At 53.0% G+C, this 120,180-nt stretch overlaps 16 protein-coding genes across 16 annotated transcripts; 8 read left to right on the plus strand and 8 right to left on the minus strand.

Moving 5' to 3' along the window:
- Window positions 1-23,298: 23,298 nt before the first annotated feature.
- MIND_01154100 (uncharacterized protein) lies at window positions 23,299-25,454 on the minus strand (the record flags this gene model as incomplete). Its single annotated transcript, XM_037368070.1, has 12 exons — window positions 23,299-23,347; window positions 23,399-23,839; window positions 23,891-23,917; window positions 23,965-24,027; window positions 24,077-24,094; window positions 24,150-24,176; window positions 24,227-24,564; window positions 24,611-24,664; window positions 24,714-24,758; window positions 24,808-24,916; window positions 24,969-25,270; window positions 25,323-25,454. The coding sequence occupies 12 exons, from the start codon at window positions 25,452-25,454 to the stop codon at window positions 23,299-23,301; spliced, it is 1,605 nt and encodes a 534-aa protein (XP_037214996.1).
- A 779-nt stretch (window positions 25,455-26,233) lies between these two features.
- On the minus strand, window positions 26,234-27,744 carry MIND_01154200 (Aminotransferase class I and II; the record flags this gene model as incomplete). The annotated part of the gene is made up of 5 exons (XM_037368071.1): window positions 26,234-26,911; window positions 26,957-27,098; window positions 27,141-27,155; window positions 27,205-27,471; window positions 27,521-27,744. The coding sequence occupies 5 exons, from the start codon at window positions 27,742-27,744 to the stop codon at window positions 26,234-26,236; spliced, it is 1,326 nt and encodes a 441-aa protein (XP_037214997.1).
- Window positions 27,745-48,649: 20,905 nt separating this feature from the next.
- Window positions 48,650-50,760, minus strand: MIND_01154300 (uncharacterized protein; the record flags this gene model as incomplete). The annotated part of the gene is made up of 10 exons (XM_037368072.1): window positions 50,484-50,760; window positions 50,341-50,433; window positions 50,138-50,296; window positions 49,962-50,084; window positions 49,785-49,915; window positions 49,523-49,740; window positions 49,383-49,474; window positions 49,200-49,338; window positions 48,988-49,155; window positions 48,650-48,932 (listed from the first exon to the last, which is right to left on the minus strand). The coding sequence occupies exons 1-10, from the start codon at window positions 50,572-50,574 to the stop codon at window positions 48,650-48,652; spliced, it is 1,497 nt and encodes a 498-aa protein (XP_037214998.1). The 5' UTR covers window positions 50,575-50,760.
- A 408-nt stretch (window positions 50,761-51,168) lies between these two features.
- MIND_01154400 (ZnMc domain-containing protein) lies at window positions 51,169-52,423 on the plus strand (the record flags this gene model as incomplete). Its single annotated transcript, XM_037368073.1, has 7 exons — window positions 51,169-51,390; window positions 51,440-51,510; window positions 51,568-51,659; window positions 51,708-51,833; window positions 51,890-51,899; window positions 51,942-52,118; window positions 52,162-52,423. 7 exons carry the CDS (start codon window positions 51,169-51,171, stop codon window positions 52,421-52,423), a joined length of 960 nt encoding a protein of 319 aa, XP_037214999.1.
- A 9,126-nt stretch (window positions 52,424-61,549) lies between these two features.
- MIND_01154500 (Lactamase-B domain-containing protein) lies at window positions 61,550-62,515 on the plus strand (the record flags this gene model as incomplete). Its single annotated transcript, XM_037368074.1, has 2 exons — window positions 61,550-61,917; window positions 61,966-62,515. 2 exons carry the CDS (start codon window positions 61,550-61,552, stop codon window positions 62,513-62,515), a joined length of 918 nt encoding a protein of 305 aa, XP_037215000.1.
- Window positions 62,516-62,543: 28 nt separating this feature from the next.
- MIND_01154600 (NAD(P)-binding protein) lies at window positions 62,544-63,788 on the minus strand (the record flags this gene model as incomplete). The annotated part of the gene is made up of 7 exons (XM_037368075.1): window positions 62,544-62,573; window positions 62,619-62,818; window positions 62,879-63,002; window positions 63,060-63,386; window positions 63,442-63,523; window positions 63,574-63,659; window positions 63,702-63,788. The coding sequence occupies 7 exons, from the start codon at window positions 63,786-63,788 to the stop codon at window positions 62,544-62,546; spliced, it is 936 nt and encodes a 311-aa protein (XP_037215001.1).
- Window positions 63,789-67,456: 3,668 nt separating this feature from the next.
- On the minus strand, window positions 67,457-68,223 carry MIND_01154700 (uncharacterized protein; the record flags this gene model as incomplete). Its single annotated transcript, XM_037368076.1, has 4 exons — window positions 67,457-67,825; window positions 67,877-67,925; window positions 67,975-67,992; window positions 68,048-68,223. The coding sequence occupies 4 exons, from the start codon at window positions 68,221-68,223 to the stop codon at window positions 67,457-67,459; spliced, it is 612 nt and encodes a 203-aa protein (XP_037215002.1).
- Window positions 68,224-69,304: 1,081 nt separating this feature from the next.
- On the plus strand, window positions 69,305-70,584 carry MIND_01154800 (uncharacterized protein; the record flags this gene model as incomplete). Its single annotated transcript, XM_037368077.1, has 8 exons — window positions 69,305-69,317; window positions 69,374-69,498; window positions 69,546-69,559; window positions 69,610-69,689; window positions 69,739-69,807; window positions 69,858-69,910; window positions 69,961-70,093; window positions 70,172-70,584. 8 exons carry the CDS (start codon window positions 69,305-69,307, stop codon window positions 70,582-70,584), a joined length of 900 nt encoding a protein of 299 aa, XP_037215003.1.
- Window positions 70,585-71,576: 992 nt separating this feature from the next.
- Window positions 71,577-72,576, minus strand: MIND_01155000 (NAD(P)-binding protein; the record flags this gene model as incomplete). The annotated part of the gene is made up of 5 exons (XM_037368078.1): window positions 71,577-71,774; window positions 71,829-72,155; window positions 72,210-72,291; window positions 72,362-72,447; window positions 72,490-72,576. The coding sequence occupies 5 exons, from the start codon at window positions 72,574-72,576 to the stop codon at window positions 71,577-71,579; spliced, it is 780 nt and encodes a 259-aa protein (XP_037215004.1).
- A 1,665-nt stretch (window positions 72,577-74,241) lies between these two features.
- On the plus strand, window positions 74,242-76,048 carry MIND_01155100 (uncharacterized protein; the record flags this gene model as incomplete). Its single annotated transcript, XM_037368079.1, has 9 exons — window positions 74,242-74,279; window positions 74,333-74,655; window positions 74,706-74,874; window positions 74,927-75,143; window positions 75,192-75,209; window positions 75,258-75,431; window positions 75,479-75,594; window positions 75,643-75,941; window positions 75,996-76,048. 9 exons carry the CDS (start codon window positions 74,242-74,244, stop codon window positions 76,046-76,048), a joined length of 1,407 nt encoding a protein of 468 aa, XP_037215005.1.
- Window positions 76,049-83,266: 7,218 nt separating this feature from the next.
- Window positions 83,267-84,033, minus strand: MIND_01155200 (uncharacterized protein; the record flags this gene model as incomplete). Its single annotated transcript, XM_037368080.1, has 4 exons — window positions 83,267-83,635; window positions 83,687-83,735; window positions 83,785-83,802; window positions 83,858-84,033. 4 exons carry the CDS (start codon window positions 84,031-84,033, stop codon window positions 83,267-83,269), a joined length of 612 nt encoding a protein of 203 aa, XP_037215006.1.
- Window positions 84,034-87,184: 3,151 nt separating this feature from the next.
- MIND_01155400 (NAD(P)-binding protein) lies at window positions 87,185-88,388 on the minus strand (the record flags this gene model as incomplete). The annotated part of the gene is made up of 6 exons (XM_037368081.1): window positions 87,185-87,257; window positions 87,310-87,590; window positions 87,640-87,966; window positions 88,022-88,103; window positions 88,174-88,259; window positions 88,302-88,388. The coding sequence occupies 6 exons, from the start codon at window positions 88,386-88,388 to the stop codon at window positions 87,185-87,187; spliced, it is 936 nt and encodes a 311-aa protein (XP_037215007.1).
- Window positions 88,389-95,959: 7,571 nt separating this feature from the next.
- On the plus strand, window positions 95,960-98,476 carry MIND_01155500 (uncharacterized protein; the record flags this gene model as incomplete). Its single annotated transcript, XM_037368082.1, has 11 exons — window positions 95,960-96,418; window positions 96,472-96,731; window positions 96,783-96,963; window positions 97,008-97,163; window positions 97,215-97,390; window positions 97,443-97,478; window positions 97,532-97,709; window positions 97,754-97,966; window positions 98,012-98,236; window positions 98,284-98,397; window positions 98,444-98,476. 11 exons carry the CDS (start codon window positions 95,960-95,962, stop codon window positions 98,474-98,476), a joined length of 2,031 nt encoding a protein of 676 aa, XP_037215008.1.
- Window positions 98,477-98,976: 500 nt separating this feature from the next.
- MIND_01155600 (PAPA-1 domain-containing protein) lies at window positions 98,977-100,275 on the plus strand (the record flags this gene model as incomplete). The annotated part of the gene is made up of 4 exons (XM_037368083.1): window positions 98,977-99,210; window positions 99,265-99,340; window positions 99,393-99,718; window positions 99,769-100,275. 4 exons carry the CDS (start codon window positions 98,977-98,979, stop codon window positions 100,273-100,275), a joined length of 1,143 nt encoding a protein of 380 aa, XP_037215009.1.
- Window positions 100,276-101,931: 1,656 nt separating this feature from the next.
- MIND_01155700 (alcohol dehydrogenase) lies at window positions 101,932-103,117 on the plus strand (the record flags this gene model as incomplete). The annotated part of the gene is made up of 7 exons (XM_037368084.1): window positions 101,932-101,953; window positions 102,007-102,091; window positions 102,142-102,227; window positions 102,281-102,327; window positions 102,386-102,531; window positions 102,586-102,778; window positions 102,830-103,117. 7 exons carry the CDS (start codon window positions 101,932-101,934, stop codon window positions 103,115-103,117), a joined length of 867 nt encoding a protein of 288 aa, XP_037215010.1.
- A 2,686-nt stretch (window positions 103,118-105,803) lies between these two features.
- MIND_01155800 (uncharacterized protein) lies at window positions 105,804-107,697 on the plus strand (the record flags this gene model as incomplete). Its single annotated transcript, XM_037368085.1, has 7 exons — window positions 105,804-105,951; window positions 106,011-106,363; window positions 106,416-106,505; window positions 106,586-107,126; window positions 107,174-107,371; window positions 107,419-107,550; window positions 107,600-107,697. 7 exons carry the CDS (start codon window positions 105,804-105,806, stop codon window positions 107,695-107,697), a joined length of 1,560 nt encoding a protein of 519 aa, XP_037215011.1.
- Between the last annotated feature and the right edge of the window lie 12,483 nt (window positions 107,698-120,180).

Below are 120,180 nucleotides of genomic sequence, written 5' to 3' on the forward strand. Positions count from 1 at the left end.
CGAGCTCGACGCGTTCATCGAGGAAGGGCTTTCGACGGGCCGGATTCGCCCCTCCAAGTCTCCGATGGCGTCTCCGGTCTTCTTCGTCAAGAAGAAGGACGGCGGACTCCGCTTCGTCCAGGACTACCGTGCTCTCAACGCGATGACTGTCAAAAACCGGTACCCCCTCCCGCTGATCAACGACCTCATCAACCGGCTCAAAGGCGCTCGTTACTGCACCAAACTCGACGTCCGTTGGGGCTTCAACAACGTCCGGATCAAGGAAGGTGACGAGTGGAAAGCGGCTTTCCGGACTAACCGAGGCCTGTTCGAGCCCTTGGTGATGTATTTTGGCCTGACAAACTCTCCCGCGACGTTCCAAACGATGATGAATGACATTTTCCAGGACCTCATCCTCTCCGGAGACTCCGAGAACACAAGTTGTACCTTCAAGCGGAGAAGTGCGACTTTGAAAAATCGTCAATCGAGTACCTCGGAGTCATCATCTTACACAACCACGTCGAAATGGACCCTGTCAAGGTCGCAGGCGTCTCCGCTTGGCCAACTCCGGAAAACAAGGACATTCAGCAGTTCCTTGGGTTCGCTAATTTCTACCGCAGGTTCATTCAGGACTTCTCGACCCTTGCGCGCCCTGTTTTCGTGCTCACCAAGAAGGACCAGCAGTGGACTTAGGGTCACGCGGAGGCCTCCGCGTTCCAAGCGATCAAGGATGCGGTCACCTCGGAACCGGTCCTGGCGATTCCGGACGACGCACGGCCTTTCCGACTCGAGGCGGACAGCTCTGATTATGCGACGGGGGCGGTTCTTTCACAATCCGCCCCGGACGGGAAGTGGCACCCTGTAGCATTCTATTCCAAAAGCTTAAATGATGTCCAGCGCAACTACGAAATCCACGACAAGGAGATGCTCGCGATCATCCGTGCACTCGAGGAGTATAGACACTTCCTCGAGGGCGCCGCGCACCCTGTCGAGATTTGGACTGACCATAAGAATTTGGAGTACTTCAGGAAGACGCAACACCTCAACCAGAGACAGGCCCGGTGGTCCCTGTACCTCTCCCGGTTTGACTTCACGCTGCACCACAAGCCCGGCCGCGATATGGGTCGACCTGACGCCCTCTCCCGAAGACCCGACCATGGAGTCGATTCCGACAACTCCGATGTCGTCCTTCTGCGGCCTGAACTCTTCCACGTCCGCGCACTCGAGGGCGTTTCCATTTCCGGTCCCGGCTCTGAACTCCTCCGCGACATCCGTGATGCCCTCTCCGGTGAGCCTGACCTGGAGGAGCCTGTCGCACTAGCGGCCCGGCAACTTCTTAAGGTCCAAGGTCAAGCTCGAGGACTCGCCCCTCGGAAAAGTTCTCCCATTGCCGCCTCAGACCGTTCAAGATAGTCGCGGAGATCAGCAAAGGTGCCTACAAGCTCGACCTCCCTCCGCGCTACTCGAAGCTCCACCCGGTCTTCCCCATCGTCAAGCTCGAGCTCGCCCAGGACGACCCCTTCGACGGACGCCCCGGCTACGACCAGCCCTCTCCGGACCTCGAGGACGGAGTCCCGGAGTGGGAAGTAGAGGAAATCTTGGACGCAAGGGTGAGGTATAAACGGCTGAACTACTTCGTCAGATGGAAAGGCTACGATGCGTCGCACGACCAGTGGGTCCGCTTCGACCGCATCTTCGCCCCGGAGAAAATTGCGGAGTTCTATCGTAAGTACCCTGGCAAGCCACGACACATCGCCTCCGCGACCTTCGACTCGATTCCGTTCCGGTCTATGCGTCGGGACGCCGCATTCAAAGGGGGGGGGTGATGTCAGGGGAACCTCCCTTTCGGCCCGGAGACGCGTCCGATTCCAGTCCGACTCCGGTTCCGACTCCGGTCCGGCCCTCCATCTCGCCCGCACAATCACCGATCCGTCAAAGCCCTCCCGACGGTCGCCCTGGGACCTCGCCTGCGACGCCGCCCAAGCCTTCTGTGCCCGACAGCGGCAGCTACGGACAAGCAGTATATAGTCAGCTACCTAGCAGGCGGACCCTTAGAGTTTCTTCTCTTTGGATCCTCCCCTGCTAGGTCAGCTTTCGTTTGTATTCGCTTACCAATGTTCACGCTTTGGATCCTCCCCTGCTAGGACCTTGATCTCAGGCCTCCGGGGTTGCCCTTACATTCTGAGGGAAAAGAAAGACTTGAATTTACCGTGTGGATCTTGATAGTGTTCTCTTTGTGTTTTTATATTATATTAGCAACTGCTGACAGTGGTCGCTACCGAACGCACTCTGATGCCTGCTGAGAGGCATGACTGGAGAGGGGTTTGACTGTGCACTGTACATAGACCAGGTTGTAGAGTGAAGCGCGCTGATGTATGAATCTACTGTTTACAATTGGTGGGTTGTCAAGGAAGTATACGATGCACATTGAGTACTAGTAGTCTGAAGTCATGGGGATTGCGAGTCCAGCCCACGATGGCTTACTGTAGTACTGAGAGTGTCAGCGCCCGATGATCCCCGCGGTCGAGGATCCCTGGCGTGCGGGCCGCAGGCGTGACACGCCAAGCCCTTCGGACGCCCGCGACGGGGGGCCGGGGATCGCGGCGTGAACTGTCAGGCGTCGTAAGCGGTTGCCGGGATCGATAAGGATGGATGGAGGCCCACGATAACGCTGCGCCGTGCTGCGGCTGCGTCCGCGGCTGCTCGCGCTCCACCTGCGCCAGGGCCACCCCCGCAGGTCGTCGGACGGCAGGGCACAACGAAGGCGCAGTGCGCACGCTCTCGCGCGATCAGTGATGCTCCCGCTGATCAGCGATCACGTCGCGCATGGCGTGGGCCTGTCACGGTGCACAGCCCCCGCTCGGCCCTCTCTTTTTCGCACTCACGACACCACCACGCGCGGTTGTCCTCACCCCCGCCCCGCCCGCTGCCGCTGGTGGTATATAGCTGGGCCTCCACACACTACCACACACCCACCCACACACACACGCACGATCGCTATGCCCCTCGCCACGCCCATGCCCACGGCCACGCCCCAACCCACACCCCCGCCGGCCGACCGCTGGCGCTGGGTGCTCCCCGATGAAGACAACGCCCTGCTGCTCGCGCGCGCGGTGTCGCTGCCCCCGACGGCGACCTCGGGCGTCCCCGCGTCGAACGCGATCACGGAGAGCCACAGCCGGCGCCCCGCCCCGACCAAGGCGCTCAAGTCCGAGAAGTGCGTGCCCCCTTCCCTTCCCTGGCCGTCCGCCGATGAGCAGCAGACAGAAACACGTGCCCGTCGGCGTCATCTGGGGCGTCGCGCTCGGCATCGTCGGCGCCATCGCCGCGCTCTTCTTCCTGCGCTTCCTCTGCATCCGGCGGCGGCGGCGGCGCCGCGGGGCCTGCGCCGGGGAGCGGGAAGGGGAAGGCGGGCGAGGCGGGGCGGACGGCGCAGCCCCCGGCGTACCCGCAGGCGGCGCCGCCGTACGCGTACCCGCCCCCGCCGAACCCCGCCGGCTGGTCGCACTTCTCCGCGGACCCCCGCGAGCCCGGGCCCGGCGCGTCCCCCGCGCAGCGCCAGGCGTACCTCGCCGCCGAGATCCGCGCGCTCGAGGCGCAGCTCGCCCAGGGCCACGGCCACGGGACTAGGGCCGGGAGCGGCGACCTGCGACAGAGGATCCACGAGCTCGAGCAGCGCAAGGGGAGCGCGTGGGCGCTCGGGCTGGAGTAGCGCCCGGTGTGTGATCTGGTTCTGGCTTTTGGGCGGGACGCTGATGGGTCGAAGGGTTTTCTTTGGGAGGGGTCTTTTTATCTCACGTTCTCTTCTCTGTATGTACTGCTACCATACCCGCCTGTGTGTTTACACTCTACGCGCTGCGCTATACTAGGACCCGTCCGTTTGGACGCCAATGGCATCGCATGTTGTACCCACCGCGGCCGTCCTACTGCGTTTGGCCCAGGGACAGTGTCATATCGACATTCAGCTGTATCGGGGTTCGAGCCGCGCAGGCCAAGGGGGAAGCATGATGGCACTTAAATTTTATTTTCTATAATAATTTTTTTTCCATATGTTAGACGGTATATACAGATGAGTCTGCATACTTTCAATCTTAGATGAACTCGTACTCCCTGTTTGAGACTTCCCATCGGTGAATTCCCATATCTGGTCACCTTTGTGGCGCTGGGGATGCCAAACTCTACATTCGGCCATTAATGTGAAATTTGGAAACGAGGGTGAATTATAATATAAATCTATCCAATGTGTATAGCACTAACAAGGCACTCCGACTGTACTCAAACTTGGTCTCATACTTGTGGTGCCTCATCCGAGGACCCCTGATAATGTGGTCTGATGTCGAGTCACAAGTTCGGACAAATTTGGTCCGAAATTTGCGAAGCTCTGGGTCGGCTTCGGACAAATTTGACAGCCGGAGCAGAAAGTGGCGGCCACTTTCGGACAAAGCTGCAGACCTTGTATGTCATCTCCGTAATTCATCACCCTCCCATTCCACTTTGTCCAGTCACAGACATAGAATTTGAGTGCCGAGGATGAGGATGGAGTCGCTGAGTGGTTGATGTGTATCATTTGGCTTTTGGGAGCAATTTTTGGCAATTTTTCTTGAGGTCAAAGGCAATTTCGGACATTTTTTGAACCTGCTGGGGCCAAAGGGGGGCAAATTCGGACCACATTTTGGATTCAGGGCCAAAAATCAGTTCGGACAAAATCATGGAAATCAGTGATTTTGTGACTCGACATCAGACCGTATTATCAGAGGTCCTCTCATCCGCTGATGGCCGGACCATGTGACCGTGGGATCAGCTGCCGAAATAGGCAATTGTCACGGTCAGTCGGTCCCTCTAGGAGGGCTTAAATTTCTTTTTTTTACTGTGTATGTTGCTATAGTTTGTGTAAGGGCAACCCCGGAGGCCTGAGATCAAGGTCTAGCAGGGGAGGATCCAAAGCGTGAACATTGGTAAGCAAATACAAATGAAGCTGACCTAGCAGGGGAGTATTCAAAGAGAAGAAACTCTAAGGGTCTGCCTGCTAGGTAGCTGACTATATACTGCTTGTGACCGTGGGATCAGCTGCCGAAATAGGCAATTGTCACGGTCGGTCGGTCCCTCTATGAGGGCTTAAATTTCTTTTTTTACTGTGTATGTTGCTATAGTTTGTGTAAGGGCAACCCCGGAGGCCTGAGATCAAGGTCTAGCAGGGGAGGATCCAAAGCGTGAACAGTGGTAAGCAAATACAAATGAAGCTGACCTAGCAGGGGAGGATTCAAAGAGAAGAAACTCTAAGGGTCTGCCTGCTAGGTAGCTGACTATATACTGCTTGTCCGTAGCTGCCGCTGTTGGGCACAGAAAGCTTGGGCGACGTCGCAGGCGAGGTCCCAGGGCGACTGTCAGGAGGGCGTTGACGGATCGGTGATTGTGCGGGCGAGATGGAGGGCCGGACCGGAGTCGGAACCGGAATCGGACCGGAATCGGACGCGTCTCCGGGCCGAAAGGGAGGTTCCCCTGACATCACCCCCCCCCCTTTGAATGCGGCGTCTCGACGCATAGACCGGAACAGAATCGAGTCGAAGGTCGCGGAGGCGATATGTCGTGGCTTGCCAGGGTACTTACGATAGAACTCCGCAATTTTCTCCAGGGCAAAGACGCGGTCGAAGGGGACCCACTGGTCGTGCGATGCGTCGTAGCCTTTCCATCTGACGAAGTAGTTCAGCCGTTTATACCTCACCCTTGCGTCCAAGATTTCCTCCACTTCCCACTCCGGGACTCCGTCCTCGAGGTCCGGAGGGGGCTGGTCGTAGCCGGGGCATCCGTCAAAGGGGTCGTCCTGGGCAAGCTCGAGCTTGACGACGGGGAAGACCGGGTGGAGCTTCGAGTAGCGCGGAGGGAGGTCGAGCTTGTAGGCACCTTTGCTGATCTCCGCGACTATCTTGAACGGTCCCAGGCGGCGATGGGAGAACTTTTCCGAGGGGCGAGTCGTCCTGATGTCAGAGGCATCCAGCCAAACACGGTCGCCAACCTTAAACTCCGGGGACGGAGTGTGTCTCCGGTCGTAGTAGCGCTTGTACTCCTCTTTGGCCTTAGTGAGCGCGGCCTTGGCATCGGCAACACCAGTGGCGATCCGGTCGCGGAACTCGTTTACAGACTCCATGGCGGAACAGACTCCGGGTTCGAAGCCCATGCGCGGGAGCCGTCCCGTGTCCGTCATGAAGGGGACCTGCTGCGTGGAGGAGTGGACATGGTTGTTGTAGGCGAACTCCGCGGCCGGAATCAGCTCATCCCAGTCGTCCTGCTGATAGTTGGTGAAGATCCACAAGTACTGCTCCAGCTCCTGGTTGACGCGCTCTGTCTGACCGTCTGTCTGCGGGTGGTACGCGGTGGACGTGGCGGGCTTGATGCCGATTAGATGTCAAAGTTCTCGGGTGAAGTCCGCGATGAACTGCGAGCCGCGGTCGGAGACGTACTTCTCCGGAGTCCCATGGTGCCGCCAGACGTTCCAGTAGTAGAGGCGGGCTGCCCCTACTGCATCGACCGTCATATGACACTCCGAGAAGTGGGCGCGCTTTCCGAGGGTGTCAACGACAACCATGATCACATCGTACCCATGGGCCTCGGGGAGCTCGACGATGAAGTCGACGGAAACGGTATGCCAGCGTTCCGGAGGCGTCTCCGTGGGGTGTAGCTCCCCGTGGGGCAGTCTCCCGGAGTGCCTTGGTGTGACAGCACAAGTCACAGGTCGCAACATACCGGCCGATATGGCAAGACATCTGAGGCCACCAGTAGTTCCGGGAGACCAACTCCAAGGTCTTGAAACAACCTGCGTGTCCGGTGACTCGGGTGTCATGGCAGAGCTCGATGATGCGTCTCCGGAGGTCCCTGTCCTTTGGTACAACGATCTTCCCTCGGAAATGGAGAAGACCGCCAGAGACGGCCCACTCGTCGGACCGTGAGGAGCGGGGACCTCGAGCTTGACTTTGAACCTTAAGAAGTTGCCGGGCCGCTAGTGCGACGGGCTCCTCCAGGTCAGGCTCACCGGAGAGGGCATCGCGGATGTCGCGGAGGAGTTCAGAGCCGGGACCGGAAACGGAAACACCCTCGAGTGCGCGGACGTGGAAGAGTTCAGGCCGCAGAAGGACAACATCGGAGTTGTCGGAATCGACTCCGTGGTCGGGTCCCCAAGGACAGTGTTTCCCTCCATTTGTCCACCCACTTCTCCCGTCCAAGGATATGAGGGGACGAAGGCGCCTCGAATACGAGTGCGATTGAATCGTGAAAGTGAAACCAGGTCGCGAGCACCCAAAGGGGACGTATTGGCGCTGGCGAGTACAAAACTGGGAGGGTGCTGACGTGTCGGTCATGGTGGAATCAGGATGACGACGGAAGAGTAAGGGGAGTCGGTGGGACGGAGATGCGGCCTTTGCGCTAAAGTTTCGAGGGCAATATGGCCAAGATGGCTTGACGGGGTCGGAAACGAGTCGAGAGGTAAACGGCTGCTGGGATTGAGAGAGGTGCTGTCGACGGAGAAGGAATGGTTGAGAGGGTGATGTTATGCTCGAGGAATGCCTGGCTCGATGTGACAGACACGCAGGATGGGGGGTTTGCACGAAACTGGGTTCCCCGTATTACCAAGTCGAGAGCGATGGAGATGGAAGGTGTCTGGGAACTTGGTCAGCGTTTGGAGAAGCGAAAGAAGAGCCAAGCACGCACATGCGGCGATGCGTGGCCTCAGCTCCGAGATAAACATCAGGAATTCCCAAATGAGCTGGCAGAGCTGGGGCTAGGTCCGTCAGCTCTGCCAGTTTGCCAGAAGCGGAGCTGACGCCAGAAACGCATCGCGCACCAGGAGGCGTCAGAACACATTCTGCTGCCAGAAGATGTGCTAGCGACAGAACTTGCTACAGATCTGTTGTCAGAATTTTACTTGCACACCAGAATTGTCATGAAATATATATGTTTATTGATGCATACACATTCTTCACCCCCCACTTCGACTGCTCGCAGGCAAGGGGGGTTCATCACTCAAATCACGGATATAGGGTCGGAAAGTTTTTTTCCGACCCTCTGGGGACCCCCCCCTCCCCCCTCCTACCATATAGGGTAATATGTTCCCACGATCCGCATCATGTGACCACTGATGCGATCAAAAATTGGCATAAAAAATTCAATCTTTATGGAACTTTTTTTTTGAAAAAATTTTTATGTATGTATATGTGTCTCTGTGTATCTGTGTAGGTAGCTGGAACCTTCAAACACACATAACAAGCCATATCAACTCTTCAACATGTCCATCTCTCATCAATTGCCTGATAATGGGCCTATAACAGGGTGAGCTATCCAAGCTCATGGGCCTGAAAGTATATAGATATAAGTATGAGGGGTGTGAACTATAGGAATTAGAGTGTATACAGTATATTTTCAGTGGATTTATACCCATATAAGGCTCAAATCTTTCACATAAAAAAAAGTTTTTTTTACCCCCCGGGGACCCCCCCCCCTCCCCCTACCCCATGTGCCTGATAAGAATCTTGAACCACCCTTGCTCGCAGGCCTTAAACATCAACGAGTCCACCATCATCTCCAACAACCACCATTGGCTCCTCGTCATCCGACAGATGAAGAATGGATCGATGGTTTGCCCTGTTTGATACACTCCCAAATGCGTCGTCATCATCATCGTCGCCCTGACCAGTTCCTCCCCCAGCCCGCAAAGCCTCGGCTTGCTTCATGACCTTCGAATATGACGCAGGTGACAGGGTTCGGATGCCGGCCAGGTATTCGTCAGTCTTCTCCGCCCATTGCGTTGCACAGAAATTGAAGATTTTCGGTCGCTTCCGCCCACGCTTGATGCCTTCCTCGTCAAGCTCGCCTGTCTCCCAAAGCAGGAGCGCCCGCTCGATCTAAAGCTTGTGAGAACCGGAAAAATAGGAGAAAGCATACATACTGCTGCGGTGCAAAGTGCCAATGTGCCAAACGTGTTTTGAGGTTCGTACTGGACAATGCAGTGAAGGTGGTAGGTGAAAACATCGAGAATCAGAGGAGAGCGGTATACTTCACGCTATGGACTGTCAGAAAAAAATCTAACTGTATAATTACGCACCTTGTTATCGGCATCTTTATATAAGAAATTGCTGTCGTCTAGGAGAGTCTGAACTTGGGAAGCGAGTAATGCAGGTGAAAGAGGAGGCTGCTGGTCCGCCGGTAGCTTGTTACCATCGTCATCGTGTACGGGGGCCTTAATCTGTGCCTCGACGGCCACCAGCGCCCGTTTTCCAATCGTGCTCCGCCACGTATCAAGGTCTGCCGATGCCTGACAAAAATGAGAGCGCGAATGATTGTTTACAATCATCACCTGTCCCAAACGCGTTCTCCCAGGCCTCATCGACAATTGCGTTGAAAGACGGCTCCGAGGCACTAGCCCACGGCTTTAGTTGTCCACCAGCCCACGAGATGACGCCGCCCATCACCGTGGCCTGCCACAGCTCCTCGTCCTTCTTGGAGATGTTAAGATGCGAGTGGTTGACCTTTGGTTTTGCGTTGCCGCGGGGCAATCTCTGGGACGGTAGTGGGTGTCCGCTTGACGAGGGTGATTCCCATCTGTCACACGTCAGTGGTATTCTCACCCAAACGACTACGTGCCTGGGCAGTCGTAGCGCCTTTGTGCGCCTTCATCGATGCATCCACTATTTCCCTCATCACTGCGGGGTCCACGATATCAGTCTCGTTGCGCTCCTCAAGTCCTTCGACCCCGCTGGAGGCAGACGAAGTCGATAGCCGGCTAATGGTGCATGTCCACGATGTCGAAGACTTCGCAGGGGGCTTATTGATGCCAGCAGCCTTGCGCCAGTCTGGGTAGACCCCACCGTCGGCCGCCCTGGGCTTGCTTTTGCTAAAGCCATCAAAAACACGAAGCCACAGCAACGCGACACGTACACAGGTGGATTATGGGACTCCCGAGGTTTTTTAGAGCTGAATATATGAGCAGGGAGATAACGGGGGTATCGGACGACATACGCAGGACTCTCAGCAGCCTCGGCTGTGGAGTTCTTGCGCTTAGTGGAGGAAGCAGCCGATATGCTTGCCCGGAGAGGAGCCTGGATAGCTTGGAAATCTGAGCGGGGCTAAATGGTGCGTGCTTGCCTTTGCCTTCTTTGCATTACCCTCGTCAACGACCTCGCCCTCGCCCTCGCCCTCGCCCTCGTCATCGCCAGCACCGTCTCCCTCGCCATTGACAGCGGACTTCTGCGGGCGTTTGGCGGCCTTGGATTTCGTTACAAGGTCCGGCCGCTTGGCTGCTTCACTGTGCAGCACATCCTCCGCCCGAACCGCATCCTCCGCTGCTGCTGCGCGGGCAATCTGAGCAGCTTTCTTGGCTTCAGCGGCCTGCGCCTTGCGCTGCTTAGCGCGGAGCTTCTCGCTGGCGTCTTGCTCCATCTCTTCGCGAGTTCGCCGCTTGCTGGTATTATCGAGGATGATCTTGGCTGGTCGGGCGCGGTCGTCTCCAGGCTCAAAGCGACGAGGACGTCCTATCATGGTGGAAGGGGAGGGAAAAGGAGGGGAAAAAAGAAGGATGTTTTGGGGTCGTTACTATGCACAGCCCAGCCCATGTGTCGCGTTTCGCGATTTGCACAATTGTAAGGGCAACCCTGGAGACTCCGACGAAAGCCTAGCAGGGGAGGATCCAAAGCGTGAATAAAAGCTACGGGAAATACACGGAGGGACCGACCTAGCAGGGGAGGATCCAAAGAGAAGAAACTCTAAGGGTCCGCCTGCTAGGGCGCCAACTATATACTGGTCGTCCGTAACTGCCGACGTAGAGCGCAGAAGGCCTGAGCGGCGTCGCAGGCTCTGTCCCAAGGTGATCGTTGGGAGGGTCTTGACGGATCGGTGATTGTGCGGGCGAAGGAGGCCGTGGACGATGGTCGGGGTGGGTCGGAGCGTCCGAGGGGGCGCCGGTCGGATGCGCCTCGGATGCGTTCGGAGGGTCCGAAGGAGGCCGAGCGGGGGTTCCCCTGACATCACCCCCCCTTTGAATGCGGCGTCCCGACGCATAATACGGAAGGGCAGCGAGTCGAAGGTTGCTGAGGCGATGTGCCGTGGTTTACCCGGTATCTCCGATAGAAGTCCGCAATCTTGTCTGGCGCAAAGACACGGTCGAACCGAACCCACGAGTCGTGTGAAGCATCGTAGCCTTTCCACCTGACGAAATAGTTAAGACGCTTATACCTTATCCTGGCATCCAAGATTTCCTCGACTTCCCATTCGGGAACTCCGTCCTCTAGTTCGGGGGGCGGTTCGTCGTAGCCGGGTCGTCCGTCGAAGGGGTCGTCCTGAGCGGGCTCGAGCTTAACAACGGGGAAGACGGGGTGGAGCTTGGAGTAACGCGGGGGGAGGTCTAGCTTGTAGGCACCTTTGCTAACCTCTGCGAGCACCTTGAACGGTCCAAGGCGCTTGTGGGAGAACTTCTCGGAGGGCCGAGTCGTTCTAATGTCAGAGGCGTCCAACCAAACCTTATCACCAACTTGAATCTTCGGAGCGTCCGAACGTTTCCGATCGTAGTACCGTTTATACTCGTCTTTGGCTTTAACGAGTGCGGCCTTTGCCTCGGAGACGCCGTTAGCTATCCGATCGCGAAACTCGTTTACCGACTCCAACTCTGAGCGGGCGCCTGGCTCGAAACCCATTCGGGAAGCCGGCCAGTGTCCGTCATAAAGGGTACCTGTTGAGTGGAGGAGTGAACGTGGTTGTTATAGGCGAACTCAGCGGCAGGGATAAGCTCGTCCCAGTCGTCTTGTTGGTAGTTGGTGAAGATCCGGATGTACTGCTCGAGCTCTTGGTTAACGCGCTCGGTTTGTCCGTCGGGTTTGCGGGTGGTAAGCCGTGGAGGTAGCCGGTTTGACGCCAATTAAGCGCCAGAGTTCGCGTGAAGTCAGCGATGAACTGCGAGCCACGGTCCGAAATGTACTTCTCGGGGTTCCGTGGTGCCTCCAGACGTTCCGATAGTACAAGCGGGCAGCTCCGACCGCGTCTATTGTCGTATGGCACTCAGTGAAGTGGGCGCGCTTTCCGAGGGCGTCGACCACTACCATAACCGCGTCATACCCATGGGCCTCGGGCAGCTCGACAATGAAGTCTACAGTGACAGTGTGCCAACGTTCGGGCGGGACTTCGGTCGGATGGAGCTCTCCATGCGGAAGCCTTCGGAGGGCCTTCGTGCGGCAGCATAAGTCGCAGGTCGCGACGTAGCGTCCGATATGGCGAGACATCTGCGGCCACCAGTAGTTGCGCGAAACCAACTCTAAGGTCTTGAACCGCCCGGGCGTGTCCGGCGACTCGCGTATCGTGGCAGAGCTCGATGATGCGCCTCCTTAGGTCCTTGTCTTTAGGGACTACAACCTTGCCGCGGAAGTACAGGAGGTCGCCGGAGACGGCCCACTCGTCCGAACGTGATGAGCGGGGGCCCCGAACTTGACCTCGGACCTTCAAGAGTTGCCGGGCCGCAAGCGCGACGGGCTCCTCTAGGTCAGGCTCACCGGATAGCGCTTCCTTGATGTCGCGGACAAGTTCGGAGCCAGGCCCAGAGACGGTGACGGCCTCAAGCGCGCGCGAACGTGGAACAGTTCGGGGCGTAAGAGGGTGACATCCGAGTTGTCGCCGGAGATACCGTGGTCGGGCCGGCGAGAGAGAGCATCGGGACGGCCCATCTGGCGACCTGGGACGTGGTGCAGCGTAAAGTCAAACCTGGAAAGGTACAACGACCATCGGGCTTGCCGACGGTTAAGGTGCTGTGCCTTTCGGAAATACTCCAAATTCTTATGGTCAGTCCAGATCTCGACCGGATGCGCGGCGCCCTCGAGGAAATGCCGATACTCCTCGAGTGCGCGGATGATCGCGAGCATCTCCTTGTCGTGAATCTCGTAGTTGCGCTGGACATCATTTAAGCTTTTGGAATAGAACGCTACAGGGTGCCACTTCCCGTCCGGGGCGGATTGTTGTGAAAGAACCGCCCCCGTCGCATAATCTGAGCTGTCTGCTTCAAGTCGGAAAGGCCGGGAGTCGTCCGGGATCGCTAAGACGGGCTCTGAGACGACCGCGTCTTTGATAGCTTGAAAGGCGGCGGCCGGGCGTCTCCCCAGGTCCATTTCTGGTCTTTCTTGGTGGCGCGAAGAGGGGTTGCGCTAGGGCCGAGAAATCCCGAATGAACCTGCGGTAGAAATTAGCAAACCCCAGGAACTGCTGGACGTCCTTCTTGTTCTCGGGGGGGGCCATGCGGAGACTCCGGCAACCTTAACGGGATCCATTTCGACGTGGTTGTGAGAGATGATAACCCCCAGGTACTCGATTGACGATTTCTCAAGTCGCACTTCTCCTTGCGAAGGTACAGCTTGTGCATTCGGAGTCGCCAAGGACTTCGCGGACGATCTCGCGGTGCTTACGGAGGTCCGAATGCGCGATAAGGATATCGTCGAGGTAGATCATGACGTCTCCTGAGAGAATGAGATCCTGGAAAATGTCATTCATCATCGTTTGGAAAGTCGCGGGGAGTTCGTCAGGCCAAAATACATCACCAAAGGTTCGAACAACCCTCGGTTGGTCCGAAAGGCCGCCTTCCACTCGTCTCCTTCTTTAATCCGGACGTTATTAAAGCCCCAGCGAACGCCGAGTTTGGTGAAGTAACGGGCGCCCTTAAGCCTGTTGATAAGGTCATTAATCAACGGGAGGGGGTACCGGTTCTTAATCGTCATTGCGTTGAGGGCGCGGTAGTCCTGGACAAACCGAAGTCCTCCGTCCTTTTTCTTAACGAAGAAGACGGGGGAAGCCATCGGAGATTTCGAAGGGCGGATACGGCCTGTGGCAAGTCCCTCCTCGATGAACTCGTCAAGTTCGCGCTGTTCAAGGGGGAGATCGGATACACCTTGCAATTAGCGGGCTTCGCGTCGGGGGACGAGTTCGATAGCGTGGTCCCAAGCCCTCCGCTCTGGTAACGTGTCGAAGGACTCCTTGTCAAAGACGTCTTGGAACTCCTTGGCCCAGTCCGGAATCTCCAAGGCGGGGGGCCGAGTTACGGGCGAAGGCCTCTGCAAGGCGTTGGGACACGGTGCTCCCAGCGCGAATCTCCTCGATTGGGCGAAAGGAGGTGTAGAAGATGCGGTCGCCGTCTTCAAGATGCTCGTCGTCGTCAAGGTCTGGTGAGCGCTCCGGAGGGTCCGAAGGAGCTCCGAGTTCGTCGTCGGCATCGTCTGGGCCAGCGATATCGATAGCGCAAACGGTGGGGAAGGCGCCCGCAAGCAAGCGCGATTTAAGGAGTCGGAGGCGGCGAACCTCAGCGCTCGGTCCGTTCCTCGTCGCGGCAGGTGGAGCAGCTTCGGGGGCAGCGGCTCATTTTCACCTCCTTTGTTTCCCAGTTGATCTCGGGGTTATGCTTTTTGAGCCAGGAGTACCCGAGTATCAAGTCCTGTTTCCCAAGGTGGGTTACAGCCAGCTGAACGCGTTCGGAGTGTCCGTTGTACCGTAGGACCAGGTCCGCGATTTGGCGAATAGACCCAGCATCATTGGGGGTGCCGTCGACATTGTAGACCGGTATGGGTACTGAGAGATTTCGGACCGGCACGTTGTTTCGATTGACGTATTCTGTGTCGATAAAGTCCGAAGTGGCTCCGCAGTCGACCAGACCTGAGAGGGAGAGCTTGAGTGCGTTCGCAGTGGACTCAAGCTCAAGAGGAAGGTGGAGCGAGTTAACCCCAGGAGCGGCAGAGATGGTATAGCTGCCAGGTAGCTTTTTCTCCCAGGCAAGTCGGCGAATCCGAACGGGGGGCTTCGGAGGGGGCAGGGGGTGCGTCTTTCGTTTCAGGCTCGTTGTAGGGCAAGGGAGTTGATTCATCATACAAACAAGTGAAACGATTTATGGACGCGAACGAGGGCACACCAGTCACTCGTCGCGGGGGACAAAATCCTCTGCCGGAGCCTCCGAATGCGCCTCTGCTAAGGCCGCGGTGTCGGACAACCGCGCAAGTAGCTCTCCCAGCATCTCATCGCCAAGTTGCTGGATTACCTCGTCGAGGATGTCCATATGGCGAACATCGGCGGGGAGCGGACAGTCCCGAGCCAAGTGATTGGGGTCGCCACATCTGAAGCAGGCTCGACGAGGGGCGCCCCGAGCCCTAGTACGATCCAACTCCATAGGGACGGGAGCCGGAGGTACCGGGACGGGGGCGCGGGCCGCGGGTGGCGCAGGTGCGGCCACCGGGCGGATGGGGAACGGAGTTGCCGAACGAGTGATGGGGAAGGCGCCGCGCGGAGCTCCCGAAGCGGTCCGCGGGGTAGCCGTTCCCTTAATGAGCTTCGCTCGCACCAGGGCTTCATATTGTCGGAAAGCCCGAGTGCGCCAGCCTAGATAGTCACGGAGGTCTGGGGGGTCGTTCAAGAAGTGATGCCGTTGTTGATCAAGGGGTCAAGTCCGTGGCGGTACTTGGTTACCTTAACCAACGCGTCTTCGAAGCCAGCGAGGTCCATCAAGTCCTCGAAGTCGTCGGTATATCCGTAGACATCCCGCGTTCCCATGTGATAACCCGCGCTTTCCAACTTAGCGAGCGCGAGGTCCTGTTCGTTCTCCTCGACGAACCGAAGGCGAAACTCGGAGAGGAACTGGCTCCACCGAGGGAAGGGGAAGGGGTTTTGCTCCCATGACGCTCTGCCCATTGCTGAGCAGGTCCCTCCGCCATATAGGACATGGCGTAGCGGACGGCCTTTTCTTCGCTCGGCTCTCCGTTAACTACGAAGGCCTCCGGGGCAAGCCGAGCGTAGGTTTTGACCGCGTATAGGAAGGCGCGGCCGCGTTTGCGATCTCCGTTAAACGCAAACGGGGGGTTTGGTCGTAAGACCAGTTTTGAGGCGACAGTAATGTCACCAAATAACGCATCCCGTCGGGGGCATTCGGAGATGCCAGGCGGTTCGGGAGCTGCCGGAGGTGGTGCGGCAGCGGAAGCCTGGGAAGCAAGGTGGGTGAGGAGATTGGTGAGGTTGTCTAGTTTCGCCTCAAGTGCGTCCATGCGCGTCAGCGTCCGGAGCAGCTCCGGTAGACATAGCGGGCGTAAAGACGACAAGAGCAGAGGAGGAGGGGTCAAGTGGCAGGGGCGGTGACGAGGGGGGTACGGACTCGTACTCCGAGCCTGAGTCAGCACCAAACCTGGCAATCTTGACCGGTTAATCCCGTAGAGAGTTTCTTCTGCTGTAAGGGCAACCCTGGAGACTCCGACGAAAGCCTAGCAGGGGAGGATCCAAAGCGTGAATAAAAGCTACGGGAAATACACGGAGGGACCGACCTAGCAGGGGAGGATCCAAAGAGAAGAAACTCTAAGGGTCCGCCTGCTAGGGGCGCCAACTATATACTGGTCGTCCGTAACTGCCGACGTGAGCGCAGAAGGCCTGAGCGGCGTCGCAGGCTCTGTCCCAAGGTGATCGTTGGGAGGGTCTTGACGGATCGGTGATTGTGCGGGCGAAGGAGGCCGTGGACGATGGTCGGGGTGGGTCGGAGCGTCCGAGGGGGCGCCGGTCGGATGCGCCTCGGATGCGTTCGGAGGGTCCGAAGGAGGCCGAAGCGGGGGTTCCCCTGACAACAATTTACAAATCTTGGTAAAAATTGGTGACATATTTTGCCCGTTCATCCGCACTCTCATAGCGAAAGGTACTCGTCCTCGTACTCGCGCTGTGGGGCACCGTGGGCGCAAGACGATCGCCCTGCTGAAATGTGCATATGTGGGATGTGGCCGTCATTTCAAAACATCTGGGGGGCTTACAAACCACGTCCGGACCGACCATTCAAATCCTACACTTCTAGGATCTGTGCCCAACGATCAAGCCTCTGTTGGAGTGGTGGACGATGACGACGACATAGAGATGGGATATGACCAGCCGGACCTGCTCTCGGATACCGGCCAGGACAGCAATGAGGAAACCGATCCAGCTGAGCCGCAACTCCCCGCTGGCTGGCACCGTCATTACCACCCACACCTCTCTGGTGCGTCATTTTGAGCTGTCTATTCCTGTTATTAAGTCGTTTCAGCACGGCCTTGCGATGAAGATGGGAATGATCTGCTGCCCGGAACGCTGCCGCCTCCTCGTCGGGCGGCCTCCCCGACAAACTGGACCCCATACGAGGACACAGTCCAGTTCCGCACAGCGGAAATCCTCTTCCGTCAGGCGCAGGTTTCGGGAGGCAATATCAATGAGCTCCTAGAGGTCTGGGCTCTCGACAAGCTCAAGCACGACGATCTTGCTCCATTCGCAAATGCGGACCATCTTTACGAAGCCATTGATGCGACAAAGCTGGGCGATGCGCCATGGCATTGCTTGGAGTCAGAGCCACTGGCTACCGGCGCTGATGCCCCGAATGGGCCCGACGGTCGTATACGGTTTGGTATCGCAATCCGGAGACTGTTGCCACAAACATGCTCGATAACCCAGCTGCGGACGGTCATTCTGATTACGTGCCGTTTGTCGAGACAGACGCAAACACTACGCTTGCTCAATCCGTGAATTTGGTGCACCATATGGTGTTTGCTCATCTATTACCGAATCGAGACACGTTACTGCTGTCAAAAAGCCCTGGCGCCGGTCTAGCCGATTTGAAGCATTAGGCCAGATGCTACTGACAAATCAGCGGCTCGACAAACTCGCAGCTTCACGGGCGGACTTCGAGCAACACGATGCAACGGGCATGTGGATCGTTGAGCCTGAAATGCGGACTCGGGGCTCCACCACCCGGCTGGTTACCATCGTTCACCTGGACAGTATGCTACGGGGGTCCATTTAATTCCTGTCTTTGGGCAGCATCATATTCCCCGGGACTTGCAGTATATTCATTATCTAGATGCCTTTCAAGCTTTTCATGTAAACAAATACATAGACCACCATGCAAATGAAATTTTATTTTAAAATCGTAGCAACTTCTGACATGTACTGGCATCTAGCTGGCACGATTTCCTCTTCTGGAGCCCACTGGCACCAGGTCTTCCAGCTCTCCAGCTCCACCAGGTCACCCCAGTAACTTTGGGTTTTCCTGATGAAGGAAGATGGGGCTCTTCCCCGCCATTCTTCCCTCCACCCAGCCCGCGGTCATTGACGAGACCGTCCACAGGGGAGACGTTTTATCCGTCTGCCGTCTTGAATTGGAGCATGTAGGAGCAACGTGGAGCGGTCGTTCCTCTAGGACGGGAACGAGGAGCCGGCAAATGGGGACGTTGGCGCCTACTGAGGCAGTGTGGCCTTCTTCGGGGTGACCAAGGAGGGTAGGGGCTGGCCAAAGAAGAGATTCGGTGTCAATGAAGCACGCAGAAGAAATACCGCAAACACGCACCTTGAGCCAACCGTTTCTCGCCCATTTTTGCTTAAGACTTCAGCCCTCAGTAGACCCACTTATAAGAGCAGTTTTCACAAAAATTTAGTTATTTGAGTCTGTGCTCTTTCCATTGAGGTTTTAAAGATGGTACAGCTTTATGGTTGTGGTTTTTTTACCAGGTTGTGGTGTGTGGTCTACGTGGTTTTTGCTTCTTAATTGATGGTTTGTGGTTGTGCTATGAGATTTATGGTTATGTTCATTATGTTTGAGCTTCAGGTATCGTACATTAGACCACTTACACCGCCGGCATTCCATTGCCTCCCGGAATTCCGGGAGGCTACGGGCACCTGCAGCTCATCTGTCAGGCACCTGCCTTGGCGTTGCAGCTTAAGCCACAAAGAAAATCTCTTTCAATGAAAGAACGGCCCTTCGGCCCTGGACCTCCGGCTCGGGACACCGGTGTGACGTGAGAATTTGATAGAACCATGGAGATTAGATCATCCAATAAAAGCCTGTTCTGCCGTTCTACAGCCTGAGTTTCCGCCTCTGTCCCATGAGCACCCAGCTTTGCTTCTGTGAAAGCTGCCAGCCTGATGGGCAACTTTTGACCAGACAAACCTATGCAAAGCATACCAAAGCTCAGCAATTAAGGGATTCTCTGGCTGAAGCCCAATCAAGGTCTAGAAATCAAGGCAGGCATACTGGCAGGGCTAAAATAGGCAACATGGAGTCTCAATCAAGTCCTAAAATTGCTAATTCAGCTGTCCCCCTTTGGCCCAAGTACTTGAGACAGTGGAAATTCCACCTGAGGTTTTTGAGAATGGTAAGCAAAATAAAGCAGCTTGTATAAATATTCTGATTAAACAATACTAGCACTTCAACCTATAGGACAGTTATCTATCCTGTTGGTTCTATGGCTCAACCTCTCAATGGGACTTAGCCGTGATGCAGCAAATAAAGTTCTGAACAGCTTAGGCCTGATTTTATTCTTAACTCTAGAAATAATCTGGAGTGTTCTCAAGGCCTCTGGAATAAATTTGCAGATTCCTCATATTCATATTCCTAGGGATATACGAACAGCATATAAATCTTCTTCTGAACCTGAAATTGAAAGAACAATCTGTTGTTTAGAATGCTTTTCTATGTATCCACAGGGAAAGGGACAAATCCCTAGGAAATGCTCATATAGACAATCACCTCAATCAGCCATCTGTGGCACCCCTTTATTCAAGTCTATCAAGACTCTCTCTGGTACTAAAGATATTCCTGCTAGGCAATTCACCTCTCAGTCATTTGATTCCTTTCTATCATTTTTTCTATCTCGTTCTGTTATAGTTACAGCATTACAGCAATCTGCAACAGACAGTGCCAATAGGATACTTAATGGATATCCTGCTGTTATGAAGGATGTTAAAGATAGCCCACTTTGGAAGAGCTTAGGAAACTATGTTCTTGGACCATACAACCTTGTTTGGTCAATGTACATTGATTGGTTCAATCCTTATACCAATAAGATATCAGGTAAGAGTGCAGTTAATATATATAGCAATTCATATTCATGGTGAATTAGGCAAAGTTAACTCAGTTGGTGCAGTTGTATTGTTCTGCCTCAATTTACCAGTACATCTGCAGTTTGAAACTGAGAACTGCTTTTTCTGGAGCTTGATTCCAGGGAAAAAGCACCTGATGTTCATCAAATCTGGCATGTTATCCAAGCGCTGATTAATATCATGAAGGAGTTTTAGAATCCTGGCAAGAAAATCAAAACTACCCTAAATGCTGCAGGAGTCTTAGTTCAGTCCTTGATTATCCCTCTTCTTGCAGATCTTGGTGCAATTCGCAAAGTTGCAGGCTATCTGGGGCATAGTGCTGATATTGCACGTCTGGATTATGATAACTGGGAATTCCGTAGTAATGAGACTGTTCGAGCAGCAGCAGCAGCTTTCCTAGCAATTAATGCTTTTACTGCCAGAGAAGCTCAAGCCTCAGAGACTGGTGTCAGATGGTCACCTATGTTTGATCTTGCACTTCAGGCTACATTCAGCATATCTGGCAAATGCCTTTGCAGGGCTATATGCAAACTTTCATTCTTGTGCATAAGCATAAACAGATCCCATCTTGGCTTACTGCAAATACAGCATTTACCAGCTGCCCTGAGCTTCTGGCAAAGATTGTAGATGCCTCTCCTTCTGAGGAATACTGTATCATTGAGCCACAACATATTTTGACTCATCTTACAGTATTGAAATGGCAGATGACGTGCCAAGATTGATCGTTGCTCCGTGCAGTATGCCTGCACCATGTCGCAGGCCAGGTCCCAGGGGGATCGTCAGGCAGGGGGCGGCGATGCACCTGATGGAAGCGGTGATGCAATCACCGGAGTCGAAACCGGAGTCGGGGCGACTCCGACGGGCCGAAAGAGGGGTTCCCCCGACATCACCCCCCCCCCCTTTAAATGTGGTGTCCTGATGCATAGAACGGAAAGGGATGGTGTTGAAGGCTGCGGAGGCGATGTGCCACGGTTTGCCGGGGTACCTACGATAGAACTCCGTGATTTTGTCTGGGGCAAAGACGTGGTCGAAGCGGACCCACTGGTCATGCGACGTGTCGGCCTTCCCACTCCGGGACTCCGTTCTCAAGGTCCGGAGGGGGCTCGTCGTAGCCGGGGCGTCCATTGAAAGGGTCGTCTTGGGCGAGCTCAAGCTTGACGACGGGGAAGACCGGGTGGAGCTTCGAGTAGCACGGAGGGAGGTCGAGCTTGTACTAGTAGGCACCTTTGCTGATCTCCGCGACTATCTTGAGCAGTCCGAGGCGGCGGTGGGAGAACTTCTCCGAGGGGCGAGTCGTCCTGATGTCAGAGGCATCCAGCCAAACATGGTCACCAATCTTGAACTCCGGAGACAGAGTGCGTCTCCGGTTGTAGTAGCGCTTGTACTCTTCCTTGGCCTTAGTGAGCGCGGCCTTGGCTTCGGCAACCCCAGTGGCGATTCGGTTGCGGAACTCGTTCACAGACTCCATAGTGGAACGGACTCCGGGTTCGAAGCCCTTGCGCGGGAGTCGTCCTGTGTCCGTCATGAAGGGGACTTGTTGCGTGGAGGAGTGAACATGCATCCCAGTCGTCCTGCTGATAGTTGGTGAAGATCCGCAGGTACTGCTTCAACTCCTGGTTGACGCGCTCCGTCTGGCCATCCGTCTGCGGGTAATACGTGGTGGACGTGGCAGGCTTGATGCCGATTAGACGCCGAAGTTCTCAGGTGAAGTCCGCAATGAACTGCGAGCCATGGTCGGAGATGTACTTCTCCGGAGTCCCGTGGTGCCGCCAGACATTCCAGTAGTAGAGGCGGGCTGCCCCTACTGCATCGACCGGTGTATGGCACTCTGAGAAGTGGGCGCGCTTTCCGAGGGTGTTAATGACGACCATGACCGGCGTCGTACCCATGGGCCTCGGGGAGCTCCACGATGAAGTCAACAGAGACAGTATGCCAGCGCTCCGGAGGCGTCTCCGTAGGGTGGAGCTCTCCATGGGGTAGTCTCCGGAGTGCCTTGGTGCGACAGCACATGTCACAGGTCGCGACACACCAGTCGATATGGCGAGACATCTGGGGCCACCAGTAGTTCCGGGATACCAACTCCAAAGTCTTAAACCGACTGGCGTGTCCAGCGACTCGAGTGTCATGGCAGAGCTCGATGATGCGACTCTGGAGGTCCTTGTCCTTTGGTACGACGATCTTCCCTCGGAAATAGAGAAGACCGCCGGAGACAGCCCACTTGTCAGAACGTGAGGAGCGGGGGCCTCAAGCTTTACCTTGCACCTTAAGGAGTTGCCGGGCGGGGCCGCTGGTGCGACGTGCTCCTCCAAGTCAGGCTCACCAGAGAGGGCATCGCGAATGTCGCGAAGGAGTTCGGAACCGGGACCGGAAATGGAAACACCTTTGAGTGCGCGGACGTGGAAGAGCTCAGGTGGCAGAAGGACAACGTCAGAGTTGTCGGAATCGACTTCGTGATCGGGTCTCCGGGAAAGGGTGTTGGGTTGGCCTATGTCACAACCGGGTTTGTGGTGCAGCGCAAAGTCGAACCGGGAGAGGTAGAGCGACCACCAGGCCTGTCTCTGGTTGAGGTGCTGTGTCTTCCTGAAGTACTCCAAATTCTTATGATCAGTCCAAATCTCGACAGGGTGCTCGAGGAAGTGTCTGTACTCCTCGAGTGCGCGGATGATCGCGAGCATCTCTTTGTCGTGGATTTCATAGTTGCGCTGGAATAGAATGCTACAGGGTGCCACTTCCTGTCCGGGGTGGATTGTGAAAGAACCGCCCCCGTCACATAATCAGAGCTGTCCGCCTCAAGTCGGAAAGGCCGTGTGTCGTCCGGAATCGCCAAGACCGGTTCCGAGGTCAGCTCATATACCTGAATCTATGCATAAGATATGGGTGGGCTCCATAGGATGTAATGCATAAGATATGGGTTCTGCTTTCCCATATATAAAATAACTGTAATTGAGGATTATTAGCCAAGTGCTGATAATCTCTAATTTATTAGAATCAAAACTTGAAGTTTTTTTTCTTTAGAAGAAACAATTGAATTTATACTTGTAAAACATTTGGAAAAACCTGATCCTTTGTGCAACAACTTTTGCTGATAAAAAATGTGAAACATTTCACTAAAAACAATGTTAAAAAATACCTTGAATCTTTTCCCCCCACATTTTTCTTCACAAAAACTACTTGCAAAAACGCAAATTCTTGGTTTTTTTTCTCTATGTATAGTCTGACATTTTTCTGAATTACCATTAGGTAACAAACTTCAAGTTATTTTTCTGACATTTTTCCAGCAAAAGTTGGGGGGAAAAGTTCAAATTTTGACCCAGAACATTTCATTCAAAAATTTCAGATTTTTCACTAAGTTTTCATATGGCAAAATTGTGGAAACGGCCCAGTGATGAAAGACATTTCCAAGGTTTTTAAAAAGCCTATCTTTGTGTTGGATTGTGGTGATTATCTATGTCGGCGTACATTGCAGGTGGAATAAATTGGGCAACTATATCTGCCCGAATAAGCTTATAAAGGAAGAACCCAAGACGACACGCATTCTTACACCCTGTACAGCACCCCATGCACCCCCCTGCGCAGCGGCTGCCCCCGGCGGCGGAAGTCATCATCGAACCCTCCTCCACCGAAGTCGTCCCCTCCACCGCCGAAGTCCGAGTCGTCGAAGTCGTCCGACCCGGAGTCGAAGTCGTCGTCCGACCCGCTGTCGAAGTCAGAGCTATCATCCGCGCCGGAGTCGAAGTCCGCGCCGTCGTCGGTGTCGTCGGCGCCGGTGTCCAGGTCGGAGGTATCATCCGCCCCAGTATCGTCGACGCTGGTGTCGTCAACACCGGTATCGGCGTCGGCATCGGTGGTATCATCAACGCCATCGTCGGCATCGGTGGTGCCATCAGCCGCGCCGGCGTCAGCGTCTGTGGCATCAGCATCGGTATCGGCTGTGCCGTCGTCGGTGGTGTCGGCGTCGTCGGTCCCAGTGCCGTCGTCCGTACTGAACCGAGATCAATCCCCGAAAAAGCAGTAACCGGGAACAAGAACTCACGCAGCAGCAGCATTGGCGCCGTCCGTGCTGCCAAATGCGTCAGGGATTGCGTCACACTAGTACTGGCCACTCACGCAGTGGCGTCGCTGTCGGTGTCGTCGGTCCCGTCGGTCGCGGTGGGGTCCGCAGCATCAGTGCTGTTGGAAGTCAGATACTAGTAGAGACGGAGAAAACGCGGCGGCTAACGAGGTTGCATCATCAGTGCTAGCAGGCAAAAGCGTGAGCAACACCGTAACCCTTGGACAAAACAAGTACTCACGCAGCAGCGTCGTCAGCCGTGTCAGTCCTGTTTTACCAGTCAGCCAACTTTATAAATTCCAACACGGGCCCACTCACGATGTTGCATCTGCATCTGTGTCCGTGCCAGTCTCCTGTGCGTCGTCCGCGCCATCGGTGCTGCTTGCGGTATCGTCATCACCGCCATCAGTTGTGCTTGCCGCATCATCACCGTCGGTGGTTGTGGTCGGCGGCTCCGTTGCGGTGCTGTCGTCGGCATCGCTGGTAGTAGTCGGGTCCGTGGTGGTCGCATCTGCAGCGTCAGAGTCGGTTGTGGTCGGTGTAGCTGTTGCAGTGTTCGCTTTCGCGCCAGAGCCGGCCTTGGCCCCGCCGCCTGATCCGCCTTTAGCAGCTTTCGCGGCAGCGGCCTTGGCGGCAGCAGCGGCTTGCGCGGCGGCCTGTGGGACTTCAGTCGATCAATATTGTTGGTAAAAATGAACTAACCTTAGAGGCGGCAGCTTTGGCGGCAGCAGCAGCTTTGCTTGCTTGGGCTTTAGACTGGGGTGTTTATTGAGAAATTGAAGCCAATGATTCGCACAGAACTCACGGCGGCCGCGGCCTTGCTCGCCTGCGCCTTAGCGCTCGCGACAATCTACACCGGTCCGTTGATAACCAACAACCTTATGACAGATGGGACATACCTTGCTCGCCTGGGCATTCGCAGCGCTAAGAACTTTTGCAGCTTGCGCGGCTTGAGATTTCTGAGCCTGCGCAGCGCTAGCTGCCGCATTCGACAACGCGGCTTTCGCACTAAATATCAACCCAGTCAACACCAGTTTGAAGACAGTATTGAAGTACCCACCTGGCCTGGGCTACGGCGGCGCTCTTCGAGGCTTTCGCAGCAGCCACACTGGCGCTTGTCGCAGCGGCGGTGCCCTTCTTCGCACCGCCCACGGCAGCGGCAACCTGGTTTGCGGCGTTGGAGACGGCGGCGGTCGCGTCACATGCACTCGAGACGGCCTTGCCAACATTGGAGGCAGACGTGAGGAAGCCCTTGATGGACGCGAGATTTTTCGAAACCGAGGCATCGTTTGTCTTGATCTGGCTCAGCACGGAAAGCGCCGAAGTAAGCCCGTCGGAAAGGCCGCTGGTGATGTTGGCGCACTGTGTGCACCAGATACTAAGTCAACGCAAAAGATAAGAACAGGTCGCGTACCTCGCCGCTTGTGTTCGTGAGGAAGTCCAGTAGTCCGCGTGCCTCGAGCGCGGTATTGAGCTCCGCCGGCATCGGCGCAGCCGCCACATGTGCCACGAGGAGGGCGAGGATAAAGGGAATTGTACGTGTCATCAGTGGGAGTAAGGTGGTAGTCGATTAGAGCAAAGAACGAAGGTCGATGGTCCAGGCAAGCTGGAGGTTGCAACGAAGAAGAAGAAAATGAAAGAGCCGACGATAGACAAGACACACAGGTAAGGACTAGCCTGCGGAGAGGGGGAGAAGGAAGGAAGGAAGTGGGGAGGTGTGAGAGCGGGATGAGTATTTATCCCCTGGTAGATGCGGTGGCGGAGTTCTGACAGTCTACGATGGCTTCGACGTGAAGGACATGGAGCTGTTGGACGCGTTGGCCATCAGCTGTATGTATCCTGTCAGTCGCGCGCATAAATAGACTGTCACACCGCTATCAAGGTTTGCAAGCTTGGGGGCGCTCGGCACATCCAGTGACAGCAAGCTGTGTCGTGGTTCTGGAAACCCTTTACATTCCAGCCACTCTCCTCAGGCTCCCAGTGCCGAACCCCGAGTCCCCCGAGTTGAAGAGGCTCGCAAGGACGTGAATGAATCAGCATTGCACGAATCATGATGTCCCATACGGGAGAGGAGTCGCGCCGAATCAATCTGCCAAGCCCCGACATCGACGGACGGCGCGCGTCCATCTGTCAGTGCCAAGTCCAATACGCATTGCTCGCCTCGACTCCAGTTCACTCGCGCCGGGCCCAGCGTGTCGCCATGACGCGATGGACATAGACGACCCATATACGACAGAAACACAGCTGCAGCATAGCGGAGGAGACTGAGAAGAGCATCATCAGTATTCACATCCCAGGCCAGTATCCAACTTAACAAGCACGGCTTTATGCATCGACTGCCCACCCAAAGACAGCGACGCATGCCTCCAGGCGGCGACAGACGCCGATAATACGCTCTTCGTCGCAGTTCGCCACCGAAAACCGGACCCAACGGTCATCCTCCTGCTCCACCTTCTTCTCGTCACGGAAAAAAGCGCCCGGCAGCACAACAACGCCTATCTCCTCTGCCAGCCGCTGCGCAACCGCCTTGCTCCCCCGCCCCACGAACGGATGGCGCACGAAAGCAAAGTACCCCCCACTGGTCGCGACTTTCCAGATGGACGGAACAGAGGCACGGAAGAGCTGGTGTCGGGCGTGAATTCGCGCCGCAGTCTCCGTTATCGAGGCCCGCAATCCCCCCGCATCGAGCAGCGGGGCCAGCGCCAGCTGGATCGGCCGTGGCGCGCAAATTTGGAGGGTGTCGAGCACTTTTCCCAGCGGCTTCTGAAATGCAGGGGAAGCCACAACGAGGCCCAGGCGGTGGCCAGGCACTGCGTACGATTTGGAGAAGGAGAAGAGGTGGATGAGATGGCTACGCCACGCGGTCGACGAGAAAAGTGAATGGGGAGGGCTTGCGGGGGTAATAAAGTCCCGATACGTCTCGTCAATGATGAGTGCGACCCCGCTTTCCCGCGCCAGTTCCGAAAAAGAGGTCAGCAAGGAGGGCGGATATGTCGCGCCAGTCTACGAATGTCAGTCTCATGCACCCACGTCAGAAAAGTTACACACTGGGTTGTTTGGTGTAACTAGTGCAATGGCACGGGTCTTGGAAGATATGAGCAGCTTGCAGCGCTCGACCGAAGGCATGAACCCGTCTTGGGCACGCGTCTCCAGAGGAACGGTGGTTATCCCCAGCATGCTGAGCGTCATTCTGCCAAGCTTGGTCATAGCCAGCTACCAACTCAGCACGCACTGGTGATTGAAATACCTAGCCGGGCTCGTCAGCGCTCGCTGACACGGAATGTTCTAACACACACCAAGGCACGGGCAGGATAACCTCGTCACCCGCGTCCGCCAGGGTCACAATTGCCGCGACAAATGCCATGTTGCAGCCCGCCGTCAAGCTCATATCCTCGGCCACCACACCCGTCTCGTTTCCATAGACAGCCTTCATCTCTTTCGCTATCGCCTGGCGCAGCGACAGCTCCCCTTCGGACGGACAGTACCCAAAGTTCTGCAACGAAGTCGACGCTATGCCCAGCGCGGAGACGAGTGCTGCGTCAGGCGGGTCGCCTGGGACGCCTCTTATCGGCTATGTCAGTCTTCGAGGGTGTATCGTAGAGGCATACGCACTGGGACATGTCCAGCAGCGGCCCATGGGGCTGCGAGGTGGGGTAAGCCGCTGCCCACGTGTAGGCCGACGGAATCCTGCAAAAGGATAAGAACTGCGTGTCAGGGGATAGGGAAGAGTGGCCGAACGGAGGTGTTATGGTGTCTTGGACACCTTGCGAGAGTTTGAAGCCTAGCATGGTGGAGAGAGGAAAGAGTAGCAGCGTGGGAATGGCCGCAGACTGCATTACCAAATTCCTTTTGATACCAACAATTGCTTATCGCTTATAACCTATTTGGAACGATTGCAGCTATTTGTAAGTAGCGTACAACTCTCTTTCAAGCCAATACAATATCATTTTGCGCATCTTGGTAGCTAACAACTATTTGACACTGGTTTTGAGTAGTTTTTGACTACACTAAGTTCACTCACTCACAGCTGACCTACTTCCCCCATGTGAAACATTTTACAGTCTAATGATAAAACAAAAACTACATTATAAAGATAAAGTATTCCCAATATAGCTTAGCAACACAACTGCCAGCAGCCATAAGCCAAATGAATATGTGAGGGTCAATCCATACCCAGGACTTGGTGTTGTTGGGTGTAAGTGACGAAGGTGATCGGGGACAGTGCGAGAGCAACAGCAAGGGCTCCGGACCGGGTGGACATATCAGCGATGAATGGCGGAACTTAGATCATAAATGTGGGGAGCTGAAAACTTGTAGAACTATGGAATACAGTGCTTTATACTAGTATACTGGTAATGAAATGAAATGACTCCAAGAGTGAGTCAGACCAAGTTCCGGGGCCACGTCCGATTAGTCACTGGGTCGGCAACACATTGCTGTCAAGCGCGTGAATGCATTTAATGTGCATAATGCCATGGCACGCTGATGTTATATCACTGTTATGTCACTGATGTAACATGATCTCCCCACACTGGCGGCTCAACACTAGAAAAAAAAAAGACAAGATGGACCCTTATCTAAAGTAATACTCTATGGAATGTGAAACATGAGCAGAAGGGTTGGGCTGATACTGTAGTATTTTAATCAACTGTCTGGCCATTTTTTATTTTTTTGTGCTCAAGAAGGCAGAAAAATTTAATCTTGATTTTGGCTATTTTTTATCCAAGGAGTTTTTTTTTTTGCTATGTAGATAAAGTTGGAATGCAACCTTTAATGCACGGCTTGCTGCAGCAAGCACCCACCATCCTCAATGACCTTGGGATTAAGATGAAATTGCAAGGTGTCGGTATCATCTGCTGATTTTTCTGGAAGTGTAGATGGGAGCTGCTGGAGGAGATCTGCAAGGTGTCTCACTCAGTTGAGAATTTCACGGGGTGGTCTGGTAGATGGTTTTTGATACTTTGGGTTTCTAGATATGTCTCTTGGTTTAGGGACCATGCTGGTCAGTCTCCTGTTTCACTCCCACAGAACGTGACAGTAGATTGCTTAATAAAGGTTGTTCATAGAGTGAAAACATACAAGTTTGGTTTTGTGATGAGCTGTGACATTCCCTGATGATTGTCCTGTGAAATGGCAGAAAAATTTGTTTTTCGGAGGTTTGTCAATGCTTGTGACATAGTGTCACAGTGCTAAACTGCCAATTATCTCATTAGTGTATAGACTTCAAGGATATTGTTCAAATTATACATACCTTATATGCTAGTGATAAGCCCATGTGTCAAGTGCCATGCAGAACAGAGGGGGTTTCTACTATAGCTAACAAGCCAGTAGCTGCCTGACATGAATGAACACAAGACCAACCGGACTGGAGCGGACCAAGGGTCCGCGAGCGGAGTGAGCCCGGCTGAAGGACAAGAGAAGAGAGAGAAGAAGATCGGAGTCGTTCCGCACAGAGGAGGAGTGCAAGTAACGTTTATAATCAAGCTAAAGTACCGTAGCTACTTTAGCTGCCTAAATACTAAGAGTAAGTAGAAAGGGAAGACCATAAGTAAGTACAAGGTACGGAGTGCATATGGAAGGTAACAAACATAAGGACATACAGAGGTATAAGTAACAAGGCAAAAGACATACAGAGTACAAGGTTGCCGAAGCGACCGGATCGGATGGGGCCGGAGGCCGGCGGACCGTGACCGGTCCGCGGCACGTGACGGATGCACGGATATGACAGTATCCCCCTCTTAGGCACGAGGCCTGCGAGAGCCCAGAAGATTCGATGGAAACCCTGCGGAAGGTAAAATTGAATGGCTGCAGGGCCGCAGCTTGGCGCAGCAAATGAATTGGCGGAAACGGCGGTGATGATCAAAAGTTTGTCGGAGAGTGCTGGATTGTGGTATATAAGGCCGTGAGTTTTCGTGACGGCGGACCCAACTCTCTCCCCTCTACCACCACCGCCATGTCGTTGCGCGCCATCCGTAAGTACTCCGTTACGGAGCGGACGGAAGAATAACTGACCGTTTTCTAGCCTGTTATCGCTGCATCAAGAAGACGCTGTAATGCGTGGACCAACCGGTCAAGAAGACCAACATGTCGTCGTGTGTAGAATGTATAGACGCCAAGTCCTCCTGCGACTGGCCCAGAACGCCTCCGAAGGCCAAAAGGGTCGTAAGACCAAAAGGGTGCGTGATCAGCCAACGGAGTGACTCCGACAACTAACCTTCAACATAGCGAAGCTGGCCTGACCAAGGCTCAGCGCGAGGAGCTCGAGCAGAGTCGCTCCGAGCTCAAAACTAGCAAGGAGAACGAGGCCATGCTCACCCAGCTGGCGAACGAGCAAGGGCAGCACCTGATTAGGCTGTCGAAGCAGCTCGCCGAGTTCCAGGCAAGGGGTGGATGGTGGGGACTTGGAGTCGGAGCCGGAGGGCGAGGGAAGTGGGTCGAGGGAGGAGTCGCCGGAGGCGGAGAGTCCTCAGGCCGCCAACGAGCGCGCCTACAAGGAGGAGCTCCGTCGTCTGGTCGACGAGAGGGAGGCAGACGCAGCGAGAGAGAAGGCGCAAAAGCGCAAACGGACCGAGACTCCGGTCGTCGAGTCGAGCGACGACGACGAGGACGAGCAGCCGGTGCGCCAACACCGGAGGGTTTTCCGTAAGGGTTTTGGCCCGCGCGCAAACCCGGTGTCGTTATTCGACGACGAGTTCACGTCGTTGACCGACAACGAGGCGAAGGAGTCCGAGAACGAGGGCTCAAAGGAGTCGTCCGAGGAGGAGGAGGAGGAGGAGTCCGAAGTGGACAAGAAAGGCAAGGGGGAAGCAGCGAGCGAAAAGCTCACCAGAGAAGGTCCGGGCCCGTCGTGCCCCTGCGACGATCGCAGTGCCCAACTGGGTGCCACCGGTCATCCGGATACCCGACCCCCTCGATATCGCCAATTCGATGAGGGTTTCGGAGCTGGAGCGGGCGGAGCGCAAGCGCGAGAAGAGGATCTCTTTGTACCGCTCCTGAGTGGAGGAGATCTGTTTTCGAAGAAACTCGTGAAGGGATTCCAAGTCAACGACGTAGTCCTTGGCGTAAACATTAGCCACATCTCATTCAGGATGAATGGTAAGAGATGGATTGTAGCCTTTGTTAGCGAAGAACGGAGAGACTCTGGTTGACGCGTTAGGTGCGTTGTTGTAGGCGAATTCAGCACGTGGAAGCAGGCGGTCCCAGTCGTCCTGTTGGTACGAGACACGTTAGCTGACGGATGTAAAGCTCCGCACAAGTGTCAACACCCGCGGATGTTTGCACAGGTACCTGCAGGAAAACATCCGCAGGTTTGACATCCGCGGATACAGGTATCTGTTTCCCACGGATGCCAAGAGTACAGGTATGACTCTGGAAGATCTCAATTTTTATTATCTTCCATATATTCCAGTCCCTACAGTCTTCTTATGCCCTGTGGTGTCCATATTAGTATATTACTTGATACTATATCCTATATAAGCTCTTAATATTGTCAATATACCTCAGTATCCTAATATTTTATTCAAAATACCCGTGGATAACCCGTGCAGGTACAGAGGTACCCGTGCAGGTACAGAGGTACCCGTATCCGTGAGTACAGGTACCCGTTTCCCACGGATGCTGCAAGTGCAGGTATTGGTTTTGAAGCCTAAATTACCTGCAGGTAGAGTACAGGTATTTATCTGTGACACTCGTGAGAAGCCTTAGACGGATCCCAACCCGAAGTGTAGTGAAGCTCCATGTTAAGTAACTCGCCTAATGACCGGAAGAAGGTTATTTTTCAGCCGGTCAACACAAGGAACAACTGATTTCCTTCGGTTCAAGAATGCACTCGAGACCTATATCGCAATCGTCGGGCCTATGATTCGGTCCCTTTGGTCTCTGGAGGCTGCACGAGCGCGTGGCTCCGATGTCTTTGCTTTTTGGCACGCGATGGCAGCAACGTTGAAGCATTTACTCGAGCAGCCGACCACCACGACAGGCATCACACTTGGTCTTGCTCGTCGTGTTACTGCCATCTTCAACCGACGATACAAGCAGTTCTTCGACAACAACGACTTTTATTTCACGACATTCTGCATGGACCCCCGCTTCTCAAATGAAGCTTTCCTGAAACCAGAACCCTCATCGCAACCTGCTCCATCGACCAGCTCTTCTGCACGGTCGCGCACTGTCAAGCAGACATCTTCACCCATCGAGCGTTATCAAACGTCCTTCAATCGTGCTTGTGACATGCTCCAGGCGGTACTGAATCAGCTTCTTGAGCAGGCGGAAGATGATCCTGCCAATGCTCATCCTGCCCTTGCCGGATTGGACCCACAATATGTGGCCCGTGAATGGTTTTTCGCAGATGTGCGCTTTCTGGACACGTCAGTATCCCTTCGACCGCGCAATCAGTGATGGTGATTCTCGAGGATGGTGAGAGGTTCTTTTTCAGCACCCTCTTGCCCGTTTCGTGGCCTTGTGCGTTCTGAAGCTACTGTCCATCACCGCAAATTCGATGGCAGACGAGCGGACCAACTCGATGGTCACATGGATGAACTCGCCGCTGAGGGGGCGTCAATCCATTGTGACGCTTCGCGATATGATTCAAGTCGGGCAATTTCATCGCGCCAAAGAGCAGGCCAACGCGCAGCCAGTCTATCACCCCACTGTCAAGTTTCGGAAACTGGAGCCTGGGAAGATTGCCGCAGTACAGGCACTAGGTCGGACTGGAGCTGAGGCAGAGGAGGAGGAGGAGGACGAGGGGGGAGGACGAGGATGAGGATGAGGAGGGTGATGTGGGGGATGAAGGGGATGAAGATGCAGCTGTGAGTGGGGATGAGAATCATCTGCAGGAAGATTCCGGTGCTCCCAGTGATAGTGAAGATGAAGAATCAACCCGTTGCCTGCATTTTGTCATTGACAAAAATATGGAAATAAGCTCTACTGGGCTGCGGGACTTGTTGGCACCAGAGAAACCGGACACAACTGCAACAACCACTCCCGACTCTGTGTCATCCTTGCCTGAGGGCCCCAAGACGAAGGTTTCTGCTGTAGATTGGGCTGCAATCCGTGGGGGGGCTAGATAACCATTGTTAACCACTACTTTTTTTCTAACATCAATTAACTTATGGTTTTCTAACATGTATATTAACATATCACGTGGTTGTTAATAACATTTATGTAAATAATTGTTAATAACACTAGGTGTAAGTTACAATGTTAATAATTAACATTGAATTTCTAACGTTACCCTAAAGGCGGACACGAACTCCGATCCACGGTCAGAGGACACATGGGAAGGGACTCCGTGTTTAGAGAAGATGTGAATAAGGAAGAAATGGGCTAGATCTTTTGAGTTGACATGTTTGTCGCAAGGAATGGAAATAGCCTGTTTGGAGGCACGATCAACGATGACTAGAATAGAGTCAAACTCGCCAGATTTTGGTAAGCCCTCGATGAAATCCATCGAAATAGAATGCCAAGGTCGTTCCGGCACCGGAAGGGGTTTAAGTAACCCAAACGGTTTATGTCGAGGCTTCTTGTTGCGTTTACAGAGAACGCAAGATTGCACATAGTCACGGACGAAGGTCCGCAACTCTGGCCAGGTATAGTCGTGTCGTACGAGTTCGAGAGTGCAATTTTGCCCAAAATGGCCAGAAAGAATATGGTCGTGTTTATGTTGAAGGACACGTACCCGCAATGCATCAGAGCCGGAGCCGGTTCCGATCAAAACGACATAGATACGGTCATCAAGTCGTAGAAGACCTGAATTGTCAACAGACCAGCGCGAAAAAGAACCTGACTTTGCAGCCTTTAGACCAGCGGAAGCAGCGGAGTCGTTAGGAAGAGCTGCGAGGATGTCTGTGTGCAGCTTCTCAGTATCCATTACGACCGTTGCTCGGAGGACAACATCCTCGAGATACAATGCGCGTAGAGACGTTGTGAGTTGTTCAGTAGCGAAAATAGGGCGCAAATTTTGCGGATTAACCTTACGGTAATCATTATCCCCCTCTTTAGGGTAGACGTCCCATCATCTAGTTAACGCATCGGGTTTTCCGCCCAGACGGCCCGGACGGAAGCGGATCACCATGTTAAAATGGCAAAGGTACTCGGACCAGCGGACCTGACGACGAGTAAGAATCTTGGTAGTAGAGAAGTACTCAAGATTCTTCTGATCAATAACGACATCGATCGGAAGCGGAGCGCCCTCCAGATAGTGGCGCCAGATAGTGAAGGCATCGAAGATAGCCAACAACTCTTTGTCGTGCACATCGTAGTTGAGTTCAGCTGGACCAAGGGTTCGACTGCGGAAGGCAACCGGATGAATGTTGCCGTCATCCCCATTGATACAGAGGATAGAGGCGATGGCATAGTCGGAGGCGTCCGTTTCAACAGTAATTTGCCGACCAGGCACCCAATGGTGAAGTACTGGGGACTGTTTGAAGGCATTCTTAAGCGTATTAAACGCCGCCTCGCAGTCCTCCAACCAGTTCCACTTGGTATTGGCTCACGTGAGGCGAGTCAATGGAACGGTAGTGTCGGAGTAGTAAGGAATGAAACGCCGATAGAAATTACAGAACCCAAGAAAAGACTGTATGTCTTTGACCTTGCGTGGCACAGGCCAGTCGACGATAGCTGCAACTTTTTCCGGAGACATCCGGAAACCATCAGGTGAAAGGATATAGCCCAAGTACTCACAAGACTCCACACTGAACTCGCATTTCGATAGTTTGCAATAAAGTCCAGCATTGCGTAAACGGGCGGAGTACCTCCCGTACATGTTTGCGGTGCTCGGAGGGGTTGTCCGAATAGATTAGTATGTCGTCAAGATAGACAATGACGCACACGTCCAACATATCCGCAAAGAGGCTATTGACAAAGCGTTGAAAAGCCGAAGGCGCATTCATGAGGCCTTCAGGAACAACTCTCCATTCATACGAACCATACCGTGAGCGAAACGCTGTTTTCCACTCGTCACCCTCCGCTATGCGGAGCAAGTGGTAAGCATGACGCAAATCCAACTTCGTATAGATCCTAGCTCGACCCGGAGCGTCGAGGAGCACCCGTAGCTGTAGGATTTAGCCTACAGGCCTAGGGGTAGCTTGATAGGATCTACCCTAAAAACCAAGCTATTGGTAGACCTAGGAATTGCTAGCAAGATAGACTATGAAATACTCTCAGAATGAGTGATAACTCCATCAAATTGATTGATGTGACAAAGAAAATACTATATATAGTAATGCTAACTCCTTTTCTTCAGGCCGATGACCCGGTATATAGTGGGGAAGGCCTGTATCAATGTTTGTCCTAATTGGGACAAAAATGATGTATCTGGACATGTCCATCAAAACTACTGATGGCCATCAAAAATTGTTCCACATCAATAATGTTCTTTAGGAGATACCCTTACATACCTAGATAAGTGCCTTAGATTAGCTATAAAAAATTAAAATATATTTTATAAATGTGTGACATGTGTGACACTGAGATACTAGGCTAGCAAAAGCTAGAATGGCACAGCATAGGAGCTCCTAGTCCTTAGGAACAGCTTGGGTTTTTGGGTATATCCTATCAAGCTACTCCTGGGCTATAATAGCCTAAATCTTACCACTACGGCTCCGAGGAGATCGGAAATGAGCGGTCGCGTTTGGTGATGCGATTGAGACCACGGTAGTCGACACAAAGTCGAAGAGAGCCGTCCTTCTTCTTAGCGAATAGGATAGGAGCACCATGAGAGGATTTAGACGGGTAAATGAAGCCCGCCTTGAGGTTCTTGTCGATGAAGTCGCGTAAGGCTTCGAGTTCGGCTTGCGAGATTGAGTAGAGATGTCCGATAGGCGGAACAGCTCCGTCCTCAGTCTCGATGTGCAAGTCGAACTCTCTATGCGGTGGCAGATTATAAGCTTCAGTCTCTGAAAAGACTTCAGCGTATTCGTGATATTCGGAAGGGAGTCCGTCAGGCGGGCCAGAAGTAGAGGCCGCATTACCGTGGACCGTCGGAACGGTGGTCCGTAAGGTATACTGAACGGTACCTTCTTGACGAATAGCTGCCGAGTAAGCCGCAGCGGAGACAAGAGAGATGTGAGGGGCAGAATGAGGTGAAGTGCCTTGACTAGAGGCTGAATCCATAGAAGGATCAGACTCCATAGAAGGAAGCAAGACAGGTGAAGGCGACAAAGGGGTGTTCAGAGGCGACGGAACGGTCGGAGCGGTGTCGACCGGAGTGTCGTCCGTAGAGGATGGTTTCTGAACCAAAACAGGCGCAATCGCCAGTTGTGTCGACACAGGATCATAAGAGATACTGCCTGCGGACCAGTCAATCAACGGATTGAAGCAGTGCAGCCAGTTGTATCCAAGAACCAGTTGACTAGGAGGATCAAGACGAGTGACATAGAAGTCCAAGATTTGAATGTCGCCAGAAGGGAAAAGAATCAGTAGCCGGACTTGGCTCCGAATGATAGAACTAGAGCCGTCGAGATATCGGAGCTTAACGGGCGCGATCGAGTAAGGCACAAAACCATATATTTTACACGCCTGAGCAGATATAAAACAGTGAGAGGAGCCAGAGTCGATGAGTGTCCGTAAGCGGGAGTTGAATCCGCGGCAAGTGAAGAGAGTACAGAAATATGCGTGGTTGAATATGCTTCGGGTCCGGATAGCGACTCCGAAAGAGGTCCGAGGGCGTCCACAGCAGAGAATAAGTCGAGATTAAGAGCGTTAGGGGAAAGAGAGGAAGCGTTGAGAAAAGCCTCGGGCCAATTAGGGGCACTGCCAGAGTCAACGCAACCCTGATGGAGTGCAGAGGCATCAGGGCTGCTGTCTATTTTTTTGACTCGGCAGCGTCAGAGGCCGAAACAGCCTCCGTCGTCGAAGCTTTGGCCTGAGCATTGGCCGGACGCTTCTTGCAATTGTCAGCCGTATGACCCTTACCTCCACAATAGAGGCAAAGGCCCTCTTTGATCCGTCGTTCCTTCTCTGCAGCATTAAGATGGCCACCCTTCAAAAGGTGAGAGAACGTTGAAGTCTTACCCCCGGAGTTGTTTCCGTTACCGGACCCGGAGCCAGAGGCGCGAGTGTTGCCCCGTTCGACTTATTGCAGTTGCCGTTGTTGTTGCCTTTGGAGTTGGAGTTGGACGAACCAGAAGTTCCAGTCAATGAAGAACTGGATCCCGAAGACGACGAGTTGTTAGACCCGCCAGACTTCTTCCCACCACCCTTCTGGTTACCGCCACCGGAGCCAGACCCTCCGGAATCCTTGAGGTTGCCCTCGCGGATTATCTCCTCTTTACGTCAGCAATAGCGAGTGTCAATCTTGACAGCCGCGAGGCGCACGCTGACCAAAGTGTTCACGTAGTCGACGCGAGAAAGCTCGTCCTTGATGTGTCGAGGGAGACCTTCGTAGAATTGGGATCGGAGAGCCTCCGGACCCCAGAAGGTATGAGACGCGAGTCGAGTGAACTCGATGACGTAGGTCGTAATCTTGTCCTCGCTCTTCATCCTAAGCACGCGGATTGCTGCCTCCGCGTCACCAACCGGATCAGCCGGACCGAATGTAGTTTGGAGCTCTGATAAGAAGAGGTCCAAGTTACTGTCCCAGTACGGAACAGAGTCCGGGTCGTCGCTGAACAGTTGAGGTTCAAACCACGACAAGGCATTACCGCGAAGGTAGGAAAGGATGTAAACAATCTTTTCCGAGTCCGTAGTGAACTCAGAAGGATGTTCAGCGAAATGCAAATAGCATTGAGTGAGGAAAGGACGAAGCTTTAAAGGATCAGAGCCTTCAAAAGACTCTGGGTTATGGAGATTGGACTTTCCGTTTCGAGACGTCTTGAGAGAGAACTGTTGAGCCATGGCCTGATTTTGCGACATAGAGTTGATCGCAGCAGCCAGGGCAGCCAGAGCTGAAATGATGCTAGCCGCCATTCTCTCGCCATCAGTGGGTCCCCTAGGTGCCGGAGGGGCACCCGGGCCACCAGGTCCACCACCAGGCGGGTTACCTCCCGGAGGGCCTCTGCCTCCAGGACCGCCGCCACCAGGACCACCAGGACCACCAGGTCCGCCAGGGCCACCTCCGGGGCCACCGCCGCCACCCGGACCGTCCAGTCCATCAGAACCGTCAGGACCATTTGGGTCATCTGGACCTCCAGGGCTACCAGGTCCTTCACCAAGCGGACTATTACGACCGCCAGGGGAGCCAGGGCCATCACCACCATTATCTGGCCCACCAGGATTAGAGGGGCCAGTACCAACACCTTGTTGCTCCTAGGAGGAGGAACATTTTCACCTTGTTGCTCTACTTCCTCATCGATTTGTGTGAACCGGTTGTGATCCGGTATCGCCTGGGCCAATTCAGCCAGAAGGGTTCCGCGCAAGCCAGAAACATCAGCATTAAACTGCGAATAGGGTTGTTGATTGGCAGAGGCGGAACAGGCGGATCCATATAAGTCGAGGGGTGAGGAGCGGAGCGTCGTCCAAAGTTTGGTTCTAGGGACTGACGTGCCGAAGGACGCAAAGTAACGTACAAAGCGCCTTGAGGCAAAGGTGAGGGCGAGACTGGGTGTTGCATGGAAGCGTGAAGAGCAGGAGGGGTGTTGTAAAGATTCCCAGGGGGAAACGAAGAAAACAAAGCAGAATTTCGCCGATCAGCATGAACTCGTAGATTTAGGCCCTCGTAGAAGTTAACCGGAGGAGCCAGAGGAGACGACTGTTGAGGCCATCCCGGACGAGTCGGAAGCCGACGAGGATTGTTGGGGGTGAGAAATGTTGTTGGGAATTGTCGTAAGACATGAGGGAAAAACAGAGCCAGACAGATGAGCTTGATTATACTGTCAAGTGCCGTGCAGAACAGAGGGGGTTTCTACTATAGCTAACAAGCCAGTAGCTGCCTGACATGAATGAACACAAGACCAACCGGACTGGAGCGGACCAAGGGTCCGCGAGCGGAGTGAGCCCGGCTGAAGGACAAGAGAAGAGAGAGAAGAAGATCGGAGTCGTTCCGCACAGAGGAGGAGTGCAAGTAACGTTTATAATCAAGCTAAAGTACCGTAGCTACTTTAGCTGCTTAAATACTAAGAGTAAGTAGAAAGGGAAGACCATAAGTAAGTACAAGGTACGGAGTGCATATGGAAGGTAACAAACATAAGGACATACGGAGGTATAAGTAACAAGGCGAAAGACATACAGAGTACAAGGTTGCCGGAGCGACCGGATCGGATCGGGCCGGAGGCCGGCAGACCGTGACCGGTCCGCGGGCCGCGGCGCGTGACGGATGCACGGATATGACACCATGATATACTGGACCAAAAATTACCTTAGGAACTTAAAAACTTACAGTTATTCATTCCTTTATCTATGAGAACCTTGCAAATATCTGTTGCCACACAATGTTACCCACCGGTCAACACTGTAAATTGACAGTGATTTTTCACCAGACAGCGGGTTCTTTTTAAAAAGTCCTTTCTAGCACAAGTCTTTTGGCATTGCTGGCTACGTCATCCACCAGGCCTCCAATACACTGAAAATCTGAAGCAGCTCCAATACAGCTCTAAATTGTCCAGCACTGCTCTAGAAAGCCCAAAAGCTGCCCTGGGTCTCCTAAAAGCCTGATTCGCCCCGCTAGCATACTGCTGCCACAGCCATCCCAGCATGAGCATGGGCAGCAGTGCCAGCAATGGTGAGCTTGCTGTTCGGACAGCTGCAGCAGTTTGGTATGTCCCTTCGTAAGCAGTTGTGTTCTAATGGCCAGTGCATAAGGCACTGGCTGCACTTGCACTGCCAATGCGCCGGAGCGGGAGGGCATGCTGTCACCCAGTGGGGTTGTGCCAATGTGCTCACCTCGCCACTGGCCTCTACTGGGACAAGCTGATTCCAGCCATGGAGTTCACCTACAACAACCATATTCACTCCTCCATGCAGCAAGTCCCCTTCATGACAGACACAGGACAACTCCCACGCATGGGCTCCGAACCCAGAGTCTGTTCTGCTATGGAGTCTGTCAACGAGTTCCACGGCTGGATTGCCCCTGAAGCCAAGGCCGTGCTCAGTAAGGCCAAGGAGGAGTACAGGCACTACTACAACTAAGAGACACACTCCTTTTCCGGAGTTCAAGGTGACGAGCCTGCTCGTCACAAGTCACAAGTCACACTTTGTCACCCAGTTTGATTTCCTATTTTAGTTTCCACTTCCTTTTCTAGTTGCCATTTCCTACCTTAGTTTCCATTCCCTATCTTTCCTGACTTTGTTGCTCATTTTCCATTTGATTTTAGTTTCTATTTCATTTAGCCCTTATTTATCTAGTCTATAAAAGCCTGTCCATAGCTAGTAGTTAGCATCATCCTCCCCAGTGCTTCCCCTCCCAGTCGTTCCCTTCTGAGTTTGAGTTCTCTTTTGAGTTCTTGAGTTCTTGGTGTTGAGTTTCCTGAGGAGTTTGTTAGCTCTGAAGGCACTTGCACACTTAGTCCTTGTTTGTCTTTTGGCAAGCAAGCCCGTCATTTTGGAGCCCACCGCGAGGGTCTTCAAAACAGCTTCCGAAACTCCTTACACTTTACCGCACCAACCAAGCCTCCAAACTGTAAATTGCGCCAACTACTACAGAGCTGTACAACGACCCGCCACTTTCCTGAGCTTCAGCCCGACCCCCGCATTTTACTACTCCCTGACACAATCTCCGTCTCGGCGTCCGGCACGCTCTCACGCGCCCGCGATACTGTCCAGCTGCTGTTTTCGTCGTCCCGCGCCTGTCTCTCCGAAGCGACCCTGTTTTGCGCTCCTGAGACAAGCCTGGCCCTGAAATAAAGTGTTCTGCGCCCACTTGACGACGACACACCTTGGTCGTTTCACCACGCCGCGCGTAGCTGTTTCCGATCCCCGCATCCTCCCTTAGCATACCATCCCCGCTGGCTGTCGCCGCACACGCCGCGCGACGTTACCCGTCCACCAGTTTGTGCCCCAGACCTGCACATACAACCGTAAACTCGCCGCTACGCGGCCTGCGCTCGCATTCCCGCCATCCCTACGGGTTCAAGACCCCGTCCCGCCGTCGTCCGTGCTTGCCCTCAGGCATCTGACCGCCCGTTTCTGCCCAGTCCTGTTGTGATATTTGAGCCGGCCTGCTAGTCTTGATTAATCCGGCTGCCGTTTGCGTCCCAAAACTCGCGCCTCTAGTCATAAAGTCAGCTGCGGCGCTCAAGTTGCGTCCACTACACCCACGACAAGTCGGTCCAGCCGCTACGCGTCGACGAGTACTTGTCTGCGCCGCAAGGGCTTCCCAGTTCGCGTTTCAACCCGGAACGCCGCCGCCACAGTCGTGTTGTTATCCTAGCCACCCAGAGAGCCATCCTGCACCGACGACGCGTCGTTACAGCGCTTATACGTGCAACGAGCACTCACCAACGTCTATTTCGGTTTGAGAACCCTTTGTGCTCCATCCCCACCTTGCTGCGCCAGTGCTTGCCCTTTCTACTCCTCAGCGCTGCCCGTTGCCGTCCTCCGACTGTTGTATTGCTCCTCCACCGGCGCCACACTCGCGTTTTTATCCCAGCCACGTCCCGACCATCCATACGAGTCCACTACACCCACGGCAAGTCGTTCCAGCTCGACGCGTGCGACGAGCACTTGTCTGTGCTGCCCTGGCTGCCCGGTTCGCGTTTCCACCCATAAAGCTGCCGCCCCAGTCGCGTTGCCATCCTAGCCCTTCAGAGAGCTATCCTGGACTGAAAACGAGTCATTACAGCCATTGCACGTGCGACGAGCACTCACCAGCCTCAACCATCGTTCGAAAACCCCCCATCCTTCATCTCCGGTCCTCTGTGGCCGTTGTTGCGCTTCCTATTGCTCTGGGCCGCCCGCTGCTGCCCTTGTATTGCGCCGCCACGTTTGTATTGCCGACCCAGCCATCCAGAGAAACCATCTGTACCCACAACAGGTCAGAATAGCCGCCGCACGTGCACAAGCACTCACCAGCAGCGACTCGCTCGCAAAAAACCCCGCGCTCGCATCTCCGCCCATTCCTGCCCTCCCGACCCCTCTGCAGCCCGCAGTCTAGCCCTTTGCCGACTCCCAGAGCCTTCCTACCATTGTTCCTCGTTATTTGCCGCTATAATTCGTTCTTGCTGGCGGCGATGATGAAGGTTGAAAGCAAAATGAAGAGATGTGACCGATGCGTGACGCCGAGCGCAAACGCCGGCCCGTTGCCCGAACGCGGCCGAAGCCGGCAAGCAGACGCATTGCCGCTGCTTCCAACCACCATCCCCGAGCCGCGCCCGGCGACAAGCGATGCCACAGCAACCGACTCAGCCATACATGCTGCCGCTACTCCCACCACCGTGACCCTATAGAATGAACTTTTCCCGCGATGCGAACTGCGAACTTCTAGCTGAATTGAGACCACCCTGTGCTGTGACCTGCATACATTTGAACCCCGAGCTGCTTACCCCTGCGATGCACAAATTACCCATGCTGCTAAACCTGCTGTTGAAACTTTGAGCTGAGAACCCACCCGCGATATTGTTGCCTGCTGCGCTGCCACAACCCCGAGACGCTGTTTTACGCTGCTGAATTGCTCCCGCCACCACCGCCTCCTACACCTTTGACCGCTTGGCGACCGCTTCTGATCCGGATCAACCTTCTGAACTACATTTCCGCTGTTGCCCTGATTCGCAGGCCCATGTTTGCCTGGTCAGGCAGTGGTGTAGTTGCCTTAGGACTTCCTTTTTGGAAAGTTGCCAGACTTGATGAAGTCTATTGACACTCTCCCCCATTTCTGTTTCACTTTTTACTTTTCTGATTTATTCCTTCAAGTTGTTAGTGTTCTCTTTCCAGTGAGTGACTGGGGACAGTCACTTTTTGAGTTGAGAGGAGATGACGAGCCTGGCTCGTCACAAGTCACACCTTGTCACACAGTTTGATTTCCTATTTTAGTTTCCACTTCCTTTTCTAGTTGCCATTTTCCTATTTTAGTTTCCATTTCCTACCTTAGTTTCCATTCCCTATCTTTCCTGACTTTGTTGCTCATTTTCCATTTGATTTTAGTTTCTATTTCATTTAACCCTTATTTATCTAGTCTATAAAAGCTTGTTCATAGTTAGTAGTTATCATCATCCTCCCCAGTGCTTCCCCTCCCAGTCGTTCCCTTCTGAGTTTGAGTTCTCTTTTGAGTTCTTGAGTTCTTGGTGTTGAGTTTCCTGAGGAGTTTGTTAGCTCTGAAGGCACTTGCACACTTAGTCCTTGTTTGTCTTTTGGCAAGCAAGCCCGTCATTTTGGAGCCCACCGCGAGGGCGTCTTCAAAATAGCTTCCGAAACTCCCTACGGCTTACGCACCAACAAAGCCCGCCAACGCGACCGTGAATTGCAACAAGAGCTACTACAAGCAATACACGACCCCTACAACTCCCCGCCACCCCTGATGATGAATTATTCCCGCGATGCGAACTATACCTGCGGAATTGAGAAATGTGATTCAGGCTCCACCCTGCGCTGCGACCTTCCCTGCATAATTTTGAGAAACCTGAGCTGCTTACCCTGCGATCCACGAATTACCCACGCTGCTGATTGAACTTCAAACTGAGAGCCCACCCGCGATATTGTTGCCCGCCTGCCACATTCCCCCCGAGATGCTATTTTACGCTGCTGAATTGTTCCGCAACCACCGCCTTCTATACTTTTGACTGCTTGGCAACCTCTTCTGATCCGGATCAACCTTCCGAACTACATTGACACTGTTGCCCTGATTCGCAGGCCCATGTTTGCCTGGTCAGGCAGTGGTGTAGTTGCCTTAGGACTTCCCTTTTGGAAAGTTGCCAGACTTGATGAAGTCTATGGACTCTCTCCCCTATTTCTGTTTCTGTTTTTCACTTTTCTGATTTATTCCTTCTTATTGTTCTCTTTCCAGTGAGTGACTGGGGACAGTCACTTTTTGAGTTGAGAGGAGGTGACGAGCCTGCTCGTCACAAGTCACAAGTCACACTTTGTCACCCAGTTTGATTTCCTATTTTAGTTTCCACTTCCTTTTCTAGTTGCCATTTCCTACCTTAGTTTCCATTCCCTATCTTTCCTGACTTTGTTGCTCATTTTCCATTTGATTTTAGTTTCTATTTCATTTAGCCCTTATTTATCTAGTCTATAAAAGCCTGTCCATAGCTAGTAGTTAGCATCATCCTCCCCAGTGCTTCCCCTCCCAGTCGTTCCCTTCTGAGTTTGAGTTCTCTTTTGAGTTCTTGAGTTCTTGGTGTTGAGTTTCCTGAGGAGTTTGTTAGCTCTGAAGGCACTTGCACACTTAGTCCTTGTTTGTCTTTTGGCAAGCAAGCCCGTCAAAGGTTGGCAACCGTGTTTGGTCAGATGCCTCTGACATCAGGACTCACCCCTTGGAAAAGTTCTCCCACCGCCACCTTGAACCAAGGGGGAGGGGAAAAAAAAATTAAGGAACATACACACTAAAAAAAATTTAAGGGCTCACAGCCAGACCAACCGACCGTGACATGCGTGACAATTGCCTATTTAGGCAGGTATTTCACAGGATCATGTGATTGACTTATCTGGAAATAATGCTCACAACTTGTTGTACTATGTCTAGCTCCTCATTATGGCTGCTATAAGAAAAGAATAGCTACAGGATTGGACTTGTGTCCACAGTCCAGAACCCAGATATGTGCATTTGAGATGCATCAGGTCACAAATGTGACAATACTCACCAAATATAGAAGTTTATTGATAAGATGCAGAGAATTGTATGTATAGCCTTATATTACACTGAGAACCTATGAGAACATCTCCTTACACTTATTGATTGATGTCTAATACTTCAAAAAAAATTAACTACAAAAAAAAATTAAGGTCCACTGGGGGGACCGACCAACCGGCGTCATGTGCATTGATGCCATCACACTTCCCCCTTGCCTTGAACCTTTCAAGATAGTCGTGGAGATTAGCAAAGGTGCCTACAGGCTCGACCTCCCTCCACGCTACTTGAAGCTCCACCTGGTCTTCCCGTTAATGAGCCATCAATATGACCACCATATGAATGATAACATATGGACCCCATAAATTCATTTTCATGCACAATAGCTATGGAACATATGAAGAATCTCAGAATAAATGTTGCAAACTTTTGAATCAAATCTATATGCACCCGGCCATAAGGTCTAGGCCTGCTCTAGGCCAGGGACCAGTCTAGACTCCGAACCGAACCAAGGGTAAGATGTCCATAGTTGGCAAGTCTGACCCAAGACCTATATTAGAACCTTCCAGAAGCCTGAACTAGAACATTCTAGAACCGGATCAGTGGATCAAGTCACATCATCACAGATTATGTAATTAATTTGAGAGTAGTATATAAGGAGGCCTGTAAAACCCTAGATTAATAGATTAGCCCCCTGGGTGTGACTACTACCATTGTCACATCAGTCAAGTTTTGTCACACTTCACATATTGTCAGGTTAAGATAAACGTCAGGTTAGGTTATGTGCAAGTGCAAGTGCAAGTGCAAGTGCAAGTGCAAGTGCTAGGAGAGTAGAGCCATATTGCTCCTCTCAAATTTCAACTCCTCACCCAACATCTGCTGTTTTCCAGTTCATCACAGTGAAAACTCCAATACAAGCTCATACAACATTCCAACTGTCAATGGATACTAACCAGAACATCTGAATCTGTTAGCCGTTTCCTGCGGCTCAAACCCCAAACACAAACCGCACAAAATTAGGATTTGATTAGTTGAGTTGAAGGTCCTGGTGATCTCCTTGATTGCTCATTGTCTACATGTATTACCGTCATCAAGCTTGAGCCCACCCAACATGACTCCTTCGATGGACGCCCCGGCTATGACGCACCCCCTCCGGACCTCAAAGATGGAGTCCCAAAGTAGGGATGCAAGGGTGAGGGATAAACGGGTAAATTACTTTGTCAGATGGAAAGGCTGCGACATGTCGCACAACCAGTGGGTCTGCTTCGACCATGTCTTCGCCCCGGAGGAAATTGGCAAAGTTTTATTGTAAGTACCCTGGCAAACCACAGCACATCGCCTCTGAAACCTTTGACTTGATTCTGTTCTGGTCTATGTGTCGTGACACCACATTCAAGGGGGGGGATGTCAGGGGAACCTCCCTTCCGGCCCCTCAGAGACGTCTCCGATTCCGGTCCAATTCTGGTTCCAACTCCGGTCCGACCCTCCATCTCGCCCACACAATCACTGATCCGTCAACACCCTCCCAAATCTCACCTAGTGGAGTTCTGGAACACCAGTTCATGCAACAGAGCATGACCACCATGATACATCTGACTGTAAAATGTGCACACAGCTGCAGGGTCTGGAGTATGGACAGTGCCTGGGTACCAAGGAGATGAGGCCCAGAAACACGGCTGTGTTTTATGTGCTTGATGTGAGGGTAATGACAGACAGGCAGACGCTGGCACAAGAGGTTTGAGTTGACACAAGGGTGTATATGTAAGCACCAGTGCCATCACTGATACTTTCCTAATTTAACAGTGTGGTCAGTTCCCTCCTGAAAGACTCAAAAGTTTAATTCAAAAGGACTTGGCAAGTTCAAAAACTGTCTACAATATTTGAGAGCTGTTTCAAAATCTCTGAAGCTCATTTTTTGCCACTGCTGCTAATCTCTATGAGGGAAACAATGGATCATTTGTGCAACAAATTTTAAAGGTCAAAAAATTTTAAAGGTCAAAAAATTTGAAACATTTGACTAGCAAGAATGTTGAAAAACACCTTGAATTTTTTCTTTCAATTTTTTTTCTTAGCAAAAACAAACTCAAAATTATGGTCCTAGTTTTTCTCTGTATTATGGCGGTCAAAGTGGGGAAGTATTAATTTTGCACACACTTTGTAAAAAATTGAGTTTTCCGCAACATTTTGAACAAAAAACTGTTTTCCGCAACTTTATTTCCTAAAACTGTCAGAAAGTTGCGGATCACACCCATTCCGAAAATCCGCAAAACATTTTCAAAAGTCCATATTTTCCGCAGCTTTTATTTCTCGCAACACTTTTCGCGACTTTACCTCGGCACAACATTTTCCTCCGGAACTCCGCCAGCGACTCAGGTGGCTCTGTCTGGTCAGCTCCAGCCTCCAACCCGCTGGCGACGAGTGGTGGCTTTGTGCCAACTCAGCCAACCTGGCGCGCCAAGCTCCCTGGCCACGGTGTTGCTCCGGATCGATTGCATGCGCACATGACACCCGGCGATCGTTTTCTCTACTTAGTCTCTACACACTCTCCGCGCACACCCAACCAGCCTGGCTTTCCTCAAGAGCATCTCCGTCCCCCTCTCTATCGCTTCACTCGACTGAGGACCAACCAATTCACCATCTATGACCCCCCGTTCCGAGTCCCCTCAGGCACCATCTCAGACGGAAAAAAGGCCGCCTTGCCGTTCTGGAGCTGGGATACGCGGGAGCGTGTAACCAGCCAGCAACAGCCTTGTCCTCCGCCAGCGGCTCTCTTCTGCTTCGAAGACAAGAGGACTGCTTGCCCTCTCAAAGACGAATGCAGGAGAGTGAGAGAGGAGTGTGGCCACTGCGAACACGTCGTTGTTCTGGCCTCGGTCCTCGGTCCTGCTTTCTCGGCGGCCTCGGCTGGCCCCACGGGTCCACTGTGGCAGTACTCTCTGCTCTCATGTCCCTGCCGACTTGCACTGCGGCCGCGCAGGCTCCCGGGCCGTCGCGAACGCCGATTCCGATATGGGGGGGGAGGGGCGGGGGGGCTGCGAATGTGCCTAGAGTGGTGGTGCTACTAGCAGTGGCACACGGGGCGACGGCTCGACGGTGAACCTAGGCCTCCGGCAGCGGAGGCAGTTCACGTATGTCCAACCTATTATGTCCGGCCCCACCCGGGCCATCGGCATCCGGCCCAACTTGCCCGCCTCAGCGGTCGACGTGGGGAGTCCCGGGCGCTGCAGCACGCCCAAACCATCTATATCGCGGTGCTGTCTGCAAGTGGCCGAAAAGCGACCGCCGACCGGCCGGTCACTGGCATTGTCCCGGATGCCCCCCCGCCGGCGAGGAGATGAGCGGCGACGCCGGCGGTGGCTATAGGATTTAACTTAGCTATTAATATATATGGAATAATATTTGGCTGTTCTTGCGAGAACTTGAAGCAGATAGTGGGAATGACTGATATTGAAGAGTTGCGGATTGATTAATGTTGCGAGAAATAAAAGTTGCGGAAAATATGGACTTTTGAAAATATTTCGCGGATTTTGGGAACGGCTGTGATCCGCAACTTTTTGTCAAGTTTAGAAAATAAAGTTGCGGAAAGTAGTTTTTTGCTCGAAATGTTGCGGAAAATTGGAATTTTTACAAAGTGTGTGTAAAATTAATACTTCCCCACTTTGACCGCCATATCTGTATAGTCTCACATTTTTCTTGGTAATTATGGATAAAAAACCTCAAGTTTTTTCTCTAACATTTTATAGGCAAAAGTTGCTAAAAAAAGTACAAATTCTGACCCAGAAAAAACTCGTTGAAAATTTTAATTTTTTTTTTTGAACTTTTCAAGGGAAAAATTGTGGAAACAGCCCAGTGCAGCTGACTCTTTCGGCTAGTCACATTTGTCTTTGACGCTGCAGTGGTTCAAATGACCGGGTGCGTATTTCCTGGCAGAAACTGCGACCGCTAGGCCGACGCCAGTGCTTCTAATCAGGATGCAATGTTGCATTTGCTGGTGAATTCCGTAGTTGACCAAAAAAAAAAACTACTCTCATGGAATTTGAAGCTGGATGACACCAAGTAGTACATTGTTTAAGAATACTATTGGCCTAAAGCGCAATGGTGCGCTGGGTGGCCATCCACGCCGTCACGACCGCGCGCATCTGTTGCACATTCCCCGCCGCGCTCGCCGCGAGGTATGCTGCCACTGTTGCCGCGTCCACCCCGAGCTCCTGCAGCATCGTCTGCGGGATGGTCGGGTCCCACGGCGGAGCGGGCGGGTACACGAGCGTGAGGTACATCGTGTCGACGTCGCCGGGGGTTATTTGCCCCTCAGATATAGTCGGCCCGGCGACGCTGGGGTCCGTGTTTAGCCCCGCAGGCATGAAGTATCTGGCATCAGATGCAGATGTCAGCGAAGCCAAGCCCGAAAGAAAAGAACGCATACCGCATGATGGACACCGCGTTCGGCGCCGCGTAGTTGGTGAGGCTCGTGGCGTTGTACACGTCGAGGATGTGCCGCTGCACAAGCGCGCGGTCCCAGCCCATGGTGTACTTGTAGTACGAGTAAACCAGCTCGGGGTTCAACGTCGGGCCATTCTTGGGGCCAGCATGTCTGTCATCGTGTCAATCAAGGACGCTGAGACGGCATCTACAGACTCGTGGTACAGCCCCAAAACATGGAGAAAGAGATGCGTAACAAGCATCTGTTCCTGGACCTCCAACGTCTGGCTTGCCTCAAGCGCGCTGATATTCATCGTCGCTCGCGGCGCCTGCACCTTGAGGCACGCAGTGCCAACTATATTCGTTAGTTAACACGACAAAAAACGTGCACTTCCCCACCATAACTCCACGAGCCGACACTTTCGTCGAATGAAATCCGCACCATGCCGTCCTGCGGAACCTGCACAAACGTCACATTCACGAAATTCAGCCTGTTCACAGCCTCAGCAACGCAAACTGCCTGTGTATTGAAGCCCCACAGATGCAACGCGACTACCGACACCTTGCTGCGGATGTCGTCGTCGCCCGAGATGAACGAATACGTGATTTGCTGTCCGTTGTTCCAGAACTGCTGCAGCTTCTGCCCGAGGGAGCGCGCGATCAGCGCCGTCGGGCCTTGCGTTGCACAGATCGCGCGCTCCAGGCTGAACGGCGCGCGGAGTTCGTCCTCGGGGAGGTTGATAGTGCAGGTCACATCCTAGGCAATTTAGCCGAGCTGGTGAGGCAGGAAGAAAAGCTGACGTTGATCGTGGCTGGCGTCACGGGCGTCGCGGTGAGTATCGGCTGGTTAGGCTTGAATGGCCCCGCCACTGCTGGTGTTGTTTTCTGGGCGGAGGGAACAGCTGTAGGTGCCGTGGTCCCTGTTGTGCTTCCTACGGGAATGTTAATGAGATTAATTCGAGTTCAGCGTCATTTTACCGCTGGCTATCGGTGTAACGGAGCCCGCATTGGAGGCAGGTGGTGGAACACAGGGAACGGGTTGGTCGGGTGCTGCAGTGGGTGAGACATTGTTGCCAGGCGTTGTCGATTCCGTTACGGCTCCTGGAATTGTGGCTCATATGTCAGTGGAATATATGGAGCTGGAATATGGCTACCTGTGCCAGAAGTCGGTGCGTCACTCGATGTTGTACTGGCGGCTGCATTATTGGGAGTGCTCGTCTGTTCTGCGGTGCTGGTCGAGGTAGATATAGGAGGAGTCGTGCTATTGGTAGTTTCTGTGCTCGAGGAGACAATCGGAGCAGTTGCAACGGAAGCTTTGGAGGAATGAGCCGCAATTCCATGAAGCAAACGGACATACTACTGGGCGCTGCAGCACTCGTTTCAGTGGGGGCCCCGGCGACATTCGTCACCGGCGTGGAGGCCGAATTCGTTGCATCAGCAATGGTGCTTGCTTTAGGAAGGATCTGTCAGTTCACCAAGACTCGAACTTTGCGCACGCACCTGGAATTGTGGCCAACGTCGGGCCATTGGCAGCGCTGCTCGCTGGACTGCTGACAGAGTCACTGTTCACGATGGGTGCTTGCGTGGCCATCCTTTGAAAGGCAGGGAGGAAGCCGTGAGTTATCTTCAGTTGTCCATGGGACGCGCGTAGCTGTTAGTGGTGAGAAGCCAGAGGACCTGAGTGTAAGGGGCAGGCACATACTCTGGGTCCCGACAGCACGCATGGTTCCCGCCGACGCAAACGACGCAGCGGCGAGCGAAGCCCGACACACGTGGTGGTGGCGGAAGGCAAAAGGTGAGAGAGTTACCGCGGGTGATGTCGCCAAAAATCGCCGACAGCGTGTGAATTACCTCTTGGCTGTGACTCCCATCTGCAATTCCCGACTCGACCTCCTGTGGCTCAAGCTGGTCGCTCGAATGTTGCTCTGGACTCTGGATTGCACCCAAAACTCTCATCCTTCTTGTTAACTCGGCTCTCAGGGCGGCGATGCCGTCGGTGAAGAAGCGAGGGAAACATAGCCTATTCACTTCCGGCCTGGGGTAAAATTGATACAGGTACGTGGTCAGAAGCTCAATCGTATTCGCACTCACATGCCTACCCTGAAATAGCGCAGCTCTACGCGCCTGAGTGGACGGTATAAACCATAGCTGATTCTCTGTAGTTCCCGCCTTTGCATTGACACTCATGGCACAAGGAACTGCAGTTACTTTCGATATCGCCGACGGACGCACCTGCGCGATCGCGCTACCGCCCGACAATGGGACTACAAGCCAGTTTGCTGGTGGGATGACGCTCATGGGCACCCGTGCCGTCATCGCTGGTGGAGGCGACGGCAATGCGAGCGATTCACTCTTGCCCGCTGGCGCTGTCGTTGCCAACGCAGGCAGGCTCTGGGATGCGGGACAGGTGCGAAATGCGACCCTTTGAACTCGATTTCCCTCAACTTCTCCCGCAGACCGTGACTTATAGTTTCCTCTCTGGTACAACGCAACAGCAGAACAAGGTCAAGGCCGTTATCCAGAACTGGTGAGGAGTCAAACTGACACTTTGACATTCGTTTCAAGTTCCCTAAATTGCACCCAGGTACCTCTACGCAAACGTCGTCTTCTCCCCCGTTGCAACGGGAGGAATGCTCCGAATTACCTTCGATCCCAAGGGCGGATCGTGGAGCTATAGTCCGTTTCCTGGCAAATTTCCCCCATGTTTCTGACCATTGTGCATAGTCGGAAAAGACAGCTTGAAGGTTGACGCAACCAAACCGACTATAAACTTTGGCTGGGTGGAAGATACAAAGTCAATTGAAGCTGAAGAACGGGGCGTGATTCTCCACGAGTTTGGCCATGTTCTTGGTTTATTGTTGAGTCATCCAATTTCTTCCGGAGTATGGAAGCTGATCTTTTCCTAGGCACGAGTAGGTCTGTTTATGGACTAGACATTAGGTTCTAAAAGCGCGTCAGACACCAGAGTCCCGCACGTGGCGGAACCTTGACCCTTGACAATGAAGCAGTGTACGGCTACTATACCTACACACAAGGCTGGGATCGAGCAACAGTCAAGGCTCAGATTATCGACGTGTTCAATGCAGACACAGTTGTCTCGAACTACAGTCGGCTCGATACGGAGAGCATCATGATGTTAGTGGCCCACATTGCTCAAGCTGTTTATCCATTATTTCAGGTATTTCATGCCATCGTGGCTTAACCTTCAACGCATCGAAGTCAAGGCAAACTATGTCCTGTCCCCGATCGACATGGCCTACATGGTCATCAACTATCCGCGACCCAAGCCCCATGCCGAGGCCTCAAAATGGACGTTGGAGTATGCTTTGCGTGTCGCTGAGGTTGATGAGGCGACGGTTCAATCAATTCTCTTCTCTCGAGCCGATGTTTCCCAAAATTCGCTTCTTGTTCTCTGCGTATCAGCTACGTGTGCGACTTGAGGAGGAGCGGGCACGTGAGACAGGAATCGGACGTGGTGCTCAGGCAGATGGCGAGGATGGAGAAGGTTAGCCCCTCCGTTTTGACTGACCAATTGGCTGAAACAGGAAAATAGTCCATATCCCAACGGGAGCAAGGGGTATGCGCCGGTGCAAGCCGAGACATCAGGGGGGAGGGGAGGGGGGTGGTCTGGTGGCCTTAATTCACTTTTCTTTCGTAGGGTACAGAGTGGCTGGGAATGCTATTAATGGTCTCAGAATGCATATAATTGTCATTGAAAGCAGATTTTGGGGTTCTTCTGAGGCATGTATAAGCATTTTGATAGGAATTTCCGTTGAGGTGGTGATGACACGGCCACGGCACACCCAAGTCACACCTGCCAGCTATGCCTGCAGCCAAAATTGGTTTTATAATGATGTCCGCAGGGTGGATGTGGGTGGAGAGCATAAGAAGGGACACTATATATAGAGGAAATTAGTAGTACTGCATGACATTTTCACCAGTTTCTAACACCCATCATGGAATTGCCTTTTTGGGACATCACGTGCAATCACGTGGCGTGACGTCACACAGGGAGGGGGGGTGTCCAGCAGTAGCTAATTCACTTTTCCGACCTGACGTCGGGGGTTTCAGGTATGCATACCTCTTGAACGGGAGAGGTGCCAGAGCGCAATGTGGGCTGGTGCGCAGCCCAGGACCTGGCCTTGATGGCTATTCCAATTGTCCGCAACCCTTATGAACAGGATATCGAAGTCATCGGTACACCTTCTCGTGGAGTCTATGAAGGTGACACTGAGAGCGGCCTCCGTAGTCAGCTTTGGGAGCCGTATCAGACCATATGCTATGGTTTCATAAACCCCATTGAAGCCACGGAATACCGTCGTGCTCGTGTTGCCAGCGCTTTCCGTCTCTTCGAGGCCAATTCTTCCTTGACCTTCCAGGAGATTGAAATCTCAAACATGGACTTCAATGACCCTAACAACCGGATGAAATGTCCAATCCGCATTTATTTTGGCAAGCGTTTGGGGTTTACGATGTCAAACATCTTGGGCTGGGCCTCCGTTGGACGACGGCAAATTGATACAAGCCCGCCGGCGTCACGCTTCCGTGGGCCACAGTGGACAACTGTTTCTTTGTGCGATCAAGCAAGGGATTCGGATCAGGAGTTGAGCACTGAGGGAGATGTGCTTTGGGCCAACCAGACACTGTATCACGAGCTGCTTCATGCCTTAGGCTTTGAGCACGAGGAGGATAGCCTACACTCTCTAGTCACACCTGACCCATCCCGGCAAGCCGCCGAGCCAGAATCCAGAGGAACAGCAGACCTTTGTGTCAACTGAGGTAATAATATGAAGAACTAAAATTCACATGAGAGCTAATAAAACACAGTTTGACCATAACAGTGTAATGCTGTACTATAACCTGGACTACATTGACAAAGAGGCCTATGGTCAGAATACAGATCTCAATGGATGGCCATCTGCCAATGATCTAGATCTCTTACGGGTATGTCTTTGCGGTTGATATTGATTGCTGTCAGGCTGAGTTGGTCTTGCAGCTCTTGTATCCAGACAATCTAGCTGGTGGAAAGTTTCAACAGGCATTGATCAACATGCAGTTTGATAAAACCAAGATCCCAAAGCTTCTTAGTCTTGCTGAAAAAGCTGTTGGTTTAGGTCGTTTGGTTTCTCCAGATGCTGCTAAGCAGTTGCGGGATGCAATTCAGGCCAGCTTTCTGACAACCAAGCGCAAGTCAATAAGAGAAGAGATAGATTACAATCCAACACCAGTTGGTTTGAGATTTGAGGACCCTCAGGTTGCTCAGGGCCTGGGACCAGGTATGAAATCAAGTCTTTGATACTTTTATTATATCTTCTGATGCTTTTCAGCTCATGATATTGCTGATAAAGTTGGCATAGAAGGTAATAGAAACCAAGTCCTCTGGATTATAGCTTGAAGCTCACTACAATATGAAAGTTCCATTTCCCTGGTGTGGAACTGAACAGGCTGAATCAGTTGAAAACAACTTGCAGAATGCAATCCTACCCAATGAAATTCAACACGGAGTCTTTCTCCCTAATCGCCGTGCAGACTTCAATGAGATTTGGGCACCATATCAAGTTATCCCATATGGCTATCTCAACCCAGCACAGGCAACTATACACCGCCGCAAGCGCCTTGAAAATGCTCTTTCCCTCTATGCACAAAACACCTCTCTCCGCTTCCAATATGTTGATATCTCTGGTCCACAATGGGATTTTGATATCAATATAGAGAAGCGATGGGACTGTCCCCTCCGAATTTATTTTGGTGAGCCAACAGACTCAACACGTGTACAGGGCCATTTGCGTGGATTTGCTAGTCAGGGAACCAAGTTTGTCGAGTCAGGCCATGTGGAGAGAGCAATTATACAGGCAAAACAAAACAGATGGCCAGAAAATCAAGCAATCCGATGGGCAACACTGTATTATAGTGACCAACCCCAGGATGAAGAGGCTGAGAATGCACTGGCCAGATTGCCAACTAAAGCACTACACAAGGCTAATTGCACACTCTATCATGAGCTGGGTCACTTCTTGGGTATAAATCAATCCAATCATTCGCATTATACTCATTTGTACTTTGACTAGGATTTCGTCATGAACAAAACAGTCCAAACACTGAGGTAGATGGAGTTTACATTGATGAAGATACAGTTGGGACCCAGGTATGAGTGATCCATTTCTCTCTCCAATTTTTTTTCTATCTCTGACTGTTTTAGTTTGATCCAAAAAGTATCATGCTTGATGCAGGATATGATTATTCAGGGTTTTGGAATAAGTTCAATCACAAAGTAACTGAAGACAATGCCTACCCCTCACCAACGGACCTAGACTTGCTAAGGGTATGCACTTATAACTTTTATTTAATACAGCATCTGATTATTAAGTTAGCTCTTATATCCTGATAGCCAAGGATCTCCAGCTGGCAGATTTGCAGCTGCATTGAAAACCATGCAGTTTACTCAAGCTGAGCAAGCCAGATTGTTGGCTCAGCATGACAGGGCTATTGCAGCAGATAATGGTCTTCTTAGCATCAATGAAGTAGAGAATCTTCGGCAACAGATTGCAGATATCTTGAAAAGACAACCCAGGCTTTCCACTCGTCCAGATATTCCATATGATCCTTCAGGTCCCTCATCAAACACAGGAATTGGTCTCATAGCCAATGATATTACCACTGGACAAGAAATAGGTATGTGGACTCATCAGCTCTATAAAATAATTAAGTAAGTTATTCTAGGCCAAACTGGATGGTGTGGAACAGAGGCAGTGGCTCTAGACCAAAGAGAACTGCTTGCTGTAGCGAATGATATCCAACGTGGGGTATTCAAGATCGACCCTGTGAACAACTTAAATGACTTCTGGACACCAAATGAGACCATTGCCTATGGTTATCTCAACCCAGATGATGCAACATCCCACCGCCGGCGTCGTCTAGAGAATGCACTATCTCTCTATGCTCAAAACACATCTCTCAGATTTGAATACATAGATATCTCTGGACCACAGTGGAACTTTGATCAGAATCGCCATCAACGCTGGCAGTGCCCACTACGAGTATATTTTGGTGAACCCTGGGGAGTGACACGAGTTGATGGTCATGCTCGAGGATATGCGAGTCTGGGTATGGACAAAGTTGAGGAGGGTTATATTGAGAGAGATATCATCAAGACTCCAAAATGGGTTTACAATGCACGCTGGGCAACACTCTTTATGAATGATCAGCCTCTTACCCAAGGTGATGAAGATCAAGAGTTGCAATCGGAAATTGCTCGAGCAAATAATACTCTCTACCATGAGCTGGGGCATTTCTTTGGTATTTATCATCCAAATCAAACTATTAACACTAATTTATTTCTCTTCAGGTCTGCGTCATGAACAAAATAGTCCCCATACTCAAGTTTACAATGCATATCCTGCTGATGATACAGTTGGCACTGCAGTAGGTATTTCCTTTTGAAAGTATTGCAAGCTCAGATCTTGGAACAGTGGGATAATAGAAGTATCATGCTATACCAAGGCTATCAATATAAAGGCATTCGTGCAGTGCTAACTTGGAAGAAAACAGAAGAGCATCCCTATCCTTCTCCGACCGATTTGGATATACTGACAGTATGATTTTTTGAGGGAAACTTATAAGGTTGATCTAATATATAATAGCTGTTGTATCCCGATGGTCAAGATGGGGGAAAGTTTCTACGAGCACTTGACACTATGGGCTTTACCTCAACAGAGCAAGTGAACCTTTTGCAACAGCTTAACTTGGGCATTGCAGCAGATGGAACAGTAATTGATAGGACAGAAGTCAATAGACTTCGCGGAATGATTGCAGATAGTTTGCGCCAAAGACCACGCTTATCAAGACGCCCTGATATTCCATATAATCCCTCTGGCCCTTCAAACAATACAGGAATTGGTTTGGCAGGAGCTGGAGTACATTTATCTGACAAAGGATTGGATATTGGACGAGGTGTAAATGATGGAGCTGGAACTCCACGTGCAGTTAATCCTCAAACCCCAGGGTTCCTCTCTGAACTGGTTGCAAAGTTACAAGAGATCTTCAGTCCTGGTGGCAATCAAATGTTCACTCTCCAATTTCCTGGAAGATATCTTGATCAAGCAACTTATGCATGGGATACATCTTCTGCAGGGGCCTATGGTCAATTCATCAAACCTGTGGTTGTTAATGAGTCTGAGTTCCGGTTGGTTGATCAGCTCTATGATATAGCACCAATTGTTGCTGGGCCTAATGGGCAGAATCTATCAATCATCTATAAACAAGTATGTTGATCAATATTTGGCAATTATCCAACTTACAGACAGTTGTCAGGTTCTCAACAATCTGCTCCCAAAATTTGTAGAAAATGGCTTACCACAGCAGCAAGATCAAATTAGGCGATGGTTGTTGCGAGATGTTCCAATGACCCAGTGGATTCGTGATATTATGACTCGTCAAAATGCTCGTGAGGCAGCATTGGCAACTTCTCTTGTCAAGACAGCTCGTAAGTGATAAGGCATGCTTTTTATGTTGTCTGGAAAACTGAAGCTATAATATAGGAATAAGTAAAACTGGGTCTACAACAGCAGCAGGTGTTGCTGCAGCTGCTATGGCTGCTAGCACTACACTTGCCCCAGTTTTTGATATTTCTAGCAAGGCTCCAAATGAAACACTGAATCGAATCGAACTAAGTGAGCTGCTGATGAATGAATATCTATATTCAAAGCAGGATTGGGAGCTGGAACGTGATAATCTAATCAATAAAGCAACAGAGGAAAGTTATAATAATAATAATAATATGACTGTTATTTTCTTATTTCATCACAGAAGGATCTTGGAACTCCGGAGTCTCAAAGAGAGCTTAATGCTCTCACCCGTCAACTAGCTCATGTCACAGATACACGCCAGGCTCAGCTTGCATCTAAATACTCTGATGCAGTTGTTCGTGGATATTCTCACACTGTTCGGCAGTATATGGGATATCTAGATATCTATAATCCTGCAGAAGCACTGCAAGATGCCAAGGACTCATATCGAGAGTCTGCCATGTCATCTTTGGATGGCAGCCTGACTGTATTTCCTGTTCAGCTTTCTCCTTTGGACTGGTTTGCAGGCCTGTCAACCTCTTTCACACTGGAGGATCTCACTCAGGATCCAGAGCTTATCCGACTGCAGATTAGTGCCAAGTCAAAGGAGCTAGATAATCTGAATGCAATACTAGTATCTCTGCAGATGGGTAGTACTGGAGATGCTGCTGCTCTACGGGCAAAAGTTCAGACAGCACAGAAAGCATTGACTACTGCACAAGCCAATCTAGCAGAAAAGTACTCAACAAATATCATCAGTCTAGCACAAACATTCCTTGCCAAGTCTGGAGATTTGGATATTGTTGCCCTAGGTACATTTACAAAGGTGGATCCACAGACCTGGACAGACCTTGCTACAAAATTGAGAACAGTTACACTTGCTCAGGAGGAGCTTAGCAACACATCTCGTGCATTATCTCAGCTCACAGCTGCTGCTGCCCTTGCACAAGCAACAGACACTCAGCAAGAGCAAAACAAGATTACAATCCAGATTCAAGCAACTACCTCAGAGTTGAATGAGCTTCAAACACGATTTGCTGCTTTAACTGCTAAGACTGGTGGAGCAAGAGCTGAAAAGCCTCCAAGTCAAGCAAGCAATCCTGTACCACAGACACCCTTGGAACTGCCAGAGGAAGGGACATCAGGTGGAAGCCGTTGGCAGACAATCATTTTGACAAGCACAAGTGACTCTCGAAGTGAGGCTAGTGCATCTTCAAGTGATGCTAAAGCAAGTCTTTTAAAAACATATCATGTGCATAATACTAATAAGTCTGATAGATTGAAGAATGGAGTGTAAACATATGGTTTGCCTCAGCATCTGGAGGCAACTCTAGTGAAAATGCTCAAGCAACACAGTCAAGTGAAGCTAGCTCTGACACAATTGATGTTGCACTTCGAGCTACACTTGTCACAGTTGACCGAGGAGGCTGGTTCCAGCCTCAGTTTTTCTCCGAATCTCAAGCATTCTATAAGGTAATTTTCTCCCTTAGATTATAAATTATAATACTGAGATAAGCACCTAGATCAATGAGAATATCTCCTGGGCTGGTGATGAAGGCCTACTGAAAGGATTCCCAATTGCCTACCTTTTAGTCAAGGATGTGATCATCCGTGTTCGGCACACATCTAGCTCAAGTGACATAGAGAAAGAAAATGAGGCCAAAGCTGCATCTGCAGCTGGTGGGTTCCTCTGTTTTTCTTACTCTAACAGCCAGTCCAGCAGCACTGCATCTGAGGCAAGCAGTTTCCAACAATACAGTGATGGGTATATTGTCAAGATTCCAGGACCACAGGTATGTAGTGATTGCTTCTCCAAGATATTTACTTATGCTGTGGAAGATTTTGGGTTATATGATCCAGCTCACAGGTCCAGACAATAGTGAACTCATGCCCAATGAACTTCCACATGGTTTTTTCATCCCAGATGATGAGTATGACAGAACCATCAAAGGTGAAGATGATCCTGCCCGTGGCATCAATACTGGAGGTAGACAATTGGTTATCACCGAAGAAAAGCTCAAGAATGCAATGGATGGGATGCTGAATGAGAAGGTTGGTGAACTATTCCGTACACTTGCAGGAGAAGAGCCTACAAAGGCTAGTGCAACTCAGGCAAACAGAATCAATACTGATCAATCATATCCCTATAAATATGAAGGTGCATAACTATGCCAGTGGTCATGTATTCTATAAATATACTTGTTTTCTCATCTCTCTCTCTCTCATAAATATGGTTCCTATCTGCTTTTCTGTTGAACTATGTGAACCCAAGTCTTGCCAGCCAGATGATGTCATCACTGGACTGCCATCACCAACGCAGAGTGTTAGGAGTGTTCTATCATATCCTACTGACTTATTTCTCCAGAATCTAATACTTCTGTGAGGGCAACTCTGGAGGCCTGAGATCAAGGTCCTAGCTGCTGCTGTCGGGCACAAAAGGCTTGAGCGGCGTCGCAGGCCAGGTCCCAGGGCAACTGTTGGGAGGGTGTTGATGGATCCGTGATGGCGCGGGCTTGGGCGGGTGGTACCAGTATGAGAATAAATATACTCGGTCATAGCAAGCCTGAGTTTATGTATTGAGTGCTGGCTGTGAGTAAGGTAAGAGAAGAGCTTATATGAAGGCTAGTGCAAGTCAGGCAAAGGAAACTGTGACAAAATGAGCTGCTGATATGACTTACCTACATTATAATGATTGTTATCAGATATATATCCATTTTATTGATACTATCAGATATAGAAAAATGTTAAGTATTGAATATTAGATACCAGTGTATTGTTGGCCTATTATAATATTAATATATAATGATAATATAACAATGATATAATATGATCATCAGCAGCATAATACATCCATAATAGGATATAGCAACAACAATAACATTGAACATTATATTATGGTTTTATCATCATATATTACTCTTATATTAAGCAGATGTTGTGTGAATGTATGCACATGTTTGGCATCACCTTTAGCAATTCATTTACTCCACATTTCCACTTTGGGGTTCACTGCTGTTGAAACCCTAATTTGGTAAGAAAAGCTGTAAAGAGTCTAATTGGGACGCAAAGCTGTAGAACTATGTAAAACTAAGATTTTGCACCAAGTACCATAAACAAGTATAATCTAAGGCTATGTGTGATATTGTTCTTGCCTGTAACAATAGTATGTAGGGAATGTAGACCTTGAGATTTCATAAACTCATAAATAAAATTGGCAAATTCAATCTTCAAAACTGTGAATCAACATTGGAAGCTGGGGCGTAGCCCCAGCCTGTCTAGTTATAATATATGATCTGGCTTCAACAAACTTTCAATATTGTATTGGGGATTGTTCAGAAGACTGCTGGATAGCAATGATGATGTGCCCAATGTCTCTAAGGGGTTGTCTCTGAGGGGGCCATCTCTATCTCCAGTTCAAAGGGGGGGGAGGTTTCCCTGATACAAGGAAACCATTTATAGTACATAAATACTCTGAGGACAAGAATACAAATAATATCAGTTGGTATATACAAGTTGATTTCATACAAGGTTCATGGCCTGTCTAGGGCTGACATTCAAGTTGCAGGTTTATACTGAAGTCATAATAATAATGATATAACAGAATAATATAATATTCATTCTGGCCACCAGGCATAATATAATCATAATCATAATAATATATTATGAAATAATAATGGGGCATAGTAATGAATTATAATATAATCACGGCCACTGGCTAGCACTCGACAGCCCAATATTTTATCTAGGCTATATCATAATATGTGTACGGCAGATACATCATACCAGAGAGAGGCTCGCACTGGCATGCACTGGCATGATAGTTACGTTACAATCCTATTTCACACCCTCCCGATGCGGATACACGTTGTCCCGCTCTTATGACGCTATTCTAGAAATTTGGTATATCCGCGGTGTTCGTTGGCTCCGGGATCAGGCTCATGACTTCTTTTGCCAGGCAGAAACTTTAAAATAAGTAGTCTGACGCCTGGAGCGGGCCACGCTATGACCTCCCTCCCTCCACCGTCCCCCGGGCAGGCTTACATGCATGTTTCCGCGCTGCAAGCGGGAATGCTGCACTTGCCCACAGACTTCCTCGTCCAAGGCGAAAAACATGGCTACAAACACTGTCCGTCGCTGGCATTCTTCCTGCGGCACTCGGCGTCGGATAAGCACTTCATCTTCGACCTGGGCTTGCGCAAGGACCTGGAGTCGTATCCGCCGGCGGTGAGGGCGCATTATTTGGATACGGAGACCGCGCAGATGCGCACCCGGTGCTCGGTCCCGCAAGACGTTGCGGAGTCGTGTCTTGAGGGCGGCGTGGACCCCGCGACGGTGGAGAAAGTCGTTATTAGCCACCTGCATTTTGACCAGTGCGTCGTCAATTTCCAAGTTTTCGTGGACTAACACTTGGTCAACAGCGTTGGCGAGCACACGCCCTTCACCTCAGCAACTTTCATCCTGGGTGGCGACGGCGCGGCCACGCTAGCAGACGGCTATCCGGAAAACCCAGCATCGTATTGTCTCTCCGCCTCTGTTCCGGTTGAACGCACACTCTTCCTTAACCGCACCGAGCATCTCACCACGCCCATCGGCCCATTTCCCCTGGCTTACGACCTCTTCGCCGACGGCTCAGCCTACATCATCGACACGCCTGGGCACTGTCCGGGACATGTGACTCTGCTGGTGCGGACCTCGGCGGCGGGAAACTGGCTCTACCTGGGCGGGGACATTGCGCACGACACGCGACTGCTGACAGACGCTGACACAGACATTGCGCTGACAACGGAGAGCGGGGTAGCGTGTTGCGTACATCGGGACCCGGCTCAGGCACGTGTCGATATTGCGCGGGCTCGACAGCTGGTGAAGCTACCAGGAGTCGAGTTCTTGATTGCGCACGACTGGAAGTGGTTCGAGGATAACCTGGAGAACGCCTTCTTGCCAAAACAATTTGTGCCGAGAAAATTGTAATGAATTAAATTGAAGACTACTTAAATGTTCACCACGACGAGGGATGCTTTAAGAGTGTCTGTTGATTCGTCAACGAGAGAAAGATATAGTAAAGGGAGCGCACCCCGCCGTCGACCAAGATCGTCTCCCCATTCACAAACGAGTTCACCACCAACGAAAGTGCAACGGCACCAACATCGCGAGCGCTCCCATGGCCTGTCTCTGTCGGCACCGAAAACCCAAACTCGCGCTGGCGGAGGGTGCCAGAGCTGCCGAGGGCATCGATGGTGTCCGCGCCGAGAGACATGCCCGTCAGAAACAGACCTGAGTTCGACAGATGAGTCAAAGATGAGTATATATCGGAGGACGAGTGGCGGCACTGACCTGGCGCAATTCCGTTGACGCGGATGCCGAGTGGGAGGAGCTCGTTCGCTAGCGTCGCCGTTGCCTGTCCGATAGCCATCTTGGAGAAGAGATACGGGTACGAGTGCCCACATGTAGCGCTATCCTGGACTATGTTAAGGGCTGCACTGGCAGCTCGCGATGCTGATTTGAGACAGCTCACCTTTGTCCACCCATTCATCGAAGATGTCATGATCACCTGCGGCACAAACTTATTCGTGCTCGATTTCCACTTCTCGAGGAGCGGCAGAAACGCAAACGTGAGCCAGAACGGGCCGACGGCGTTGGTGGCGAAGACGTCAGTAAACTGCTCCTGGGTGACACTGTCGAAGTAGGCCGCCACGAAGTCTGCCGCGCTGGGTGGTGTCCCGTCGGCGTTTATGGTGGGCCGGCCTGGTGCGGGACTGCTGATACCAGCATTGTTGAACAGAACAGTGACCCCTTCAGGGGAGCGGGTGGATATTTCGGATGCGAGGCGTGTCGCCTCAGACTTTCAAAGTTGGACACAAGAAGTTGGGTCGAAAAAAGGATAAATAGTCACACACCTTGAGTCGGATGTCCCCCTCGAGTCCGTGCATACGCCCGTTCGAGATTCCCTCTGCCGCTTCATTATACTTGGCGCAAACACTGCGCAGACCGTGAGCCGCGCATCGAAAAGGACGGATAGCGTAGCGCACGCGTCAAGTTCCTGCTGTTTCGGCCCGATGATATAGACAGTGGCTCCATTTGCGACGAGGGTGGAAGAAATCATCATCCCAATGCCCTATAATAGTTTGTGAACAACTTGAAGCGGATGGATTCTTACAGAACCGCCGCCAGTGACGACAGCCACGACGCCCCGCAGGTCGAAGATGTTTTGTGCCTTGAGCTGTTCCAGAACTTTGTCTGCCATGTCGGTCAAGGGGGAAGATGCGATATGGCGGAGGTCATGACGTATGGGTGGAGTGACTTTGATAGAGGCTGGATTGGTACTTGGGAAATGCGGTGAGGTGTGGGAGGAACAAGACTGGCTTCCCATGCTGTCAAATGACTCATCCAAGTCATTCGTTGTTGATAAATTGATCCCGCTTGACCTTGACGACCTCCACCACGAGTTTCCCGCCTTGAACTTGCAACGGAAGCAGCACATGGCAACATGTAAGTCAGACGACAATATCAAGCACTTTTCTCAGTGACAGCATGCCAGCGGACAGATATATCGACTGCCCCTTCAAGTTGAGCAACACGCAAAGGTCCATAGATACGCCAGTCGACTGTCCTTTCCTATGAACACGCCTCCGACACAACTCCGTGGGAATCGTGCGAAACGCAGATTCAAGATAGTCAACGCGCGCGGGAGTTGGACGCGCCGCACGGCCCCGCTGGGCTTCTAGTCCCGAATCAACGCCCACGCGGGAGGAAACCAGCGCTCGCGACGAGTGCGACGCAATTCGACAAATAACAGAACAATCATCCATGCCGCGTTGCCTCATGCTGCGCGCGCAGAACGACGCAGCGGCGAGCGAAGCCGTGGCGGTGGAGGAAGACGAAGAACGTGATGATATTTTCACATGTTACCCCTCCCTTGCACGCCTCGCTCCAACGCTAAGTCGCGCTCGCTCGCCAAGTCGCGCGAGCGAGGAGCCCCTCTAATATACCCCGTTGGCCTGCGCACGGACCTATCAACAAGGTCAGGTGAGGACATTTGTGCGTCGAGCAGCTGGAGAAAAATTTGGGTTTGGGGGCCAATCATGGGTGGGTTTTCGGAGACAAGTCTCTCTCTCGGGCATTCCGGGAATGGAGCAAGGTCATCTATTGAGCTAATTCTACCAAGTACATCCAGACACGCTCATTAACGACTCGACGCGACGCGTTTGATCCCGTCAAAGACGCGTTTTCCAGGCCATTCTCTCCCAAGTCCCCGCACAGTGACAGATTTGCAAGTCCGGCTGTACTTCGGCCTCTGGCGGGAGGTCCGTGTGTAAAATCAGCTGAGCCGATCTTGCGCGAAAACGAAGGCTCGCGCAAGACATAGCGCATGGTCATTTCAGCCGAACAAAAGGGATTTAGGGACGGCAGCTGCGATGGCAAGGTGAGCCCGTGGTGCCGCGCAGATGATGAGTCCGGGCAATACACGGCCGGCCCATAGAGGTTGACTCGGAAGAGAGTAGGGAAAGAGGCGAGGGCTGGCATGAATGCGGGCAGCCGGCAGTCGGGACGGAGATCAAAGCAGCGACGGCTCATGAGCCAGAAATGCCGGGAGCGGGATGGCCAAGACGACGGCGGATCCAGACGCAAGAGTAGGGGTACAGAACACGCGGATTCCGGGTAGACGGCGCGGCCCGTGGAGGTGCATTGGGAAGGTTGGCCCAGCAGGCGCGAAGAAGACATCGGCGGGGTCCCGGGCAGCAGGCAGCCCAAGTCCATGGTGCGGTCGTGACGGAGATCAAAGCTGTGATGCCAGACATGTCGAGAGTGTGAATGCAAAGGCAATGGTGCATTCGAGCGAAACGGCCTTGCGAGATGCGGGGGAGGACTCGAAAGCTGGGTGAAAGCCGGCCGGCCGACGGGCATGGCATGGATGGGGCCCGAGGACAGTAGTCGTGAAGTCCCAAGGCCATGATGCGGCCGGAACGGAGCGTTGACGCGGGGAAGACTCGAAAGCCGGCGGAACACGTGGATTCCGGGTGGACGACGTGGCCCGTGCAGGTGGCCGTGACCACTTCCTGGCCACAGAGGTTGATGGACAGTAGGCGCGACCGGCGGGAAGAGGTCATCGGCGGGGTCCCAGCGAGATGGATGCGGGCCGTCAAAAGCCCTGATGTGGTCGGGACAGAGATGCAAGCCGCGATAGCGTGAAAGCCGAGAGGGGGAATGCAAAAAGGATGGTGGATTTGAGCGCAAGGGCCATGCGACATACGGGAGGCCGGACAACGGGGATGGCATGAATGAGGCGGAAGGAAGGTAGCTGTGAAGTCCAAGGCCATGATGCGGCGGGAACGGAGATCAAAGCCGCGACAAGGCAATCGTCGGGCAGCAACAGTGGTGGTCTCACTGTGCCGACATGGTTGCTGGCCGGCGGGGACGCATGCCTCCGGCGGCAAAACCCTGCGAAAAAGTGAGGCTTGAATCGCAGAAAAGTCGGGTCAAAATGCACCTCAAAAATACCATCAATAATTGATGGCATCAGTGATCCGGCATCGACGGCGGGTCAAGCGAGATTTGACTCAGGACAGGCAGCGTAGAAGGGACTTGATAGGCTTACCCTACGATGGCGCCGCATGTGACCGCCATAATGCGCCCATCCTCGGCGGGGCGGTCAGCGGGTGTCGACAGCAACAGCTGTCATCGGGGAGCTATTCGCACGGCTCCGGTGGGGAGATCCTGTTAAAACATAAGCTTTGAATCCGAAAATTGAGTGACCAAAGTTACCGCCCGGGGGTAAAACCTACTGAAAAAGTGAGATCGTTTGTGGGGAAAAGTGACAAACAAATATGCTTACACAATCACGACATGATGACCGCTGGAATTGAGGGGCACAATTGAGCTGGCCGGCGGGGCCAGGAGCAGGGTCCTGGCATCGCAGCGTTGAGGTGTGGGCGGCATGTGCCTCCGGCGGGCTAAAATCCGGTGCAAAAAAGTCAATATTTGTCGGTCGAAAAGACGCTGAGAATCAGCTTACGTAATCGCCGGTGATGCCCGGGAATCCAATCAAAACCGCCGAAAATGGTCCCAAAAAATCACCCAGGGGGATAGGATATGACAAAGCTACAGTTGAATGTTAGCCCACAGTCAGTTGAGAACATCAAACACTCATACCAGCAGAGGTTCCCCTTCCCGCCTCGACCGACGGTGCTGAGAAACGAGACGCCTTGGTCAGACCGGCAGAGGTTCCCCCTCCGGTGGAAGCTAGCACCGAGGACTACTCCTAAAGAGACAGTAAACCTGACAGGGAGTCATAAGTACTAGTATGAGTCCGTGTAGCAACAAGAACAGCCTACGACATGTCCAAGCAGAGGTTCCCCCTCTCGGGGCATGGAGCGACGAAGCCTCGCTCAAATGTCAACGGCTAGTAAGGGAAACAAAAGACCAAAAAACCTGTATCAGCATAATGTCCCGCTCAGTTCGTCTCCGCGCACACTCCATGCTATGTCGCAGGGCTGTAGAAGACAGCGTCAGCGAGCGCAAGGAGGACTGGGATAGGTACACACCTTGCGCGAGTGTCACGAGCAACATCCCGGCATGTGTTGGTCGCAGTGCCAGGGCATAGCGGAGAACAGACAGAGCCGCAGGGAGAGATGGTGGACAGTGAAGACGAAAACTGAAAGCTACTCAGCAACAGAAACTGCGAAATGAGAGAAACAACGCACATAAGTACCCCCATCCCAGCGATAAGAAACGCCAAAGAGGTGGGTCTCGAGCAGAAAGATTTGGTGGAGCGAAAGTAACACGTCGCAGTTGTGTCAAGGCCTGTCACTGAGTCAGGGTCAGGAAAAGAGCAACACAAGACGGAGGAGGCGAACCTGGGTCCTGAAGTCATCGCGTCCAGAACGGGCTTCACGCAGCAGTTGACCATGTGCGTCACGCTAGCGCTGGCAATGGCAGCCAAAGCCGGGTGATATGCAGCAACTTGGGTGTAGGGCGGCGAGGATATGTGGTCGGACATGGAAGAAGGGCAATGATGTCGGGGACAGCGACGCACAACGACTTGAGTCGACGACGAGCAGCTGGGGCTAGACGAGGCAGCACCGTCAAAGATGGGCGGGAAGGAGATGGTGGTTGGAGGTCAAGAAGCGTTTGGACGCGTGACCTTGTTGATACTTTGATATCGATGCATCGCCGTTTGAGCGAGGGTGGCGGAACAGTGGCTCTTCGCTTCCCTCCCTTGTGGCGCTTCTGGAAGCGAAGTGCCACTGCACGTGTGCGCACTGAAGCGAAATACGGTGGTTCCTTGAGGCAAGTGAGCAAAACGGCAAAGGAGTCGGAAATGGGTGTACTCACCAGTGGGGGAGCGAGAAACCCGGTATTAAGGCGCGGCTGAAGGTGGAGACTGAAAGTCGGTGGGTGCGGACGATGACAACTTGGAGCGGCGCCCACACCGACTCAAAGTTCTTGCGCTGTTAAAAAAAGTAAATATGATATAGATGCACTGGCAACTATGTGATGACTTACGCCTTGGGTGCCCAACAGTTGGCCAGCCCGGATGAGATACTGCCAGTCACAGCCTGTGTGTTGAGCGGGACGACGACGGGGAAGAATGGGTTGGCGACGAGGGTGATGAGCGGAGAGAAGAGAGAATGGCATGCACCGTAACGCCGGTGTGATGATCCGCCGTCGCAATCGGACATTACCGGTGATGGTATCCAACACGTGGGGCAATAAGCCAGGAAGCTCCTCGCAAGGTCCTGAGGCGTCAAGGAAGGTTTGGGGGTGCACCGTGTTCGGCGGATGTCAGGTAAGCCTTGCGGATCCTTGGGCGGAGAAAGAAGCGAAGGAGCACTAATTGATGGCAGGGAAAGTGGTGCGTTGACAAACCCCCGGGTGCCTTCCTCAGCACTGGTGTCTTGGTTCAGTTGTAGGTCTATTTCTACTACTTCCCCATGAGTCCCTTCGGTTTTCTTGCCTATTTTTCTTTGATTTGCCCTTATTTTTTTTCTCCAAAATCACGGTAACGGGCTGTGGTGATTTGCAGCAGACACCCTATCTTAAGTCGACTTGCTGACCACCATAATGCACTGAAGTTGTGGAAAATGACAGTTCTCGGTGATACTAGCACGGCGCTGAACATGTGTCGATGACGTCTGCCTTATCTTGTTCGGCTTGCAACTAACTCCGCACTGACAACGGTGGCGTCGCGTTTGGAATAACGCGACTCTCAGATTCTCGCTTCTTAATAACCTTCGCCCGTTGCTTCGCCGTGCTCTCGCCCGCGCTCTATGTCACCGCCCAGAAGGCTATATAAGGCCCCACCCCTGCTCTCCCACCCATTTCGCTCTTTCCCTCCTCCCTCCATCTTCGCTCACGCCAAGCTCACGCACTTCCCGATTTGGGCGAAAGTCAACCCCACGTGACCGTATCTCGCTTAACCTCGGCTTCCTTTCTCCGCTCATGTCACCCATCCAGCTTTCGGTCGTCGTCAACGCCGCACACCGTGAAGGACCACACTGTCGATAAGAGTCATGGTCGCTGTTTCCTGCGCTTACTCCTCCACAGCTTTGACCTCGATTGCCTGCTCCGTCTTCTCAATGCACTTCGTTTGACCTTGGCTTTTCGCCGTGCGCTCCTTCTACTATTCCGAACTATCTGCTGACATTGTTGTAGTGACACTCCCGCTCGCTTCAGGTTCGGACTATCCATAGCGGGACACGGTCTTTCGGTGCGTCCTCCGGCTTACTTTGTTGATGTTTCGCTGACGAGATTGTTAGTGCTATGGTCAAACTCGGTGCGTGATATCCACTCATTGTCCATCCCCACTGTGTGCTTCATCATGATTCATAGCGCCTCCACCTTTCTTCCCTCTCCGCACTTCCATACAACAGCCCTCGAATGCTTACCATCTCCAGGTATCCATCCGGACTTGTATCTGCTGGTTGCATAGGCTTGATCTGGCTCGGTGTCGCGCGGTCAGTCTTCGCGCGCAACCGTGCATCGACTCACCGTGTTTTCTCAGAGCTGCTGTCTCCGGTTGGTCAAGTATTTCCGTTGCTTTCCGCGGTACTGACCGAATCTGGCAGATTTCTTGCCAGAGGTCTACGCAGTTGGTCGTCTGCAGAGGAGCTTGGTGTCTCGCGAACGGATAGAAAAGCTCTTTGCAGTGAGTGCACATCTGGGATAGCTCCAAACCGCGACTTACCTCACGACAGATGCGCCTTTCGTGGTCCTGTTACTCTTGCGTTCATGCAGTTCTGTCCCAGAACCACAGGACGCTCCGAGTTTGCCAAATATTCGTCTTGCTTTGGACATTGCTGACCAAGTTCCACAGCGCCATCCCTACCTAGAGCGCCTTCATTCGACGAGAACGACTCGGTTGCCTTAGTTTGCGGAGGCTGCATCTTGTTCTTGCGATTGCTGACCCATTTCTGCAGATTGATCGCTCGACTTCGGCCGCGCGAAGCCGTCCCGACGACGGGCGACGTGGGGCGCGCTTGGTGCCGCGCGATCGCCGCTTGAAGACCGCGCTCGGTGCCCCGCTCGTCCAGCATCACCCCGAGCAACTTCGTTCGATTACGACTGCTTTTCTGCAACAGTTTGCGAAAGATATGTCTTGTTTTGCATAATTCTGACCAAGTTATACAGGTTTCTCCCCGGAATCTTGCCCAGACTCGCTCGCGGCCGCCCTTAAACGCCTCAATCGTGGCTCATCCTTGGTGGAAGTCGTGCTGTCAACGGTTTGCCCCACTTCTTTAGGGCCTAACGATGCTAACAAAACGATGGTCAGCGGTTCCAGGCCCCCGGCAGACGACGGACCCAATGGGGAGGGTGCGGTCGTGGAGCGACTTCGACTGCTCTTCCTTCTCAGTTTGCGAAAGCTACAGCTTGCTTTCCCTATTACTGACCGAGTTATGCAGGTTTCTCCCCGGAATCTTGCCCAGAAAGGCGTTCGTGATATGCTCTCGCTCGCGGCCGCGCTTGGGCGCACAATCGTCGCTCATCCTTGGTGGGAGTCGTGCTTTCAACGGTTTGCGCCGACTTCTTTCCCTCTGCGCTGACGTATTTCGTCGTTGGCGTCCGTTCGGCGGGCTGAGGCGGCAAAAGCGTCGGAGACGGCTGTAGCATAGCCATAGATAGTTTGCTGGCCCCATGTCTTGCCGTCCGGCAGGCTGGCCTGCCGCTTGCCGGTGTGGATGGCCGGGCGTTCGCGGGTTGTTGAGAGGGTACATAAAGACGGCAGGGGACTCGTGCCGCGACCGTGACCCCTCCGGAGGGGTTGTGCAATTGCGATTGCGGCAGGCGGGGGAGCGTGACGCCGCGGACAGAAGCAGAGTAAGGTACTAGTATTTATCCAAGTTGCGCTTCAAGTTCCTGACTTGTTATCGACAGCCGCGGCAGTCGAGCTCGCCGTTGGGCTATGTTGTGTATATGTCGGGTCCTTGCCCTGCAGACACATGGCGGTCAGTCTACTGCGGAGTAAGCGTGAGGGTTTCTGCTGTGAACAAGTGCTGACTCGTTCTAGTCTTGCTGCGCGCGACGCTTCAGGTTGTTGTTGGGCTCCAACATGTTCCTTCTACTTGCTGTTAGCTGTATCATATCGGAAACCGGTGCCGTACCTCCAAGTTCTCGCCGCCGTTGCCTATCTTTACGCTGACCATCTCGGGCAGAAGTGCTTGACGCTCTTTACTTGTGCAACATCCAGGTCGTCTGGCACAACCGAAGGTGATTGCGTTGCTGAGGCCTGCTGGCATCGGCGCGTTTTGCCGTATGTATTGTCCGAGTCGAGTTTGTCGCCGGTTTACTTACTCGCTGTCAGCTGTGTCCGTGCGGAAACCGGCGCCGTACCTTCACGCTTTCCCCGCGCTGAACGACTTCGCCAGGTCTGCCTTCAAGATCTTGAGGCTGTTGACTTCGCGAATCCTAGCAAGCGGGCAAGCGGGAGGGCCGCCCATCGCAAAGTCAGTGTCCCGACTGCTTTGCTCGTCGAGAACGACGCTGATGTTGCCCAGTGATTCGATTCGGCCGTCGCGGTCGGCACCGAAAACCAAACTCACGCTGGCGGACGGAGCCAGAGCTGCCGAGTGCATCGATGGTGTCTGCCCCAAGAGACATGCCCGTCAGAAACAGACCTGGCGCTATTCCGTGGACGCGGATGCCGAGTGGGAGGAGCTCGTTCGCGAGCGTCGCCGTTGCCTGTCCGATGGCCATCTTGGAGAAGAGATACGGGTACGAGTGCCCACATGTAGCGCTATCCTGGACTGAGTGAATGGCTGCAGGCTGCAACTGACTTGAGACACCGCACCTTTGTCCACCCATTCATCGAGGAGGTCATGATCACCTGCGGCACAAACTTATTCGTGCTCGATTTCCACTTCTCGAGGAGCGGCAGAAACGCAAACGTGAGCCAGAACGGGCCGACGGCGTTGGTGGCGAAGACGTCAGTAAACTGCTCCTGGGTGACACTGTCGAAGTAGGCCGCCACGAAGTCTGCCGCGCTGGGTGGTGTCCCGTCGGCGTTTATGGTGGGCCGGCCTGGTGCGGGACTGCTGATACCAGCATTGTTGAACAGAACAGTGACCCCTTCAGGGGAGCGGGTGGATATTTCGGATGCGAGGCGTGTCGCCTCAGACTTTCAAAGTTGGACACAAGAAGTTGGGTCGAAAAAGGATGAATAGTCACACACCTTGAGTCGGATGTCCCCCTCGAGTCCGTGCATACGCCCGTTCGAGATTCCCTCTGTCGCTTCATTATACTTGGCGCAAACACTGCGAAGACCGTGAGCCGCGCATCGAAAAGGTGAGCCGCGCATCGAAAAGGACGGATAGCGTAGCGCACGCGTCAAGCTCCTGCTGTTTCGGCCCGACGATATAGACAGTGGCCCCATTTGCGACGAGGGTGGAAGAAATCATCATCCCAATGCCCTATAATAGTTTGTGAACAACTTGAAGCGGATGGATTCTTACAGAACCGCCGCCAGTGACGACAGCCACGACGCCCCGCAGGTCGAAGATGTTTTGTGCCTTGAGCTGTTCCAGAACTTTGTCTGCCATGTCGGTCAAGGGGGAAGATGCGATATGGCGGAGGTCATGACGTATGGGTGGAGTGACTTTGATAGAGGCTGGATTGGTACTTGGGAAATGCGGTGAGGTGTGGGAGGAACAAGACTGGCTTCCCATGCTGTCAAATGACTCATCCAAGTCATTCGTTGTTGATAAATTGATCCCGCTTGACCTTGACGACCTCCACCACGAGTTTCCCGCCTTGAACTTGCAACGGAAGCAGCACATGGCAACATGTAAGTCAGACGACAATATCAAGCACTTTTCTTGGTGACAGCATGCCAGCGGACAGATATATCGACTGCCCCTTCAAGTTGAGCAACACGCAAAGGTCCATAGATACGCCAGTCGACTGTCCTTTCCTATGAACACGCCTCCGACACAACTCCGTGGGAATCGTGCGAAACGCAGATTGATAGTCAACGCGCGCGGGAGTTGGACGCGCCGCACGGCCCCGCTGGGCTTCTAGTCCGAATCAACGCCCACGCGGGAGGAAACCAGCGCTCGCGACGAGTGCGCCGCAATTCGACGAATACTTAACAGAACAATCATCCATGCCGCGTTGCCTCACGCTGACAGTTAAGTTTTACATACACAGAGTTAAATTTACCGCAGCTGCAGGCTAACTTTTGCATAAGGATACCGCTGGTATCGCCGTCTGTCACAATGTACTATCGATGTGGACGGCTCCGCGACGCATATAGACTGAATCAAGACTGAAGGTACCGCAATGCGGCAGGCCGCGTGTTACGGAACCGCGCGGCAGTGGCTGCTAACATTTCCGCATCTCACAGAAGCCAGCGACTAAGCATGACGCCATTGCCCAGCGCTTCCCAAGAGCCGAAAGAGAGGCCGACTCGTGTCGTGTGGTGGCGGCATCGGGAGGTGAGGCTGCTAGCACTGGGGTAGTGAACTTGTGTCAAGAGGTCAAGGCTCGAGGGAGAAGCGCGCGGCCACGATCGGAGCGCACACGCGAAATGTGCCAGTGGGGCACAGTGGGGAAGACCTTTTTGGTGATCGGTCGACGCTGGCCATCCCGATGACATAATGATCGCCACACATCTTAACGCAGACCACCATCACTTTCGAGCTTCGACCACGGATAGGAACACAGCGGCTACTGGGAAAGCCCGTTCTGAACCGTAAATGCCTCTGCCCACGCCATACTAGAGTCTCTATCCTCTCCAACACCCACATTTCCTTGTCCGCAATGACCCGCTGACCACAGAAGGAGCGCGGCGAGCGCCAGAGGCCTTCTTTGTTCAAGTTTCACGCCGTGTCATCCTTCAGGCACTTGGGAGAAGTAACTAGCAAAGCCGGACACCGGCTTGTGGAATGCAACTCATTAACTCCGGGTTCTTACCTGCCACGTGTAAGTCGGCCGCTGCGATCGTGGTTTGGCTGATTTAAGGAAGGGCTCTGGAGAACAAATGGACAATCTCCGGCAACACTCGCCCAAGCTGTGGCTCGGTGAGGCGCGACCGAATCGTGGGTTACCGGGCCGTCATCTGCATTCGGCGAACATATCGCTTGATGTGTGCGTGGTCCGTCAAAACCGCGTCCGCAGAACTCAGGCGCGCTCGGCTTATAAAGAGCGCCATCTCACTCTGACACTGATAGGTCTCCCCCCAGTTTTCACCCGTCGTTCTCGCATCCATGCCCAGTGCCGCCAAACGACTGCGAGTAGGCATTTCGTCAGTCAGCCGCGGTTCTCTTCGAAGAGCGATGTCCTGACTTCTCATAACAGAGGAGCCGGTATCGGCGGCCTCACTCTAGCCCTAACACTGTCCCAATATCCTGATATCGATGTCGACCTCTTCGAAGCAAGCAAGTCCCTGCAAGAAGTCGGTGCCGGAGTGGCAGTATTCCCTCGGCCATGGAAGATCCTCCGACTGCTTGGTGTCGACCAGGAGCTGTTGAAAACGTGCGATGTAAAGCCGAAGGAAGGTCCAGGTCAGGCTACACGAAGTCCAATGCCGCAGGCTAAAGTTTATCAGTGCCTTCAATCCAGTATCGCAAAAGCAATCAGCCTGTGGGCCTACCGTTTTCGACGCTCGTCACCAATGGCACGTGCATCTTATCTTACCGAATTCAACTTCTTCTTCTAAGCCCATAGCCAGGTTCTATGATTACCTTGCATCGCGCCGAGTTCCAATCTGCGCTGCTTGGACGCCTGCCGAAGACATGTCGAATACACTACTCGAAACGCCTCCGAAGCTTCGATCAGCAACAATCTGGGCCCATCGAGCTTGCCTTCGAAGATGGGTCCAGGGCTACCTGTGACGTCCTGTGAGCTATACACGACATTTCTTGTCTCACCTCTTTCTTTAACTTGCCATAGAGTTGGAGCGGACGGGCTGAAATCCGCAACGAGGGCAGCGCTGCTCACAGAGCGCGTTAGCTGGATGCAAAGCCAAGGGCGCCCCGATGAGGCTGCTGACGCGGCCGAGTGTATCGAGCCGTGGTGGAGCGGCCAAATCGCTTACCGCGCCGTGATCCCTGCAGAACGCCTGCGGAAAGTCTCGCCCGGACACCCCGCTCTCACCCAGCCGCTCCAGGTAAGCATATTGCCGCAGTCTGCCGTTCAATGACCGGTCTTCTGCCAGTACTTGGGCAAGCGCGGGGTAACGTCTCATTCTCTACATCTGGCCTTGCGCTAACGGAGCAATTAGTTCGTCATGGCATATCCGATATCACAAGGGAAGATGGTCAACTTTGCCGCCTTCACGATGCGACATGACTTGGAAAACACCAAGTATGATGCACCGTGGATGGGCCCTGCGGACAAGTCGCACTTTGCTGGTCTATTCGCCGACTGGGAGCCCGACGTGCAAGCCCTCGTTCACGTATGCTCGTTATTACTGCGCTATTCCGCTCTCTAACCATTCTGCAGTGTGTCGAGAACCCCCTCTCGTGGGCCGTACATACCGTGAAACCGCTGCGCTCGTTTGTCTGTGGCCGCGTCGTTCTCATAGGCGACGCCGCTCACGCGATGACCCCACAACAAGGGCAAGTCTTAGTTCGTCCCGCCATAGTTGCGGCTGATATTTGACGCAGGTCAGGTGCGGGTCAGGCTTTGGAAGACGCCTATATTCTCGGCTTGCTCCTTGGACACTCGTCCACAAATATTCACACTCTCGGCCGCTCTCTCAATGCGTTCGATCAAGTTCGACGGCCGCGCGCACAGCAAGTTGCGCGAGTGTCCCGGCTGGCCGCGCGTTACTTCACGTTTGAGATCGACGGCGTGGGTGTCGATTTCTCCGCCGACTTTGGCCATCCTGCGGCGGGCTCCAACCCAGTCGGGTGGGAGACTTTGCAGCGGCTGCACCACGAAGTAGTGAAGAACTGGGAGTGGGGTACTATGTTTAGTTCAGCGACATTCTGATTTGCCTTGCTGACGATTGGAATAGCATGGAATACCTCGGTGGACGAATCCATTCAAGAGGCTCTGAGTATGCTGTAGACTTGATGGTCATCTCAGCGATTACACCGGCATATATCCATGAAATTAACGACGTGTTGAATCGATATCCATCCATGCTGTATCAAAACATTACTCATGTATCTCTGCCATAGAAAAACTACATCCCGTACTGTCAGACCACAGGCTTATTGGCCTCCTGTGCCGCTTTCCCGGCGTCGTGCCTCTCATTTCCTGTAGAAATTTACCACCATCAATCGTGACATTCAAGGGCAAACGGAGTCCTACCTAACAATTGTCTCTCCTTATCGCCCATTACCGCACCCACGACGGAGTCGATCTTCCCCTGCGCCCTGTCAAGTGTTCCTTCCACATAGGCCTGCGCCTCTGCTGCTTGGATCTCTGCCTCGCCGCGCATATGTTCAGAGTCGCGGCCCGATTTCTGCCACGAGGTAGCACCAAACATATGCCCGACCTGAAATCTCCAGTCAGCATGTCGGCAACGAAGGAACCGGTCGACGGGCCATCTCGACTATTGTTCCCTTTGTCGAATGGAAAGTGCCCCATAGCTTGCTGCGGTGATTGCATCAAGATCATCTGTGAAGTGCGGGTGCTAGTGGGAAGCGATTCACACCTTGGCTGCTGTGTTTGTGGGCTGGAGCTGAGATTGTTGGTAGATTCCATTACAGTTGTTTGCTGGAGGACCCGCTGGTATATATCATGAGTCTTGAAGATGGCGACCGCATCTTCTACACCTCTTTCCGCCCAGTAGAAGAGATTCACGCTGGGAGCACAGTGTCTCAATGCCTTGCAAAGGCCTTCGCCCGTAACTTGGCCCCTCCACCTTCGGAGATCCCAGATTGGGCCAAGGAGTTTCAGGACGTCTTTGACAAGGAGTCCTTCAACACGCTACCTGAACGAAGGGCTTGGGACCACGCTATTGAACTCGTTCCCGACGCAAAGCCTGCCAACTGTAAGGTGTATCCGATCTCTCCCCTCGAGCAACGCGAACTCGACGCGTTCATCGAGGAAGGGCTTGCTACAGGCCACATTTGCCCTTCGAAATCTCTGATGGCTTCCCTTGTCTTCTTCGTTAAGAAGAAGGACGGAGGACTTCGGTTTGTCCAGGACTACCGCGCCCTCAACGCAATGACGATTACGAACCGGTACCCCCTTCCGTTGATTAATGACCTTATCAACAGACTTAAGGGTGCCCGTTACTTCACCAAACTCGACGTTCGCTGGGGCTTTAATAACGTCAGGATTAAGGAAGGAGACGAGTGGAAGGCGGCCTTTCGGACTAACTGAGGGTTGTTCAAACCTTTGTTGATGTATTTCGGCCTGACAAACCCCCCCGCGACGTTCCAAACAATGATGAATGACATTTTCCCGGATCTCATCCTCTCAGGAGACGTTATGATCTACCTTGATGATATCCTTATCGCACATTCGGACCTCCGCGAGATCGTTCGTGAAGTCCTTCGGCGACTCCGAATGCGCAAGTTGTACCTTCGCAAGGAGAAGTGCGACTTTGAGAAATCGTCAATCGAGTACTTGGGGGGTCATTATCTCACATAACTACGTTGAAATAGACCCTGTTAAGGTCGCCGGAGTCTCTGCTTGGCCCCCGCCTGAAAACAAAAAGGACGTCCAGCAGTTTCTGGGCTTTACTAACTTCTACCACAGGTTCATTTGGGATTTCTCGGCCCTCGCGCAGCCTCTCTTTGCGCTTACCAAGAAGGACCAGAAGTGGACCTGGGGAGACGCCGAAGCCACCGCCTTTCAAGCCATCAAGGACCCGGTTGTCTCAGAACCCGTCTTAGCGATCCCGGATGACTCTCGGCCTTTCCGACTTGAAGCAGACAGCTCGGATTATGCAACTGGGGCGGTTCTTTCACAACAATCCGCCCCAGACGGAAAGTGGCACCCTGTAGCATTCTATTCCAAGAGCTTACATGATGTCCAGCGCAACTACGAGATTCACGACAAGGAGATGCTCGCGATAATCCGTGCCCGCAAGGAGTATCCGCATTTCCTTGAGGGCGCCCGCGCACCCTGTTGAGATTTGGACTGACCATAAGAACTTGGAGTGCTTCCGAAAGGCACAGCACCTCAACCGCCGGCAAGCCCGATGGTCGCTGTACCTCTCTCGGTTCGACTTCACGTTACACCACGTCCTCGGTCGCCAGATGGGCCGCCTGATGCCCTCTCCCGTCGGCCTGACCATGGCATCTCTGAAAACAACTCAGACGTCACCCTCTTGCGCCCCGAGCTTTTCCACGTTCGCGCGCTTGAGGCTGTCACTGTCTCTGGGCCTGGATCCGAACTTGTCCGCAACATCAAAGAAGCGCTATCCGGTCAGCCCGACCCGCGGTCATGGTAGTTGTCGACGCTCTCGGCAAATGCACTCACTTCACCAAGTGCCATACCACAGTAGACGCAGTTGGAGCTGCCCGGTTGTACTATCGGAACTTCGGGAGGGTATCACGGACCCTCTGAGAAGTACATCTTGGATCGTGGTTCGCAGTTCATTGCTGACTTTACGCGCGAACTCTGGCGCTTAATCGGTGGCAAGCCTGCCACGTCTACGGATTACCACCTGCTGACCGACGAACAAACCGAACCCGTTAACCAGGAGCTAGAGCAGTATATTTGGATCTTTATGAACTACCAACAGGACGACTGGGACGAGCTTATCCCTGCCGCTGAGTTCACCTATAACAATCATGTTCGCTCCTCCACTCAACAGGTACCCTTCATGACGGACACTGGTTGGCTCCCCAAATGGGTTTTGAACCAGGCGCCTGCTCTGAGCTGGAGTCAGTAAACGAGTTTCGTGATTGGATAGCGAACGGTGTCGGCGAAGCAAAGGCCGTACTCGTTAAAGCCAAGGACAAGTATAAACGGTACTACGATCGAAAGCGTTCGGACGCTCCGAGTATCCAAGTCGGTGACAAGGTTTGGCTCGACGCCTCTGACATTAGAACGACTCGGCCCTCCGAGAAGTTCTCGCATAAGCACCTTGGGCCGTTCAAGGTACTCGCAGAGGTTAGCAAGGGTGCCTACAAGCTAGACCTCCCCCCATGCTACTCCAAGCTCCATCCAGTCTTCCCCGTTGTTAAGCTCGAGCCTGCTAAGGACGACCCCTTTGACAGACAGCCTGGCTACGGCGAACCGCCCCCCGAACTAGAGGACGGAGTCCCCGAATGGGAAGTTGAGGAAATCTTAGATGCCAGGATAAGGTATAAGCAACTTAACTACTGCATCAGGTAGAAAGGCTACAATGCCTCACACGACTCACAGGTTCAGTTCAACCACGTCTTCACTCCAGACAAAGTCACAGACTTCTATCGGAGATACCCAGGTAAACCGCGACACATCGTCTCAGCAACTTTCGACTTGCTGCCCTTCCGTGTTATGCGTCGAGACGCCGCATTCAAAGGGGGGGTGATGTCAGGGGAACCCCTGCTTCAGTCTCCTTCGCACCATCCGAGCGCATCCAAGGCGCATCTGACCGGCGCCCCCTCAGACGCTCCGACCCACCCCGACCCTCGTCCTCGGCCTCCTTCGCCCACACAATCACCGATCCGTCAAAACCCTCCCAACAATCACCTTGGGACAGAGCCTGCGATGCCGCTCAGGCCTTCTGCGCTCTACGTCGGCAGTTACGGACGACCAGTATATAGTTGGCGCCCTAGCAGGCAGACCCTTAGAGTTTCTTCTCTTTGGATCCTCCCCTGCTAGGTTGGTCCCTCCGTGTATTTCCGTAGCTTTTATTCACGCTTTGGATCCTCCTGTGCTAGGCTTTCGTCAGAGTCTCCAGGGTTGCCCTTACAAAATGCCATATATTTTATAGTCACATATAGTACAGAGAAAGACTCTCTTTTCATCACAATGAAAGAGCAATTAAAAGACTGCCATTTTGTCCAACTTTCTGTCTACAACAAATTGTGATCTTTGTGTTTTTGCAAAAAGGCCAATTGAAAATCAGGGCTTTTGATGTGCCTTTTTGTGTTGCACAAAGAACAACTTTCATTGACACACAAAGACGTTCAGAAAGATTGTCTTTCTGTGCCTCTTTTGGACTATCACAAAGAACATCTTTGTGATTGCCCAAAAGGGGAAAGGAAAGGGTATCTTTCTGTACACCTTTCAGCTTGACTAAAACATTAGCTTTCTGTCAGGACTCAAGTCGCGCTCGCTCGCCAAGTCGCGCGAGCGAGGAGCCCCTCTAATATACCCCGTTGGCCTGCGCACGGACCTATCAACAAGGTCAGGTGAGGACATTTGTGCGTCGAGCAGCTGGAGAAAAATTTGGGTTTGGGGGCCAATCATGGGTGGGTTTTCGGAGACAAGTCTCTCTCTCGGGCATTCCGGGAATGGAGCAAGGTCATCTATTGAGCTAATTCTACCAAGTACATCCAGACACGCTGATTAACGACTCGACGCGAGGCGTTTGATCCCGTCAAAGACGCGTTTTCCAGGCTATTCTCTCCCCGCACAGTGACAGATTTGCAAGTCCGGCTGTACTTCGGCCTCTGGCGGGAAGTCCGTGTGTAAAATCAGCTGAGCCGATCTTGCGCGAAAACGAAGGCTCGCGCAAGACATAGCGCATGGTCATCGGGGCTGGCCATTCAGCCTAACAAAAGGGATTTAGGGACGGCAGCTGCGATGGCAAGGTGAGCACGGCGGGCCGTGAAGTGGTCCGGACCGTCCCGGCCACAGAGGTTTTGGACTGAATAAGACCATGGTTGCACGGAACGCCCGTGGTGCCGCGCAGATGATGAGTGGCCGGGCAATACACGGCCGGCCCATAGAGGTTGACTCGGAAGAGAGTAGGGAAAGAGGCGAGGGCTGGCATGAATGCGGGCGGCCGAAGGCCATGATGCAGTCGGGACGGAGATCAAAGCAGCGACGGCGCATGAGCCAGAAATGCCGGGAGCGGGATGGCCAAGACGACGGCGGATCCAGACGCAAGAGTACGGGTACAGAACACGCGGATTCCGGGTAGACGGCGCGGCCCGTGGAGGTGCATTGGGAAGGTTGGCCCAGCAGGCGCGAAGAAGACATCGGCGGGGTCCCGGGCAGCAGGCAGCCCAAGTCCATGGTGCGGTCGTGACGGAGATCAAAGCTGTGATGCCAGACATGTCGAGAGTGTGAATGCAAAGGCAATGGTGCATTCGAGCGAAACGGCCTTGCGAGATGCGGGGGAGGACTCGAAAGCTGGGTGAAAGCCGGCCGGCCGACGGGCATGGCATGGATGGGGCCCGAGGACAGTAGTCGTGAAGTCCCAAGGCCATGATGCGGCCGGAACGGAGCGTTGACGCGGGGAAGACTCGAAAGCCGGCGGAACACGTGGATTCCGGGTGGACGACGTGGCCCGTGCAGGTGGCCGTGACCACTTCCTGGCCACAGAGGTTGATGGACAGTAGGCGCGACCGGCGGGAAGAGGTCATCGGCGGGGTCCCAGCGAGATGGATGCGGGCCGTCAAAAGCCCTGATGTGGTCGGGACAGAGATGCAAGCCGCGATAGCGTGAAAGCCGAGAGGGGGAATGCAAAAAGGATGGTGGATTTGAGCGCAAGGGCCATGCGACATACGGGAGGCCGGACAACGGGGATGGCATGAATGAGGCGGAAGGAAGGTAGCTGTGAAGTCCAAGGCCATGATGCGGCGGGAACGGAGATCAAAGCCGCGACAAGGCAATCGTCGGGCAGCAACAGTGGTGGTCTCACTGTGCCGACATGGTTGCTGGCCGGCGGGGACGCATGCCTCCGGCGGCAAAACCCTGCGAAAAAGTGAGGCTTGAATCGCAGAAAAGTCGGGTCAAAATGCACCTCAAAAATACCATCAATAATTGATGGCATCAGTGATCCGGCATCGACGGCGGGTCAAGCGAGATTTGACTCAGGACAGGCAGCGTAGAAGGGACTTGATAGGCTTACCCTACGATGGCGCCGCATGTGACCGCCATAATGCGCCCATCCTCGGCGGGGCGGTCAGCGGGTGTCGACAGCAACAGCTGTCATCGGGGAGCTATTCGCACGGCTCCGGTGGGGAGATCCTGTTAAAACATAAGCTTTGAATCCGAAAATTGAGTGACCAAAGTTACCGCCCGGGGGTAAAACCTACTGAAAAAGTGAGATCGTTTGTGGGGAAAAGTGACAAACAAATATGCTTACACAATCACGACATGATGACCGCTGGAATTGAGGGGCACAATTGAGCTGGCCGGCGGGGCCAGGAGCAGGGTCCTGGCATCGCAGCGTTGAGGTGTGGGCGGCATGTGCCTCCGGCGGGCTAAAATCCGGTGCAAAAAAGTCAATATTTGTCGGTCGAAAAGACGCTGAGAATCAGCTTACGTAATCGCCGGTGATGCCCGGGAATCCAATCAAAACCGCCGAAAATGGTCCCAAAAAATCACCCAGGGGGATAGGATATGACAAAGCTACAGTTGAATGTTAGCCCACAGTCAGTTGAGAACATCAAACACTCATACCAGCAGAGGTTCCCCTTCCCGCCTCGACCGACGGTGCTGAGAAACGAGACGCCTTGGTCAGACCGGCAGAGGTTCCCCCTCCGGTGGAAGCTAGCACCGAGGACTACTCCTAAAGAGACAGTAAACCTGACAGGGAGTCATAAGTACTAGTATGAGTCCGTGTAGCAACAAGAACAGCCTACGACATGTCCAAGCAGAGGTTCCCCCTCTCGGGGCATGGAGCGACGAAGCCTCGCTCAAATGTCAACGGCTAGTAAGGGAAACAAAAGACCAAAAAACCTGTATCAGCATAATGTCCCGCTCAGTTCGTCTCCGCGCACACTCCATGCTATGTCGCAGGGCTGTAGAAGACAGCGTCAGCGAGCGCAAGGAGGACTGGGATAGGTACACACCTTGCGCGAGTGTCACGAGCAACATCCCGGCATGTGTTGGTCGCAGTGCCAGGGCATAGCGGAGAACAGACAGAGCCGCAGGGAGAGATGGTGGACAGTGAAGACGAAAACTGAAAGCTACTCAGCAACAGAAACTGCGAAATGAGAGAAACAACGCACATAAGTACCCCCATCCCAGCGATAAGAAACGCCAAAGAGGTGGGTCTCGAGCAGAAAGATTTGGTGGAGCGAAAGTAACACGTCGCAGTTGTGTCAAGGCCTGTCACTGAGTCAGGGTCAGGAAAAGAGCAACACAAGACGGAGGAGGCGAACCTGGGTCCTGAAGTCATCGCGTCCAGAACGGGCTTCACGCAGCAGTTGACCATGTGCGTCACGCTAGCGCTGGCAATGGCAGCCAAAGCCGGGTGATATGCAGCAACTTGGGTGTAGGGCGGCGAGGATATGTGGTCGGACATGGAAGAAGGGCAATGATGTCGGGGACAGCGACGCACAACGACTTGAGTCGACGACGAGCAGCTGGGGCTAGACGAGGCAGCACCGTCAAAGATGGGCGGGAAGGAGATGGTGGTTGGAGGTCAAGAAGCGTTTGGACGCGTGACCTTGTTGATACTTTGATATCGATGCATCGCCGTTTGAGCGAGGGTGGCGGAACAGTGGCTCTTCGCTTCCCTCCCTTGTGGCGCTTCTGGAAGCGAAGTGCCACTGCACGTGTGCGCACTGAAGCGAAATACGGTGGTTCCTTGAGGCAAGTGAGCAAAACGGCAAAGGAGTCGGAAATGGGTGTACTCACCAGTGGGGGAGCGAGAAACCCGGTATTAAGGCGCGGCTGAAGGTGGAGACTGAAAGTCGGTGGGTGCGGACGATGACAACTTGGAGCGGCGCCCACACCGACTCAAAGTTCTTGCGCTGTTAAAAAAAGTAAATATGATATAGATGCACTGGCAACTATGTGATGACTTACGCCTTGGGTGCCCAACAGTTGGCCAGCCCGGATGAGATACTGCCAGTCACAGCCTGTGTGTTGAGCGGGACGACGACGGGGAAGAATGGGTTGGCGACGAGGGTGATGAGCGGAGAGAAGAGAGAATGGCATGCACCGTAACGCCGGTGTGATGATCCGCCGTCGCAATCGGACATTACCGGTGATGGTATCCAACACGTGGGGCAATAAGCCAGGAAGCTCCTCGCAAGGTCCTGAGGCGTCAAGGAAGGTTTGGGGGGGTGCACCGTGTTCGGCGGATGTCAGGTAAGCCTTGCGGATCCTTGGGCGGAGAAAGAAGCGAAGGAGCACTAATTGATGGCAGGGAAAGTGGTGCGTTGACAAACCCCCGGGTGCCTTCCTCAGCACTGGTGTCTTGGTTCAGTTGTAGGTCTATTTCTACTACTTCCCCATGAGTCCCTTCGGTTTTCTTGCCTATTTTTCTTTGATTTGCCCTTATTTTTTTTCTCCAAAATCACGGTAACGGGCTGTGGTGATTTGCAGCAGACACCCTATCTTAAGTCGACTTGCTGACCACCATAATGCACTGAAGTTGTGGAAAATGACAGTTCTCGGTGATACTAGCACGGCGCTGAACATGTGTCGATGACGTCTGCCTTATCTTGTTCGGCTTGCAACTAACTCCGCACTGACAACGGTGGCGTCGCGTTTGGAATAACGCGACTCTCAGATTCTCGCTTCTTAATAACCTTCGCCCGTTGCTTCGCCGTGCTCTCGCCCGCGCTCTATGTCACCGCCCAGAAGGCTATATAAGGCCCCACCCCTGCTCTCCCACCCATTTCGCTCTTTCCCTCCTCCCTCCATCTTCGCTCACGCCAAGCTCACGCACTTCCCGATTTGGGCGAAAGTCAACCCCACGTGACCGTATCTCGCTTAACCTCGGCTTCCTTTCTCCGCTCATGTCACCCATCCAGCTTTCGGTCGTCGTCAACGCCGCACACCGTGAAGGACCACACTGTCGATAAGAGTCATGGTCGCTGTTTCCTGCGCTCACTCCTCCACAGCTTTGACCTCGATTGCCTGCTCCGTCTTCTCAATGCACTTCGTTTGACCTTGGCTTTTCGCCGTGCGCTCCTTCTACTATTCCGAACTATCTGCTGACATTGTTGTAGTGACACTCCCGCTCGCTTCAGGTTCGGACTATCCATAGCGGGACACGGTCTTTCGGTGCGTCCTCCGGCTTACTTTGTTGATGTTTCGCTGACGAGATTGTTAGTGCTATGGTCAAACTCGGTGCGTGATATCCACTCATTGTCCATCCCCACTGTGTGCTTCATCATGATTCATAGCGCCTCCACCTTTCTTCCCTCTCCGCACTTCCATACAACAGCCCTCGAATGCTTACCATCTCCAGGTATCCATCCGGACTTGTATCTGCTGGTTGCATAGGCTTGATCTGGCTCGGTGTCGCGCGGTCAGTCTTCGCGCGCAACCGTGCATCGACTCACCGTGTTTTCTCAGAGCTGCTGTCTCCGGTTGGTCAAGTATTTCCGTTGCTTTCCGCGGTACTGACCGAATCTGGCAGATTTCTTGCCAGAGGTCTACGCAGTTGGTCGTCTGCAGAGGAGCTTGGTGTCTCGCGAACGGATAGAAAAGCTCTTTGCAGTGAGTGCACATCTGGGATAGCTCCAAACCGCGACTTACCTCACGACAGATGCGCCTTTCGTGGTCCTGTTACTCTTGCGTTCATGCAGTTCTGTCCCAGAACCACAGGACGCTCCGAGTTTGCCAAATATTCGTCTTGCTTTGGACATTGCTGACCAAGTTCCACAGCGCCATCCCTACCTAGAGCGCCTTCATTCGACGAGAACGACTCGGTTGCCTTAGTTTGCGGAGGCTGCATCTTGTTCTTGCGATTGCTGACCCATTTCTGCAGATTGATCGCTCGACTTCGGCCGCGCGAAGCCGTCCCGACGACGGGCGACGTGGGCGCGCTTGGTGCCGCGCGATCGCCGCTTGAAGACCGCGCTCGGTGCCCCGCTCGTCCAGCATCACCCCGAGCAACTTCGTTCGATTACGACTGCTTTTCTGCAACAGTTTGCGAAAGATATGTCTTGTTTTGCATAATTCTGACCAAGTTATACAGGTTTCTCCCCGGAATCTTGCCCAGACTCGCTCGCGGCCGCCCTTAAACGCCTCAATCGTGGCTCATCCTTGGTGGAAGTCGTGCTGTCAACGGTTTGCCCCACTTCTTTAGGGCCTAACGATGCTAACAAAACGATGGTCAGCGGTTCCAGGCCCCCGGCAGACGACGGACCCAATGGGGAGGGTGCGGTCGTGGAGCGACTTCGACTGCTCTTCCTTCTCAGTTTGCGAAAGCTACAGCTTGCTTTCCCTATTACTGACCGAGTTATGCAGGTTTCTCCCCGGAATCTTGCCCAGAAAGGCGTTCGTGATATGCTCTCGCTCGCGGCCGCGCTTGGGCGCACAATCGTCGCTCATCCTTGGTGGGAGTCGTGCTTTCAACGGTTTGCGCCGACTTCTTTCCCTCTGCGCTGACGTATTTCGTCGTTGGCGTCCGTTCGGCGGGCTGAGGCGGCAAAAGCGTCGGAGACGGCTGTAGCATAGCCATAGATAGTTTGCTGGCCCCATGTCTTGCCGTCCGGCAGGCTGGCCTGCCGCTTGCCGGTGTGGATGGCCGGGCGTTCGCGGGTTGTTGAGAGGGTACATAAAGACGGCAGGGGACTCGTGCCGCGACCGTGACCCCTCCGGAGGGGTTGTGCAATTGCGATTGCGGCAGGCGGGGGAGCGTGACGCCGCGGACAGAAGCAGAGTAAGGTACTAGTATTTATCCAAGTTGCGCTTCAAGTTCCTGACTTGTTATCGACAGCCGCGGCAGTCGAGCTCGCCGTTGGGCTATGTTGTGTATATGTCGGGTCCTTGCCCTGCAGACACATGGCGGTCAGTCTACTGCGGAGTAAGCGTGAGGGTTTCTGCTGTGAACAAGTGCTGACTCGTTCTAGTCTTGCTGCGCGCGACGCTTCAGGTTGTTGTTGGGCTCCAACATGTTCCTTCTACTTGCTGTTAGCTGTATCATATCGGAAACCGGTGCCGTACCTCCAAGTTCTCGCCGCCGTTGCCTATCTTTACGCTGACCATCTCGGGCAGAAGTGCTTGACGCTCTTTACTTGTGCAACATCCAGGTCGTCTGGCACAACCGAAGGTGATTGCGTTGCTGAGGCCTGCTGGCATCGGCGCGTTTTGCCGTATGTATTGTCCGAGTCGAGTTTGTCGCCGGTTTACTTACTCGCTGTCAGCTGTGTCCGTGCGGAAACCGGCGCCGTACCTTCACGCTTTCCCCGCGCTGAACGACTTCGCCAGGTCTGCCTTCAAGATCTTGAGGCTGTTGACTTCGCGAATCCTAGCAAGCGGGCAAGCGGGAGGGCCGCCCATCGCAAAGTCAGTGTCCCGACTGCTTTGCTCGTCGAGAACGACGCTGATGTTGCCCAGTGATTCGATTCGGCCGTCGCGGTCGGCACCGAAAACCAAACTCACGCTGGCGGACGGAGCCAGAGCTGCCGAGTGCATCGATGGTGTCTGCCCCAAGAGACATGCCCGTCAGAAACAGACCTGGCGCTATTCCGTGGACGCGGATGCCGAGTGGGAGGAGCTCGTTCGCGAGCGTCGCCGTTGCCTGTCCGATGGCCATCTTGGAGAAGAGATACGGGTACGAGTGCCCACATGTAGCGCTATCCTGGACTGAGTGAATGGCTGCAGGCTGCAACTGACTTGAGACACCGCACCTTTGTCCACCCATTCATCGAGGAGGTCATGATCACCTGCGGCACAAACTTATTCGTGCTCGATTTCCACTTCTCGAGGAGCGGCAGAAACGCAAACGTGAGCCAGAACGGGCCGACGGCGTTGGTGGCGAAGACGTCAGTAAACTGCTCCTGGGTGACACTGTCGAAGTAGGCCGCCACGAAGTCTGCCGCGCTGGGTGGTGTCCCGTCGGCGTTTATGGTGGGCCGGCCTGGTGCGGGACTGCTGATACCAGCATTGTTGAACAGAACAGTGACCCCTTCAGGGGAGCGGGTGGATATTTCGGATGCGAGGCGTGTCGCCTCAGACTTTCAAAGTTGGACACAAGAAGTTGGGTCGAAAAAAGGATGAATAGTCACACACCTTGAGTCGGATGTCCCCCTCGAGTCCGTGCATACGCCCGTTCGAGATTCCCTCTGTCGCTTCATTATACTTGGCGCAAACACTGCGAAGACCGTGAGCCGCGCATCGAAAAGGTGAGCCGCGCATCGAAAAGGACGGATAGCGTAGCGCACGCGTCAAGCTCCTGCTGTTTCGGCCCGACGATATAGACAGTGGCCCCATTTGCGACGAGGGTGGAAGAAATCATCATCCCAATGCCCTATAATAGTTTGTGAACAACTTGAAGCGGATGGATTCTTACAGAACCGCCGCCAGTGACGACAGCCACGACGCCCCGCAGGTCGAAGATGTTTTGTGCCTTGAGCTGTTCCAGAACTTTGTCTGCCATGTCGGTCAAGGGGGAAGATGCGATATGGCGGAGGTCATGACGTATGGGTGGAGTGACTTTGATAGAGGCTGGATTGGTACTTGGGAAATGCGGTGAGGTGTGGGTGCCCAACGAAACGGGACATAAACGTGGGCTGTCAAAGAGGTAAGCGCCGGGCAGCGTATAGATTCCGAGTTGGCGCTCACCACCGAGAACAGGCTCAGGAGAAGAAACGCGTTAGCGGCCTCTGCCAACCGGTCAACGAGCAAGATGCCGCCTTACTTGTGTGGTCTGCGGAAACTCATCAGCAAAAAAAGTTGGGGTAACACGGACCGGGAACTCACCGACCGGGTCCGGCCGGCGCAAGACACCGCTCCGACTGTGCAACTCCCACCTCCCTCCCAACGACGACGACCAAGATGGTTCTGTCAAACCAGAACAGGCTCTCGGCGACGACAAGCTTGCTCTCGCGGCGATTGCCAGTGCGGACAACACAGCCTGAAGGGGGGAGCGGGATGGGGGCGGCGACGCGATAACCACTTGACGTCACCGATCGACGTCATCGAATTCCCTTCAAGTTTGCGCGGCAACTCCAAGTCAGAACGGAAACAGCGACGGCAGTGTAAGAACTCACGCGCAAAACCCCGAACGTGGCAAGGCGACACGGCCACTCGGCGCAACACATGGCCCCGACTTGAATGCGTTGCCGGCGTCTGGCCGTTACAACGAATCAGCAAAGCAATAAGAGGATCAAGATACCTTTACCACGCGGAGGGCAACGCGGTAGTGCTGGTGGAGGTCGCGGGGGAGGAGAGCAGCACGCTCGTGTCGGGGGGAGATGTGTTTGGCTGACGCGGAACGCCAGCTGCAGCGGGCTTGCGCGGGCTGCCCGAGCCGACAGCAATGGGTGCCCGGCTTACAGAACACAAAAGTGGGCTGTAAAAGGGTAAGTGGGCAGTGTCTAGACCCCGAGTTGATGCTCACCAACAACAGGCGCAATGGCAAGCTCACTATTCCCCCAACAAACGCCAACGGCGAGCTGAAAGCGCAAGCGAGCCCACCGACTTCGATAGTGATGACGGATGCGGGGCTGACTCCGCAAATCCTCCTCCTTCCCCGCGCGGCAATTCGGCGCAACCCATGTCCCCGACTGGATCCCCGGCGCGGCAGAGCTACCCAACACGACCAATTAGCAAGACAATATTAGCAAGACAATACTTAAGAGCATCAACATGCCGACTTACCTCTTGGCAACTCAGCTGTTGACGTTGCGGCAACCACCAGCCATGAACTCGGCAACCCAGTCTCTCGCAACTCGGCACAAACTGGGCAACACACAAACATCCCCGACTTGACTGCGTTGCCGGCGTCTTCAAGAGGGAGGCCGACTCACCTTTGTCAGCCCGTTTCAATACGAGACGGCAACTCGGATGGGTACAGCCAGCGGAGCTCCCGTTCCGACCAAGATGGTCCGCGGCCGGAAGCGCCTCTGATCTGGTAAGTATCGTGACTTCTTCTTCCACAACAAAACAACTCACAATTACACAGGTCGTGCCGCAGCTCGGCAACAACCACGACGACAAACTCATCTGTCAACTCCAGTGTTGCAGCGACGAGGTCGTTGATTGACTGTCAAAGGTGAGCGCTATTAGAGCATCATCAACGACGCTTACCTTCAATACCTCAAGACAGCGAGGAGGGCAACGCGATAGTGTTGGTGGAGATGTTCACGGTACCGGTTAGGATGGCGCGGGCAACGAAGTCGTTGAGGCTGTCGCGGACAACGACGAGGAGAGCAACGCGCTGGTACGGTCGTCGAAGGGGGGAAATGGCTGGGCTGGGGCTGACGCGGAAAGATAGCCAGTTGCGCAATCTAATCACAAGTTAGTGTGATATACGAGAATTCAAAACATTGTTGGCAAACAACCCACGAGCGATGAGCATCGACTAGATGACGACGCCGAGTACAACTCCGACAGTCTCGACAACGACTGAGAGGGGGGAGAACGGAAGAGGAAAGTGGGGGAGAGGGAAAGAGGGGAATGAAATGACGGAAGGATGGGCCTGGGTTTTTATACCCAAATCCCGAGCGGCGCCCAGCGCAAGCGAGTGACAGGGATCCGCCGCCCGGATGCACGGATGGCTGGCGCTGCCAGCCGGCGAACGCGCCACTTGTTGGAATACCCGAGAAGGCTGGGAAACCAGTTTGGCACGGTTTCCTCCACCATCTGTGTGGCTGCTGGGGCAGGATTGCACCCAGAGCTGGATATCATGTTGGTGTAGTGTCTGGGAGACGTTTTGTCCCAAGCCTACACACTCCACGACACCCACAGCGCAGAATATGCGCCGGGGACGAAAAGCAAAAGTGCGGTATCCTCGCACGACGGAGCGCCCAGAGGCCTACGCGAGTGACACACGGGATGATAGTGCCGTCATGGGCGCTGTGTTTCATGTCGCCGCTCCGCGATCGTGCGACTGTAGCGGCTGGAAGCACAAAATGGCCTCTCGCAGATTTAGGCAGTATACCGTGGGAATACGACACATCTAAGGAGCCACGCCAGCAGGGGCCATGCATCACGTGACATTCTCAAAATCTCAGCTTAATCGGACGACGGAGTACATCTGAATCGCAAAATTCGCTCAAACAGGACCTTCAGGAAGGTCCGCATTTTCCGCGCGATTTTCACGCATCTGATCACTCAGGCCCACAGGTACATGACATGGGAAGCTCCCCTGAAAATTTCAGCGAAATCGGCCCACATTTGGCTGCAGCGCACCGCTGGAAATACAAATTTCCGTTTTGGGCCACTGGCGTTGTTGGCGGATATGGGTCACGTGACCGGCTTTCGGCGCAGCTGAAAGGTCAGTTTTGGCTCGGAATATCTCAGTGGCTGTCATCAGTCTGCTACTGACGGTTTCACCTTAGCTTTAACCCAAAATTTCCCATTTAAGCACTTGGAACTATCCTTTGTGCCATGCCAAATATCGGTCATGTGACGGCTTCCGGCCCATCTGGAAGGCCAGTATTGAGTCAAACTCAATGACAGTTATCATTTTACTGATAAGATCCTTATTTGAGCTAAAACTCAATTTTTCCACTGAAGCTCCTGGCAGAGCCTGCTGGATATGGGCCACATGACCGGTTCTGTACTATCTGAGTTTTGACACATGTTATCAGCCTGATGTTTCCATCTGATGGCTTCCACATCCGTGTTAAGCTTTCCATCTTAGTTAACTCGTGCCTTTAGCATAGGTGACAAGTCATTTTAATTGAAAAATTTGGCAGCACCTATATAGTGGCAGGTAGTCCCTGCACACAAATTTGAGTGACACATGAAATTCACATGTAGAGTGTTAGTTTTGTGTTATATTGTCCTAGGGCCCCCATTATCTCTTAATAAACTACCATTTAATTTGAGTTCAGAACTCAAAATCTCCTTTTTAGGCAATTGGTGATATCATCTATTTTCCAATCTGACTTAGTTGTCCACTGCTTCAATAGATTTTATTCTCTAAACCTTGTTAGTTCATTTTTTTAGAGCCATACTGTATCAATTTATTCAATTTGGCAGTCACATATCACACCAGCCATCTGGCTCCACAATATTGATTTTTTGATTTTTACCATACTCCTATTTGGTGTTATACTGTACTATTTGAATCAATTCGGCATGTCACGGTCACACCTGATTTTCAGAAACACTGTCAATAATTTGTTTCTCAATTTTCTGGATTTTTGGGCGACTTTTGATTCCATCAAAAGTGGTGATCCGGCCGAATTGAACGAAATAGGACAGTATTATTTGCAAGCATGATTTTTACCACACTTTTACTTTTACCATTTGCCTCCCAGTGTTTTGTTCAGAGCTTTATAACAGACACTAGTGCATCATCAATCATCTACATCATCAACAAGTGACCATCATTCTGTTGACCATACTTTTACTTTGGTACAGAACATTAACTATAGCTTTATCCCCCTGTCTAGGCTGTTGGGCCGCCTGCCCTTGGGTCCAGGTCAGGCCTATAACCAGCCTGTTCACAGTCTAAGCCCAATGCTAACAGAGACCAATCCTGCAAAGTATGCCCTTACACGGGAATTTGATTTTTACCACATGGACCTAATATTAGGAAACTTGATATTTATTAGACATTCAATTCCGCCGGATCACCATTTTTGATAGAATCAAAAGTTGGGAATGACATTGGTCAATCATCATCTTGGCAATCCACTCCGGTCAGAGATGTGCTAACATGACTTTTATCAGTCACACCATTTTTTTTCCTTCCTTTCCCCCCCATCCCCCGTCCGTGCTTTGCTGCAGCGTTGTGCTGCTACCTTCGGGAGGGGAAACCCTGCATGGTTGAAAACTCTACTTTTGAGGCAGCTATGTGGCGGACGCGTCGGACTCACTTAATTAACGCGTTTTTGGGGACATCTCGGTGTTCCCTCTGCCAAGCGGTTCAGCAATGAGACCCAAAAAACAAGCAAAGTCCAGTTATTTCCGGTCACGTGACCGTGTATGACCACGTGCGTGATCATCAGTGACGAGGCAAGCCAGAGCCACGCCATTCTTCGCTCCGCCTCTCCACAACAACGCAGTCTATCGTAAATTTCTCGCCTCATGCAGCATTGGGGCTCATCGACGGCTCATCGTACGGCACGAACGTGAAGACAAACCTACTCCCACTCTTCTACGACTCTCTTGACCCCTCTAACATCCTCACATTAATCGGGACTGGCGCGCTCGATTTGCGTTGGCATCATCGACCTTTGCTCATCTCAAGCCGGTGCTGAGATGGCATTCAAGGTTTTCGCAACCCCCAAACTCATGCGCGTCATTGGGAGGAGTTGGAAGGTGCTCATCGACGAAGGCGACAAACCGAGTCTCTTCCGGCTTGGGCGTGTGTTGGCGCAGTCCCGGATAGGGGCCCACGGAACGGAACCAGCCTACCTTGCAGACCTTCTCTATGGTGTCGGCCGCTCGTGGACTCATCTTGCTGTCCATACCGTCCGCCATTTGCGCTGTGTCATCCCTACTGCGGACATGAAAGTCGACGAAGAATGTCTTGTGTCAATGACGGCCATCTGCTTCCTCGTTGGCGAACCTTTCCACAACAATGCGGTCTATCGTCAAGCTCTTTGGGACCACGGCTTCATGAGCGCCATCACCGTTGCATATCGAGCCGTCAGTGCTATCTCTCCACTTGCCAGCCATTGGGGGACGGTTTCGGAAGACCTCTTCATCGCATTGATAAACAGCCTGATATTTCCAAGTGCGCGACCCCGCGTCATCGAGTCGCTCAGTGCCGGCCTCCTCCCAGCACTCTTTGCATATGGGCGACTACGTCAGCGGGACAGCTCGAACCAAACCAAGTTTTTCAATGACCAATTCGTCGGTTTCATTGCACAGATTCTTCCTGGCTTTTGCGTCTACCACTCGGTCTTGATCCAACTCAGACTCTCCCTGCGCGATGTGAGAAGTTTGGATCCCCGCCTTCATTTTCGGTTCAAAGGAAGCGACAAGCTGGCAGAACACTGGACCAGTTTTGTGTCACAGGTGGAGAGTCGATTAGAAGTAGTGGATTGGTTTAGTGATGGACAATTGACTATGTTCAAGGCGTGCGATGATATCGGGGTATGTTTCCTCATTGACTACCCTTGTATCCAGTCTTACATTTCGTCATAGTGCGGTAGAATCGCAGACAGAAAATCGATGAAGCGATGTTCGGGCTGCCTTACGTCCTTCTACTGCTCTCCAGTTTGTCAGAAGAATGACTGGAAGGCCAAGGGGGGTTCAAAGTTCGAATCACGGATATAGGGTCGGAAAGTTTTTTTCCGACCCCCCCGGGACCCCCCCCTCCCCCCCTCCTGCCATATATAGTAATATATTCTCACGATCAGCGTCATGTGACCACTGATGCGATCAAAAAGTGGGATAAAAAATTCAATCTTTGTGAAACTTTTTTTGTAAAAAATTTATACATGTGTATGTGTATATGTGTAGGTATGTATGTACCTAGAGCCTTCCAACACACACATGGAAGGCCATATTAACCCTCCAACATGTTCACCTCTCATCAATTACCTGATGCATGGGCCTCTGACAGAGTGGGCTATCCAAGTGCATGGGCCTGAAAGTATATAGATATAAGTAATGAGAGTGCTGAACTATAGAAATTAGAAGGTATACACTATATTTTCAGTGTCTTTATACCCATATAAGGCCCAAATCTTTTATATACAAAAAGTTTTTTTTACCCCCCAGGGACCCCCCCCCTCCCCCCTACCCCATGTGCCTGATAAGGATCTTGAACCCCCCTTGTGGAAGGCGGTGAATGGTCATCGACTCGCTTGTGGCCATCTACGAAGGATTCGTAACGGTGCGCTTTTTGGAACCCTTTTCCGGTAAATTAAAATCTTGCAGAAGATGCCCGTTCATTCACGACCAAGGACCGCGCTTTCTTCCGCGCGCTTCTTAATCAAGGCTACATGGAAACACAAGAGACGACCTGTCTTCAGATGGTGCGGTTCTTCAATACCTACGGTACCAGCGCCGTCCCCCATGTGCATTTCAATTACACCGGCACCCGCGCGCTCATCGCTGTACTCCCTGATATGGACCCACGGCTGACGCGTGAACTCAAGTCAGGCGACACAAAACTGTACGGCGACGACTTTCAGCGTGCCAAGCGGCGGTGTATCACCGGTGCAGGTCAATTACACCTGATGGGCATATTGGATAGCAACACGACGTTGTGGAGGGTGATGCATTTGCGGCGAGAGCCCTCAGCCAGGGGACTGATGGAGGGATTAAAGAGACTCGCGAGCAGTATTCCATCGGGGATCCTTCCCCCAGGAAAGAGTCAGGCGGACCCGGCAGTGCTCGATGCACTCGAGCAATATCGTCCGCAAGCGCGTGCTTTGGTGATGCGATTTGGGATGGTTTCGACACATTAGAAGCCAATTTCTCGAGGGAGAGTCATGTGAAATATATTATATAGAGAGATGGAATATCGCTTGAAAATGCATATTGTACCAATGTAATTATCATCTGTAAGGTAAAGTTTCTACAGCCTGAGCTCACCTCGGCGGTGACCTCGCAGTCCATTCTAATATTAATCCGAGTCGGTGATTGACCATTCGCAAAGCAGCCATTGACAGCAGGTAACTATACTGAAACTGCCAGTAAAAAATTACTACAAAATGCTGGAAAGGAAGCTAGTGATTTCCCTTTGGGGAAGTTAATTGGAAAATCTCTTGTTTTGGAACTGACTTTCTTGCATGGAAATTTTCATTCATTCAACTAATTGTTGGAGCCCAAAATTATATAAGACTCCTCTTGATGTGTAGACTGTGTCACCAAATGAGTTTGTCTGGATTCCCCTATGTACATAAGAAGGGCACAGTCTGGAACATCGTCTGCGCCAACGCGTTCGAGTCAACATCATCTGACCGTGACTGGCCCCATCACGGCCACATCTCTTCTCTTTCAAACTTTCACTGGCGGCGATATTACACGCGCTGTATGTTAACGAGTATGTTGGATCTCTACAGCTTTCCGCCTACTTATTGCTTTCAAGGGTAATCGATGGACATAGACGATGAGCACGATCTGGAGTTGGCACAGGCCTTGGCTCTGAGCCTTGCAGAGGAGGAGCAGAGACAGGCGAGAAACAGGGCGTCGACAAAGTCTAACCGGAGATCGAAGCGGCAATCCGACGTGGTGGTCATCAGCGACGACGACGACGACGACGACGACGACGACATTGTCGAAATATCCACTCCCAAGCCGACCACAGCAAAGCCAAAGGCACCCTCACGCGCTCCGTCAGCAAAACCGTCCATGGCTCCACAACCATCCACTTCTTCCCAGCAGCCACCGCCAATGCCACCTCAGGCTGTTGGCGCCGGTCCACTTTCTTTCCTCGCCGACAGAGCCCAACTGGAGCGGGAACGATTAGCACGCCAAAAGCGCCTACGACCCCCTTCTCTCCGCCGCGAGCTGAGCCCCAATCCAGTGGTGAAGAGGACTATTCTGAGAGTGGAAGTGAGGGGAGTGCGCGCAAACGGGCAAAGCTGAACAACAATGTTGCTGGAGAGACGGTGAATGGAGCGCGGACCTTCCCTTCAGGTTCTTTACTCAGGATTGACACCAAATACGCCACAGACCCCCAAACACCAAGCATCCGACTTTCTGAGGTGCTGGGGCCGAAGAAAGACATCGCGCTGGCCATTTTGTCGTCTTTCGTTGTTGACCCCGTGTGGTTATACTCGTTCTTCGACCCTTCGACGCCAGTGGTGCTCGTAACAGACGCGAATATGTGTGGCGCAAAGGGAGATGGGGACGGGACAGGCTCAGGGTGCGTTTTTTGGAGTGGTCCTAACTGCAACGAAACTAACATCAGCGTTAGACCGCTGCTGAAGCATATGCTTCCCAATTGGGTTCGTGTCTGCCCTCGACTGCATCGGACAGGTGGCTTCGAAGGCTGCATGCATATGAAGTATATGTTGTTGTTCTCCAAAACGGGTAGCCTGCGTGTCGTGATCAGCAGTGCCAACCTTGTCCCATATGACTGGCGCGATATAGAAAACGTGCGTTCTTGCTCATCTGTTTCCGTGTTCTTATGATGCTCAAGTACATTTACATTCAAGACTTTCCACCGGCCTCCACGGGTGCTACAATAACCCACCGACCTGGTGAGAAACCAGGCGAGACTTTCCCAGAAGTACTCTCAGAAGTACTTCGCGCGACGGGTGTAGAGGAAGGGCTAGCAGCGTTGAGGAAGGATGGGGTATGTGAAGCTTTCTGGTTCATTCTATGGTTGCTGACATGAGTTTTATAGCACAAAACGCTGCCTCTCATGACGCTTGCTCCAACCACCTCCTCGTCATCAAGCAAGCCCCATTCTGCGCTGGAACTTGGCTGGGATTGGAGAGCCGCAAGTTCAAACCGGGTCGCCCTTGTTCCTAGTGTGTCTGGGAAATGGGAAGGCTGGGCTGGTCCGACGGCGGTCCTGAAGTAACGCTCCTTCCTCTGTTTCTACTGCAAAAACAGCTGATCCGTTGGACAGATATGGTCAAACCCGTCTTCTTCGCGCAGTGGTCATGTTAGGGCGCTTCGCTTGAAGATATCGAGAAGAGACTGAAGGTGAAGGACAAGGGTGAGCTTGTGCTCGATTGCCTGGTGGGCTTACTTCTTTGCTTCTTTGTCCGGGACTAATACCCTGAAGGCATCTTCATTAGGGTCATACGATGCGCCATGGATTGCGGCGTTCCGGTTATGTGCTGCGGGTCGACCAAGAGCATTGCAGACATACCTTGACCGGGGCAGAAAGAGGGTATGTCCCCCCCTCTTTCTTCATATCCAAAACTCACTGGACAGACTCCGCAACAAGGCCCCACGCATATACTCTATCCGACGGTGGAAAGTATCAACCTCACCACGCTAGGTCAACGCGGCGGTGAGACGCTCTTCTGCCGCCCGAAGCAGTGGAAGGCGATTCAGGACCTGGGTGGGATTGGCGGTACGGGTGTCTCGGGCTTGCGCATGCTCGATGCGAAAAGTCGATGTGGGCCGGTGGGGATGCATACGAAGGTTTGTGGACAGTCCTGCTGCAAATCTTTTTTGACATGTCTGCAGATGATTCTTGGTACTCTTCCCAAGAGGGTTGGCGCGCTTGCTGTCGAGGACGATTCAGAAACGGAGAGCGATACGGAGAGTGAGACGGAGAGTGACGACGATATCGAGATCGTGGAAGCGAAACCCACACCCCCGCCACATGCTTGGATGTATGTCGGCTCACACAACTTCACTGCTGCGGCCTGGGGCAAGCTGGGTGGGAGCGGGTTTAACCCTGTTTTGACTGTCCGTTGCTTCTTTCTTTGTTTTTAGCTTCGCTGAGATAGCTTCAGATCAGTAATTACGAGCTTGGGGTCGTTTTGCCGTTGGCGACGGCTGCGGACGTGGACAGGTCTGTTGCTTGGGGACGGCCAGCGCGGCCGTATATCAAGGGAGATGAACCTTGGGTGCGTTGGCTTTGTTCGTTTCATCTGCATGTCTGACGCTTTGTAGATTCAGCCTATGTTACGGAGTGGACCAATGTGAGCTATATATAGATGATGGACTTTCTTACGAGCATACTGCATTTTGCATTAGATTGTAGAGCTTTTCGCACAAACACAATTGTCACACCCTCCCGCTGCAAAATTCAAGTTCGCCGTTGTGCCATACTGGATGAGAAGCCTTGATAGCACGAGCCAGCCTCGAAGCTTGAGACAGTCGATGCGTTCCCTTCGGCCGCATGATGTGAGTTTCAGGAGCTTCTCGTCGGCGGCAATCCAGCGTTTTGTTGACTTTCAAAGTAGCGTTTGCCTGACTACTCCTGGTCCCAACTATACCTCTTGGCTGAGTTGCATGAAGGAATGAATTTGAAGACGGCGTGGTCCACCAACAGCAAAGCCCATATTCGGAGATAGAGCGTTGGGAAGGCGCTCAATGTCCGATTCCGCTTCGCCGTGTGAAGCGCGTGCTATCCACGTCAACGTCAGCGACTGCTTTTGACCAGAACCACCACTGCACCCACACACCCGATTTGCATATCTTCAATGGCGCTCCGCATGTCGGGGCGACTGAGGGCGTTGGCGAGGCAGCAGCAGCCAGAGCCGGAATTAGACTCCATCGAAGTCGATGAGCAGGTCGGGGTCGACGTTTTGCCCGATGTTGCGACCGACGAATCGGAAACGAGCGATGCGGAGGCAGAGGCACTGGAGCAGGAGGAATATCAGCTGGACGACGACCTCGATGAGGACAATGGGCAGCAAGAGTCGCGGACACCTTCGGTGGGCAAAGCTATTAGAGTCATGGTAGCTCGTGGCTAAAATTATACTGAGCAGATTGCACCACTCAAGATAAAATTCAAGGTGAAACCGGCAGCCCCGGCGAGTGCATCCCGATCGCGGCGGGCGAGAGGTCAGTAAGATGGTCGGCTCCTCGCATCGAATCGTTCTGAATAATGATTTAGCCGCAGTTAGAATCGACTCTGACGAGTCTGAGTCGGAGGAGGCCATGCCCCAGAATACTCGCCTGACGAAGCGGCAAGCGGCACTGGCGAAAGCCCGTCGCGCAGTGGACGGGTCTGATTATTCACAAGGTAACAACATCTGGCGGTTATTCTTTCTTACCCTGCACGAAAATATAGGCGATGAACCTGAACTGGACGTGTTGGATGCTGACCCGATATCGCCTAGACGAAGAACTGCCCTCGACCCCACGGAAGTTGCTCTTAGGAAGGAAGAATCCGCGCGAAAGCGCCGCAATGTCAGCGAGAGAAAATTGCTGAATGAAAAGGTCAGTAACTTTTCTCAGGCTGCTTTCTGGTCTAGACTCATTTATTCAAGACCGAGACAATAAATCGGCTGTTGAAGAAACAGTCTGGTACACGAAAGAAAAAGGGGAAAGCCCCCGCTGCGGGTCTATCTACCCTGGTCTTGAGCACAGGCGGCACGACTCCGGCCGAACTCCAAACCCCCACTGGGCTTCAGATTGGACCAGAGCTGGCAGAGGCACATTATAGCGCAGACGCGGAGGAGCTGGTGGAAGAGGCGACTATCGAGGGACTCCAGTCTCCAGTTGCGGCAATGCCTAACATGTCTCGTTGGATTTCCACGACGATGCGCCGCGGGGAAGAGCAAGAAGCGGAAGCAACAATGCGAATATCGTTTTCGTTGCCAACTTTGGCCGCTTCAATACCTCAGCCACCGCCGACCCCACTGGCTGCGCGGCCACCAGCGACCTGTGCAGTCAAAGGCTGCCAAAAAGACCGTCGTTATCGACTTGTTGGGGGAGAGTGGGGTGTTGGCGCGTGCGGGATGGCCCACTTGAAGATCCTTGAGAGGTCAAAATGACTGCTGGACCAATTATCTATTCCCACCTGTCTTTCTATTGAGGTTTACCTGAAGTCAATTTTTTTCCGATCATATGTAAGTCGGACCGTGACCGCCGAAATTTTCTCAGAAGCACCACACCTTGTCTCTTACTAGTAACACCATGATGCGCGCCATGCAAGTCCAGCATGCAGGCGGCCCGTTCGAGCTCGTAGAGCTGGCCGTCCCCTAGTCCCGGTGCGCCTCTTACATTCGTTACTTACATCCACCTGAGACAGTCAAGGTTCCCATCAAGTTGTCGTCAAAGTCGATGTTTGCGGTATCTGTGGCGGAGACGAGGTTTGTCGGAGTGGAATGTTGTGAGTGGTCGATCCCGGCCTTTGACATCAGGAAATTTGCGCTATCATGGTCAACGTTGACCAGCGCTTACCAACGTCACCAGCGCGGCCATGCTGGTGACCCACTTGGCCAACGCCAAGTGAGTGCTTACCAGGGCGACTCATTTTCGCCAACACTCACCAAACTGTCACCAGCTGGCGGATTCTGAGCCAAAATATCCTGGTTCCACGGTATTTGATTGCTAGGGGACATGTAATAGCAAGCAGATGCGAGGATAAATAGATATATTGTATAAACAAATACAAGATGAGGTATCACGAAGGTGAGCATCGTGCATAAGCAGCCCAACAACGACCTGGCAAGCGCACAAACCCTGATATTTGCGGGTATAAATATGTACACAAATCTTTGGACAGCGTTAGGAACGTTAACGGAAGCACAAGATGGAGACTCACTGAGATACAACCCATCCTGACCTCTTCTAGCTGTGGAATCCCCTCCCTGTCTGCGCCGACTTGCAAGCATTGATGGTTCTTGAATAAGGACCTGGCTGACATCTTGAGGATGAGTGTGTGACATGTTGAGCAGCTTGAGTGTCGGCTTGCGCAGCCTTGAGGGCGGTTTGACGGTTTCATGTGGATTGAGGAACAGAGGGAGCACTTGAGAGCTTGAAGAACATTGCGGTGGGCATAGCAGCTTGATGGAGGCGGTGCCTGGTGCACTTGTTCAAAGAGAGCAGCGGGGCACAGAGAGTGGTCGTGGGGAGGAGGGAGGGGAGTGAAAGGTGAGAGGCGAGAGGGGGGAAGGGAGGGAAGATGATGGGCAGGAACAACCCACGACGTGTGTGACAACCCGATCAGATTGTCAACAGATCAATTATCACGCCATTGATGCACGTGCTGATTCTTTGGACTTGGAAGTTTTCAAACCCTTCATCCAACCTTCGTCACTTTTATTAGTTTTAAAGACGATCGCAGGACATGCTATCTAGGCTGGCAGTCACTTTATCTTCAGCTTCTTTCTTGTGTACCAGGTAGTATCCTCAAGTTTGTGATCCCGTTCTACTATCTCTGCACTATCGGCCTGGAAAGTAAGATGGCTAGGCTGCCGCTCCGGGTAGTCTGGCAAGGGGCCTGCCAGCGCCGGCCAGCAATCTGCCAGGCTTTCGCCAGCATGGCACTAGATTGATCAGATAGGTGGCGTATGATCAACGGTTGCCAAGCCGTCGCCGAGTTGATCTCAGCTGATCAGCGGTACCAACGTACATCAGTTCTCTGCAAATTTCCTGATGGACTACTTCTTCACTGACGCTACTTCTTTGATGCTCAAAGTCCAGGAATGGTCTACCCCCGCATTCCGGGTCAGCTCCTTATGCTCACGACGCTACTCGCGCTCTTTACGCTGCATGAGCAGGACATGAAGTAGTTGGAACTGTGCATGGGATAGGACCACATGTCAGCGCTCGTTGGCGCCTTGGACAGAGGGTCGGTGTTGGCTGGTTGGTCAACAAAAAAGTACAGGTAATGACTACGTTAACTCTTCCGCCAGGCATGCAGGTCGTTGTGAAAACTCAGAGGCTTGCGACGCCTGCCGTCGCGGGGAATTCTTCGTATGTCCCAAAGCGACTGGAACGGGTGTGTGGTTTTCTTGTCTGCGATAGCCAAGAATCCTTCCCTTCAATTTGCAGGACTGACTGTCGATGGAGGACTCGCAGAATATATGCTTGCAGACCAGGTGTGTTATCAGCTCGACTGGTCGACGTCTCTTGCTGCGTTAACTAATGCTGTCTTAGACTGCTCTCGTCGCAATTCCAGAGGACATCCCATCCACCCAAGCTGCAGGCCTCCTTTGTGCAGGGCTTACCGTCTTCAACGCAATAAGACTGAGCAACATCCGTCCCGGTGATACAATCGCCGTTGCGGGAATTGGTGGATTGGGGTCAGTCTACATGTTAATGGCCAAACATGCGCTCATGCTGAAGTCATTTTTGAGGCATTTGGCTCTCCAGTTTGGGAAGAAATTTGGATACCGTGTCGTCGCTATATCGTCGTCGCCCCACAAAAGACAAGACTGCTTAGAGCAGTTCGGGGCGCACATCTTTATTGACTCCTCCGCCGAAAACGTTCCCGCCTTGCTGGCAGAGCTTCGTCCGACCCTTATTCTAGGTACAAGCGTCGACGCAAAGGTGAGCATGGTCGTCATCTGCTTTAAGGATCCCCGAAGAAATTGTTCTTAGAGCATCACGGAACTCACGCCCTCCTACCCCTCAAATGCACAGCTGGTCATCCTCTCCGAGCCGCCGACGAGAGATGGCACGCTGTCGATACCGTACCTTCCGTTGTTGTTCAATCGCAACTCGGTCGCGGGATTCACCGCGGGCACGGCGGTGGAGGCTGAACACGCTCTGCGTGTCGCGCAACTCGTTGGGATAACTGTGCAAGTCGAGGAATACCCTTTGGAAGCGGCGGAAGAAGCATTTGCCACAATAAAGAATGCAAGATATCGTCGAGTGGTTGTCATGTAATTCGAGGGATGAATCCGCTCCGGGGCGAGTATTGAGGGTGAGGACGTAAGAACAAAGTTCAAGGCTGGCAGTGTAGATTTGCGCTGGATTCGCTCAAAAAGAATCAGCAAGGCCAATGTTGACTTGACAGCCTGATGAATGGCTTGCCTTTCCCGACGATGCAAGCAATCGAGTGACAACCACCGGGCCCAGGTTGGGCCCAGGAATGTTCGACGGAAATCCCGATTCTCGATCCGATGTTCCGAAACATTTATCATTCCTGCCAAATTCCTTCCGGTCGCAATATTATTAGTGGATACTCACTATTACATAGACGGACCAAGCGACATTTTTTTTTCACGTGTCGTCAATAATTTCACTCCAGCCTCGGTTCTTAATTGTGGCGTTCCGCTTAAATAGCAAAATAATAGATTTTAAGGTGCCGACGGCGATCCTCGTCAAACATTTGAGATGCAACTGGGCTGGTTAGTCGAGGCCATGTACACAGTGCCCGAGTGGCGCTTTATTCAAGGCACCGACGGGTTTGATGGCCTTATTCAAGTTGTCCTGCAACAGTGTTGCATGAAAACATGAAAAAGTGGACACAAAGTGGACGTGATTTGGCATGTCCGATTCGTCCCAGTGGACGGAGCGGCCCAGCAGTGCGCTTGTTCACGGAGTCGTTGCAGTTGGAACTCGGTCGACGTCAGTGATTTGCGCGAATATCGGGCTCGCTGCCAGTGCTGCACTTGTGAAATCGGCATCGATGCCACGGGGCCCAGGCAGGGAAGACAGAGAGGAGAGTTTGGCTCGGCGTTTAACGTCCAAACTCCGCTTCCGAAGTCCGGTGGGAGGCCGACGTCTTGACCGAGGGTCCACTGGCAGGAGGCAGAAGAAACACAAGAGCAGTGGTTTCAAGTTGAATCTGTCTCCAAGTGCTTGCCTGTGGAAATTGCGTGGTGTACGATTTGAAGCTTGAGGAATGCATCCCGTCCGATGTGATCCACTAGGCTAGCATTCATCTGAGTGCTTTTCGCTTGGTTATTTCCGATTGTGATCGAGGAAGGTACTGAGCAACGACTGACAAACTGGGACCTGGGTCAATATGACGATAACCAATAGACAAATAAAGTCGATGCAGGTACGACGGCCCCTAGTAGAGGCACGATCGTACATGGAGATCGTGTGAATTTGGAGCGGCAGATAAGATACTCGCGATTGGCATATGGGCCGAATAACTGAGTTAGAGATCCTAGCCTTCTGTGTTTCGCAGCATGAATTGAATAAACTTAACATCGTCAGTTGAACGCCTGCACCGTCGCGCAGTTAGCCAACACCGTTACGGCAGGAGTACGGGTCGGAGTTGGCGATCCTGGATAGCACTGGCACGCCGGCCTGTCACCCCAGTAACCCAGTGCTTATCGTAAGTAGGTCCACTCGGCGGCAGCGTCGAAGCCACACTTGCCGTAACGCCGTTCATAGATGTTTACCGTAGACACTGAATTAAGAATACGAGAAAGGCTAACGAACGTGTTTTGCGCGTGGATTTTGAATCAAAGCTGCCACAGTCATCAGCACTGACAAGAACTCCGGTCAGATTTCAACCCCAGAATTGAGGAATCCATTGGACTCATAAGTACTTTGCGCTGACAGCGATGCGGACATTGGAAGAGAATAACAGAGCCCTTGTCCTTGAAATCGCAAGACCTTGATTTTCACGTTTTGTGCGCCACTCGCCGAATGTATGACAGATTGAAGGGGGCCGTCGTGAAGCTGCTGGATATTACGGTTTGCTTTAGGCTGACATCAACGGTGACAGTGGCGTAGCGCATAAGGAGACTTGTAAAAAAAAGAACGGGTCTAGTTGGGAATAAGGACCGTAAAACTTGAGGTCGCCTAGCAGCCATGCACGACAACACATTCATCTCAGTGGGGGTACGAAGGCATGAGGCATAGATGACCCAGAGAGTGCCCAGTGACTGGTTGCAGCGAACTTGAGGTAAAAGTGAAGAAGCCAGAGAGAGAGAAAAAACAGGTCTTGGATGAGAGTTTGGAAAGACAGCATCGTGCGGAGATTCAACATGCGCACGGTTCTCGCCATGAAATCCAGCAGAAACAACAGTTTCCAAAACGAGTTCAAGGACGACAAGAACGTTTTGCGCAAGAGGAGAATGATTCCGAGTCGGGACAACCCGGATGCAATTAGGATCATGATGATGAGAGCCTAGAACCATGGTCTGGACCATTGCTGGACCAGCCTATTTGCTGCCCATGCTCTTTGCTTCCGTTGAGGGCTTGAGGAGGAAAATACCCCCGACGGACTTGTGGGGAAGCGGGGCTGGAGGGTGGAAGCGGATTGGGCAATCTGCTCCAGGTACCACGGCCACTCTTTTCTAAGCATTCGTATTTGTGGCGCTAAGTTTGGTGACTGACTTGCCCTCGAATGCAACACTCACTTGTAGATTTTTTGGAGGTATATCATCGGCAATTTCTAGACCAGATGAAGGTCGACCTTCTTTTTCCGCCTGCTGAGCGCCTTCCATAAGTTTTCCATATCTGGAATCGAGAAATCTTGGCAAATCCAGAATCGGGAGATCTGAGCACAGCTGACACGCAAGACAACGACAGATGACGGTAACAAATGATCGCATGTCACCCGTCACACGCCGTAAGCACGGGCTTCGCAAGGTACCCTGTTTTTACGACGATGGGTCTTGTGCTGCTGGTCGGCCGTCGGTCGACGCGCAAGAAGGACTTCATCCTCTGCTCGTTCATCCTACGGCGACTACGAAGACGAGAAGGCACCAGACAAGCGGAGCGGCATTCTAGCTCTTGTTGCGAGCAAGACAATCACGGTGAGACCATTGCAAGAAATTTGCGACCCATTCTAAATTTCGATCACACCCGTCGTCAGTATTTGAAGAAAGGTCTTTAATTAACAGCACCGCACTAGCACAAACCCTCCCCCTTCAAAATGGCGACCATAGCCATGACTGTCGATTCCTCCCCACTCCATTACCTCCATCCCTCCCTCCCCTCCGCTGTCCACCAGCCAGACAGCGCCATGGACTCGCCTGTTTCCCCCACCTATACCGACTTCAGCGTAGAGAGCGGCCACAGCGACTTTACTGCCGATTTAGGCTCACCATTGCCCCTCCACGACGACGGTCATGGCTTTTTACACACACCAGCTCGGCCGCGGATGACTTCGTTTATCATCACCCGAAGCCATACCAGATGCTGTCCCCGCAGGGATACTATACCTTCGTGCGCTTGCTCGCCACTATTTTTGTATCTTGCAGCTGACGAGAATTACTAGAACAAGCCAGAGCTTACAAGCTCTGCTCGTGTCTTCAACAACGTCCAGCGTAGCTACAGCGCTAATGCTGGATACGGGTATCAGCAATCGGTGAGTGCCACTTCTTCACTCCTGCTTCCAATGCCCATCTTTCTGCTCCATACCAACGACATACTGATGACCCTCTTCAGTTTCATCATTATGAACCAACACCCTCACCGACTTCGCCTTGGGAGCAAGAGTATCACGCTCAAGCTCCCGCCATAACCTATTCCAGCTCGCTTCCCCACTACAACCAACATCACCACCTTCACCGCTCGACGTCGATGCAGCAAATGACGAGCAGCGGGTCCAGCTCTGCCATCGGTCGTACTCATTCGCAAAGCGTTTCCCACCAAGCTTACGGCCATCCTCTTGCCCAACAACCACACCATGTCGATCCTCGATATGTTCTTGGGTCCGGGTGCCAGGCGCAGCCTCCCAGCAGTCCCAGTATCAGTACGCGAAGCAGCGACAGTCCTTCGCGTTCTCCACTTGGCCTCGATGACTGCGATGCAAGCAGCATTGCTCGGAGTACTGGAAGGACAAGTACTGCTCCAACCTCGGTTGATGACGGCGCTTCGGCGGACGATAACGACAGCGAGTATGTTGACAACGGAAGCGATTCGGACGGGGACTTCTTACCTGCTGGGCATCGGAGACGAGGGCGGTATACGTCAACTGCGACCCCCGGTATGTGTATCGTTCTTGCGTGGGAAATTACTGATATCCAAATTCAGGTGTTCCAGACGATGCTTTGTATTCTTTCCCTCCTGATTATGACCCAGGCAGCGATTCGGCGCTCCTGCTCGGTCAACGGCGGCCCCGTGCTCGCCCAAGTGCCACTCTGCCACCACCTGTCCCGGTCCCGAATTTGACCAAGAAGAGCCGAGGCCGCCGAGTACCGACAGTGCATAGTTTGTATGGCAATGAATACGGTGCGTCTATCCATCTTCTTCAATGGGCTGGTCTGAGTTCTGCAAAGGTCGGAGAGGTTCGGCCAGCGTCAAGGCCGCGGCGCGCCTCTACACCTGCAAGGTGCCTGGGTGCGGCAAATGCTTTGCAAGAGGCGAGCATTTGAAGCGCCATATCCGCAGCATCCATACCTTTGAGAAACGTGTGTTGTGGTTCCTCGTTGCGTGGACTTATCTAACTCTTGTTGCCAGCGTACAAGTGCCCTTATCCCGGTTGTGGAAAGGATTTTTCGCGGAACGATAACCTCGGCCAGCACATGCGCGTGCACAAGGAATTCAGCGGGCGCTGACCGACTAAAAGCTCGAAGTATTGTTGTTTGTTGTACCAACACTCTGGATTGCTTGGAATCGGATTGGATTGTACATACTCATTCTGCTCACACCTACCTTATCATTTCCCTGTTTTTTTCTCATCTCACTTTGCAGGCATACCACAGTCAACGTCGCTATCGGTTTACATTATGACATCATAAATATAGCACTACATTTACAGTACTTATCTCCAATTTGTAACTCGTTTCTGTCAGGGACACTGTACTGAGTCAAGATATACGATGACATCCAAACCAATTCGTCGTCGTATGCAGTACTTATGGACTCGTAATTTCAAAGCAAATTTTAGAGGCTTGACGGTTGGCCAGGAAACATAGCTATGGTCCCCGACGCTGACAGGCTAGTCAATACATTCGGCCGCCAGTGTGCCGATGTGGCTTTGCAGGCTTGAGGCTTGGTGCGGGAGTTGTGGGGCCAGACGAAAAACCGATGATGGATAAGCGTTGGATAAGCGGCAATGGCCTGGATACCTGTAGAACTAAGACAAGAACTAAGAAAAGAGCAAGGTTAGGCGTGGGTGGAAGGCCCCGACTTGAATGCAAATACATGGACAGTGGTGATCTGCGGGTTCTGTATAATGATAAGAATTTGAGAAGCAATATGCCCGCCTTCGCAAAGATTACCTTCGTGCGGGAAAGCACCCCACTCGAAGGCTGTCATGCCTTTGTATGCCTTATCGCGGCGTATGGTGCTTCTAGTTTTGTTGTCGATGTTCGTACATACCACGTCTCTTTGCGCTTATTATCTTGTCGGCGCGTGAGATACGCAGCATAGCGGACCACCGCCATTTACGTCCTTCGGCACAACAAAGCACAACCCCAAAAGCCAACTAATCTGGCAAGGGCTTGGCAGTTTCGCTCAATCTCGCTTAAAATTTAGTCATCGGTTGGCAAATCAAATATGCAGTTGACGCGATGATCGGATCGCTGTTGTCGTTTCGAACAGCAGGCGTTATGCGCACAGTACGGTTTCGATGATGAAGGGAAGCATTCTAGATAGTGGACATGCAGGATGGGATTTCTGTGCAGAAACTCGTGACCTTTGCTATTCGTATCACGTGTAGCAGTAGATCTTTCCCTCGCGGTGACGGTGGCACTGTGTGAACATAGGACCCCCGACAACCCCCTTAGATGCCGAAGGCCCGACCGGGTAAAATTTGCGGAAATTTTTGCCAAGGCCGGAGGCAAACTGGGTAAAAATGGCCCAATTTTGGCCGGGGGCCTCAGGTGTAAGACTGGGTAAAAGTGACCGTCGTCTGGGGGGGCCAGAGGCCCAACCGGGTAACTTCTCCCCTCACTTGTTCTTGGTGTAACCGGCCGTACTCCGCGTAGTCTGTAGCCCCTATTAGGCTGCCGACGTCGTTCGATCCTGTCTTGAGCCAGTTTTCTCTCTCTGAAATGCGCTCCAGCCGATTTCTGACCTCGCGCCTTTTTTAGCACTACCCTGTAAGGCTGGAGGTCGAAACTGGGTAAAAATGGGCCCTTTCCGGAGGCCGGAGGCAAAAGTCGGGTAAAAACTGGCCAAAAACGCTCAAAAAAATTCGGGTAAAAACCCCCAAACCCGGCCTCCGGCCTCTAAGGGGGTTGTCGGGGGTCCTGTGAACATGCACACTTGTGAACATGCCATGTAACGCTGATCTACGCACACAGATACGGAAATGTAGATCATTCCACACATCCACATAACATATTAGTTGGGCAAGTGCCGGTGAACAAAATCAAGGAACACTAAAAGACAACAATAAGTATACTATATATGAGTGGTGGAAGCCGCAAGCGGCAGATGACGAACCTTCTAAGTTGTCAATTCAGTCCTACTGATTTGTCTTAAAGGCAAATTCTTTTAAACACCAATTATGAATAATAACAACAATAAATTTATTTATATTATTATATACATTTCTCACTTTCTATTATACTTGCTATCTGATGCTTGCCTGAACTTGAAGCCAAACAAATTTGATTCATGGGATCATCCAGATGATCTATTAATTAACTTAGGATGATGTTTTCAACTTAAACCAAACATAAACTTGAATCTGCATACTTGATCCAAGTTTGGGAATATTTTATGATATTTCATAGTAAACCTATTGAGTAATTTGAGAATTTTATCGAAAATTACAGTATATAAACTAAATTCCCTTAACAAAAATATAGGTTTGTGCAGGGATCTAATGTTATTATTCATGTATATTTAAGGTAGAAAAGACCTGTTTACAGGGCTTATGGCTTATGTCTGTGGCTAGGGGAAAAAATCAAACATATAGGAAGGAAGAAGGGGAGAGAAAAGAGGAAAGGATGGGAGATTAGTGTACATACCTACTGTAATCTCCACAAGAAAATGTGCTGTTTTGCGGCCGGAGTATCGTTGAGCCCAATAGCGGATGCCCAAATTGGGTAGCCTTTACACATCTCCGCATCAGGGCTGTTCCGTGGTGTATGCCCTTTCAGGGCACCGTCTCCATTTGGACATACACCCCAGCCAATTGTTTTCTAAATATTAGGCCTTGACTTGATGGCCCGTCACCAGTCGGCACCTTTTCCACAGCGGAAGCACATGTTCCTCCAGGACTATTCCCACATTGTGCTGCTGCTGCCACCACCATTGAACACAACGGACTTAAAGAAAGAGAAGAGTGCTTGATAAGTAGTGGCTCCTTGCTTGTACAGGTCTTCATATGTCCTAGATATTTTTATATCACGTACTGTACTTAATAACTTAATATACATCCAATATTCAAGTTTTTAAGCAGTTTTCTGTCTCTCAGATCTGAGTCTCTATACAGCAATGAAAACTGAAAAATATTGGTCCCAACATTAAGTCATTTATTTTATTTCTGCATGCCATTGGCGCACAGGTGCAGGTCAGGTCAGTGTGACACTGTACTAAGTACTTGCAAAATCAGCCTTCCAGTACTAAGTATTTGTTATTAAATTCAGTTTCTGAGCGCAATGAATACTGAGTATATGTACTTGAAGCACCAGATTGAACAAGCTACTCTGCTGACTAGCTTCTACTACTACTATGACCAACTCTAGCTTTCGTCACAGTCTCACAGCTCGGAAGACACGGGATGTCGTGTTTGACATCAGATCTTCCCACATCAGATGCGGGTACAATCCTATGCCCATATGTGGACATATGCCGCCACAGGCACTACCTATGAGCTGTTTACAGTAACTATCACACGGTAAATTCAAATCTTTCTTTTCTGTCAGGGGAACCTCCCTTTCGGCCCGGAGACGCGCCCGATTCCGGTCCGACTCCGGTTCCGACTCCGGTCCGGCCCTCCATCTCGCCCGCACAATCACCGATCCGTCAACGCCCTCCCCGACGGTCGCCCTGGGACCTCGCCTGCGACGCCGCCCAAGCCTTCTGTGCCCGACAGCGGCAGCTACGGACAAGCAGTATATAGTCAGCTACCTAGCAGGCGGACACTTAGAGTTTCTTCTCTTTGGATCCTCCCCTGCTAGGTCAGCTTCATTTGTATTCGCTTACCAATGTTCACACCTTTGGATCCTCCCCTGCTAGGACCTTGATCTCAGGCCTCCGGGGTTGCCCTTACAGCAGAAGAAACTCTCTACGGGATCAACCGGACAAGATTGCCAGGTTCGGCGCTGACTCAGGCTCGAGTACGAGTCCGTTCCGCCCTCGTCACCGCCCCTGCCACTTGTCCCCTCCTCCTCTACTCCTGTGGTCCCCGCACCCGTCATGCCGTCCGGAGTCACTCCTACCGCAGACGCCCGGCTGGACTCACTCGAGGCGAAAATCGATAGCCTAACTGAGGCCCTTGCTTTACTCACCAACCAGGCTTCCGCTGCCGCTGCCGCCGCTAATAATGCTGGCGGACCCCAAACACCATTGCCGGAGACGTCGATTCCGACTCCGACTCCGGTCCAGGGCGACTCGAAGCCCTTTTTGGCGACATCAACCTCGCCTCAAAATTGGTCTTGCGACCAAACCCCCCGTTCACCTTCAACGGCGACTGGAAACGCGGCCGCTCTCTACTCTGGTCCGCACCTACGCCCGCCTTGCCCCTGAGGCCTTCGTGGTCAACGGAGAGGCAAGCGAGGAAAAGGCTGTCCGCTATGCCATGTCGTTTATGGCAGAAGGACCCGCTCAGCAATGGGCGGAGCGCCACGGAAGCAAAGCCCCGTTTCCGTTTCCGTCCTGGGGCTCGTTCGTTCCGAGTTTCGACTCCGGTTCGTCGAGGAGAATGAGCAAGATCACGCTCTCTCCAAGCTGGAGACTTCCGCCTATCACATGGGTACAAAGGATGTCTACCAGTACACCGACGACTTCGAGGACCTGATGGACCTCGCCGGATTCAAGACGCGCTGGTCAAGGTGACCAAGTTCCGCCCACGGACTTGACCCCCTGATCAATAATGGAATCACGTCCTCGAACGACCCCCGGACCTCCGGGATTACCTTAGCTGGCGCACCCGGGCCTTCCGTCAATACGAGGCCCTGGTCCGGGCCAAGCTGATCAAGTCAGCCGCCCCCAAGACGCCTGGCGGTTTGATTCGGACTCCGTTTCCGGTCAACCGCATCCCGGCTCCGGCCCCTTTCCGCCCGGTGGCTCCGGTCGTGCCACCCGCGGCCCGCGCCCCTGCTCCGGCGCCTCCAGCTCCCGTCCCTATGGAGTTGGATCGCACCAGGGCTCGGGGTGCCCCTCGTCGCGCCTGCTTCAGGTGCGGCGACCCAAACCATCTCGCCGGGATTGCCCCCTCCCCGCCGATGTCCGCTCGATGGACATCCTCGACGAGGTGATCCAACAACTCGGTGACGAGATGTTAGCGGAGTTGATCGCCCGCTACACGGACACAGCTGCCCTGCCGGAGACGGCAGCGGAGTCGATGGCCGGAGAGGATTTTGTCCCCCGCGACGAGTGACTGGTGTGCCCTCGTTCGCGTCTATAAATCGTTTTGCCTCCTTGTATGATGAATGCAGTTCCTTGCCCTACAATGAGCCCGAAACGAAAGACACACCCTCTCCTGCCCCTGCCTTGACTCCGTCTCCGACTCTGCCCGCGACTCCGGTCATCGTCCTTCGCCGCCTCACTGCCTGGGAAAAGAAACTGCCCAAGCAGTACACTGTTGCCGCCGCCCCTGGGGCGAACTCCCTCCACCTCCCGTTAGAGCTCGAGTCCACCACCAGGCGCTGAAGCTCTCACTCTCTGGGCTTGTCGACTGTGGTGCCACCTCCGACTTCATTGACACGAACTATGTTGCTCGGAATGGCATTCCGGTCCGCACCCTCGATCAGCCGATTCCGGTTTTCAATGTCGATGGCACCCCCAATGACGCTGGCTCCATCAAACAGATCGCGGACTTGGTCCTGCGCTACAAGGGCCATGCCGAACGAGTTCAGCTGGCCGTCACCCATCTTGGCAAGCAAGACCTCATCCTGGGGTATTCCTGGTTGCGGAAACATAACCCAGAGATCAATTGGGAAACCAAGGAGGTCAAGATGACACGATGCCCCCGCAATTGCTCGACCTGCCGTGAGGAAGAGCGGGTCGAACGGACCGAGTTGCGGCGACTCCGGTCGCTTCAGAAGCGTCTCCGCTCCGGCCCGTTCCCCTCGGTCTGCGCCATGGACCTTTCTGGGTCTGATGACGGAGACGATTCCGTCTCTGGTGACGACTCCGACCTGCCTGATCTGATGCCGGACTCCGACTCCGACGATGACGATGGTCAGCTTGAAGATGGTGACCGCATCTTCTACACCTCGTTCCGCCCCTCGGAGGAGATACGCACTGGCAGTACTGTCTCGCAACGCCTGGCCGAAGCCTTCGCCAGGAACTCCGCCCCTCCGCCCTCCGAGATCCCGGACTGGGCTAAGGAGTTCCAGGACGTCTTCAACAAGGAGTCCTTCGACACGCTACCGGAGCGGAGAGCCTGGGACCACGCCATTGAACTCGTCCCCGATGCTAAGCCCACCAACTGCAAGGTGTACCCCATCAGGAAGGGCTTTCGACGGGCCGGATTCGCCCCTCCAAGTCTCCGATGGCGTCTCCGGTCTTCTTCGTCAAGAAGAAGGACGGCGGACTCCGCTTCGTCCAGGACTACCGTGCTCTCAACGCGATGACTGTCAAAAACCGGTACCCCCTTCCGCTGATCAACGACCTCATCAACCGGCTCAAAGGCGCTTGTTACTTCACCAAACTCAACGTCTGTTGGGGCTTCAACAACGTCCGGATCAAGGAAGGTGACGAGTGGAAAGCGGCTTTCCGGACTAATGACATTTTTCAGGACCTCATCCTCTCTGGAGACGTCATGATCTACCTTGACGACATCCTGATCGCCCATTCCGACCTCCGGAAACACCGGCAGATTGTCCAGGAGGTCTTACGGCGACTCTGGGAGCACAAGTTGTACCTTCGAGCGGAGAAGTGCGACTTTGAAAAATCGTCAATCGAGTACCTCGGAGTCATCATCTCCCACAACCACGTCGAAATGGACCCCGTCAAGGTCGCAGGCGTCTCCGCTTGGCCGACTCCGTAAAACAAGAAGGACATTCAGCAGTTCCTTGGGTTTGCTAACTTCTACCGCAGGTTCATTCGGGACTTCTCGACCCTTGCGCGCCCTCTTTTTCGTGCTCACCAAGAAGGACCAGCAATGGACTTTGGGGCGACGCGGAGGCCTCCGCGTTCCAAGCGATCAAGGACGCGGTCACCTCGGAACCGGTCCTGGCGATTCCGGACGACACATGGCCTTTCCGACTCGAGGCGGACAGCTCTGATTATGCGACGGGGGCGGTTCTTTCACAATCCGCCCCGGACGGGAAGTGGCACCCTGTAGCATTCTATTCCAAAAGCTTAAATGATGTCCAGCGCAACTACGAAATCCACGACAAGGAGATGCTCGCGATCATCCGCGCACTCGAGGAGTATAGACACTTCCTCGAGGGTGCCGCGCACCCTGTCGAGATTTGGACTGACCATAAGAATTTGGAGTACTTCAGGAAGACGCAGCACCTCAACCGGAGACAGGCCCGGTGGTCTCTGTACCTCTCCCGGTTCGACTTCACGCTGCACCACAAGCCTGGCCGCGATATGGGTCGGCCTGATGCCCTCTCCCGGAGACCCGACCACGGAGTCGATTCCGACAACTCCGATGTCGTCCTTCTGCGGCCTTAACTCTTCCACGTCCGCGCACTCGAGGGCGTTTCCGTTTCGGTCCCGGCTCTGAACTCCTCCGTGACATCCGTGATGCCCTCTCCGGTGAGCCTGACCTGGAGGAGCCCGTCGCACTAGCGGCCCGGCAACTTCTTAAGGTTCAAGGTCAAGCTCGAGGCCCCCGCTCCTCACGTTCTGACGAATGGGCCGTCTCCGGTGGTCTTCTCCATTTCCGAGGAAAGATCGTCGTACCAAAGGACAAGGACCTCCGGAGACGCATCATCGATCTCTGCCATGACACCCGAGTCGCCGGACACGCAGGTCGTTTCAAGACCCTGGAGTTGGTCTCCCGGAACTACTGGTGGCCTCAGATGTCTCGCCATATCGGCCGGTATGTTGCGACCTGTGACTTGTGCTGTCGCACCAAGGCACTCCGGAGACTGCCCCACGGAGAACTGCACCCCACGGAAACGCCCCGGAACGCTGGCATACCGTCTCCGTCGACTTCATCGTAGAGCTTCCCGAAGCCCATGGGTACGACGCGATCATGGTCGTCGTTGACACCCCTCGGAAAGCGCGCCCACTTCTCGGAGTGTCATACGACGGTCGATGCAGTAGGGGCAGCCCGCCTCTACTACCGGAATGTCTGGCGGCACCATGGGACTCCGGAGAAGTACGTCTCCGACCGCGGCTCGCAGTTCATCGCGGACTTCACCCGAGAACTTTGGCGTCTAATCGGCATCAAGCCCGCCACGTCCACCGCGTACCACCCGCAGACAGACGGTCAGACAGAGCGCGTCAACCAGGAGCTGGAGCAGTACTTGCGGATCTTCACCAACTACCAGCAGGACGACTGGGATGAGCTGATTCCGGCCGCGGAGTTCGCCTACAACAACCACGTTCACTCCTCCACGCAGCAGGTCCCCTTCATGACGGACACGGGACGGCTCCCGCACATGGGCTTCGAACCCGGAGTCCGTTCCGCCATGGAGTCAGTGAACGAGTTCCGCGACCGGATCGCCACTGGTGTTGCTGAAGCCAAGGCCGCGCTCACTAAGGCCAAAGAGGAGTACAAGCGCTACTACGACCGGAGACGGACTCCGTCTCCGGAGTTTAAGGTTGGCGACCGTGTTTGGCTGGATGCCTCTGACATCAGGACGACTCGCCCCTCGGAAAAGTTCTCCCATCGCCGCCTTGGACCGTTCAAGATAGTCGGAGATCAGCAAAGGTGCCTACAAGCTCGACCTCCCTCCGCGCTACTCGAAGCTCCACCCGGTCTTCCCCGTCGTCAAGCTCGAGCTCGCTCAGGACGACCCCCTTCGACGGACGCCCCGGCTACGACCAGCCCCCTCCGGACCTCGAGGACGGAGTCCCGGAGTGGGAAGTAGAGGAAATCCTGGACGCAAGGGTGAGGTATAAACGGCTGAACTACTTCGTCAGATGGAAAGGCTACGACGCATCGCACGACCAATGGGTCCGCTTCGACCGCGTCTTCGCCCGGAGAAAATTGCGGAGTTCTATCGTAAGTACCCTGGCAAGCCACGACACATCGCCTCCGCGACCTTCGACTCGATTCCGTTCCGGTCTATGCGTCGGGACGCCGCATTCAAAGGGGGGGGGTGATGTCAGGGGAACCTCCCTTTCGGCCCCTCGGAGACGCCTCCGATTCCGGTCCGACTCCGGTTCCGACTCCGGTGATCGCATCACCGCCTCCGTCAGGCGCATCGCCGCCCCCGCCTGGCGATCCCCCTGGGACCTGGCCTGCGACATGGCGCAGGCATACTGCACGGAGCAACGATCAACCTTGGCGCGTCAAGAGCGCAGTATATAGTTCCGCTACCTAGCAGGCGGACCCTTAGAGTTTCTTCTCTTTGGATCCTCCCCTGTTAGGTCAGCCTCACTTGTATTTGCTTACTTCTATTCACTCTTTGGATCCTCCCCTGCTTTTCATCACAATGAAAGAGCAATTAAAAGACTGCCATTTTGTCCAACTTTCTGTCTACAACAAATTGTGATCTTTGTGTTTTTGCAAAAAGGCCAATTGAAAATCAGGGCTTTTGATGTGCCTTTTTGTGTTGCACAAAGAACAACTTTCATTGACACACAAAGACGTTCAGAAAGATCGTCTTTCTGTGCCTCTTTTGGACTATCACAAAGAACATCTTTGTGATTGCCCAAAAGGGGAAAGGAAAGGGTATCTTTCTGTACACCTTTCAGCTTGACTAAAACATTAGCTTTCTGTCAGGACTCATAGGCATGAAGAAATATAATATTTCTGTGCTACCCTAGGGTATACCTTGCCTTGGGGTATACCCTAGGGTACACCTTGCAGCTCAGGTAGGGTTACCTTGGATGATATTGTGACAGAATGCTTATGTGATTGCCTACAATGCCCACCAATCATGTCATGAGCCTCTGACAGCAAACAATCCGTACCGCCCACCTCTCAACGTCCGTTCACCTTGTTGTCGGCTGACCTGCGCTAACGAACATCCAGACTTCAACTCCGACAGAATAGCGACCAAGAACTCTGCAGACCTAGATGCATACGTCAGGCTGCTGCTTCATCAAGCTCACAGGTTGTTTGCCGCCGCTGCTTCACCGATCTCTCTGGGTGTTTACCACCAGGCGACAGGAATTTCATGCAAAAGTTAAAACATCCCCTCCCCGGAACCCTCTTCCATGCCGAAATCAGCAAAGACCATGATGGGGGAGTGTCATTGCACCAGCTGGGCAAACCTCAATTCCTACCTCGTTATCATGTCTTCAAGGCTCCACTCTTCGAATGTCTTGATGTCAACAGGTCCGGTGGGTAGACTCAAAACATCGCCAACTCTGTGTATATCATCTAGAGATTTACCATGGTGATTTAGAGTAATTTTGTCCCAATGAACCGTGATCTTGCAATCGACTCATGGGATACATTCTCTGCCAATCAAAGTATCTATGATAGCTTTTTCCAATCAGCGGGATCTTTGCCCCCACCTTGCCTTCAAGCGCACGCAAGACGCATGTGAGGCGGGTGTTGATTAGCCGTAGTGGTGGGGCAAGACCGGAACGGAAGGAGAAGTGATTAGCACGGATCGTCGCCGAGGATTGTCCGAGTACGTGTCGGTCCCACTGGCGACGCGACGTCGAGCTCAAATTTGGGGCTGGCAGCAATCTGAGGCAATGGATAGGTAGATATATGCAGCCCGCTATATGCTGCTCAGCCTTCACAGCAAAATGAAAACAGAGCATATCAGCCAGCCTTTCTGTATATTGGCATACTCGAGTTTTAGCACTGGTTCTTGAGTCCTACAAGCAGCCATTGAGCCCGCATAGTAGGAAAGTGTGGTTTGAGGTTTGAATGGCAAGTCAAAATGTGAAGAACGGAAGGCCCAAAAAATTGGCTGTGACCAGTTGCTTACATGATTGGCTACAACGCCTCCAATTATGTAATCCACCCGATACTTGAAATTCTTGGACAGATAGCCGGCCGTCAAATTCACAGCCCTCACACCTGTGAACGCGGTCATAAGTATCAGGCGCTGAGCCTGTGAGCCTGCCAAGAGCTTGCGCGAGGTTACCCGCTTGGGTAAGATTTGATGGGTAACCGGCACCCGCTAGCCCGGGTGGGAAAAATGCAAGCAGAAGCCCACCACAGGGGCTGAGAACAATTGCATCAAAGCGCAGACAAAAAAGGCGTTGAATGATCAGCGCCTAGGCAACACACTGGCCTGGCAACAAAATCAAGACATTCATAAGGGTATAGCGGGCTGCATATACCCCCCCTCTCCCTGCGCGCAGATCCCATGCAGCTCCAAAATCAGGCCCAAGGTCGCGTCGACAGTGGGTCCGACACGTTCTCGGACAATCCTCGGCGACGATCGTCGATGATCGGCGATCTTATCTGAGCACATGCGATTCCATCTTCTTCTTCCCCCACCACCTCCGTCAGGCGTCCTACGCTGTGGAGGCCCCTTCCCGGTCTTGCCACCGCTGTGCAGCGTCGTACACTGCGCAGCACTGCTCATCCTCAAGCCTCAATGCTTGTCGCTCGTCTCCAGCCTGAATAGCAAGTTTCGGCGATAAAACAAGCACAAGCCGACCACTTCTTGATTGTAAGTGCTCATGTTATCAGTAGAGCAAGGGTAACGATGGCTGACCCGACTTCAAGCATTTCAGTGGCAAGCAGGCCGTGAACTGCAAGTTTAAAATTTCCCGAAATTAATATGCCTGTTATCTGTTTCGTACGCCTACGGGCTGTAGGTTTGTACCTCTCTTCATTTCACTTGAATCAGTGCTAAAAATCTACAGAACAACGCGTAGATACGACTTGACAGAAAAATAGATGCTAAAATGGTGAATATATGGTAATTAAATCACAATTGCGGCACAGGCCAATGCCACTGCTCGGCATGCTGGTATTGTAGGTGGCAAGCGGCGCGGGTTCACCATCGGCCAGTCGTCGGTCATGTGCCGTCACCCTGCGGATGATCGGCGCCGACCGGCGATCACTGTCGTTAGGGTGACGGCTGACCCTTGCTGCCAGCCAAACACCCCTACCCACCCAACCTTTGCTTGCGCGGCCCGTTTGCCCGACCCACGCGCTCCACGCCCGCCGTGCCGTCTCTCGCGCCCGCCGCGCCTCTCTCGTGAACGCCCGTGCCGTCTACCACCCTATCTGGCCCATCCAGCGCCCATCCAGCGGCCTCTTGCCCATCTCTGGCCCCTCCAGCGCCCTCTTGCCCTCTCACACCCATATCTGGCCCATCTACCCACTCTCCCGCCGTTTCCCGCCCAGATCTGCCCAGATCTGGCCCATCCAGCGCCATCCACCCCATATCCACCAATCCAGCACCTCCCCCACCGTTTCACGCCCATATCTGGCCCCATCCACCGCTGTCCCGCCGTTTCTCGCGCGCTAATCCAGCCCCTCCCGCCCAAATCGGCCCATCCAGCGCCCTCCCCGCCCATCCAGCGCCCTCCCGCCCAGTCTCACGGCCTCTCGCCCTCTCGTGCTCTCTCACGCCTGCCTGCGCTCTCTCGCGCCCAGTCTCGCGCGTGCCCGCTGACTTTTGCTGACTTCTCGCGCCTTTCGCGCTTGCCACACCGTTTTCGTGCCTGCTCGCGCCTGCCCTCGCGGTTTTTGCGCCTGCCCGCTCCCCTGCCGCCTGCCAGCCCTTCTCCAGTCCGCCTGCGCCCGACCGCGCCCTCTGTCGCGCTCGCCTGCCTGACGCTTGGTCCCGCCACCCTCCCCTGCTTGCCCGCTCTCGCCCTCGATGTCTCTCTCCCTCTTTCCCCATGACGTGCGTCGTACGCGCACCATGGAT

Source organism: Mycena indigotica (assembly GCF_014461135.1).
Source record: "Mycena indigotica strain 171206Taipei chromosome Unknown Mind.scaff0011, whole genome shotgun sequence".
Classification (NCBI taxonomy): domain Eukaryota; kingdom Fungi; phylum Basidiomycota; class Agaricomycetes; order Agaricales; family Mycenaceae; genus Mycena; species Mycena indigotica.